We start from the raw sequence: 144,179 nt of genomic DNA on the forward strand, positions 1-144,179 counted from the left end.
GGACTGTTAGCTAACACCATACACACTTCACAAAGCTTACACTCATGCTAACACTTTCTCTATACTTGTTTATTTTGAAGGTATTATGAAGACTTCATCTTCCATGTAAAGAATTTGCTGAATTCCTGTTAACTGTTAAGTGCTTAACATTAACTAATCCTTTTTTTCTACATATCTATATATTTCTATAAAAGGAATAATAATCTACATGCTGTTTTTATTATTTTTATTATTTTATTGATTTGAATTTTTTATTTGCATAAAGATGATGAATTCTCTTAAGTATTCTAAGCCCCTTTCTTTGGAATCACCTGCTATATAACGGAGTGCTTTAATTTAGACCAATAATCCTGAAAACTTAATCCCCAAAACAGAAGCAGCACCAACAATTGGGAACTTGTTAACAATGAAAATTCAAGGATCCCATTACACACTTACTGAATCAGAACCCCTGGCACTGCGGTTCAGCAATCTTTGTTTCAACAAGCCCTGATGAATACTGAAATTTGAATACTAAAGGAATAAAATCATTCACCCCTTTATGAATTCAAAGTATAATCTTTAACCTCCCAGGATGCCAGGAGTACATTGACTTAGCCCAGGACTGGAGATTTATTTACTTTAATTTGGGTGAAAAGATTAGAGACTTTCAAGTCAGATAGATCTGAATTCAGATTCAAACTTGGCCAATATTAAATGTTTACCTGAACATTTACAAATGCTCTGTAAGGGATGGCCTATCCATCTCTCAATAATATTGAAATTGGTATAATTATTTCAATATCATAGGAATTATAAATGTTGAATGCCTGGAACATAATGGCTATAATAAATGCTATTTTCTTCTACATCACAATCACCTTTATTGAGTTTATTATAATGTTACACATTGGGCTTTCATTAAGTGTGGTGCAATAAACAGACCTATTCACAAATGTTGCTAAGGACACTGTCATTGTCGCTAAGAGAAAATTTTATATGAGAATTCTCTTTAAGCATCTGGATATGAAAAGAATAGAATACTAACAAAAGATCTTTCTTTAGAATGTTTCTTCAACATACAATTCAAAGGTGTATACTAGTAAAATATGGTAGATGCCGTATAAATAAATTAATTAGAAATTCAAATTCAATAGAAAAATAAAATTAAAGCATGATGCAACTGTGGGTCAAATACCCAATTTAAAATACTCTTTTAAAAATTATTGATTTCAGGAAGAAAGGGAGAGGATGAGAAAGATAGAAACATAATGATGAGAATCACTGATCAGCTGCCTCCTGCATGCCCCCTACTGGGAGGGTGCCAGCAACCCAACTGGGCCATGTGTCTTGCAGAGAATCCAACTTATAACTTCCTGGTTCATAAGTTAATGCTCAACCACAGAGCACTTGACCAAGCCATTTTCCAAACTTTTAATCAAGAAGAGTAAAACTGAGAAAGATACATATGCTTAGTAAGCATAATTTCCTAATAAATATGACAGAGCATAAAAGCACATTAAATAATGTAACACAGCATTTAATGTTAAGATGAAAATACTTTGACCCAAAAGACTAACAGGTAAACATATATGAGAAAGTAGAAAATGCTACTTTTTAAGAGTTGTCTGCTTAGAAAAATAACTTTATTAGCTAATTGGGGGGAAATATGAGATGGACCCTCCCTACCTCAGGGATGTGAATGCATAAGCATCTAAAACAAGAAAAGAGGTGACAGTATTACTTGACCTGAGAAAATAGAAGCATAAGAGAAATATGTTTTGGGTCCTGAGAAGAAGGACAAAGAAGCATGTGAAGAAAAAGCTATTAGATTAAATATCAGAAGACTAGTTTTAGTGATGGAAGGGGTGGTGGGAATTCCCTGATGGAATGGCAGGAAAGTAGAACAGGAATTTCTTGTGTACAATTTGAAATATTGGCTTCCTTGACGTGTAAACTTACACCTCTTCTTTAAATATTTTAAAAGTTTCCAGAAAATCAATTCCTATGTCAAGGTTAAAAAATATTTATAATTCCTAATTCATATCCATAATCTGCTTTTTCTTCACATGAAGTAACAATAAAAATATAACAGTCACCTGATTAACATTCACCTAAATGAGTATTACAATCCATTTTTATAAATATACATAAAAGTATACTTGGGTTTACTTTGCATTTTATTTGATAGATCCAACTATTATTAATCACTTGCTTCTTGTTTTTTTCTTTGCAAATAGCCTACTTATCTAATAGGCAAATACTATGTTCTTTTAAATATATGAGTTGATTCACTACAGATAACTATGAATAAATTGTACTAATAATAATTATTAAATTATTTTTATGAATAGTTTCCAAATAGTTAATCTATTTAATATCTTCAAATCAATATTAGCATTGGGTCTGAAGTTTGGATCATTCAACCTCTTTTTTCCCCCAACTTTTTTTTCCTCCAGATTTTAAGCAAGACCTGTCCACTACTTCTACTTAATATATTTTCACTTAGCCATGTGTTTGCAATGTTTTCTTTATCCGGAACTAAATTGTGTATGATACAACTTATTTCTTGACATAGTATTCTATTCTATTATTTTGTATAATATATCTATATTTGGATTATTATAAACAAATTTTATAATGATGGTACCTGTTTCCTTCAATAACTGTTAAATTTAAGGAAGATAATGAAGGTGTTTTGCTGGCCCAGATAACAGCCAAAAATAGTCTTTTTCCTTTATTTTATCTGTATATGTAGTTATTTTTAAAATTACCTCATTCTCAAAGCTTAATATGTGTTTGGAGAATCACCGGGTTCTAGCATTTGGGTGATGATATAGTTCAGTTATTACAATTTTAAAAATGAAGTGAATTAATAACTGAAAAGAGAAAAACACATGGCCAATCACTATACGAAGAGATGCTAAGCCTTCATAATGACCAGAGAAATGTAATTCAAAGTTAAGAGGCTATATTTTACATCTAGTCAGTTGCTAACACATTCAGACATCTTACTATATCAAATGCTTCTGTTTGGCGATTTGGAGCTCTTACAATTTGCTCTATTGGGGTTAAAGTTGATAAAAATTTTGGAAAACAGTTTTAGAAATACTAAACATTGCTGACCACACATCTAATTCCAATTTTAGGTCAATTCCAATTTTAGGTAAATAAATTCTTGGACATATATATCAGTTTGCAATAGTAAAAGTTAAATCTATAAAAAAATACAAGTAAGTGTTGACTGAAGGAGGTGTGATTAATAAATTATCATCATATGTTAATAATAGACCATTGTACAGCCATGAAAGTCAAATATATTAAACTATACACAATGGCACTTTGTAGCATAGTATTTGTTTCAAAAAAGTCCAATGGACATGAATTATTTTACAGACTATTGTTAAAAATAAACAATAAATAAATAAATACTTATTTCATATAAATATGCACATGTATTAGTTAAATTTGTAAAAGAAACAAAGCAAGGAAATAATAAAGATAAAATGTGAATAACAGTTGCCAGGAGAGATGGCAAGGAGATGCTTGGTACAGGTGAGCACACAAGTATACACAAGTGACTGGTTATACTTTAGTTTGGAGTATATAGTTATTCATTTTAGTATTAAAAAAATAAAGTAAAATAAAACACAATGAAATATAATACAATAATAACACCATTCATGGAAAATGAAGATACTTTTCAGGAAGAAAGAATTTTAATTAAACCAAGTCTGTGCACCTGTAGTACTTAAAGAGAAAATTTAAAAAGTATCATGCAGGTTTTGTAAATTAGATTTTGAGTGGATTTCTTTGCGTAATTGATGTTGTAACAATATATCTTGATTGCCCAATACTCTAATGAATACCTGCTATAACAATAGGGAAAGGCAGCCTGATTACTTTAATTAAAATATTCCCTTTAATATTGAAATGAAAACTTAGTTCCATTGGAAGTTATCTTCAGCAAAAGTGCATTAGAAAGAAGAAATACTCACTGTGCCATATTAGATTTATATCAGGTTTGGATATTACAAACCTTACGAGAATGAACTGAGAAAACTGCTTCAAAAGCTTATTATAACTGTAGTCCTGATGCACGAATCTGATGCATGGGCAGGGTCAGGATCTGGGGGACAACACCTACTGGCACCCGCTTTGGCTGGCCTGGGCCTGTGATCTGGGGTAGTTCCTGCATTGGCATCTGCTCCCTGGTGGTCAGTGCTCATCATAGTGACTAGTCCTTCTGCCATTCATAGGATTTACTACAAGTTTCAGTGATGAAGTGTTTAATTTTTAAAAAAGACATATAGGATCAAGTGGAACCATAGACCCTAACACAGTTTTCTAAAGTTGCACATGGGTTGATATTTTACTAAACCTTTATTCATCAGCATAAATATTTACATAGTTGAACTCTTGGCTCAACTTTTAAAATAAGCTCCTTAGTTTAATTTTTATATTGCCCTGATATGAAGATGCTCAGCTGATGTTTATCATGGCCCACCCTGTATCTCTTCCATATAATGAGCTTGTAAAACAGCCCTGGAGAAAGACATGCATCAAAGTGGTGCTAGTAAGTATGGCAGGCACCCTCCTCCCCCATGTACCAAGAGTTCACTCGATGGATTCCCATTCAGGGCACATACTCTGGTTGTAGGCTTGACCCCATGTAGAAAGCATATAGGAATCAACCAATCAATGTTTCTATTCCTTTCCCTTCCTTTCTCTTAAAATCAATAAACCCATATATTTTTTTAAAGTATTACTTAATCACTCTCAGTATCAATTTGTATTTCTGTCAAGTGGGACATTAATCATATCTTCCTTTTAAGATCATTGAAAGATCAATATATGCACAATAAAGCATTTGCCTTAATAGTCAGCAGAAAATGATAGTCTGTTTTGTTATTACTATTTTACCAAAACCAGCTGATGAAACTTTCATCATCAGAGTGTGTGTAGGAGAAACATCAAACTATTTTATTTTCTGTAACAGAAAAGAATGTTAGTCTTTCTCGTCACCGCTGATAGTTATATCTAAGCAAGATATTCCCATAACTTCGAGATATTAGCAATCTTTTTCTTTTCAGTCTCTTAAAGTTTAGCACAATGAAAACTATATTTTAAATAGTTCTCTCTTCAATTTCAGGCCTAACTGAGGCTCCAAAGACTATAGGGAATGGACAGGAAATGGGAGAGCTCCTTTTCATTATTTTGGCTCCATCCCCTCACCCCAATGCCCTGTGCTATTAGAGAATGGAGAGGTTTTAAAAAAGGAAGAATGGGGGGGGGGGGGAAGTTGCAATATATCAGTAGCTCTTCCTTGGCAGCCACACACACTCTGATATGGTAGCTCTCAAAATGCAGTATTTTCCTCACCCAAAAAGCTTTTGTGGATTATTAAGCAACCCAGTCTTGGGCAAGCTAGCATATTCTGTTTCTTGGTAATACAACTGATTGTTCACACTGCTAATTCCTTACTCCTTTTCCCTGTGCAGATAATCTGCACTGGACAAACTTTCTTTTAAGTGTCACTCCCCTCCTTCATACTCTTCTTCTGTTTAATGTCTCAAGTTCTTTTTTTAGTTTAAATTCTTTATTGTTGAAAGTATTACATATTCTCCTTTCCCTCCCCCCTCCCCCATTGACCTCTCTCAGGCCACTCCTACCCCCAGCACATGTGCTTGCCCCCCTATTGCCTGTGTCCATTGGTTATGTTTATATGTATGCATACACGTCCTTTGGTTGATCTCTTACCCCCCCAATTACCCACCCCTGCCTTCCCTCTGAGGTTTGCCCTTTTCTAAATCACTAAGTTCCTCATTCATCCTTGGTGCCCACATAGAGCCAATAGGAAATAGAAACCTTTTTCATGCTATTAGCGATGGCTGCACTCTCATTCTCCGTCTTCCCATTTCTCTTTGTAATCAGGGTGGCTCTAGTCTACCCTTGGTGTTTAGACATTTTTTAAATTAGGAGTGAGAACCAATGACATGACCAAATCCAAGGAAACTGTGAATTTCCTTCAGGTTTCCCCAAAGTTTACCTTAATTATTCTCGAGCGCTGGTAAGATGCTCACTTCTTCCCCCTCAGGAATACTGGCTATGGACTACTCTGTGGATTCTCTGTAAGGAGTCCCCAGCACTGTCATCTTTGACCAACCTCCTAGACTTCTTTATATTGTATATAAACTGAAGAAATGCATGATGAAGAGTCACACAATAGGTTTTATAAATTTTTAGATTGTCTTATGCATCTGGCCTGAACTTACCATTTACGGTCAAGTGCTCAGACAAAGAAAAGAAACATGTAAAGCCCCATTGTGTTTTTGTTTAAGAGAGATTAAATTACTGGATAAAATTATGCTATTTATAAGTAGCAGAAACACAACCCAAATGCAGGTCTTTCAATAGTGTCTTTAAATGCAATCATATATATATATATATATATATATATATATATATATATATATGATCTCCATCTGCATAAAAGCCTTTTTGTGTAACTATGATGTGTGCACAAATGAGCTATAACAAGAATTCATACTATTCCTTATGCTGCAATATATTTTAATAATTGAATTTAGGATTCTGTGAACTAAAAATCAAATTTCCATTGAAATATGTATTTAGGACTCACCTTTCCAAATATATTGACTCATGCATATGAATTCTACTCTGTTCTTTTTTTTATTTGACAATACAAAATAAAAATAAGAAGCACTTTAATGAATTGCTCTCTTCAGAAATATAAGCACAAATAAAAACAAGACTGGGTGGCTTTTCTTCAAGTTACTGCAGCGTAATGTATGGTTACTTGAAAAGAAGTTGCAATAAATCCTATATTACATATATATATATATATATATATATATATATATATATATATATATAATACTTGATTTACTTTTAGATGATGCATTTCTTCCCTGTGGGAATGATCTCACAAGCTTTACTTCCAGATTTTTAACCTATTAAATTGCCATTAGATTTCCCCACTTCCTAAAGACAGTTTGAATTCTAGCATTAGTGTCCCAAATACCAAGCTATTCACAATCTGTGTAATGCATCTAATCAGAAAAAACATATGTAATAAAATAATTAGGAAAAAAACAGTCATGCTTTATACACATTGTAGCTAATGTAACATCGGAATACTCTTAAAATCAGTTGTGCACGTCAATAAAGGAAAGGTTTGTAATAAACATGTACTTTACATGCTCATCCCTTTCATTACCTGGCTGATTACCTGAGTTTCTCAGATTAATGGAAAATAGGACAGGACCAATTCAATGCACACCAGATTCATTCAGTAACTTCCTATGCAAGTAATCTCTTTATCAATGTGTGTACACGATGCATATACCATTTGATCACTATTTTACAACAGATGGAATGCATTATATTTTATTTTATTCTATTTTTACATTATATATCAGTCTCTCTCATTGGTAAGTTGAATTTATCTCTTTGGAGTTCCATTTCTTAATTTTATCATCAGATCTTGATTCTTGCAATAACGTGCAGCCACCTGATGGGTATAATTATGCTATACACGTGCTATACACATGTTATACAATTATGCTATACAATCATGCTATACACAATCTCTGTCCTAGATTGTCAGAGAACCAATATCTGCCTTTAGAAAACTTGGGATTTTTCCATCACCTGATCATTCAGCTCTCTCCTATCCCCTCATCATTTGTATATGTACAAATCCATTTCTACAGTCCTAATTATTTTATCATTATATATCAAACAGGAAGCTCTGCTTCAAGAACAGAAAACACATCTGGGGTGGGTATGGGCTAAATGAAATTTAAAAAAGTGAAGAATTAATTTGCTTTGTTTCAGCAGCTTAATGCATATGACATGGAGGGCCAAGTTTCTTGTCATCTGCCTTCTCTGCCTTCTGTAGTGTAGCTTGTTTTAAACTCCCTCTCCTTCATATTGGCTAACTAGTTTCATTTAGGCTTCATGTTAACACACAAAAAATGCTGAACAAGAAATACTATTGGAGCAAGTCTTGAAATTGTACTGAACGAAAAACTTATGTTGAATTAGCAATGGGCTTCAACTAATCAGGGCTTGTCCCCACACCTGAGGTCAGTCAACATCTAGCATTATTGTAAGAAGTGGAAACCTAAGGAAAATATCTGAATACTTTGAGGTAAATGTGGAAAGGAGAAATGGATGTTAGCAGATTTTCACCACACACAATGAAATAGGTAAATCTGAGGATAACTTTTCTTTAGTGTTCCTCTCCCCAGAATACTGGTCATTTTAAAGTTTCCATAATTGTGTAGCTTATGTCCAAAGTAGTTCAGTCAATTTAACACATTAAGAGCAAGCTTACTATATGTTAAAAGTACCATAAACACAGTTCAAAAGAAAACAAGTATAAAATCTACCTCGCTGACTTTCCCTTCTTTGTTATCTTATTTCCTTCATACTGGGGAATCAGCATATCAAAGTGAAAATAGAGAAATATAACCCGAAAAAAATCTTTGTTGCTATTCTAAGATTTTATTTATTATGTATTTCTAACTTAGGAAACTGCATGGGGATTATTCCCCACATTATGTACACAATTTTCATAGTGTACCAGTAGAGTCTAATACTAAAAGACATTACACATTTTATTACATTAGGAACTTAACATTTTCATCTATAAAGAACCCATTTTTCCAGCCTCACAATTTTGTGTAATTATAACTAAGTAATAAATTGCATACTGCTTGGGTTCCATTTATTAATGCATTCATTTATGTACAAATTACCTCATTCCTCACTAGACTTGAAGGCTATCAGTGATGATTTTATTTATTAATATGACCTTACTCATAAAAATGGACCAAGCATTAATAAATAGCCCTTACTGTCCAGAGTTTAAACAGATATTACAGAAAATAGGAATAATAATTATGGCTAAAAATTCAAATTCACTGTTGATTTTTATTTAGCAAACTAGAAGCCCAATGCACTAAGATTTGTGCTAGAATGGACTTTCCTTTCCCTGGCTGCTGGCACCCTTTCCACTCCAGCCCAGCCCTTTTCTTCTCAGGCCCTGGAACCACCTCTTTCTGCTCTGGCCCTGCCTTCCCATGCTGCCCTGAAAGACCAGGGGTGGGGCAGAACACTGCATCGTCACCATGGTGATGATGCAAGCATCCCACCCCTGTTCTTCGTGCCAGTGTATGCAAATTAACTGCCATCTTTGTTGGGTTAATTTGCATATCACTCCTGATTGGCTGGTGGCATAGCGAAGGTAGTCAATTTAAATGTTTGTCTATTATTAGGTAAGATGTTCACTAAAGTTTTTAACTATGATTTTTGTACATTTTAAGACATGTATTTCCGAATTAAGAAAGATGCTGGAACTTAAACCTTAGATATATTTAGGTCTATGTCATTTATATCTCTTATCTATATCTATCTATATATCATCTACATCTATTAACTGCTTTGAACATTTGGGCCTTGATAGAGAAGGGAGAGGATATTTGAAAGGACAACTTACAATGAAGTGAGCATGTGTATCATTCTAACTTTATTAGTGAGTCGTACTCCAGTGGGTTCTATTTTACTTCAATTAATTGCATGCAATTTCTCAAATTTCCCATGTAACCCATGTTATATCATCTTTTCTTGTGTGATCCCTCAAAATGAAATACAGTAATCCCCTCCTTGTGCTCCCAAAGCTTATTTACATCCTGTGGGTGTCCTCAGCAAGCCACTTTTCCATTTTCTGTGCTCCTGTTTCCTCATTCTGGGCATGGAAATAATAATAATAGTCCCATCACATACGAATGTTGCAGCTAATAAACATAATTTTCCCTAAGTGTGTGTGTGCTTAAAGTGTTACTGAACATATAGGCTTAACTTAAAATTGTACATTATTAACTGCGCATTTCTTAGTCCCTCTCAATTCTACTTAAGTGCTTGAGGAATTGAAAGACTACTGTACATGAAGTGCAGACAGAACAGAGAGTAGAACAAGGTGAGGTGGGAGAGGAAGTATGGATTGGAACATTCTTTATCCTGAGGCAACAGAAACTATTGGACAATATTAATCAAGGTTGTTAGGACTGGGGCTTTGAATAAAGCAGTATCTTCAGAAAAGAGCTTTTGTAGTGTAATGGAAATAATCCCCTTAGGTTCATATGTGCCATATGGCCTTTCTTTAAACTCTCTGCAGAGAAACATCAATAACCAACACATTTTTAGATGCGTTACACATGGCAGATGCTACACTAGATCCTATAGATGCAACACGGAAACATCTCAACTTCCTACAGACAGCCCACCATCTACTAGGGCAGCATTTCTCAAACTTCAGCACTGTTTGACATCGTGGGCCAGGGAATTCTTGGTTGTGAGGGGCTGTCCTGTGCACTGTAGGATATGGAACTGCATCCTTGGTCACTATCAATTTGGTGCTGGCAGCAACACCCCCCACCTCCAACTGTGACATCCCAAAATATCCACCGGCATTATGTCTCCCCAGGTGAGAAACATTGTCCTAGGGAAAGACAATTACACCACAGAGAAATAGGATCAGAAAATGGGTACGAGGTTTTGTTATTGTATCACTGGAGAGGCTAATGGTGCATTCCTGTATTGGGGCCTAAATAGCATGTGCCTCCCCTTGTGCCTCAAAGTTGATACTGTAAACATGGAGCTTCGTGGTGGGAGCAGATCTAATTGGACATACAATATGGTATCATCACTTTTTCAATTTTTACAAGGATGTAATCTCACCCAAAGCCTACTTTGTGCTCTGTACAAGGGAAGGAACCAAAGAAGTGTAAGGAAACACTACGGCAAGTTAAAATTTGTGCTTTTTTTCAGGTGGAGCTAAATGGTTCTGTGTGTCCTTTATGGAGAAGCAGCATGGAGTATTGGGAAAAAATGGATGTACAATAAGACATCTTCATTATCTTCATCATATAAGGGGGATATATATTGCATTTAGGTTTATGTATCACCCACTGTTTTTATGGCACTAACATTTCTTCTATCTTTTCTTGAACTACAATTATTTATTATTTTAATTATAATATATAATTATTTTTAAAATAACATGATTTAGACTGTTAAAAACACTATGATTGACCAATACAAATGCCTATTTAAACAATATATAAATCAATACATATTCAGACAAAATATATCTAGAAAATATCTTTCTTTTTTTTTTAAATCGATGCAATATCTTACTGCCTTTTGTTAAGTTGCCTTCCTGTCATAGGGCAATGCAGACTAATACAGAAAGTATTCACTATGTGTATAGTATTTAAAAATGCTAATTATTGTCTCTAGCTGGTTTGGCTCAGTGGATAGAACATCAGTCTGTGAACTCAAGTTTCGATTCAGGTTAAGGGCACATGCCCAGGTTGTGGTCTTAATCCACAGTAAAGGGTGTGCAGGGGGCAGCTGATCAATGATTCTCACCATTGAGATTTCTCTCTATATATATATATCCCTCTCCCTTCCTCTCTGAAATTAGTAAAAATATATTTTAAAAAACATACATTATTTTAGATAATAATTAAATTTTCTATGCTGAAGGAAAAAAACTGACTACATTTCTGTGAAAATCTAAGCTGATATTTAATGTCATTATAAAATCCTTAGACATAATTTGATAAGAACTTGATATCATTGAAATACTCAAATGCTGCTTCTTTCAGTTTAATCTAAAAAATAAAATGGCTACTCTTCTCAGCTTAACTGGTCAAGTAAGATATTAAGAGGGCCCTATGGTGAATGTTAAAATCAGCAAATACAAATGAATTTCAATATAACCTATTTATCATAAGCAAATTGAACAACCATTTACTTAAGATATTCAATTGTTAGTACAAAACTGTACTGAACTTTTAATAATGCTTGCATGGTTTGATCTGTTGCTCTGAGAAATAAAATTGTTCTAGGAGTAATCAAATTTTATTCCCCATGCAGAAACATCATGTACTCTTTCACTACAAAACACTTCAGATTTCACATCAATATTTTGTTACATCTGTATTATAACCACTAATTTATTTGTAAATCTTACATTGAATCTTTAAAATTATGACAAAGAACCAAAATCATATAAAGATTGAAAGAGAATGTCTGCTTGGTCTCCCTATCTGAATAAGGTATGTGGATATATTCTCACGGAGATGGGAAAATGAAGAGAATATTGAAAAGAAGTTTTTAATGACCTTACTTTTACAATTCATTGGAAGGAGTTACAAGGACTTTCACAGTAAGGAATACCTTCCTTTTAGTTAGCCTTTATTCTTCTGACTCCATTTGAGTTTATCTTTATTTTTTATCTTCAGTAGAAATGGAAAACAGCTGGTCATCTCTATTAGCTCAATTTTATAACATCAATTTGAACTGGTACAGAGTGAAAACTCCATAAAACAATCATTATTTTTGTCTCTTAATGGCCAGTTTGTCTTTTTTCCACAACTTAAATAGAAGTTATGTGACTGAATTCAATGATGCGATTGCCTTTATATACATAGTTATTTAACTATTCACAACCACACTTATCATCCTTTATTCTAGGTTGATTAGTTAAAATTCCATTAACTTTTTCCCCCCCATGCAGATCTTATTTTCAGACGTCTGAATCATCCCTGAAAATGATCTCTAAATTAAAAAATAAATAAATAAATAAAAATCCTCCTGTCACTTGCAGTTATAGCAATCCATCCTATCAATGTTGATTTAGTGACTACCATGGCTAGGTATGCTGAATTTGTAGACCAAATTGCTGGGCCAAAATAAGACACATTTCTAGTCTTGAGATATTTGCATTCTATTGCAGAAATAATAATAGTTAAATATATTATGCATTTACTATACGCTATTCTGAACATGTGAATTATATTAACTAATTTATTGTTATGTGTACTGAAGACAATAAGCACATATAAAGATACAATCACTACAATATTAACAACTAAAAAGAAAACAAAACAGGTTGGAGTGGGGGCTCTCCTGACACAGCAGCACTACTGACATGGCCATTGCCATAACACATGAATTAATGAGGAGGCCAACTCCTCCATCTCCACAAAATCTCTACGGCGGGAAAGTGTTCCATATGTGAGAAAGTGAATCAATCCCTGTGTACCTGCACCTGGGGAACGGTGAATGGTGGATTCAGAGAGGTTTAGACAGTGTTAGCTGATAAAGGTTGTTTGGATTTTCTGATTCTAGTTTCCATGAATGGTTTTAGGAACTGGAGATATATATATATATATATATATATATATATATATATATATATATATACACACACACACACACACACACACACACATTTATTCACACATATATATGCTTTTAAAAAGGTTTATTTGGAAAGAAAGATATATAAAGTGAACAAAAGTGCAAACAAATGTAAATTTTCCAGTCATCTGGATATAGATGGTATTTCCTATGTAAACACATGGTAATAACTGAGATCATTTGAGACAACATCTACGTGAGACTTGAACAAGACTGACTTGGGGAACACTAACATTATTGGTGGAGAGAGGAAGAGCATCAAATACAAGAAATGAAACAGGACATAATGAGGTTAAAAGAAAATCAGAAAATTGAGTCACAGATGTTAAATTAAGATAGGAAGTACTTTAACTGTGTTGCATGCTGTTGAGGAGTTGATTAAGATGAGAACAAGGGGAAAAATAACCTTTGAACTTTACAAACAGTCATGTTGACCTTTTTAAAAGACAGTTTTGTGGAGTAACAAGGATTGAAGATCGATTGGAATGGGTTGAAGAAAAAAAAAAGATATGAGGAGGTTAAAACAGTGACTTATTTTTTTCTTTTTCTACATTTTATTATATTGTGCTAAGAACATTTAACACGGTACCTACTTTCCTAAAATTTTTTATACTACATTATTGTTGATTTGAGGTACAATGCTGTGCATATCTCTGGAGCTTATTCATCTTGTTTAACTGAAATTTCATGCATCTTGGTTAGAAACACCTCATTGCCCGTTTCTCCTAATTTCTGGCCACCAACATTTCCCTCTTTGACTCTATTAATTTGAATTTTAGATGATTCATATAAGTGGAGTCATGCATTATTTGTCTTTCTGTGACTGGCTTGTTTTAGGTAGCAGAATTTCCTCAAGGTTCAGCCATGGTTACATATTGAAGAATTTCCTTCTTCCTAAGGTCAAATAGTATTCCAGTATGTCCATAGCTCATTTTCTTTACCTATTCATCTGCTAATGGGTAAGTTATTTACACATTCTGGCTATTGTCAGTGATGCTGCAATAAACATGAGAGGACTGATAATTTTTCAATTCTTTTGGATAAATATCCAGAAGTTAGATAATATATATATATATATATATATATATATATATATATATATATATTTTTTTTTTTTTTTTTTTTTTGAGTGGCTAGATTATTATGGTCAGTGAATGCATAATAATCTGGCCTCTCATTGTACTTCTATTGAGTACCTCATTTATTTGATATCAAAGATAGTATAAATTGTGTAACTGGTCAGTTTTCCCCTTTGCACTGGCTGATAGAAATCTCAGGGCAAATAGGTGGTTATCTCCAGCAAGAGTCTAGAATACTTTTGGTACCCATTTGGGATATAAATACGCTGAGGGGGCAGATTATTATGCATTCAGAGGTCATAATAATCAGGCCATTCAGTATATATATTCGCACACATACATTTTATATTGTCATATAAAACAAGAAAATTCTGACATTTGATACAAGAATAAGACTTAAGAGCATTATGCTATGTGAACTAAGATAGAAACAAAACACATAATCTATGCTCTCAATGATATGTAGAATATAAATAAACACATAACATAATAAAACAAAATCCCAAGGTTATAGAAAAAGCTATCAGACTTGTGGTGACAAGAGGCAGGGGATAGGGGTGGTGGAATTGGAGAAAGCTGGTCAAAAGATACAAAATTCCAGTTACAAGGTAAGTGCGAGGGATGTAATATGCAACCTGCGTGTGGAAGCTTCGGATTCACTTCCAGGTTGCCGTTTCCAAGATGAGAGAGAACAGTCAGGCATCACTGCCCACCAAATATCTCTGCTTCTTACTGAGGCATGAACTTTCCAGACGTGTCCACTCCCAACCCAAAGGAGTAAACTATTCTTGACAGACTGTGTACCTATCCCAGAACTAGCCCTGCTTCACCTTCAGCAACCTCCTCCACCTATAGCAAATGCAAATTATTCCCAAATAACATTAGGTCTTTCTTTACCCATCTCTTTTCATAAGAGAGCCCCTCAGCTCCAGAGCCATGGACATGCTCGCCATGTAGATTTCCTGCCCAGGACCTGCCCCTTTTCTGCCTCCCATTCGGCTCAGGAAGCCTTTTATTTCAGAAAAGCTTTTGCCCATGAAAGTTTTTTTTATTTAACACTTGGAATCACATTCTACATAACTATGTTCATTCTCCAACCTACTACCTCTTTATTAACATAGGGTAAAGAAGATGAGGAAAATAGGTATTTCATTTTTTTCTTGAATTTGTTGTTGAGAAAATCTGATTAGCAAAACAAACAAGGAAACAGACTAAAAAAGACAACTTCCATGAGGCTGTGTGGTGTAACCAAAAGACCCCCTTTCCCAAACATGAATAGCTAAAATCATTGCTTTTGCATAGACGAGGAAACTAAACTTGTAAGTTAATTGGAAATTAACTCAGACAAAGAGATATAAAATAAAATCCACCCCCCACCTCATTCTTTTTTTGTGCTCTAAAAGATGTTCTTGTCCCAAATTATCATTATTTGCATATAACTTTTTTTTATGTTTTTTTATTTCGCACTTCATTGGATTACTTAGTCTCCTTTGTACAAACTTGCCTTGGCATCTGAATTCGGGTAAATGAAGGTAAAGATGGGGAAGGGTAAAATGTTCACTTCTTTCCCCTCCTTGTGTTTTAATCCTCAGCTGAGGATATGTTCATTGACTTTATATAGAGGAAGAGAAAGAGAGAGAGAAATATCGATTGGTTCGGTTACCTCCCATGCACTCCCTTCTTCTCTGGGCTAGAACCCACAACTTTTCAGTTTAAGGGACTATGCTCCAACCAACTAAGCTACCAGGCCGGGGCTCCCCTTGATTTTTATGCAAAATTTTAAAATTAGGAATTTTTTTCACGGTTAGGAGGAAGGAAGGAATGGAGTATTTCATCTGTAACAAGGCAAGATTAGCTCAATTAGGATTTACAAACATAGCAGTGAGCTGGCTGACCTCGGTAAGGTATTTGCTTTCTAGTCCTTTAACTCCCTTTGGGTTGTTCATAGGTTTTTGGTTGTTGTTTTGTAATAGGAATATGATTGTTGAGGGACAGACTGATTAAATTATCATAGATTTAGATACTGTGTATATTTTATAAAGTTATCTCGATCAGTTTAGTTATGGGATCTAGTTTGACTCCTATATTACTGACTTGAATACCATGTGCTTCACAATCTGCCAGGTGAAGAGGTGTTACATGCCGTTACCACCATTATCTTACTCTTCAGATCTAATTGCTTAGGCAAATATATAAGTCATATATAAATACACTTATACTACACAAAGACATTTCAAATCCTTGAAACAGTGTTGGTATTGCACCTGACTCTTAACATGACTATATCAGCCTGGTTGGTGTGGCTCAGTTGTTGAGCATCAAACCATGAACCAGGAGGTCACAGTTCAATTCCCAGTCAGGATATGTGTCCTACTTACATGTTAGATCTCCAGTAGGGGGCATGCAGGAGGCAGCCCATCGATGATGATTCTCTCTTATCATTAATGTTTCTCTTTCTCCCTCTCCCTTTCTCTTTCTGAAACCAATAAAAAAAATTTTCTTTAAAAATGACTATAATATGAACTAAATATAAAATAACAAAACTCAACAAATATAAGATAGAATATTTTATTAAATTACAATTCTGAGGATAAAGTATGTTTTATTTAATTTCAATGTAGACTTTAGATATGGAAATTATATAAGGATCCCAAGACATATATGTTAGGGAACTTTCTTTCTCAGTATTCCTGGTATTTTTATGAATACTTTTCATTCTTATTGTTTATGTAATGAAACTTCCTGCTACTTTTTCTAGAAAAGTCATTTATATACCTTGGTTCTTGCAATCTGAAATATTTTACATGGAGTACTATTTTATTATTTAATTTTTCTCCAAAAGATATCTCTCTCCAGTACAATATTTTTTCTATATTCATTTGTATGAATACATGCATGATTATATTTCTCCCTTATCTTTAAATTAATTAAACAATATGAAATATTTTAAATTTTAATATTTTATTGCTTCTATATATCATCTTAATATTTTTTATTAACTTTATTATGTGTCATTGGGATTTCCTTATTATAACTTAGGATTTCAGTGGTACCAACAGATGAAAAATTATTTGACAGTTTTTTGTTAATTAATTCTCCTAACACACATTATATTTTAATAAGAATAGTGGAGACAGTTTTTATAATGGGAAATAGAAATGTAACAAGCTTTAGTGATTTACTCAGAGTTAAAAAATAAAAATCTTTAACAAAACTTGATTAAGACCTATAAATATCTTAACATCAACTTTTAGTATCTACTAAAATCATACGATTATCACATAACATTATTTCTCCTTTTAAATTCCATGTTTAAAATTATAAAATTTCCAACATTTACAGGTAACTCATGCAACTTAACAATAGGAAGATAAACAATCCAATCAGCCCTAGCTGGTTTGGCTTAGTGGATGGAGCATGGGCCTGTGGACTGAAGGGTCCCAGGTTCGATTCCGGTCAAGGGCACATGCCTAAGTTGAGGCTTGATCCCCAGTAGAGGGCATGCAGGAGGCAGACGATCAATGATTCTCTCTCATTATTGATGTTTCTATCTCTCTCTCCCTCTCTCTTCCTCTCTGAAATCAATAAAATATATTTAAAATAAACAAACAAACAAATAAAAAACAACCCAATAAAAAATGGGTTACAGACCTAAATAGATACTTCTAGAAAGACAGAAGGAAGCCAAGAGGCACATGAAAACATGCTCAATGTCACTAATGATCTGAGAGTTGCAAATCAAAATGACAATGCGTACCATCTCACATCTGTCAGAGTAGCTATCATCAACAAATCAACAAATGACAAGTGCTGGTGAGGCTTTAGAGAAAAAGGAACTCTCATGCACTACTGGTGGGAATGCAGACTGGTGCAGCCACTGTGGAGAACAGTATGGAGCTTCCTCAAAAAACTAAAAATGGAACTCCCATTTGACCCAGTGATCCCACTTCTAGGAATATATCCCAAGAAACTAGAAACACCAATCAGAAAAAATATATGCACCCCTATGTTCATAGCAGTATAATTTATGATAGCTAAAAATTAGAAATAGACTAAGTGCCCATCAGCAGATGAGTGGATTAAAAACCTGTGATACATCTACACAATGGAATACTATGCCGCAGTATAAAAAGAAGAAATCCTTACCATTTGCAACAGCATGGATAGAACTGGAAAGCATTATGCTAAATAAAATAAGCCAGAGAAAGATAAATATCACATGATCTCACTCATTTGTGTAATATAATGAACAACATAAACTGATGAGCAAAAAACAGATCCAGAGACAGAGAAGCATCGATTAGACTCGACCGTCAAACCTAGAGGGAAGGTAAGGGAGGGTGGGGGTGACGGGGAGAGAACAAGCAAAGAACTTGTATGCATGCATATAAGTATTACCAATGGACACAGACACCAGGGGGATGAGGGCATGAGTGAGGGGGGTGGGGGGTATTGGGGGGAATAAGGTCACATATGTAATACCTTAATCAATAAAGAAAAAAATAAAATAAATAAAAATATAAAATTCACACATGAGAGATGACTAAGTCATGTCTTATTGGAGAATTTTTGTTGCCAACTAGCTCAGCTACATGTCAAATATGAAGACATAAATTTTGTGAAGGTAAAGCTGTAATAATGCATTGGCTTTTACTATTTTTGTTCTTAAGAATTCTTTATACTCTTGAAATTTTTTGAGGATGTTAGAGAGAACTTGTGTCTGTGGATTATTTTTATTTATATTACATTAGAAAATAAATATAGTTTAAAATGCTCACTTATAACTTATTAAATATAATAACAAACCCATTATAGTTATTATAAACTAATAATTTTTATGAAAAAAGTTGTTTACTAAAATAAAAAATATAAAATGACTAAGAAAGCAATGCTTACATCTTTTAAAACTTTTAAAATATATGGCTTAATAGAAGGTAATTGGTTTCTCATAACTATGTCTGCATTTCAGTATGTGATGATGTGTTTTTTGGTAGGAATATATGAAAATAATCTGGTTTTATATAGACAGGAGGTAGAAAAAGGGATGTGTATTATAATGTATTTTAAAGATAATTATCAAGACTTCTCTTTGATATTATACCAACACTCAAGAAGTGTGTTGCAATGTGGAATTATTTTTTTACACTTTGACTGGATCATTTATTATGCATAATTTTGTAATATATTGCATTGCAATTTTATTTTTTAACTTTGTGCAATGCAATATCATGAATTGGTCTCATGGAAAATATTGCTTCATTGAATTAGACAGATTTCCCATATCTTAACAAAATTCATTGTATCAAAAAATCACAATCATTATTACATTGCCCCCATTAAGAAAGACGGAAAGTATTGAAAAGCTGTCAATCATCCAGTAACATAAATTTCGCCAAAATCTAATTTTCTCTTGAAAGCTTGAATCTTATTGTTAGAAATAAATATCATAGTTTGTTTTTCATAATATCCAAACTCATTTATTTCACTTTTTTTTTGCCAGAAAATGTCAATTGAATATCCAAGTGTGAATAATTACAGTTAGTTGTTTTCTTAAATAAAAATAGTGTTCTGTTTAAAAAAAAAAAAAAAAGAAAGAAAGAAAGAAAAAAAGAAAAAAAAAGGCTAATTTAGCTCACAAGTCTCACAATCACATAATTGTTCTTAAAAAAAAACCATCATTTTTACATATGATCAGGTAGGTGTTTTACAGGAGTTGCCCTTTTGTCACTCAAAATATTGAAAACATATTTACTCAAGGGGTGAGGGTAAGAAGTACAATTTTCCCCCCATTTTCTACAAGGACACTCTTAAATGAAACTGTTTTTGTTTGTTTAAAAAATGATAGACATCCTGACAGTGAAGAACAAAATGACAAGTACTACATTTTGGGACCACTACCTTGGTTTCTATTAAGGCACCAGCATTTTTCTTTATCATTGCTTTTGCTCTGTCAGTGCAAATGTCAATATAATGGAAAAGGCAAATAACCTCAGTATTATTATAATAGTAGCTGTGAGCTTTAGAACACCTTGGCCTGGGTTTCTAGGTCCGTCTGTCATAGGTAGACTGGACTGTAAGACTCTGGTTAGTAAGAAAAGTTGTTATAACAGGGACTTCATCATATATGTGAAAACAGTCATAAAGATTTAGTGATATTGTAATTCATAAAAGAACATTTTTAAGGGAAGAAGAAAAAAATTAGGTCTAGAATGTGCCTATAACTTGTCCCAACAGTTCTCTGATATTTTATTAGTGTTCTTTTATTTCAAAATTCAAACTACCAGATGTACAGTGAATATGTCAGTAGAACACATGATAGGGATCATGAGAAGGAGGAAGAAGATTGTCAAAGCTTAGCAAATGAAACATCTCATTCTGGAAGCAAACAGAAAGAAGTAGATGAGTTGATATACAATTTTATCTCTTTCATCACAACTTTGCCTCAGGCTGACTCTGTTTCTCTTTAATTCTAAAATCAAACAAGTGTACCTGTGCACATAGATTTTGTTTTGTTTTGTACATGTATGGCTTTCTGGAAATACTGATGCTGATCAAGGTATAAGATTTATTTAAAATAAAATAAAATGTGATTATGCTTTCTCAATGTAAAGCCAAAGAAGAACAAATTAAAATAGATTTTCTCCCCTGTTTATGTATAAACAATTGAAGATGTTGGATCATGAACTTAGGAAAGAATAATTGCTATACTTTTTTTTTTTAATTAGGCCATGTAACATCTAAAGTAATGGAACTCAGTAAATAATATATTCCATTCTGAAACAAATAGTCCTATCAGTGGTACTCTCTTGGTCCCAGTTCAGATCCTCATTACAGTCCCACTGTGCCCCACAATGCAATGTTTTGCCTCAATGATACTCATAAAATTTCACTGGAACTCATATTCATTCATGGAAGAAACTCCTGAGGGAAAGAGAAAATTTTGTATGCTCTGTATAAAATTTAATTAATGTATGACTGTGAGGTAGACAGAATAAAATGAACATATATACACATAGCAATAATATTTCCACATTGTCAATTAATACACAATAATATATTTATTTGTTCTAGATGCAAATCTTGATTCCATTGTTTCATTATTTTAATAATTATTTTAATTCTCTGACCTATATGTATGTTTCCTCCTTTTTCTGTTGAAATAAGTAGCTATGCTTATAAAAATAGATGTTTGCCAAAACAGCAAATAATTTTAAAATGAAACAATTTTTCCCATATATATCACCATATTATTAGATTACTTTTATTGCTCAGAAAAAATAACAAAGAATACTGAAGTAGGACTGATCTAACTGATAGATTAGAACTAAAATAGTATAATATATGGCCAGTTATTTTAAGATGCATTGAGAAATTTGCCAGAAAATTTATCTAATTCATTTTTTTTCCATTTTATAATCACTTATACACCTAAAATGATAGTGAAAGAAAACAGTGTTAATATTTCTAGTTATTCTGTGGGTAAACATAGTTTCTAATTCTAACATTAATTAAAAAACATAAAAGGAAAGAATCTCAAGTTATTCAGAGAAACAAATGTACTGCTATCCTACTAATGATTTAATTAGAGAAGATGAAAAATTTTGTTCTGGCACGGAAAAGGAAAAAAAATTAACAAAATGTAAACTTTAATTAATTAGTGTTTGTTTAAGTGGCCATTGTGCTAACATGAAGAATTTTTTAACATGAAAACCCATCTTTATCATTTTGCCCAAACTAACTCATTTAATTTTAGATTATCACTTCATCTGGATTAGAATTTTTCAAGGTAGAGTTTCACAGTCCTTAAATATTCCCCTGAATAGCGAGTCCACTCAACTTTCTCTCTCACACACAGAGTTCTCTGAAAGACATTGTGTATCTGAAACATAAATGACAGAGCAGCTATACATATTACAAAGCTATAGCTAGAATTGATCTGTACTGTATTACTTTTATCTACATAACAGTAACCTTTATTGCATGAAATGGGACACTACCTAATTATAATACTTGTAGAGAATATTTTGTGCATCCTTGTTCCTTCTAGCTATCTCATCAACTCCCAATAGAAATACCCTGATCCCTGTACAACTCATAAACAATCAGCAGATGGTGATGATTGCAGTACTTCCTTATTTAGCATGCACTTTTTAGCGATATGTCCCATCAAATTTTATGTTTTGGTCTATAGAACTTGTTTGTTTCAGTATTTAAAACAAAAACCCTACTTTTAATTTTATATTTCAAAATGTTTCCGAACCACATAATAAGTTGACTTAATTTATATTTTTTTATTATAATGTGAGCATATTCCACAATGGATTCAAGTTATTTTGACATACAGCTTAAAATATATTTTATTCAATAAGAATAGTCAGTAGATAGTAGATAGTTACGTAATTCCTTTTCTATGGAGCCATTTTCATGCTACTAAATTTTTACAGTGTGCCTCCAGTACAGGAATTAGTATTCTCTGATCATGCCTGCTGACATTGCTCTTAAACACTCCTTTTCTTGTAAGTGTTGTACAATGCTGTGTTCTCATTGCTTCTAATTATTTATATATTCTTTCTCTTTATAACTTCAGCTAACCTTCACCACTCATGCCCTAAGATCTGCTTCAAGGTTCCTGTGTATGCATATTTTAGCACCAATATCCATTGCTAATTAATTCATCCAATTAATGTTTCCTCATTTACACTTTTTAGAAAGAAAATTTCAATTTTTTTTTTACCAGATTCTCATTCCTCAACAGGTTATTACATATATTCCAGTATATTGAATATGTTTCTATATAAGAAGTGGCTTCTCCAATGTTTTATACTGTTCCAAAGTTTAATATGTTGAAAAAATGCTACCAGAGAAATGCCATTGCAAAGAGGCTGCAATAAGAGTGGGTACCATGCATGGCTTATCTAATTCATCTGGATAACTGATGGGAAAGTCTGGAAAATAATGCTGTAATCATAAATTGAGGCCAAAGAGCCAATGACTTTGAATTTCAGAGTGACTTGAAATGGCTTTGCTTGATAGTCAAATTTGTGACATATAAATATTTTGATCAGCAGGGTGCTTTGGTCAAGATAATATGGTGATGGAAATGTGATGGAAAGAAAGTGAGGATAGCCAAGACCGGTTTGGCTCAATGGATAGAGCGTTGGCTTGGGGACTGAAGGGTCCCAGGTTCGATTCTGGTCAAGGGCATGTACCTTGGTTGCGGGCACACCCCCAGTAGGGGGTGTGCAAGAGGCAGCTGATCGATGACTCTCTCTCATCGATGTTTCTAGCTCTCTATCTCTCTCCCTTCTTCTCTGTACAAAATCAATAAAATATATTTTTTTTAAAAAAAAAGAAAGTGAGGATAGAGAAATCCAGTTAGCACATGTTCAAAAGAACTAATAAAGTGTTGGATTAGAGAGGTCGTGATTAGATGAGAGTTGTGTACTAAGCAGTCAGACTGATCTCATAAATTTGGCAATGGTATACCTTGAGCGAGCAAATTGTGAACTATAGGAAACATGTTTTATGTATCTATTGTTCATGCTTTATTTGTCTGCTTCACTTCTAGAAAGTGGCTGTATTTTCAGGTGATTCATATACCATACTAAATTAGACCTGTCCTTATATTAAATACGACTCTATCCGTATTCAGGCAAAATCCTAATAAAAAGTGTTTAATTTAACCAGATGTCTTGAGAAAGGCATGCTCCTGAACAATTGTATTTCATAAAATTCCTTTTAGAAAAGTGCAGATAGTGAATCAAAATTTAGTGATAGCCCTATTTTATTCAAAAGGCCTAGACCTCTCTAGACATGATTGAAAAATGAATGCCCTACTCTTATCTTTAACTTAGCAGTACCCTTTAAATGACAGAAATACCTATGCCACAATTAACGTGTACTTTGGGAAGCAATTTAATGTTTAAAATGCATGGTGCTAAAAGAGATACATTTTAATTTTTAGAGTATTTTTTGCCAGTTAACAACTTTACCCTGTCTTTCAAAGTAGTTTAACAATTCTGTCTTATATATAAAAAGGATGTTTTTAAAAAAATCCAATATGAAGTCCTAAATCATGGGGAACCTTGTGGATGACATTGTCACATCTCTGTGATCTTAGTTCACAAAAAGAAAAAGCCAGAGCAGAATGCTTTATCAGCTAATCCTCACATTTTACTTTCACACCCATGGGAAATATTCTCATTTGAGATGACAGCTGTAAATTTTTATAATCACCATGTGATATCTAGTCCTTGCAGTCTGCTGGCCACTTTGTCAGCTGTGTTGACATTTGATAGCTAGGATAAACCTAAAAGGACTTTTCAGGGAGAATGATACCTCTTTTCCTAGTGACTTGAAGCAGTCCTGGGGTAGGACACACATTCTGCAAAGCAAGCGGACTGAGCCCTGTCAAGAGAATTTCCTTGGCAATCCATTACACTGTCCACAAGGACACTGGAGTCTGACCCATCCGTGGTGAGCAAGGCACATCATGTTAACAGAAGCATTGTGTTAAACGGAGTCCAAAGAAAACTGGAGCTCTCAGAAATGTTTCACATTTTCTTTCACAAATTACGAGGTCCCAAATCTCATTTTGCTCTTTGTATTCTAGAATGATTTGCCCTTCTTGACACCAAAGAAGAAGAAGAATTCTATCAGTCAACTTTTAAGTTTCATCTCAACAGGCATTCTCAAACTTAGTGGGCTATTTATAATTGGCAGGTTTATTTTTTAGATGTAGTATGACAAAGAGATACAAAGATAATCCCTGCCCTTAAAAGTGTTACAATAATTTGCAATTATTGTCATCTTTTTAAAGATTTTTGTGAAGCAAAGGTCGATGATTTTATAAGGTCCCATATTTTAACTTCACTTTCATGAATCATGATTTTAGTGTCAAGTCTAAGAATTTTTCTCTACTCCAGTTCCTGAAAGTTTCTTTCTGTGTGTTTCTTTTCTAAACATTTAGATATACATTTAACTTTATGAACCACCTGAATTAAGTTTTATATAAAGTATGGGATTTAGGTGAAAGTTATTTCTTTTTTAAGTGCAGATTCCAGTGGCTCCAGTATAATTTGTTAAAATAATTCATCCCTCTTCCATTAAATTTCCTTGTACCTTTGTAGATTCATCTCTACCTTAAATCTCCTTTCAGAGTCAGCCTTGTCCTGAAAAGGATCTCTGTTAACTCATCAATTTCATTCTGTCTCATTCTACTGTGTACAAATTATGACTGTTATAAAAAAAAAACATGACCATTTTGAACCGATTGTGCGACCCGAAAACTATAAACTATGCTCATGGAAGATAGAAACTCATGCACTGAGGCCCACTTAATATACTATGCTACAATGAATAGAATAAGGTATTTTAACTTTTTAAAAAAGTATTTTTATCTGGTTTCTGCTACTTAAATGGTGAGCAATTTGGGAGAGCTACTAAACTTTATGAACATTGATATCTTAATATACAAAACTGAGGTAAAAGAATATGCTTCACAGAATTTCTGTGAGGATTAAACAAGATGAAGAATGGACATGCCTATCATATTTCTGTCTACTAATGGTCATTAGAAATTTTATTACCTCTTTACCCACCAGGCAGAGGTCTACTCTTAGAAATCCCCAATTATCATCCAAATTCTACCAATATGCAGAAAAAATATGTTTTATTGCCCCAAACATGTAGAAGTAGGTAAAAAAAAAAAATGTTATAGACTGAATGTTTGTGTACCCAACAAATTTCACATGTTAAAGTCCTAATCCCCACTTAGCTGGTATGGCTTAGTGAATAGAGCATCAGCCTGCAGACTGAAGGGTTGGGGGTTTGATTCAGGTCAAGGGCTTGCATCTCACTTGCAGGCTGATCCCTGGTCATGGGGGGTAGGGGGGTAGGCAACCTCCTGCAGGAGGCAACCAATACATATGTCTCTCTCACATGTTTCCCTCTGTGTGTCTCTTCCCACCCCTTCCTCCCTCTCTCTTCTCTTCTCTCTCTCTCTCTCTCTCTCTCTCTCTCTCTCTCTCTCTCTCTCTCAAAAAAAAAATCAATGGAAAAAATATTCTCTGGTGAAGATGAATAAATTAATAAATAAAGTCCTAATCCCCAAGGTGATGGTATTTAGTTGTGGTGTCTTTGGGAGGTAATTACATTTAGATGAAGTCATGAGGATGGGGCCCCTGTGATGGTATTAGTGTCCTTATAAGAAGAGTCCAGAGAGTTTGTAATTTTTGACTCTCTCTCTCTCTCTCTCTTTCTCTCTCTCGATATATAGATATCTGCAATGTAAGAACACAGCACAAACATAGCCGTTGACAAGCTAGGAAGAGTGCCCTTCCCAAAAACCAAATTGGCTGATATCTTGATCTTAGACTTGACAGCCTCTATATAGATGAGAAAATAAAGGTATGTTTTTAAGTCACACAGACTCTGTTATTTATTTTGTTATGGTAACCTGAGCTATGTCAAAGAGAAAATAACCTCTCAGAGAAAGTTCCTATACTATTCTCAGAAGACTTCCAAAAAATTTATCAGTCTAGGTATTGATGCAAGGATATAAAAATAATAAAACAGACTGCAATCAGGGCTTATCTGATTGGAAAAGGAAATATGTACACAAGTAGTACTAGGGAATGAAAGTAGAGGAAATGGGATTTTGAGGAAGGCTTCTCCATGAAGCTTTATATAAATGCAATGTTTCACATTAATGACACCGGTTTTAAATCTCTGAGCAATGAACACTGTTTGGAAGACTTTTATTTCAGAATGGGGAAGGAGAGCAAACCACAGTTTTTCTCTGAAACCCCACTATAATGGCTAGTTATTTTCTTTACTGTTCATTGTTCAGTAGCCTTCTTAGGGTCTGCAAACAGAACAGATGGCTCATACTATGAACTTTTTCATTTAAAAAAATATTTTTATAAAATACGAAACTTGGAGCAAGAATTGCTAATTCATGTGTTATTGACTTATATACCAGAATTTGAGCCAGTTTTCTCACAAGTAAAATGTGAATTACTTGTGAATGTGCTATCTTGATAAAATAGATTTCAAGGTCATTGTGAACTCTAAGCTACATAATTACACACTACCATCATCACCATCATCATCATCAAGGTATTTTCTTAGGTCAAGGCTAAGATAAATGTTTCTAAATAATGTAGGAGAACCTTGACCAAATTCTTCTTTTTGGCCTGAAGCTTTTTCTCATTTGTATTTAATACTGCCCCACTTCTTTGCAGAGGAGCATAAAAACCATGACTTTTTATATATATATATATATATATATATATATATATATATATATATATATATATATATATTATTTATTTATTTCAGAGAGGGAGAGAGATATAGAAACATCTATGATGAGAGAGCATCATTGATCGGATGCCTCCTGCCTGCCCCACACTGACCACCGAGCCATAACCTGGACATGTGCCCTGACCAGGAATTGAACTGTGACCTCCTGGTTCAGCTACACCAGCCAGAGGAAATCATGACTTTTGACAGTTATTTTAATGAAGTCACAACAAGATCTTTGTGTATCTATTTCAGAAAAATGAACATGTTTATAAAATACGTGACAAGTAAAATTTCTAAAGTTCCTGTGAAAGACCTCTCTTCTCACAAAAGCAGAAAGGAATATACCTAGTAAACTTCTATTATATGAAATAGAATTATGATTGGACCTCATTTCTAATCATCACTGCCCTAGCGGATCCTATAGAAAAATGTTAGAATACCACCCTCTTCCCTAAGAGAACCCAAGTATCGAGGACACACTTTGGATCTGCCATCCAAAAATGTGAATGCCTTAGACCTGTTCAGAAATCCAGGGGAGGGGGGGAAAAATCACACAGAAAGAATTTTGAACACTCTGGCAAATGTAAATTCTGTACAGTATTATTTTGTGTGCAACACAAGGATACTATAAAATTAGCCTTTAAATGGTCTATCAGATTTTAAGTGTTCTGAAAATTTCTCATTTTTTATCCTGCAAAAAAAAAAAAAAAAAAACAAACTAAATGTATGCTTCTGACACTAATGACATTAATTACCTTACATTAAACTACTGAATGTATGCTTCGCATTAAAAATTATTCATGGCAATTACGTTAGGTATAATTATAATTTACTTATTTATTCAATGAATAGAATAAGAGCACACTGTCTATTCCTAATGTGCGGTCATCACTTAAAATTTTTAAACAAAAAATTCCTCTCTGAATTTCAGATATTTAAGTTCTACAACTCATTAGGACGGTGAGGAAGCTTTAGAGGTAAAATTCCATTAGCATGAAAGGCAGTGCTCCCACACCATCTTGTTTTTATACGCTTATCTTATAATGAATCTTTTATTTGATATGAAATTTTCAGTCAGCAGAATTAGAGTAAAATTTGAATTGCTGCCCAGGTTTTCTAATTCATTAGAATAGAAAAAGAAACGCTTTAAAGTCAGCAAAGAAAAAAGGGAAAAGCAAGTTTACTCTCATCCCAATGCAGTAAACCAGGGAGATAATTCTCACTTGGCGATAGTTTCTGTCTCATTCCCCTTCTATCTTTTTTTTTTCTTTTTTCTATTTTCTCCTCTTTCCTTACCACTCTTTTTCCTGCTCTCTTTTGGCAAGATCCTGAACATTTAGTTTGAAAAAATGAGTGGTTTTGAGGTTGTAGGAAGCCTTTGAGGGATGAGATGAAAATATTTAAGATTCGGGGCTATGAAAGGTAATGGAGAATTTTTTTAAAAAAGTTAAGGAGATCTTTGCTTCAACTTCTTTTCTCTCAACATATTTGATGTTGGACCCACTTAACTCACTCTGATAACGCAAATTACTCTTTATATTTGTTTTTTAAAGTGGCTGTTGCTGGGTTAGAGACCATAGAAATCATCCACAGTCTAATTTGATCCATTGTGGAGGGTTCAATTCAATCACATTATTGGAGTTCGCTGAGTACTGGCCATCTGCCCTTGGTCGAAATAACTTGGTTAAAAGGAACATTTCCCTGTAATGATGTTTCCTACAAATGGGTTTAAGGGAGGGAAGTACACTTTTAATTATTTATGTGCTTGTTCAATATTTGGTTGTTCTCGGTGTCCTTAATGGCAAGGACCATGAATCTAAAATTATGCTAAGCTAAATGAAGTGCCTAAATGGCTTGATATTTGTTTATAGTGTTGTTGAAGATGATGCTAATGGATAAAATGATAATGATAACAGTGATGATGATAATGATGATGATAACAAAGAAAAATAAATGCAACTCAAACATAGGAGAAATGAATTCTCAATGACAAAAGCTTTTAACTAATTTAAAAAAAAAACCCACACACACAAGAAAATAAGACTATATGGTCCTGTCTCGATTTGAAAACCCAGATTCTATATGTAGAATGTTTACTAATTAGAGTTTGTGTCAACTTGTAAATTGAAATGATTGTTTTTTTCCACAGTGCCAATTCTCATTTTCTCCATTTGTGTATTATTTTCCCAGGGCTGGAGGAACAAAGTACTACAAATGGGAAATAACAGAAACATTTCTCTCACAGTTCAGGAGACCAAAAGCCTGAAACCAAGATATCCAGAGATTTAAGAAAAACGCCTGTTCATTGTTTGTCTCCTACCTTCCGGCCCTTACCAGCAATCCTTGGCTTCATTTGAATAGTAGACACATCACTGTAACCTGCCTCCAACATCATATGGCATTGCCCCTGTGTGTCTCTCTGTGTCTTTCACTAAGCCTTGGATTCAGAGCCTACCTCAATTCAGCATGATCTTATCCTAGTGAATTATATCTAGAGTCCCTATTTCCAAATAAGATCATATTCTGAGGTTCCTGGTAGTGGACATGAATTCCTTGGGGACACTATTAAACCCAATCATGTTCAACTTCAAGTTCTCATATCCTTTAGATCTCCCCTTTGGAGAGACTACCTAGTTATTAATGATTTTTTAAAATAAGGATAATTAATAACTCTCAATGTTCTAATGGATATCTACACACTATTAATTTTATAGTAATACATAAAAGAGCTGAAATAATATTTATTTTGATAGCTTTATTTTTTTTTAATTTTTCATTTTTATATACAATTTAATTTTTCTGTTTGGTAAAACCAAGCTTTATTAACTTTGTAGACATTGATAAGCCTATTGGGTTCCATTCACATTTCTAGATGCTTTGAAACATAGTTATATGTTAGATACAGATTTTTTATTTTAACGTTCTTCAAATAAGAATGATGTAATTTTTAATGGTTATCAATATAAATACTACTTATATTACATCAAAGAGTTCTGGTTAACTGTTTGGTTAAATGAGGCATTTATATCAACCCATGACTATTAATAAGTGGTGCTGAGACTTATGTGTACTAGTAAGATTGTCACTCTCAAAAATTACTAGGATGTTTTAAAATCTGAATTTCAAATTATTGGAACTAGAAAATGAGCAAACACATGAGTGTGTGCACACCTGAACACATAAGTTGTAAAAACTGTTTGAATTTTTTGAGTGTATGTGTGCACTGTATGTGGGGAAGGTGCATAGGAGGGCCTTCAGGCTCAGGGAGCACTGGAAGAACACTAGACCCTCTGGTCCAACTTCCTACCAAAGTAGGAGTTGCCTGCACAATATCATGGAGATGGCCATTGGGCTGGTATATGGCAGGGGTGAGGCCACTCACTACCCCATCAGGATAGCCCATTCCATTTTAGAGAAACCCACACAGGCAGTATCTTCCTGGCAAACCCCATCTGATCCCCCCTCAGAAACATTCACCATCTCCTCAGCTCAGCCCTGGAGGATGAAAAATGCAGGAAGGTGCAGAAAAAAGTTAAACCTTAGACTCCTCAGAGATGTGGCAAGATGGGGGTGCATTTCAACAGCCTTAAGAAGTTTCTAGCTTAACGAGGTGGCTAAAGGTAGGTTCTGCTATAGAAAACTGCTCAGAAGATTGAATTGTGGTTGTCCTTCTGGACCCCAAGGTCATCTGTGCTCCCAGGGTTGCAGGTAAGAAGTACTCTGCCGTGAGGGGGGGGGGGGGGGCGGGAGACAAGGAAATTGATGGGCTTCAGAACAATGTTGTTGTATGGTGGGAGAGCTCCAACTGATACAGGACTCTCGTGTTAGCCTTTTCCTCTTTCCCTGACTCTCTCTCCCCAGTGCTTTATTCTGGTTTTTAAAATTGACATCGAATATAAACTACCCCAAACCAAGTTCTTACCTCCGATTCTGCTCTTGTGGCAAACTAATCTAAAATAGCATGATCCTTAAGTTTATATGAACTTCTATAGCTTTTATAACCTACCAATAGAAGTTTTATATATTTCCATTCTACTAATTTAAAACAGTATGGTTGCATTGGCTATGAAAATCGGAATAAAAACTTTAAAAGTCAGCATATGTTTTTCCACATTCTCTTTTAACTCACCCAACAACAACAATAAGTCTTGCATGTAGAGGCTGCCCTGTCAGTCTGAGTCTAACGTGGAAACCACATGAAGCTCAGTGCAGCTAACCACAAAGACTAAATATTCAGGTGAAAAACACCTTTACCACTCTTAGATATGGAGAGTTTTGATTGTTTAATAGCACAGCATTAAACCTAGTTATTACTGACTCATGAATCTTATCATTTACTCGGCTATTTATTTACTACTTCATTTTATCATAATGACGTCCATGAGACAGAAATTTTTGCATTTCTATCCCTACCCTCTACCTAGAATAGTCCAACACATGTACAACATACACACATATTTTTTAAGTGATGCTGAAGTCTATTCAACTCATTGTCCCTGAAATAAAATTAATAAAGTCCCACCTATGAAGTTGGGTCATGATAACCCTCTAACTCAAACATCTGAAGGCAAATAAAAAAATTTAAGTTTTTATTTTTTATTTTTTACACCTAAAACTTCTAAAAAGATAATCAGCATACATAGATATTTAAAATGTATTCAGTGGCACAATAATCCTATTTTCAATCCATGGTTGGTTGACAAAGAGGATGCAAAACATAGAGTAAAGGAGGGCAACTGTATATTTATTGAAAAAAAATTTGTAGATAAGTGAACTTGGCCAGTTAGAACCTGTGTTGTTAAAGGGTCAACTAGGTAATTATTAACTACAACAGCCACACTTACATTAGGTTTCCAGAACTTAACCACTAAATTTTATTTTAAATTCAAAGGAACATCACTGATGAGTGATAAGATTTTAAGGTCTATATAAGAAGACAGACTTTTTCAAATATGAAAATATTCAGTCATTGCCATGAGAAGAACTAGAGAAATGTACAATAAATATGGATTGCTTAAACTACACTATGCCTCACACCCTAACCTGAGTGTTCCAATCCTGGGCTATGGTACCTCACCTGAGGACTTTACACCCACTCAGTCAGTTAGAAGAGAACGAGATCATTTGTAAACAACAAGTAGGATAAAGTGAGTGGAAAAGTTAAAATATGAAGAGGTGATTATTTACCTCACAGAACTGACCTTTTCTCAGGCGTAAGCAAGGCAAGGAAGAGGAATCACAGTCTCAGCGAGAAAACATGTAGAAATATCCTTCCGGGCAACAAATGTATGCTGAAAACAAGACAAATAAATAGGGTAATTCATTATGTAAACATATGGGTAAAGAGTTTTAATAACATGTCTATATTTATATCTATATCTATTTGTATCTATCATCATCTATCTATGTCTAACTCCATTGATTAAAATAAAATTAAGGAGTCTGGCTCCTGATCAAAAAACCTATGTGTGTGATTCTTTTGTCCCAATAAGAGGCACTTACAAAGCCTTTACCTGGCCTCCAGAGGAAAGCTTCCCTTCCTATTCCAGACTTGAAGCACAACCAGTGCATTGCACTCTCTGAAGGAAACTGCAAGTCATGGACTCAGGCCAGCCAGCCAGCCAGCCATGCTTTCCTTCAGAGACCTCTTCACCTGGAGCCTTCTGCCAAGGCATTCTGCAGAAGCCTCTGAGGAGACTTCCTTACTGGGAGAGAAGAGGAAACCTGAAGACACTTTTCTCCACTCTGACTCAATATACTAAGTGCTTTTCCACTGTGCTGGTCTGCCTGACCCTTGTTCTAATCTCCTGCCCGGTTCCATTTCCCCCCTGGGAAATGCTGTGGAATGCTGTTTTATGGAAGAGAATGCAACAGGCAGGAGGTGAGCCTCTTGCTTATATGATCAGAGTAAATGATCAAAGTTTTTGATTCTTTTCTTTCATTTTGGCTTGTGCTAATTGGCTGCCCTCACACCTGGCAGCTCTGCTCACTCTTAGCTCAGCAGAGGTCCTGATAAGGTGGTGTCACGTTATGCCTGTCAGGTTAATTATCTATCCCAGTTTAGGATGAACTTTAAATGTCTAGGTCTTACCACTTTAAATTGCTTCAAAGTATATTCTAATCCTCTAGCTCCAAGATAGGTTATATTTTGTTACTTGACTTATTACCATAATAAATAACACATTTTTTTTCCTTCCCCATCATTTTGATGCTATAATATACCATACTTATAATTTCTAACATACAGTAGAACCTTTTAGAATATTGGCTTTAAAATGAATAGGTGTCAAATTTTAATGAGTTATAGGCAAACTCCACCTAGAAAGCCATAAAAAATGAAATCATTTTTATATATTAATATCAATTCCTTGTTGTGGAATGACTGCCTGATTATTAGAAATTTGTTTAAGAAAATTTCAAGTATATTACAAATATTTCAGTAATCTCTTTGGCACCTTTTAAAAGGGCATAGGTATTTCATGGAATATTTAATTGGTCTTATTGGCTAAAACTTTTAGAACCTAAGAAATATCATTACATCAAAAATTTAGGTCATATTACATGCACTATATGCTTCTATATCTAATGAGATGGTTTTCTCTCCACTACCCTAACTGGGGAAGAATTAGGCCTTTATTATATGACTAACACTAGAGGCCCGAAGCATGAAGGTTCGTGCAGCAATGGGCGTTACTTCCCCTGGCTGCCAGCACCGCCTTTGCTTCAGCCGGAGCTGCCTTTCTGCCTTCCCATGCTGCCCAGAGGCCCGGAGCAGTGCCTGCATATGCAAATTAACCAGCTATCTTTGTTAGGTTAATTTGAATACTCACTCTTGATTGGCTGGTGGGCACCACAAAAGTATGGTCAATTTGGATCTTACTCTTTTATCTGTGTAGATTAGGGGTGTCGAACTCAATCAGAGAAGGGGCCAAAATCTAAAATCCAGCCTAAATCGCGGGCCGAATGGTTTACTGAACAGTCTAAACTGACAATGTCATAAACTGACAGCGGAGTGCAGTGATGACAGCGCGGTGCGGGCCACATTGCAAGGCCTGGCAGGCTGGATTTGGCCCGCGGGCCTTGTGTTTGACACATGTGGTGTAGATGATTAAGAGGTTGTGGGCTCAATTCCCAGTAGGGTGGCATACAGGAAGCAGATAAATGATTCTCCCTCCTCATTGATGTTTCTATCTCCCTATCCCTCTCTCTCTGAAGTCAATAAATATATATTCTAAAAAATAAAGGCAAAAAAGATTTTATAATATTAATTAATGTTATTTCATGCAATAGAAGGTATTTTACCTCAGTTCTTCAGATACTTAATATAGTGTTTGGCAAAATGTAGTTCATCAATAAATATAGATTAAAGAAAATAACTTAAAATAAATAAATTTATATATTAATTATATCTCATGGGAGACTCAAAGCAATAGGTAAGGTAGATGTTAGAATCCTGGAACCTACACAAACAAAAATCATAAAACAAAGTAATAATTCAGACATTGAAGTTTTATGTTCAATTTTGTCCAACTAATTTTTTCATCACAGTGTTTAATTAGGCAATTAGCATTTTCTGTAAAAATAGCTATTTCTAAAACAAGGATGGGGCAAAGTTGACTATGATGAAGGTCAGGGCTCTCCATTATTTAAGGAACACTAATTTGATGTACTGTAAATTAAAAAAAATAATATTCTACACCTATACTTAGCTACAAAGGTAAATAACAAGTATCATTTAATATTTTGAGAAAGCATTGTCTCTCCAGCTCATTATTGCTGATGTCATCAATAACTTACAATAAAAAAAATGAACTCTTATTTCATCTACATTACTGAACACTGGCATGATATGGTTAAAATGCCATCGCATAGCTAAAACCTTATCTATAGGGCATGTAGTGATAGAAGAGACCAACAAAATTTAGAGAATGTAGTACTTTTTTACTTTTCTTTAAGATACTAATGTTTATACTTATCTAATAATAGTCATGTATATGCTTATAAGCATTTTTACTGCCAATTTAAGAATATTTTTTCAAGATTAGATTTTTGTTTCTACAGTTAAGATTAAATGTAAATGTAGAACATGTATCTCATTAACACCTAGTTGCTGATATTTTAGATAAAGGAAAAAAATGAACATTTTTTAAATATTTAAAAAAACAGAGACTTAGAATTGGGTATCTGTATAGTTAACCGTACTCATTCGTTATTTTGCAAGCTCAAGAGTTCACCTAGTGAAATCTAAAATTGACCCCGAACACCCAGGGGAAGGGGAGACAGAAGAGAGGAAGACCACTCCAGATTGTTAGGTGACAATTTTAAGCAGCAAGGAGACTCGTCTTGGGTGGTCACGAGATTAACAGATCTCGGCACCCACCTGCCAAAAGCTTAACCGTGTAAATAAATGGAGGCCTTGAGGGAATTCGGTCTAGGTGGTCTCAACAGCACATCATCCTCTTGAGGCTGCATCATTGAAATGGTTTCCGATATGGGAATAGCATGTTCCCAGGACAGGCAAGGGGTAAGAAGCCTTCTATTTCTGGGATAAAGCTCACACTTAAAATGGTGATCACCTCCTTCAACATCATTAGATCACTAAGCATCTAACCAGCTTCATAGTAGGGGCCTTACTCTTAATTTTAAAATGCTTTTACAAGACAATGTCATTTAGGCATTTAACAAACATTAACTGGAAGTCAGAGTTTCAGAAACACGTTAGCTAAAAATACTTCAAAAGATTTAAACAAATTTTCTAAAATAACTGTTTTCTAAACTGGCTTTAATCACTGCCTTCCAAAATTCCTTGCTAACATCTAAAATTCATAAGTTCTGTGAGCTCTTAGCCCATTACCAAATATCATAACTCCACATGAACAGACATAAATTAAGTTCAACAGAGAGGAGAGAACATTTTTCTATAGTATGGCTATTCTGTTATGCTCCACCAGCTTAGTGTCTTTGTTAGTTTTAAACAGTGTTAATATCTAGAAAGCACCATAATATAAATGCTCATAAATGCTCATTAATCCACTGAAAAGTCTCAGAAAACACATTTTATATGAACAAATAGAGAAATGTACAAGTAGTTAGCATAGACATACTTACAAATAATCCTATTAATAAAAGGCTAATATGCAAATAGACCGAATGGCAGAACAACCAGAACAACCAAACAACCAGTCACTATGATGTTCACTGACCACCAGGGGACATGCGTAGAACATGGCGGTGGCAGCTGTGGCCGGATGGTGGAGCAGGTGAGTGGGGGGCGCCAGACCAACATGGGGCGAGCTTTTGGTGTTACTACAAATTCTTTGCTCCCATCCAGTGCTTGCACCTGCCCAGGGCCCCTAGTATATATATAATAAATATTGAATGGCATGTAATGGATTTCTCATTACAATAATTTGTAAAACCCTTGTTTTCCTTTTTTCCAGTTTAGTCAGAGATATCTTAAAAATAGATATGTAGCTAAATAGACAGAGATATAATTATGTAATACTAGAGGCCCAGTGCATGAAATTCATGCATATACATACTTTATCACAATACTTAAAGAAAAGAATCAAAATGTGAAGAGATACCAGATATTTAAGAAGCACTTCTTATATCTCTGTATCTCCTCTTCAGTTATTTTGTGGCATCTGCTCATCTACTTTCCAGCTTTGTTTACCAGAGTTTTCTGTTTCTCCATCTCTACTATTAGGATTTAGTAACCTTCATTACCAATGTCTTAATTCTGGAGAGAGAGAGAAAGAGAGAAAGAGATAGAGAGAGATTGTTCCAACTGGGATGGGTACACAATTTAGATCTAATTAAATGTGGCTAAAATGAAAAGTAAGCAAGGCCACAGCTCTCCATGATGGGAGTAGGGAAGAAAAAAATAGATTTCAAAGTTGAGATATTTAAGGAGTTGGGTGGATACTCTGCTAATTAGAACAAAATAATCACTGAAACAAGAGCAAAGGGGGAAGTGGCAGTAATGACACCAGTCTAAAATGAAAAGCCTGATCGGTAAATAGCAAGCACTGGCAGTCAGTGATGGCAGTTGCAGAGGAATGGGGTGGGGCAGCAGTTGGATGGGCGTGATTTAGGAAGGAATGCAGGTAATGGAAGTAGAACACAGCCTCCAGTATGTGGCAGTTTAAAAAAAAAAAAAAAAAGCCTAGGTAATGAGAGCTTAACAATACTCACATTTTGAACAACTATAGTCTCTTAATTGGGTAGGGGGGAGGGAAAGAAAAATAGCACCATAATCAAGAGTAATTCATTGGTAAAGAGAATACAACAAAATTGTTTACTTGTGTCTCTTTTTGGATTGAAAAGCACCAGAGTTAGCTGAATACCACTCAAATACCTTAAAACTGTAGATCATTTTACCTCTCACTGTCATGCTGATATATATATATATATTATTTCACTTGATCATTAAAACTATAACTCTGATTGACTCTATAGTAGAGCTAGTTGAAATGTAAGTAAATCAAAGTGACTTGCTCCGGATATTTGATAACAAATGGCTAACAGGCACTGACTCAGATCTCTTCAGTCATATTTCAATTTCCATTCTTAAGGACACACACACACAAAAAGAAATTCCAGGCATCAGAAACATTAATGGATTTGTGATAAGCATCCTCTTCCAGCTTTACTGCAAATGGAAACCCAGGGGGCTCTCCCCATCACCAAATTTAACTCTAAAGAGAATGTGATTGGAATTCAAACAGAACTGACCCTCAACACTTTGTACAAAAGTGACTTTAATCAAAGCATTCAATCAGCTTCAGTCTACTCATCTGTAAAATGAATCCCGAGGCTCATTCCCCAAGACGGGCAACAGAAAGCCTCTCACACACAGTGGGCATATTGTTGAACTGTGCAGAAGCATCAATTGCCAACACAGTAAAGTTTCTTGCAGGCATTACATTCAAATACCAAAGCTGCTAAGATGAGATGAGACATTAGGAAGATGAAAATGTGAAAACATTGTGAAGTGAATGCACACAGCTTCTTAATCACTTAATTTATCCTACTCTGCAGGTGACATGCTAAAAAGGGGCAGGTGTTGGTTTTAATAAAACAGGAGTTAATGGTGTGTCCCTGTGAGTGCTGAAGGTAATCTCTAAGCGGCGAGGAGTTAACCAAGGCTTTCACAAGTAGTTAAAGAAAGGAAACCAATGTGTATCTCACAGTACCCTGGAGACTGGCTCAGTGCTGCATAGAAAATTATCAAGACAGGGATACCCAAACGGGATTTCAAATAAGCCATCTAGAATCTACACAATTTATCAAAAGTCGCAGCTGTGAAACCTCGTTGTTACTTATGCTTCAATGTCTGTGTTTCGTTCATCTGTAAAATGTTTCTACTCCCCACTCTCACAGGCTTTGAGAAACATAATTTTCTGAACAATTCTTTGAAATCCATCATAATGATCATAATCTGGCAGCAGTATCAAAAGGAAAGTGAAAAATAAAAGCGTGTTGAGGTTGGAATGAGGAGAGCAAACAGAGAACAACGTTTCAGGCTGACTATGATATGTGGCAGAAGTCTTAGGTGATATCATTTGAGTTAGTGCAAGTATGGGTTAAATTGTCATAATGCCACCAAACTAGCTCATAATTGTTGTTGGGTTCTATATGTCCAAAGCGGCATAAACATATCTTTCTCTTCTAATTGACTTTTCATGATCATTCTTCTTGTTGTTTTTGCTAATCCCCACCTAAGAGGTATCTTTCCATTGATCTTTTAGAGAGAGTGGTAGGCAAAAAGAGAGAAAGATGTGAGAGAGACACCTTGATTGGTTGCCTCCCGCACACACCTAACCAGGGCCAGGGATCCAGCCTGAAACCGATACATGCCCTTGACCAGTCTATAGGCAGACCCTCTATCCACTGAGCCAAACCAGCTAGGGCCATGACCCTTTTAATCTAACTTATTTTACTAAGACCTCTATTCTACTCAATCCATTGTTTCTGATAGTATTACATGTCTGTTTCCCCAACGGGATAATAAATTCATGAAGAACATGTAACATGTCTATCAATCTTTACATCCAAGTGACTGAGGGTTCACAGGTTTGATGAAGAAGCAAGCATGATATTTTAGGGAAGAAACTAGCATCTTATGAAAGATGTATATAAACTCCCATCTTCATGGGCTCTCTCAGGAGGGAAGAATAAAATCAGGCTTCTGGTGTGGTTTTGTTTGTTTGTTTGTTTGTTTATTAAGAGTGGACTAGAATGACAGGTTTCATAGGGGTTTGGGGGGTGGAGGAGACAGAAAGAGATTAACCAAAGAACACAGATAATAGTGTGGAGAAGGCCTGGAGTGGAATCGGGGCTGGATGGAGGGTGGCAAAGGGAGAGAAAATGGGGAATATCTGTAATACTGTCAATATTTTTTTTTAATGGAATAGGCTGGTTCTAACAGAAAGAAAATTAATTTTTGAATAGTCTATTTGCTAGTGTGTATAGATCAGAGTTTGAACATAACAGATGGTCTATGAAAATATCTTCTAAAATAGGATTTTAATATAAATGAGCAAAGATTAAGGTATGAGTGATTTTCGTTTTTGAATATATACAAATAATTAAAGTATATAATTTAATTAATATTTAAAATTTTTAAAATGATTCTGGAAATAATCATGTTAAAATAGTTATAGATTTTTAAATGTTATGAATTATTTTCAGAGAACTATCAGAAAAATCTTGGAAACAGTAACAATAAGCACTCATTTTCCATAAGCAAATCCAATCGATCCTAGTTTATAAATAAAATCATGTCCCACTAAAGAAAAAAAGTGGAATTATCAGTTATTAACTGATATTTGTTCTGTACCTGAGAAAAAGTGTTACATAAATCATATTTACTACTGTGTTTAATGTAAACTTCAAAATCTAGAAATAGTGTTTAGTCATTTCCCTTTTTCAAGATGCCATAAAATCAATAAGTCCATCTATACACCATTATGTGGTATAGCTCTATTGTGGTAGAGCTAATTCCAGTATAGAATCTCTTAGTAAATGGTTAATTTATTTAATATCTCTGACAACAAAAAAGTGTCTTATAAAATTATTGTTAATGTTTTGTAGAATTCAGGTAAAGTTGTACTAGTGGTGCAATATCTGGACTCTTTACATATGCGTTATACATTAACACACAGGTGTTACACAGCTACGTAGGGGAGTGCATTATGACACAATAAGCTTATGAAATACAGTGAGAGACATCTGGCAGTCATAGAAATTTTTATTATTACTGAAACATATTGACATTTTTAAATATTAGCTCTGAGATTTACCAGTGTCACATCCCATAAAATATTATTTGGTAAACTCAACTGAATTATTAACATAAATGATAAGAGATGTCTTAATTCATCATTTAAATTATTGATTTCAGTGGATTGTGCTGTCAAAATCTTGAGTTTCACAAAGATATATATGCTAAACACTTTTTAACTCAATGAGATATAAATTTGATGTGACTTGCCTTATTCCTTCAGTATATTTATCAGATTTGGGTTATGTTTTCTATAAATACTTTCAAGTCCAATTATGTTTCCTTAAAAATATGAGTTTAATTTCTCTCAAAATTCAACTCTTAGAACTTCATTTAATAATATTTTCCTCATGTATTCATTTTTCTCAGCAAATATACTGCAAAATAAAAAAGACATACTTTTCATTCAAATCAACAAATATTTAATGACTCAAGCAGTTTGGTAGGAGCTTCATATACACTGAGTGGCCAGATTATTATGATCTCTGAATGCATAATAATCTAGCCACTGTGTGTGTGTGTGTGTGTGTGTGTGTGTGTGTGTGTGTGTGAGAGAGAGAGAGAGAGAGAGAGAGAGAGAGAGAGAGAGAGAGAGAGAGAGACTGACTGACTATTAGAGGCCTGCTGCATGAATTCGTGCATGGGTGGGGTCCAGCCAGCCTGGCCAGGGGGAGGGGACATGAGCAGTTGGCCGGCCTACATGCTGGTTGAACTCCTGGTCGAGGGGACAATTTACATATTAGCCTTTATTATATAGAATATACACTGAGTGGCCAAATTATTATGCATTCAGTGATCATAATAATCTGGTCACTCAGTGTATGTCACTTCCCCTCTAGACACATACCCAGATATATAGAGAACTACAAAAATCTACAGTTGGTTGATCATTCAAATAAAGAAATATATTACATAAAAACTTAATGCAGTCAGAAGATGATATATTCTCAGTATTCGGGAATTACATGATCATTGATCTTACTTGTATATTCCGGGACAGATTTGTACTTAAAGTCATGTTATTTCATTGCTCCCCCCCCCACACACACCCCATGCTTTTCTTATTCAATTTAGAAGCACCAATGATCTGGTTCCTTTGCCAGTCTTTAGATTGACTTTACCCACTTTTTTCTGCAGACAAGCACATCATTAGACAATGAGTTGACTAGGGACAAGTCCTCAGGGCCAGGCTTCAGGACAATTTTTAACTTCTTTTCGGCATATTGTTAGTTTTTCTTGATATTCTATCAGTCCACCACTTGTCTTGTCAAAAGGGCCATGTTTTATTTTTCCACATGTCAAGAGAATGGTCATTAGTGTTTAGTTGTTGTATATGATGGTCTCAATGACTTAAAATTGTGTCCAGAACAGTTGTAAAATAAGTGTTCTAGTGATCTGGTAGGGTTTGGGATGTACACGTTAGAAACAGGTCCTAGCCTTAGCAGGAATATAAATTTAATATACAGGTTCCACAAGATACTTAGAGAACTAAACAGGAACACAGCTAGTGCTACTTCTAACAAATATCCCATCTTTACTGGACACACACATGCTGATATGGAAAGCACTGCCCTCCCCACATCACCACCATGAAGATCCTCCTTTCACCTTCCCTTAATCATGAGTCATTGGTTGAAGATTCAAAATCTTTGGTAGGCACATCTCATTGGCCAAACTGACATAAATTGTATCACCCTTGCTGCCAAAGATTAAAGACATAACCTCAATTTCTTTCTAAATTAATTCTTTTTTACCACTTTAAGGATTACAGAAATATGGATTTCTCCAAATTAGGAAGGGAGTTCAGATGCTAGAAAATTTAACTTCAAAGCATCTGCTAATAAAGCCCAGAATCATATCCACTCATTAACTTCTATAAGCTTTTATATTCCATGCAGCAAACATGGATTAATAAACCTGGGCCAACTGTGTAGTAAATCTTACTATGCAGTTTATAACAAATAATTCTGACAAAGTATATGACTTACTTGCTGTGAAATCATGAAAGAATGTGAGTTATGGTAACTTTTTAAGACTGCTAAGGTAAGTAGCTGCCAGAGTAAAGTCCCACATTCATTATTTTTGTTCATTAGACTAGTAAACAAACCATACCTCTTCATAATATTTCCCATGTCTATATCTGATCTAGAAGAAAGAAAATGCATATTACAAATAAGGAAAAGCTTTCATTTTTCAGTTATTCTGTTTAGCAAGAGGAAATTCAGATTTGCCAATAACTATTTTCAAACTGTATTCTCAACTTCTTAAATTTCACATATGGCAAATTGTAATATGTTTAACTTTAGCACAGTTGAAAAACACATTGTGACACTGAGATGGCAATGTCCAGTCTTTTTCATTAGAAGACATTTAGACATTTCCTTGGAACTGCTATTCATATTTTAAATTAGGGGGAGAGGGGATGATTTGTTATTAGGATAGAATGCCTAGCTAGCTATATGCCAGGAAAATCCCTTGTCACTATAAACTCAAAACAAGCTCAATTATTATTTCCTGTTAGTGGTATTCTAACATCAGTGAATAATGTTGAACTTTTCCACTGTTATTTACCCTTGAAAATATTGAACATTGTTTAAGATACTTCTCAATATCAAAAGCTAAATTTATTTACTAAACTGATTGGAAACACTAGCAAATATAGACACATTTGGCTTGAGAATGTAAAATGTAATTTTAAGCTAATGGAGAACATGCCTGTGTTTAATTGAGAAGAATGTCACAGAAATAAGAGCAAAACTCTCAAATTAGATTTGAATTAGAACTGGCTCTGCCGCACATGGGCACTGTAGTCATTGGCAAATTACCTAACAATTCTAAGATTCACTTTTCACTTACCTAAAATGAGGATAATTATACTATTTAAATGATTGGGTTGCTGTGATGATTGAGTAAATTGATGTATTTGAAGCATCTAGCATAGGTCCTGACATATAGGAACATAATATAACTCTATGCTGCAAAATATTCAGTTTGCATTGAAAAAAATGAACCCTTGGAGTCTATTACAGTAACCCAAGTGAGTTGTACCCAGAGTACTGAGCCTGGGTCAGTACAGCTGAACAGTATCAACTGTGTCATGCCCTTAACAGTAATCTGTGCAGTGATCCCTCATGACCCCTACAGTTACAGGAACACAAGTATTCAGACATAAAAACAAGAATTTGGAAAGTTATACATACTACAGGTGAATTTTTCTACATAAAAAACACCAAGATGTATTCTATATAATTTATTTCATGTTTTCAATGTTAGAATATGCTGCATTTTAGGGGGAAATTTTAATGAAATTTTTGGTTCAGGACATTACAATCATGTCCGTTTCTAGTTGTACGCTTGCATTATTATTTTTTGTTTTGAGGTAAAATTTATATACAATTAGGTAAAAAGGATATCAAGTGTGCAATCTAAAATGTTTGGGGCAATGCAAAAGCACCTGGAATAAACATGTAAATCAAGATCTAGAAACTAGTTGTTACTTCATCACCCCCAGAGAGTTACCTCTTTTTCCTTTCCCCTCCCCGCCACACACACACACACACACACACACACACACACACACTCTTTACAACATCATATATTACTTGATTTTCCCAGAGACTATTTGGTAGTATTTTGTTTTTAATTTGTAAAAAAAAAACTATTATCTTTAACTTAATAATAATATTTCACTGGATATTATATTCTAGATTACTTGATTTGTTAGATATTAGCATTTTAAGTATTTCATCCTATTATTCTCTATTTTCCATCATTTCTGATAGAACCACGCTTGTTCCCCTGTGTCAGTTTGGGACCCAGAAAAACAGATACCAAGAGGGAATAGACATTTAAGATATTCTTTGGAATTGTTTAGTGTTTATTTCTTTACTTTCTTTTACTAACTGCCTGACAGAGACATACACATGAGCTATTAAATTTATAGAGACATAGTTGAATAAGACAAAGTCTCCAGGCTGGAATACTGAGAGATTAACATAGAACAGAGAAATGCTTACAAATCCTTCCTTTGAAATAACTGAGCTCTTATAAAATGACTACTAGCCCTGCGCACAAATCTGTGCGCCAGTAGGTTGCCGCAGCCCTCCCACCCCACCCCCCAGCCCTCCACCCCCGCCAGTCCTTCTTTCTCCTCCCCCACCATAGTAGATTGCTGTCTCCTCCTGCAGATCCATGATTTGGTCCTTACTGGGTTGGTCATTGCACCTCAGGGCATAACAGATAATTAGCATATTCCTCTCTTATTGTATAAGGTTTGGAGGTCTAGAACACAAAACATCTCTTATAGATCATCGCTATGAATTATCTCCTCCTAAATTTCATATGTTGAAATTCTCTCCCAATGTGATGATTTTTGGGAATGGGGCCTTTGGGAGGTAATTAAGATTAGGTGAGGTCATGAGCATGGATGGGGCTCCATGATGGGACTGGTGCCTTCATAAGAAGAGACACAAGAAAGCGAACTCTCCTCTTGACCAAACAAGGATGATGGAGGCCATCTGCAAGCCAGGAAGTCTCACCAAAACCCAACCGTGCTGGCACTCTGATCTAGAACTTGCAGCATCCAGAACTGAGAAAATTAATTCCTATTATTCGAGTCATCCAGCCTATAGTGTTTTGTTATGTCAGCCTCAGCTGCCTAAGTCAATCATTAACAAAATTATATCATAAACATTATTGTTGAATTTCAAACATGAGAACCTGAAGATTTATAAATTCTTCAAATAACTTCTCTCTCACCTTTAGGTCTGTTAATTGCAGGTGTGCTAATCACAGGCCTTACTACTCACCAGTCCAAACAAAAATCTCCTTGAATCTCAGACCTATAAAATGCTTAAACATCCCCCTGCTTCCTGTTTCTGGAATGTGTCTCAAGCCTGAGATTCTTGCTCTCTGCTCTTCCCTGGAGCATTGCTTCTAGGTTTCTACTAATTGATGCCTCATTTCCCTTACCCAGAAACAACAGCTCCATCCCAGCACACATTTCTCAGGATGAAGAAAATCTCTGAGTTACTTGTTAAAATTTCAGCTACTTCCCATTTGTTTTATTAAACATTATTTATATGAACAAGAGAATCATTACTCTCCAAAATAAAGATGCAAAAACTACTTCTTACATTCAGTCGTAAAATCAGAGCCACTTTCTCTCCTACATTTGGTGTAGTTATCAACACAAGTCACTAGTATTTAGAAGCCTTATTCTCCCCATTGCCAATATTTGGCTGTCCAGGCAAATTAATAATATACATAACGGAGCAGACAAGCATTATATATATCATGTACTAGATACTTCACCAAGGACCAAAATTAAGATAAAAAATAGTAGTAACAACATATGTTTAATGTGTCACAATTTCCTAGAACTTAAATCAAGAGTCGTGTCCAATGGGAGATTCCCCCTCCCAATGTCTGAGATAATTAGAGCCTCTAGATTTTGAAGTTAGGAGCCTAATCTTTAATGACCCACAACTATAGTGTCTCCGGGGAGAAGATGAGCCTGTGGGTAGGAGAGCAGCTGCAGAGTACAATTGTGAATGTTATATGGAAGTGGGCTGTATTTTAATGAGGAGTACAAATTATAAGTCATCATACTTAGTGAGATGATTAGTTGTCTTGATTTTCTAACACCTGCAGTTTGCTGGCCTTCTACATTTCAATTCTTAGACTTAGTTTTTATTGCCTTGTGTTACCATTGTATTTTAGATCAATGCCCTTGTTTGGTTATTACAATAATATATCCATAGGCTCTCTAAACACTTTACTTCAATTCTACCTAGTCTATCTAGCTTGAGCCACTATCCAGCTTGAGCCACTATCTTTATTTACACTGTATCCAATATTTAGTTATATTAATTCCTTACTGATGTTAAATATATATTTGTGATAACTTTCCAGTTTTAATATAAAAGCTGCTTTATTATTGAGATGAAAAAATCAGTGAGCCTCAATCATTATGCTTTTTTCTTCCCTAAATTAAATATGGTCATCAGAATCTGAAAGTACATAAATTTAATTTTTTCCATACAATTTTATAGGCTAATTGAGATATTTAATTTGTATTTCTAAGAAAATATAGGTTATTCTGAACTTTATTGTTAAAATAAAAATTTTATATATGCTTTAAAAATAATTAATTTTATATGCCTGCTATAGTTTGACTAAAGCAATTGGTAGAACTGAGAGAACTGGAAGACTTTTTTGTTGTTTGTTTTCCTATTCCCTGCCAAAGATTTAAAATTTCTAATGGCTCCATTCACAACTATTATTATTATGAATAAATAGCAGAAATTGTCTCACTGTTGTCTTATATTCATGTCAGTCCTATGCCTTCTAAAAAGAAAAGGAGGTAGGAAGATTTATAATCTCTCTCTTAACAAAACTATTTTAAGACAGTTTCAGATAAAAAAATATATTTATATAATTATTTATTAAAGCAGTAGTTTATATTAGCTTAGCTAAATGAGCTCTATCTCTAGATATAGTCTGTAAGAAGTTTGTTTGTTTGAAAAAAAAAAAAAGTTAAATTCTAAAATTATAATAGGACTAATCAGCCTTGTAAAATACTCCCAAAACTGTTCAAATCCAACTGAAAGGAAAGTGACATTTTAAAGTATAAATATGTCCAGAATATTAGTCAGGACTCATTTGGCAGCATGCCAGGAAAACTTAAACCAAATTGGTTAAAAAAAAAAAAAAAAATTCACATATTCCTATAAAAAAGAAGTCCAAGAACTAGCGTTCTCAGATATATGTAGATGTAGAAATAGTCCAATGTCTCAGTTACTTCTGTTTGCCTCGACCTATTTTCATTGTCAGATAATATCATCTTGCTCTGAGTGTGTGTGTGTGTGTGTGTGTGTGTGTGTATGTGTGTGTGTGTGTATGAGGGCAAATGGCTGTCACAGCACCAAGATCATTTAATCACTAAACAAAAATTTAGTATCAACCATGTGCTAGGATTACTCTAATGATAGAGAATATAGGAGTGGACCAAAGAAATAAAACACAAGTTCTTATGGAGTTTCCTTCCTTATGGCAAGCGAGAGACAATAAATAAAATTTCTGCTGACCTGTCTCATCTAGCTGAAGGCACACTGGCACACTTGTTCATCTGCCACATGTCTTGCCCCATCAGAAACTTTATCTTTGAAATAATATTCTGCTCTAGTAGGCCTGCCCTGATAGCCCCATTTAAAATCCCTCACCATTCCCACTATTAGCTTTGGCAATTTACTTTCTCTACTCGTTTTCAACATGGTGCTGTAGCAATCTTGCAAGTAGTGTTTATGGTCTCTTCCACCTAGAATGTGAGTTCACAAGGACTTTTATGTTTGTGTGTTTCTTGCTGTATCCTAGTGTTTTGAATATGACTGTCACATTATAGGTGCTCACAAATATTTGGTGTATTATTAATAGACTGGGTAGCAGAAATAGATGCAGGCATGCTGGATAAGAAATGTGAAAACTGTCAAAAATGATTTTTGCTTTACTATCTATCTCTATTTCTATTCTAATATTTGTTTGTTCTCATAAAAACTCTATAGGCATCAAACTACCCTCAGGCAGAGTTAAATCTGCATAATCCTTTAGAGATTGAAATTTCTGTGCCAGCATCTGTTATCAATTCCCTAAAACACCACAGAGATCTACTTCTGTGGTGGAGGAGAAAGGGGCAATTCTGAAAAGAAATAGCAGATTAGAAGAGCAAAAAGAACATAACCTATTCAGGCTAAGATCCCAGGCCAGGAGAGAAAGTTAAAGTAACAGCCTAGTTGATCTTTATTATTTGCTTCTCTTCAGTGGAAAATAATATCTAAATTTGTTCTTTAAATAGTGGCCATTGGCCAAAACCGGTTTGGCTCAGTGGATAGAGAGTCAATCTGCGGACTGAAGGGTCCCTGGTTCAATTCCAATCAAGGGCGTGTACACAGGTTGCTGGCACATCCCCAGTAGGGGGTGTGCAGGAGTCAGCTGGTCAATGTTTCTCTCTCATCAATGTTTCTAGCTCTCCCTTCCTCTCTGTAAAAAAATCAATAAAATATATATATATATATTTTAAAATAGTGGTCATTGAATAGAATTATCAAACCAGCCTATTATGTACTTCTCAACTAAAGTGGTTAACATAAAAATTTAGATGAGGCCATTCAGTGTCATCATTAAAGCCATTTAAATGTATTTTGTAACAGATATATCAACCATGCTGTCATAAGACCCTTGAATCAGAATTCAGAGCAAGTCACTTCATATTTTGGAGATTCAGATTGTTCATTTTTAGAATTGAGATTTGACCATAGGAACTATAGTCATGTTCTGCTTTACCAATCATTTATTCTAAAGTAATCATATGTAAAGTTAAGAAATTTTATATATTTCTGAAAATATACCCACAAATAAGAAATAGTTTTAATATATATGAAAATATACACCTGCAAATGTACACATACCAAGTATTAACATGTCTGTTAAGTTGTATTCTATTAAGGGGACCTCCACAAATAAAAGCAGGAATAATCTTCTCAGGTTCTTAACAAACTCAAGGTATTTTATGGCTATAACAATTGTTTTCTTTTTGTTTCTGAATTAGTAATATAAAAACATATTTTCAATTTATCAACCTGGATACATGAGTAATGAAGTAATATCAAGAAATTGTTAGGTCTGATCAAATAATTGAACCGATGCCCCTCCCCTGGGAACTGACCACTTCATGACAGGCATTTCCTTTCCCTTAGACCACATTCCACTTGCTAAGAGCCTTATCTCTCTCCTCAGGACCTCCCAGGATCCAGGCCCGCCCAGAGAATTCTCCACCGAGGAAAAGCCCACCGAGAGTCCTTTAAAACTTCTCACTCCCCATCCCGGGGTGCTGGTGCCATTTTGGGGCTCAGTCCATCTGGCATCCAGATAACCTAATAAATGTATAATCCTTTACCATTTTGGCCTTGTGCATTCCTCCTTTGGCAACCCTAACAGATAATAACTTAGATTATAGCTCTCATCTAACCAACATGCTTTAATTTAACATCCTCCCTGTTACATTTAATCATTATTTTATTTAAAACGATGAATTATAAACAACCCAAATAAGGTATTGTGCTATCTGATTGTGAAAAAAACCTAGTCTATGATCATTGTTACATGCTTTTGAGCAACAACATGTATATTCACAATGTGCTGTTCTTTTATTAGCTTCTGTCTGTTGAGATTCAGGTATTGCTTTTAAGATGGCTCCTAGCCAATGCTTTCATGACCTGTTGAATGAATCACCAAAAAATAAAAATAAAAATAAAAAATAAAATTCATGCTCTTTAGCAAAATGTGCTATATTGTCTTCATTAGTATGAGGCATTCCCCATACCTCGCAGATTTATCTGATATTGAACTTCATTTGCCAATCTTAGTTTCAATACTGGGATCTCCCTGGCAAAACTTAAACTATTTTTTTTTTTTTTTGTAACCAATGGCTGGTACTCACTCAAACAAAATCCCGACTCATAAAACATAGGTATCTTGTTAATTCTCTGGTATCTTTTACGTCCCATGACCCAGGCTGAATTTAGTGTAATGTTCACCTTGTCCCCACCTTCTCTAGGTAAGAATGCTTATAAGTCATCATATGCTGGGCCTTTGAATGGGATTGTAAATATATAAATAAGTGTAACAGTTTCTGAATATGATGAAAAATCGAGAAAATAGTTGGCCAACTCTTTCTGTCTAAAAGGTAATAACAAATAGGTTGGCAAAAATTGCTTTCTTTCAACGTTCTGATATCATGCAAGCTTACATCATACTCTTTGTAAAGCATTATAACCCTCAATCTTTGCCTCAAAACATGAAGGTAGGGAACAACTTATTATATTACCAAAAAAGTAATGAGAAAAGCATTTCCCCAAAATCCCATTTTTAGATGTTAGTTTGTATTTTACATCCCATTTCATTTGGTTCAAAGTGAATTCTGTTGTAATATGTTGGTTTCTCATTCTTAATGTTCGAAATCTTATTTAGCTAAAAGCCAGCACAGAAACAAAACAAGTTGCAATGAAAAGAATTCATGTATAATTTGAAACGAATTACATTTATATTCATGAATTTTTATTTAGAAAGCTGTCAAAATGAAACTATTCAAAAAAATAGAATACAACTTTTTCTTTTCCATTAGGGGATTCAATGTACAATTGATATAAAGAAAAAGTTCTGGGTTGTTGTGTTTTGATTAAGTAGTGTTGATGTAGTCTGCATATGTGAATCCTATCTGAAAAAAAACTATTTAAATTTAATTACTAGTGGATTTTCATAACTTGAAAAGCAGAGGCCTATCAGCTATACCAAATACTATGTTTCTGTGGATTTGTTTTTCCTGGATTCATAAACAGTTGATTTTTTAAATAAATTTTATTTTTAATAATTGTTTATTCTAAATTGAATAAAAATATATTTTTGAAGAATTGATTAAAATTAATTATAACTAACTAAAATTAATAACCTCTACTATGCCTTAGCATTTGATACTCAGCCTGAATCAAATATTAACCTTTCAACCTGCACCTTAAGTCAACCAACTGGAGTTAAAATAAATGTTACCAGCACTTAGTAAATGTAAAAATTTGGACATTGGTATTTTCATTCAGCATGTAATTTTGGTGACTACTGTATTTACAAATAGGTAAATAGACTTAATCTATATAAGAATCAACATATTTAGTCCACATCTCTCCTGATCTCCTCCTATAACTTACAGGAAAAAAATGCCTTTCTCTCCAAGATGGATTTTTCTATGCTATTGACCTGTCATTGTATTCTGTCCCATCTTCTCCAGGGGCTTTTTCACTCCAGGATTGGCATTTCTTCTTATATGTTAACCTTCTCTCTCCTCCAACTCTTTGTTTTCTTTCTTTTTATTTGTATTTATTTTATTTTTCCATCTCCATGTATCTCCTCTATACCCTCTTCTACCTCTACCCACCTCCTCACCCCCCAATCACCACACTGTTGAACATGTCCATGAGTTCTCTCTTTTTTTCTCTCAATTCCTCCACCCCTTTCTTCATTGCAGTGTTATGTATAATAGCCAATATTTGATTCTTTGTTTTCACAAGATAAGCTTAACTGTATGTTCACCATCTTATAAACTCCTTAGGCTCTGAATTTCTTTGTATTTTTACTTTTTTTTCTCAGCTTACTTAACAGCTAATCTTTAGATAATTATTTGTAATCTCTACAAAAATGCATGAGTGTTATTAAAAAAATAAATGTCTCAGAAAAGCTCAAAAAAGAAAACTGTGAATATCAGAGTTCTGCTAAAAATAGACACTTAACATTTGCATATAAAAAATCACATGTCCCTGTCGATGTGCATGAACAAATATTCTAACAGAACTGGGACTGCACCATGCATGCTGTTTGGAACAGTTATTGTATCATATAACCTTAACTATGAGTTGACAACCACAGAACATTCCTACTGCATACACTCAACCTGGGTTCTATCAGCACCATGCCAGGGAGACTATGCCTGCGATCTCACCAGTGCTTTTCTAATTTCCCAGGGGAAAGGACACTTTTAAGAATTTCTATCAGTGACTAGTTTTTATCATTCAATTAGGGGATTCAATCTACATGGATGTGAATAAAAATATCCGAGTAGTCATATTTTGGTAGGGTGGTTTTGAAGTATCCAGTATCGGTGAACACTATCGGTGATACATATATGTATTCCCTTTTCTTACTGCTTCATTTAGCAGAGTCAGCAACATATTTAACTGGGGTCATTGCAAAATACACCCAAGTCATCTGTTCACCACGTGTTTTTTCATACTGACATCCACTCCAGGTACCTCCTTAAGGAACTGCTGCTACCATTTTTGTCTTTCTTATCTTATCTTCATTTCTTTCCTGTTCCATCTCAGGTCACTTGAGGTCAAATCTATCTTTGGCTGCCCTGGATTCTACTCTGTGATCTCATTGGAATTTACATATTCTATTCTTTTTACCTTAGATAGCCTTTCCTTTTTTTTTTTTTTATCACCTTGTATTGCCAAATATTCAAGCTTCACCTGAAATCTTCCTATTCACAATAATTATTTTTATTATTTTAACTTTTAAAAATTTAATTTACTGAAGTGACATTGATTAACAAGATTACATAGGTTTTGCCTTGGCCTGTGTACTCAAGAGTTAGAGCATGGGCCAAGTATGAAAAGTTCACGGGTTCAATTCCTGGTCAAGTGCATGAACCTTGGTTGCGGGTTTGATCCCCAGCCCCATTTGCGGCACATGCAGGAGGCAACCAACAGATGTTTCTCTCTCACAATGATGTTTGGTGTTTCATTTTCCCTCCTACTCTCCCTCCCTTTTTTTCTAGTCTCTCTAATAATCAATAGAAAAAATTATCCCTAGATGATGATTATATATATATATATATATATATATATATAATTTATATTTATATATATATATATATAATTTATATTTATATTTCATCTAAAATAGATAGATAGATTTTTAGATGAAAAGAACAATAAGGCAGGTCGACTCAATTGCCTTATTTTTTATTTATTTATTTTTTAAATATATTTTATTGATTTTGTACAGAGAGGAAGAGAGATAGAGAGTTAGAAGCATCGATGAGAGAGAGTCATCAATCAGCTGCCCCTTGCACACCCCCTACTGGGGATATGCCCACAACCAAGGTACATGCCCTTGACCGGAATCGAACCTGGGACCCTTCAGTCCCCAAGCCGACGCTCTATCCATTGAGCCAAACCGGTCTCGGCTCAATTGCCTTATTGATTTGCTCTCCTTTATCAGTATTTTGAAAATGTTCACATATCTCATTATACTTATTTTACAAATAAAAAGTACAATTAAAGAAAACAAAAGCATCCAGTTAGTTAAACACTGATGCTAACTAAAGAATACAGAAATCAAAACACTTTCAAGTGATTCTCAGAGTGTACAAAGTCTACCAACGTGGCTGAAAAATAGATGGTTTGCAGATAGTTTTCAAAACACATTTAATCATTTAGAATTAATCAGGAAATTCTGAATTGATTCTACTACAGTTTAATAAGCATTAGTTTGGTCTCACAGTGGAAATCTCAATTTCTTAGAAGGAGAGTTCATGGTTTAATTCTTATACACAGCCTATTATATTCCTTCCAATGTGCATCCAGCACATCTCAATGCTAATATGGAACTGGGCAATACACATTATTGATAACTCAGTTAAAGCATTTGAGAAGATAAGACCTTATTCCAAATATACAAAAAAAATTACATTTTGTCTCTTATAAACTGTATTTCCCATGTTAAATTTGGAATAGTGTATAAAGTAGGTTTACTTTAATAAATGTATAAACACAGTGTTAAGAAGTGACTCATTATTCAAATTCAAAATATCTTAGCTTTTTGTTAGAGCCACATATTTAAACAGTGCTTAGAAAAAGGGCAAAACATCAATTAGCAAAAGCGTACTAAGTTTATAAAATAGTTTTAAAAACTACTGGGAGCTCCAGCCTCCATAAAGAATGTCTATTTTATGTTAATGAAGCTATCCCTATGAAAGTCCTAGAAACTTAATGGAGAAAAAGAAAGCTTAGAAAAAAAAATATGACTTGCTGAAATTAGTAACTTTTTTTTTTTTTTTTTTTTTTTTTTAATAAATTTTTATTGTTCATATTATTACAAGTGTTCCTTTCCCCCCCTTTCCCACCCCACCCTCTGCCCTTTCCCCACTCCCCATTGTCCTCATCCATAGGTGCACAGTTTATGTTCAGTCTCTTCCCACATTCCCCTCTCCCGTTTTCCCCAAGAATCATCAGTTCACTCCCCTTCCATACCTCTGATTCTATTATATTCAACAGTTAATATTGTTCATCAGATTTTTTTTTTAATTTCCTTGGTTTTTAGATTCACTTGTTGATAGTTACGTATTTGTTGTTCATAATTCTTATCTTTATTTACTTTCTCTTCTGAAAGAACCTCCTTCAGCAATTCATATAATTCTGGTTTGGTGGTGATGAACTCCTTTAGCTTTTTTTTATTAGTGAAGCTCTTTATCTGGCCTTCGATTCTGAGTGATAGCTTTGCTGGGTAGAGTATTTTTGGCTGTAGGTTCTTGCTATTCATCACCTTGAATATTTCTTGCCATTCCCGTCTGGCCTGCATGGTTTCTGTTGAGAAATCAGCTGACAATCGTATAGGAGCTCCTTTATAGGTAACCACCTGCTTAGCTCTTGCTGCTTTTAATATTCTCTCTTTGTCCTTTGCTCTTGGAATCTTAATTATGATTTGTCTTGGTGTGGTCCTCTTTGGATTCCTCTTATTTGGAGTTCTGTGTGCTTCCTGGACTTGTAAGTCCAATTCTTTCCCCAGGTGGGGAAAGTTTTCTGTCACTATTTCTTTCAGTATGTTTTCGATATCTTGCTCTCTCTCATCTTCTGGGACCCCCATGATTCTGATGTTGGATCGTTTGAAGTTGTCCCAGAGGTTTCTTACATTATCTTCAATTTTCTGGATTCTCTTGCCTTCTAGCTTCTGCAGAGGAATGTCTTCTGGCTCTTTATGTTCCAAATCTTTGACTTGATTCTTGCGATCTTCTATTCTGTTTTTAGGACTCTGTATAATATTCTTTATTTCAGACAATGTATTCCTTATTTCTTGTTGATCCCTTTTCATATCCTCATAGGTCTCATTTATTTTATCAGCCTTTTCTAGGATACTCTTGAAAAATCTTATAAGTGTGGTTTTGAACTCTATATCCAGTCGCTTTTTGTCCTCCATTTCTTTCGTTTGTGATCTATTTGGTTTAGGCATTTTCGCAGGCAGCTTTTCTGATGGGGCGGCGTTTTAGGGTGGAGCCTACAGCCTAGGCTTCCGTCAGCCCCGCCCTATGCGACTCCTGAGACTCAGGGTCCTTCAGTACTTGTTGCAAGCGCCTCTGAGAGAAAGGTGCCCTCGATTTTCGCCTGCTACCAAACAGTGTAGGCTCTCCCGCAATGGGCCCGAAACTGGGGTTCAGTTCAGTTGAAAGTGGAGTTGGAGGTGGCGTTCAGAGCAGTCTGGAGCCCCTGTCTCCTTCCGGCCAGGGCAGTCCTACGGCACAGCCGGCCGGCCCTTCTCTGCGTGCACGCAGTGTGCGCGCCTCCAGGACCTCCTTTCTCCGCTACCCCGGGGTTCCGACTTACAGCCCAGCTCCCTATGGCTGAGCCTGAGTCCCCGGGGTCTGGCCTAGAACGGGGGTTCAGAGCAGTTGGGGGCCCAGCACAGTCGGAGTGTTTATCTCCTTTCCGCTAGGGAACGCCCGCCAGGCACTCAGCCTCCCTCCTCTCCGGCTCCGTCCTCTCCGCGCGCGCCGCGTGTCTCCGTACCTTGGGCTTTTACAGCTCCTCCGTGCTTCCTTCTGGTTTTCTCCTTGCTTCTCGTTATAGAATTTCCAGTCAGTCGACTTTCCTGTAGTTCTGGGTAATGTCCGTTTTATATTTTAGTTGTATTTTATTGAAATTGTTGCGTGCTGCTGCGGCTAGGTGCCTACCCGAGCAGCCATCTTGGATTCTCCTGAAATTAGTAACTTAATCGCTCATAAATACTGGGGGGAGGGCAGGGCAGGGGACAAAGCTCAGGAAGAAATAGCTTTCTGCAACCTTTTTCTCTCAAAAAACAAACAAAACAAACAAACAAACAAAAAAAAACAACCACCAAAGTATAAGCCTACTAGAAATTCAAGACACTTTATCTTTCTCCATGCTGCATTTAATAGAAAACACTTTCCGTAAAAGCTCTAGGCTGTGTCATTACAATATACTTCTATGTCAAGACTTGATACAGAAGGGAAACATCTGACCCAAATTCAGAGGTCTTTTAGCAAACATGCAGCTAACCAAAAATTATGCCTCGTATCTGAGTCCAAAGAGCTGATAATTTGTCACTTTATTTTTTTTTAATACCCACCCAAGGATATTTTTCCAATGATTTTTTTTTTTTTTTGAGAGAGTGGAAGGGAAGGGAAAAGAGAAACATCTCATCAACTGGTTGCCTTTCACTGGTGCCCCAACTGGGGCTGGGCATAGAACCCAATCAGGAATCAAACCTGCTACTCTTTGGTCTGAGGGTCAACACTCTAACCACTTTGCTGCATCAGCCAAAGTGATAATGTGCTACTTTAAAAGCTAGAAGTCCTTTATAAAATGTTTGGGTTATTAACTCCTTGTCAGATGTTATCATTGGCAGATACGTTCTCTCATTCAGTGAGTTGTATTTTCATTTTGTTTATGGTTTCCTTTGTGTGTGCAAAAGATTTTTGTTTGATGTAGTCCCATTTATTTTTTTTTCTTTTATTTCCCTTCCCTGAAGAGATATATCAGAAAAAAATATTTCTACAATAAATGTCTGAGATTTTATTGCCTAAATTTTCTTCTAGGATTTTAATGGTTTTATGTGTAACATTTAAGTCTTTAATCCATTTTGAGTTTATTCTTGTGAGTGGTGTAAGAAAGCGGTCTAAGTTTTTAATTTTTTGCATATATTTGCCCAATTTTTCCAACACTATTTATTGAATAGACTATCTTTACTCCATTGTATGATCTTGCTTTCTCTGTCAAATATAAATTGACCATAAGTTGTGCATTTATTTCTATGCTCTCTATTCTGTTCCTTTGATCTATATGTCTGTTTTTAGTACCATGCTGTTTTGATTACTATGGCCCTGTAGTATAGTTTGATATCAGATAGCCTTAATTCCTCCAACTTTGCTTTTCCTTCTCAAGACTTCTGTGGCTATTCAAGGTCTTTTGTGATGCCACATAAATTTTTGGAATATTTGTTCTAGTTTTGGTTAAAAACACTGTAGGTATCGTGACAGGAATTGCTTTGAATCTATAGATTGCTTTAGGTCAGTGTTTTTCAACCTTTTTTGGGCAAAGGCACACTTGTTTCATGAAAAAAATCACGAAGCACACCACCATTAGAAAATGTTAAAAAATTTAACTCTGTGCCTATATTGACTATATATAAAGTAATTCTCTTGAATAGGAATCAAATAAACACAAAGAAAGTATTTTATAATTACTTTATTATGAAATATTAAGTAAACAAAATAGTGAAAAATTATAAAATTCTTGTCTTGTCTGCACCTACGGCACACCAGGCAACATCTCGCGGCACACTAGTGTGCCGCGGAACAGCGGTTGAAAAACGCTGCTTTAGGTAGTATATAATACAGATTGGTGCAGTCACTGTGGAAAACAGTATGGAATCACCTCAAAAATATAAATATAAAAATAGAACTGCCTTACCATGCAGTGATCCCACTTCTGGGAATATATTCAAAGAAACCTGAAACACTAATGCAAAAAAATATGTGAACTCAGTATGTTTGTTGCAGTGTTGTTTACAATAGCCAGATTAGGAAGCAGCCCAAGTTCCCATCAGTAGGTGAATTCTCACTCAAATATCTTATCATTTTCTTCACACATCTTCTTCGTCACCTAATCTAGCTATATCTTCTTCAAAATATGATTCCATGGCTTCTATAGCCTCTTTGTTTCAGTTCATACCATTCCCTATACATAATTAAAATATTTATTTTTACCTAACCAATTAAAAAGAATCCATGAATCTTCATGTTTACTATCTCTCAAAATGTATCTCACTCACCGATTCTGAATTAGGTTCACCTCACTTTTATTAGTCTCTTAGACCTTGTTATGAACTCTATCATATTGCCTATACTGCATCTGTCTGTTTTTCCTTTTCTACTAGACTAATTCTCCATTTCAAAAGATATCCTATCTTTTTCTGTCATGAATTCCCAAACACTATCATTGTGTCAGCATAAATTTGGTAAATATTTGTTGAACACATAGATATATGAATTTATTAGTTAACTGACTGATTTATTATATAGTTAGTATGCCTCCAGAGATCAAACTTTTTAAAAAATCATCCTCATTGGATATTAAAAAAAGATGGGACATTAAAAATGGTAAAATCCCAGCATTAGGAAAAGTGAGAAGGCTGTGAATGCCTCTTCTTTCCTCGATGGCAGGTGACTTTAAATAGATTTGAAAAGCTTATAAATACAGTGCACATATTCCAGTATTTCTCAGGACAGAACTGATTTGCTGTATTTGTTTAATTCTTGATTCTTTTGATTCTCAGGACTGGCTCAGTTTGGACAAAAAGTATATAGCTACCCTATTGCATATGATTTTGAACTAGAAGCTCAGAGCATCTATATTGAAGTAAATATAGGAATAAATAAGTTTATTATGAATGGGGAATAGCACATGCAATTGATAAAAATCTTTCCTAAGGAAAAAGGGAAAAATAAGACTAGGATTCCATAAGTAAGTAAAAAACTAAAAATATAGACAGCAATAATTATACTATATAAAGGATCTTAAAGATGTGATATACATTATATCTGGACTTATATGCTTGATAATGTTGTGTAAAATCTTTGGAAGAAAATATATACCTTCCAATAAAAGATACCATTCTATATTTAATGATAATGTGCAGATTTAAAAAATTAAATTACAAACATTTAAATATAACATTGTATTTTTATTTGCATAGAAGTTTTAAATTCTATTTATTTCATTCTCTAAAAAGTACTAGTACTATAGCATCCAGACAAAAGGTATCCTTTTATAATTCAAAAAGAATCTTAGACATAAGTAGTATTAATGCAGCCTTATAGCCCAATAGGGGCCTCTTCAAAAAACTAAATTTCTCCCTATTGGGGAAAAAGCCTCAAAAGATGTTCATAATTATCTTATAAATGTGCTCTCAACTGTGAACAGAAAAAAGAAAAGAAAAAGAAAAAAAGCACAAAACTTAGGTTTGAAAATAGAAAAGGTGAAAAAATGCAACACAAAAAATACACATATACTCAAGTATGTATATGCATGGATTTCTAATTCTACACTGTGAGACCTTGAAGAAGAGGGATTGCATTTCTCAAATTTATGTATTAATTCAGTCCCAGATTTTAAAAATGATTATTTTTATAAATTAATTAGAAAGACAAATGTTAACTGGCTATAATGTGCTGCTGGATAATGCCTAATATTATACTTAAATGTATGGATTCCAATCTATATACTGGGATTGAAGTAAGGTTTTATAAAAGATCCCACCTCAGATGATTATTACAAATATTAAGTGAGTGATTGTTTATAAAGTGCTTGAACATATGCATATAACAGTGCTTGTAAGCTTTATTATTGTTATTGGTATTATTACTGAGATAAAAGATCAGGCTTTATTGCCCATTTGTTCTTCTAATAGTGGAAGAAATAGACAGATAAATCTATTTGGAAGGATTTGAAGAGTTCCAAAGCTATAATTATTTTCATTTATACTACCATTTAGTAATAAAGGCAGTGATATTTCCTCAATAAAAGATACACTGCTAACAATATAAATGACTTAGATCTATGAGTGTGTTTATCTATTATTTTCCACATCATTTAAGTAATTATATTTACTTAAAAAACAAATAACATTTTTTCATTAAGGCTCAAGATTTAGAGTTTCATTAGTACTTTGATATTTTTTAACTTCTTACTAATACAAAGAGCTCCTATTATTTCATTATTTTTATAACCGTATGATGGAAGAGTCAAGGATAGTGAACGTTGTGAATTACTCAATTCTAACTATAATGTAAAATAAAGGAATACATTAGCAGTAATAAGGCATTTTATCTGTTCAAAGAATAACACTAGTTTAAGCTATTATGTATTTCTTTCGTAAGTTGATGGTTCAGTTTCATCAAAGGAGTGGAAAAAAAATTAGGGACAAAATACAAGATGATGACTTCCTAGCCCACTGGCTTTGATATTAAAATATTCACATTCACTATAAGAATATACAAACTCATTTGTCTATACTACTAAATTTTTATGATTTTATTTCTGAATAATATGTCACAATTGCATGGGATCCAAGAATAAGAATAAGAGTAAGAATAAGAATAAGAATAAGAATAAGAATAAGAATAAGAATAAGAATAAGAATAAGAATAAGAATAAGAATAAGAATAAGAAATATCCTCTAATAAGATTCCCTATGCCTGCACCTTCAAAGGGTCATTCAATTTTGAAACAAAACACTTTGGGAACCAATACATTAATTTGCTATTGATGAAAATCACATTCAAGAATCTTGAGAGGTCTGAACATTTTCCATGTGTCTTATAAAAATATTTACCTATATCTACATTATTTCATACACAACAATTACTTGTTATTTATAGCATAACATTTAACATCATGCATTATTTTTTAAGCAGTTGACTTATAAGTGGATTTTTTTCAATAAATATGTACATTATAGTAAATATATTTTCTCTTCTTTATGAGTGTCTTAACATTTTCTTTTTTCTAATTATAATATTGTAAGAGTACAGTTCATGATATTTAAAACACAAAAAAAAGGTGTTAATATACTATTTATGTTATTGGCAAGGCTTCTGAAGAATGGTTATTAGTAACTAAGTTTTTGAGAAATCAAATGTTACAAGCAGATTTTCAACTGTGGAGATGGAGGGGTCTCAGTGCCCTTAACAACTGCATTGTTTAAAGGTCAACTACAATACAAATTCTATTACTGAATAGAGTGGCTCAAACTTCTGAGACATTCCTTTTTTTTATACATTTCTGCTTATAACTTTGCACAAAACATTATATAGCCAAAGACATTGACAACATTTGCTAACCTCAAATCTAAGGATGTTCTCTGAATGCTATTACTTGAGTTAATTAGCCTCAGTAAGTTTCATTTTAGTGCTTAAAATAATGCTGATCTCACTACTACAATGAGCTTCCCGTTCCCATAAGTACTTGTCCTGATAGAATAATACCACGGGGAGGCCCATAATTGTTTGTCTCTTTAAGGAAATTGCCATAAGAACTACTGTGCTTGGAACATTGAGAAGATAGCTTCAGAACATTTGGCCTCCATGGCTAAAGGATCTGTGTAGAGTTACTTAGATACTCTTCAGCATTCTATATTTTGAGTCAGGTGTGAAAATATAGGAAGGCCTGTAGGAAATGTGTGAAAATTGCTGGATAAGTATTAGCAAAATTAAACCTAGTTCAAGATATTAACATCAAGTACATTTTAATATAAGTTTACTTAATGATGCCTGTAGGGAGTGGCTCTAGGGTCAAGCCTTGTACTGACCTGTGCAGGGCCCCAAACAAGTCCCAGCTTGGAGGGCAGAGCACTCTTAGTTTAATTAAGCTGAACCTTATAGCCCTCCGTCCTTTCTTCCTAGGTAGCTTATGGGCTGTGGGAGGTGCAGCAAGTGCTGCCAAAACAAGGTGAAACTCACAAGAACATTGGAAACATGTTGACCACTACCCTAGTTTTGATCTCACATAGGCACAGTATATAGGATTAAAGAGATTCCGCAGTGTTTCCCAAAGTGTGGTACGCGTACCCCCACGTGTATGGGAAGAGTTTGGTAGGGATATGCACTGCACCGTGCTTAGCTGCACCTAATTCTACGTTCTCATGAGTACGAGGAGTACTCAGCGTTATGAAAATTATAAAAGGGGTACACATATGTCAAAAGTTTGGGAAACACTGCTAGGGCTTAAATAAACAACAACAATAAAACTTTAAGAAAGAAAAAATATTTATTATAAGAATCTGAGGAATATAAGCTAGCCCACAGAATAGAAGAATATAGGTGATAGAAATAAAAAGTTAGCTTCTACAGGACACCAGAATATTAGCTCCAAAATGAACCAATTTTTGTTAGTTCATTTTAAAATTCTAGATAGAAAACATTACATTAATTTCACCTAGACCAAATGTTCACTCCTCACCCCAAAGAAGGTGAATATGGTAAGTTTGTGATCAAAACTGATAAAAATGAAGAAGTGATGAGAAATGGAATTTGGTGAACCCAATTACATCTTTGATCTTAGATAATGGTTGCATTGCCTTTCTGTTGGTCCAGTAAAAAAACAAAAACAAAGTAAAAGCAGCTTTATACCTGATTCTATGGGTCTTTTTTTTTCTTCTAGTCTTTGAAGCTGGGACTGCATATAAGATCCTTGGCAGAAGGATGTCATGACTGACGAACAACAATTTTCTATAGAGAATGGATAATTTCATGAAGAAAAAATGTCCTTGCTGTTACTATTGTAAAAGTGGGTGCTGTATGAAGAAATAGATGATGGGTATTCATCAGAGATAGTTTGATGAAAGACAAGTAGGATACTCATTTCAATTCAAAAACGATTCTTACATGAGACAAGACGCTAAAAGGCATAATGTCTATCATTGACAATCATTCTCTATGAGTCTCCCCAATCATTTGTGAAGATTTTCTGTGTTTATCCACTTGTCCAAACCTATTTATGAATTAAATTGACATATGGAATCTCTCCAAGGCATCTTCTTCCTAATAGTAATTAAACCCTGGATATTGAAATATTATCACTGCCAACTGTCAACTAGGTCCATCCTAACATGTCTGAATGCCAATGCAATTATCTACAAAGAGATATTCAGAATGTATGTGTTACCTGAAGCATAATCTGAGTTTCCAAGAATTTCCTCCCTCCAGCTGGATTCCATCTAAATTGGTAATACTCTTCCCTGCCTGGGTCTTATGGTTAAGTTTAAGACATTTCTTGACATGTGACTGTTGGGTAATCTACTATTCCCTACAATTGTACATTACAAAAAAAAAAGAAAAGGTAAAAGGTAAAATAATCTTGTAATTGCCTTCATTGTTTCTAATCTAAATAAATTAGCCTTAAAGGGCACATTTTTACTACATTTTAACCTTGGGAGAGTTGTTTGTAAAAGATAATTCAAATAATGTAGCCTCTTTATTGGCATCTTAGAAACCAACAAAGCAGTAAATTTTTGACTCAGTAGGATGTGATGTAACATTTCAAATTCTACCATATATTTACTTATCTATAGGGTAACAACAGTGATGGCTCATAATAAAATGATAGATGTGGACCAATTTCTCAAAGAAGTTTCTATTCTGCAAATTGAAATAAAAGAGCAAGCAGCATTGTATGGACCAGCAATTTAAACTGCATGATCATCTGAATTTCAGTTTCACTAATAGCTTTATCTCATGCCCCACTAGAAGTGAGGCAATTGTTCGTTTAGCTAGAAAGGAATTCTCAAAAATGTGTCAGGCAATATGAATTGTGATCACTTCTTTAGACGTTTTGTAGAACAATGAAAATGCTAGTCCAGAAACTGTACTTTTCTTGTAAAGAAAGAGTACTTTATCATCCACCTACTCGTTAACACAAAGCTGTGGATAAAGGGTCCAGCAGGCAGTACAGAAAGTAAAATGTGAATGTTTTCTTAAGAGCTGAGAAGGAAAAGGAAGGTTTACCAACAAATATTTCTTTTGAGACTTCAAGGACCAAAATTAAGGGTTGTGGATACTAATATAATTGCTTATCCAATTTCTCATTTTATACACACTGATGAAATATTGAAAGGCATGGGGTACAATCCAGTAAGATGTGGCCTTAAATCTTCCAGCTTTTATTAGCTGTGTGCATCACATCTTAAATCTTGTGTTTTATTATGCATAAAAATGATCAAAATGTTTTTGAGAAGACTCAAGGAAATAAGGAAAGCACCTCCCACAACTTCCAATGCATTAGTTAAGCGTTTGTTTTTTTTAAAATTAAATTTGTTGGAGTGACATTAATAACACAGATATCAAGTATATATTTCTATGACATGTGATCTGTATCTTAGTTGTGTGCCCATCACTCTGTCAAATCTTCTTCCATCACCATATATGTGACCAAACATACCTTGCACTAACTCCTCTACCTTCCTCTGGTAACCACCATTCTGTTGTCTGTGTCTGTGAGGTTTTGTTTGTTCACTTCTTGCTTTTAATTGTATAATCCCCATATGAGTGAAATCATATGGTTCCCAACTTTTCCCATTTGACTTATTTCTCTTAGAATGACATTCCAAAGTCCCATCTATGCTGTCTCAAAAGACAGCATTTCATCTTTTCTTATGGCTGAGTAGTATTCCATTTATCCAATCATCTATCAAAGAATATTTCAGCCAAAACCGGTTTGGCTAATTGGATAGAGTGTAGGCCTGTGGACTGAAAGGTCCCAGGTTCGATTTCGGTCAAGGGCATGTACTTTGGTTGCGGGTACATCCCCAGTAGGGGGTGTGCAAGAGGCAGCTGATCAATGATTCATTCTTTCACATCGATGTTTCTATCCCTCTCTCTTCCTCTCTGTAAAAAAATTAATAAAATATATATATTTAAATATATTAAAAATAAATAATACTTCAGTTTTCCCCATGTCTTGGCCACTGTGAATAATGCCACAATGAATATAGGGGTGTATATATCTTCGTGAATAAATGCTTTCAAATTTTGGGGGTAAATACGCAGAAGAGGTGCTATTGGGTCATAGGGTCACTGTATTTTTAGTGTTTTGAGGACTCGCTGTACTATTTGCCATAGTGGCTGTATTAGTTTACATTCCTACAGCTTGTTATTACTTGTCTTGTTGATAACAGTCATTCTAATAGGTGTGAGGTGGTATCTCATTGTATTTTTAATTTGCATTTTCCTAACAGATAGTGAGGTGGAGCATATTTTCATTAATCTGCTGGCCATTTGTATGTTATGTATTCCTGGCAGATTGTCTGTTGAGGCCCACTGTCCACTTTTTAATTGTATTATTTATTTGTTTTGTATAATATCATATAAGTTCTTTATATATTTTGTATATTAACCCCTCGTCAGAACTGTTGTTTCCAAATATCTTCTACCATTCATTGGGTTGCTTGTTTGTTTCATTGGCAGTTTATTTTGCTGTATAAAGCTTTTTAATTTGATATAGTACCATTCATTTTGGGTCAAATTCATACAATTTACTCTAAGACCAAGGTCCGTAAGTTTAGTACCTATGTTTCCTTCTATGTAATTTATTATTTCAGGTCTTAAATTTAAATCTTTGGTCCATTTTGAGTTAATTTTTATAAATGGAGAAAAACAACAGAATAGTTATATATTCTTTTGAATGTAGATTTCCACTTTTCCCAGCACCACTTATTAAATAAAAGTACAGCTATTAAAACTCAAATATTATGGATGATAATCATAGCAAAAATGCAAGAATCTGTATAAAATAAATTGCATTTCCAATGATGCCAGAATAAAGCTAAATCTGTCTTTTTTAACAATGCTATTTTTTTTCTTACTTTTAAAAACTATTGATTAAGAATAAAAATTCCAGGATGGAAGTGAAAGTAAAATCAACAACAAAGTATGGTGAGGCTTAAAAAACATGCATATCATGTTTGGGTGTGATTATAACAGGAAGCATCATATAATTCACCAGTAACTAATCTTGTTTCCATAACTATCCAGCATCTTAAATAATAACAATGATAAAATGCAATGGTTATGTGATTCCAGCAGTCCCTGAACTTCCATTTTGTAAATGAAGCTGGACTGTGACCTAATGCCTTGTCTAGTGGCGCTGATGCCTGATTACCATCATTGTTTTCCTTTAATATGTTAATTATACTAGAAAATCCTATATGATACATGTCTTATGAGATTTAATATATTATAGTAATTAGCTATGGTGGAAGATGGGGAACTTGAAAGTATAGGCTTCTAAAGTAATAGTGTCACTTGAAAAAACCACGTATGCTTATGATTTCCAAGATTCCCAACAAATTTGAGAATAAAAAGAATAAGTAGATTCGGGGTTGGTCTCTAAAATACTGTAACTTAAATTCCATGTGACTATTTTAGAAATTCTGCTGTCAATGGTACACATGGAAGCAAACTGAAAGAAAGCTTAATTTGGTTTCTATCTTTTTAATCTACATAAGAAGTTAGTGCAAGAGGAGTCATTAAAACACTGATAATATTCCTTAACTCAGGAAGAGAGGATGAAGTCGAATTTGAGGATAAGAATGAGGCACAAGTTTTCAGAGGCTAACTATTCTGAACTCTGAGAAGCACATTATCTCTAAAAGTATTTCTTCTGTTATTAGCATCTATTAAATTTAAAATGCAGGTTATGGCAAAAGTATGTTTAATCTGGTTCATATGGAAAGTAATACAATAATTCTATATAATAAAGAGCTAATATGCAAATGGTCATCATGCCCTCACCTAGTAAGGGCTCAGACACTCAACACTGGGGAGAGAGAAATGGGGATCAGCCAGCGTCTGCCCCGGGACAGGAACAAGCCTCCCACACCGCGGTTCCGGGTGCCAGCAGCTGTGCTTGTGCCTGCAGCCAGGAGAGGGATAATCCACATGCCCCATGGTCCCTGCAGTCCTGGGCGCCAGTGCCTGTGGCTGTGGCCCAGGCGGCGCTGCCCACCCACAATCCCCTGCAGCTAGTCCAGGCAAAACTGGCCTGGGTCCTAGATGCCTGTGGCCAACCAGAGGAAGAGAAACCCAGGTCAGGGGTGCCTGTGACTGGCCAGAGGAGGAAATCCTGGGTCCCAGGTGCAGGGCGAGGGAGAGGTGGTTAGGGGTGATCAGGCCAGCAGGGGAGTATTTAAGAGCAATCAGGCCAGTAGGAGAGCAGTTAGGGGTGATCAGGCAGGCAAAGGGGTTAAGAGCCAGTGGTCTCAAATTGTAAGAGGCAGTCGGACATTCCCCGAGGGGTCCCGGATTGGAGAGGGTGCAGGCCAGGTTGAGGGACCCCCCACCCCGACCCATGCACGAATTTTGTGCACCAGGCCTCTAGTTATTTAATAGTAATATGAGAATACACTGTGTACTTTTGCCACACCCTGTATTTTATCATCATCATCTTCATCAAACTACCGTCATCAACTACACCAGCCATTTCGTAATTATTCTTTTTGTTTATTTATTAATCCTCATCTGAGGATATATTTCCATTGATTTTTAACAAGAGTGGAAGGAAAAGGGAGAGAAACAATGATGTCAGAGAGAGACATCAGTTGTTTGCCTCCCTAAGGGGCCCAGACCAGGGCCAGGATGGAGCCTGCAACTAAGGTACGTGCCCTTGACTGGAATCAAACCTGGGACCCTTCAGTCCACAGGCCAATGCTCTATGTACTGAGCCAAACCGACCAGGGCTAGTAATTATTCTATTGGAGAATATTTTAGTTTAGGCAAGAAATCCTTTTCTACAATACTTTCTTACATCTGGAAACCAAGTACTATAAACACTCAATAAATATTTGATTATATATTATAATCCTCATCCCTACTGCCCCCAAAAGTGAAAATGTTTAATAGACTAAAGGTTCATATTTAACTAACCTTGGCAGTAAAAACCACATGACTTCATGTATCACTTCAGAGAGCCTCAAGTTAATCTCCCCAACTTCACACTGGCTCATTCTATTTTAAATGCCAGCAAAGGGCAGGTGATTGCATTTTAAATGTCTGGAGTGACTTTCTACTAGCTTTGAATTATTGGCTATTGCTAACCCACAGAGTTGACAACACACTCATAGTCCACTTGGTGGGCAGACTAATAAGGATGTCCTCAGGGTTTGCATTACCAGCAGCTCCTGTTGAGTTCCGCTCTGTGGGATCTTTAAAGTATTGTGCCATTTTAATGGACTTTTCTCTGTGTGCTTCTGTCCAGGATCTCTCTTAGAAGTAACTTTACTAAGTTTTAGATTAAAATGACAATTGTAATCTTCTCAATTAGCTAATAAAAATGTGAATAAAGCTCATGCAAAATCAATTACTTAAATGATGACATTACAGATACTATAGTGCAAGATTTAGGAAAATAATGTAAACTAATATTTCCAGACTGAGAATTTTAATATAATAAAAATTGTATTTTACTGATAAATCCCCATATAACAATATTTCATGTTTACCATTTATTAATTTCTATGTTACACAGTTATATAATATTATTTTTATGAACAGCTATAAAAGTTCAAGAATTCAATACCAGTAGCAATATCACTATAAAACCATCTATAAACTTCAGCATGTAAATGTGTGAGCTTAATTTTCTACATCTTAACAAGTGCTGGTGGCATTTCAATAACAATTTAACAGTCAAATAAGAAGGTAGCTCTGAAAAATGTAGCCAAATCAAAGAGCAAAATAAATGAGAATATCCAGTAATTCCTGATAGTGATATTTAAAAATGTAGCACACAGAGTATGACTTTAACTCTGATTTAAAGAATGATAATACTAACTTTGGAGATCAGGGGGAAATATTGTATATACTAATAATTGCTACTTGCTCTCTATTGATTAGAGGTTTTAAAAGGTATATTGTCTCTTTAAGAATAATTTTTAATGTCCCCAAAGAATTACAAAGGTTATTATGAAACTGCAATAATAATTTGAAGCAACCAAGTGTAAGAACAAGCTTAGGATTGAAAAGAATTTTAAAATATTCTAAATGCTTTTTCTCTATTCTCCAATTCTAAGATCTATAAACAAAAGACAGCCTACTGCCTTCTTAAAAATAAATCTTTGTTTTCTCATCTGTTTTATAGAAGAGTAACAAATTGAACACCACAAAATTAGGTGGATGTGTTTATGGCTTGTTTTAACAGAATCAAAAATAAGGCATATGAGGCATTTTTAAAAAAATGAGTTTTATATTTTATAATGCCTAACAATATTACCATATCAATTGTCCTTTGAGTAAAAATACCCCTACAAGATTTGGAAGAACACAGAGTATTAAAAGGAAAGGTTATTGAACTTGGAATTGGTAGAGCTGGATTTCACTTCGAATTTTGGCTTGACAGATATTTAAAGTTACTCATAGTTTTGATCATTTTTAATAAGACTATTTGAATCCTAGACAATTAAGATATATTTTAAAATTTCCCAAACTATCTTTTGACTTAAATAGTTGAACAATTGTACAAAGAGTTTTTATATATCCCTCTCACAGCTTTTCTAATATATCCATTTCACAGAACTGTAATGAAATTATTGTAACCAAGAAATTAACATTGGCATATTACTATGAACTACACACAAGACCTTATTCAAATTTTATCAGTTTTTCCAATGATGTGCTCTTTTTGTTCCAAGGTCAAATCCAGGATCACACATTACATTTAGTTATTCTTTTTCCTTTGTCTCTTTTAGTCTCTAACATTTCTTCAGACTATCCTTGTCTTTCATAACTTTGACACTTTCAAAGACTGTTAATAATTTACCTTGTCCAATGTAAGTTGGCAGAGTCTGGGGCATCTTCATGACTAGACTGAAAAATATGTATTTTTGTCAATAATATCACAAAGCTGATGTTGAGTTCTTAAAGCATCACATCACAGGACCATACTCTGCTTCTGTGTTGGTACTGATAATGTTGACCTTCCTGGTGTCTCCACTGTAATGTTGTTGTCTTTCCTTTGTGATTAAAGTATGTTAAGGTATGTATTTATTTACATATTTATGGATTCCCTATCATTTTTATTCTCTGAGTTATAACCAAGTACTATTATATTTATTTTGTTGGTCAAGTAGGTAGTCCTTACTTCAGTTTGATGGATGTTTTATACTAACACTGCATCTTTTTGTGAGCATGACTTTATTTTTTTAGTTTTGAAGAAAAGATAAACCAGAAACAAAAGAGTTTGGGTTTTTTTTGTTTTGTTTTTTTGCCAGGCTTGTGTAGAAAAGAATTGGAAAGAAGTATTGCTAATAACATAAGAGAGATTAGAAGGAAGTGACATTTCCTCATTATCTTTTGTATATTCAAACTGCTAGAATTATAGTAATATTTCAGGTATTTCAAAGACAAATCAACAATTAAAATCAACCAGGATGTGGGAAAACTCAAAGTGGTATACAAACACTAGTAAATAAACCTGACTCTATTAGCATACTGATAAGTGCAAAGAAAAGAACTATTTTAAATAACTTCGGAAAATAGTCCCTTGACTGGATATTGTCAAGGACAAAACAAACAAACATATGTATGGAAAAAATGTATTTCACACAGAGATATGAGTAGCAATTCTGAAACTTCTTTGGATGTATACTATATATTGTAATTAGTAAGAGCCAGGTTTCTCACTGTTGGAGAATTTATAAATACAAAAGGCAATCTGTGGTATTGGAATGAAGTACGTATATTAGATCATTCATAAAATACATTGCATATATGCATAAATATTAGATGCAGAAACATCGATATGTTTATTTGCAGGGATTAGCTTACATATATTCTCTAGCTCTATGCAATAAGAAGTTTGTGGAACTGGCATCCCAGTAATAATAAATACATCTGGAGCCCAGATCTTGGATCTAAATGCCATTGTTCATTTAAATATATTTAGAATACATCAAGATTTCTTGTGGAGTCAGGGTCATGGCAGATAAAATAGTTTAAGGTATTTTAATATTCTAGCTGTAAATTATTCAGTTTTGTTCACTCGGGGAAGAGCACCAGTACATCAAGCTCTTCTATTAATTTTAAAGAAATTGAAGAAGACATCTCCTTAATATTAGGATTAGAACAGAGATTTTCTTCATATTAAAAGAAAAATACTGATATTGATGAAATCCAAAAAACAACTAAGGAACCCTCCACTCTGCAAGCCAATGATTCTAGGACTGGTTTGTAATGTGTGTAAGTCATAGGTATGCTTGTTCCAATAAAAACTGATTTATTTCTTTACCCAATACCTCTAATAAAGGAACAAACATTTTTATTTTTATTAGCATTCCCAAACACATTATGTAATAAACGTATTTCTTCATTACAAAAATATACATGAAACATGCATAGTAAGAAATATCTAAATAAGTATGCCACAAGTCATGCTTCACAGGTATATTCCAGTAGCAGATGTATGAAGAATACACAGATAGTTAAAAAATAGTATACTCTCTGTGTTGCAAAACAATAAAAAGGTTGTATTCTAGGAAACAAATATAAGTAAATTTTGATAGAGGACATTTAAGAGGACCATGAGAGGTAAACTTGGAAAGGGCATGAAAATACTAGGCTGTGGAAATCTAATGTGTTAAGACACTGTAAAAAAAAATAAATAAATAAAAAATGGGGGGGGGGGTTATTTCAATGTGTCTTAAATTCAAGAAATTAGTGACATGTTGCCTTTAAAAGGTGGCAAAAAAAATTAGAAGTTGTTTTGTTAAACCACTGTCATTTATTTAGAGTAGATCAAAGCTGAGCAAATATAGGAGTAATTATTTCTGCCCCAAAAGTTTCCATTTTCCTACTGGGACTAGTAGTCAGCCTGGATATGACTTTCTCATGATTGCAGCAGAAATGTAAGGGAGCACCTCTTGCTTGTGTTACATCAGCCAATATCCCTTTAGTCAAAACAAGTCCTGTGTTCAGACCAACATGAAGTGTGACTTTGCCCTTGTAAGAGGTAGAGAATGAATATTTTCAAAAAATAACCTTGTATGAAGAACATGTCACTATTTTCTTTCTACAAAATATCCCCTCTGCATTTTATAAAAATTCTTATGGTTATCTCTTATTATTTGAATGTTTCGGAATCAAGGAATAATAAATAATTTATATTTTTGTACCAGTTATGTAATCCACTACCTTGACTTTAATATTTTAGCTGCTCATGAAACAGACATTTGTAATAATAATTAAAGTTTACTATATTTACAATAACTCAAAATAATATATCAAGTGCTTATTTTGGTATCACATCTACTAAACTTGGAATATAATAATAACAAAGATTAGCATGACCCCTTCACAAACATGGCATGTAAATCCATGAAGCTTTCTGTATTTTCTAGTAAGGACTAGCAAATAAGCCATAGAGATCCTGGGGAGAATATTAGGTTTAAAATGTGGTATGCATAGATATGAGAGTTCATCCTTCTATTACATTGCCATTATTACTCAGCAGGAAGTTCAAATGCTAATATAAGGTACTTTGAACTTTGGGTCTCCAATTTTTTACAAATTACTTTATTTACCCTAAGCTTTTAAAACTACAGTAGAGGGAAGGCAGTCATTTATTTGTTCATAGTTTTTTAACTTTAAAGACCTGAGAGATGGAGCTATCTTACACAAACAATATAGGAAAAAAGAATGTATCTGGCTCTCAAAATGTGTAAATAATGGAAACCATCAATCTCTCTATACAAAGTTATTATGTTTTCAAATAACTTCTAGAATGTGTTTTGAAAGTTGATCCTCCAGTTTTACACGTGGTCAAGAAAACTGTTCCAAACTTACTATAATAAAGCAAACAATATACTACGAGAAAGAGAGAAAGAGAGAAAGAGAGAGAGAGAGAAACAATTGGTAAAAGATCTGAGAACTTTAAAGTATACAAGTCATTTTAAATTTGTATATATAATCTTCTTAAGACTCAAAACATATTAAACCCATAAATGATATATGTCAGTAATATTTTGAATGTGGACATTTATCTTTTGTCTGCATTTCAGTGGTGTTCAAAGTTTTTCTCATTTGATATAAGATTGTACTATATATATTTCAGAGGCAAGATTATGGGAATCTGTTCTCCTGGGGGGAAAAAATATAAGATTTGCTTTAAAATATTATTTCCCCTCACCATATTCCTTTGCTCAGAATAAATAAAATATAACCAATTGGAAATGAAGAATTCACCAGTTATCAATTTATATGCAAATCTCATCAATTTTTCTATGACAATCATGCCTAATTCCAAGAAGGAATACTAGTATATATGATACTGTATCTCTGCTTTTCTACGAATTCACAAACTGTGCTTTTTAAATAACTACTGACCACTGGATACTATGACCATACCAGTCCTTTAGAATGTAGAAGTGAAATATAGCACCCAACAGGCTAATTTTTCTTGTTGACAATGTAGTTTATTTACTACTTAAATTTAAATATTAGAAAATCATGCATATAGTAAAAACGTTCAACATAAAAAATAAAAAGTTACATTTGAGCCATCAATTTATTTTATGTGAATATAGCTCTTAATAAAATTTTCAGTGTGTCCAGGGCATGCAAAAATACTTAAGTATTTTCTTTATTAGCTAAACACTGTAATTAATTTTGTTCACTATTTTTTTTTAATCTATTTTATTGATTTTTTTTTACAGAGAGGAAGCGAGAGTTAGAAACATCGACTAGGGATAAACATCCATCAGCTGCCTCCCAAGGTACATGTCAGTCCGCAGGCCTACACTCTATCCACTGAGCCAAACTGGTTTCAGCACTTTGTTCACTATTAAAACTGTGTTTTCAACAGCACCCCTTGAACTCAGGTTAGACCTAATAACATAACCCTAATTCCTGAAATTCAATAAAAACTGATCGATCTGTAACCTCTAGAGCACATGTGTCAAACACAAGGCCCGCGGGCCAAATTCAGCCCGCCAGGCCTTGCAATGTGGCCCGCACCGCGCTGTCATCACTGCACTCCGCTGTCAGTTTATGACATTGTCAGTTTATGACTGTTCAGTAAACCATTCGGCCCGCGATTTAGGCTGGATTTTAGATTTTGGCCCCTTCTCTGATTGAGTTCAACACCCCTACTCTAGAGTATTGTTTTTCAGAAGAAGTTTGCTGAAATTTATCCAGAAGTATAAACTAAAATATTACCTCTTATGACTATAAAATTTGTTACATTTCGCCAAAAAAAATCTCTCTTAAATAGGTCTTACTTCTTCCTTGTGTAATCCTAACCTCTCCTAGACCAACATCTAGGTTTTCTCTTCAACCCTAACCATACATTATCTTAAACTCATTGAGGATGAATGAATGCTGTCATGGTTACTAAGATCCTGAAAGGGTGAGAGTAGAGAGTGGACCTGAGTTTTTCTTCATGGAAATAAGCACACTGCAATCATCAGTTGGATTTCCCATAGCATGCAAGAGAAATCAAAGTGGGGTATTTCTCCTCAACAAGCCTAGGCCCTGCAGAGTTAGAAATTTGAATTTAATGTCACTTTTTCTGTTTTACAGAATAGTCTATTGATTATTAGAGAGAAAGGGAGAAGAGAAAAACATCGATGTGAGAGTGAAACATCTATTGGCTGCCTCCTGCACACCCCCTATGGGGATCGCCTATAATTCAGGCATGTGACTTGACCAGAAATTGAACCAACAATTTTGGGTGCACAAGATGATGCCCAATCAACTGAGCCACACTTACACTGACCAGGGCTAATGCCACTTTTCTTTATGAAATGCTTTTGTTGTGGTTGAGTCAAATAGCTCTATGGATAAGAGCAGTCACATTCAGTGAGCTCTGATTTCTCTCATATGTGCTGTTGCTAAGGGCCCTTGGAGAACAAGAACTAAAGACCTTTGACCTTTCTGTCTTTAAAAATTGAGGTCTGATTCATACCAACATTGCATCTGAACTTTGCGATTTCTGGGTGTTGTTTTTGTTTGTTTGTTTGTTTGTATTTTTTAAAAATATGTTTTTATTTTAGAGAGAGAAACAATTATTGTTAATGAGCTACCTGATAACTCAAACACCTTTGTAATATCAGAATCTGGTGTTGGCATTTCATTTGTCTTTTCAGATTGTGTTCTCTCTTGCTTTTTGGCATGAATAATAATTTTTTTTTCCTTTTTTTTTTCTTTTTTTTTTTTTCTTTCCTAATAATTTTTTGAAAAACAGACATATTTTGGGTAATAAACACTGAGGTAAATAGGCCTTCACAGTCAGGATTTATGTTAATTATGGTAAGAGTGGGGCTGTTTCCTGTTTTCTGCAGCTTCAAGTACCACAAGATTAAATCATCTAGTGTCCTTGTTTTTGCCACCATTCTTGACTTTGGACTTCCCTAAGTATTCCATTTGAGAAAAAGACTGCCTCTTTCAACTCTAACCCGCTGTTCTTATACTAAAGCCCTATTGATATAGTAGTAGAGGATGGAGGAAGGGAAATATGATGTATAAATGCCAGTCAGGAACTCTGGGCTGTACCTTTCATGAGTGTTCCTCCAGTGCACTCCCTCCCCACAACCCCCACCCCGCCCCTTTTCCTCAGTTCTCTACTCCCTCCCCTGACTTCAGCGTGCCCAATCTATTTTTTGAAGCCCTAACTCCTGTTGATATTCTTTCTCCGAACTTTGGATGAGACAACACCTGCAGAAGACAACACCTGGTTTAGTTGAGGTAAAGCTTTGGCAAAGTCTTTTTTTTTGGACAGTAGCTCTTTGCTATGGAGAATATTCTGGGCTTATTTCTCAAGGATTAATTGTCTCCTCCTCTTTCTGGAGCCACGAAGGTACATTTCTCAGACTTCCACAGGAGAATTTTAGTGGTACCACTGGAGATACCACTGAGTGTGGGAGCCCTCCAAACTGCGGCCTCGGGAGTTTCTCAGTCTCATTCTGCTTCACACTCAGCCTTCCTCTGTTCATCAAAATTACAATTTAAATTGTCTTACTGGTTTACCATTCCAGCGCACATTACTCCAGCTAACCAGGCCTCAGATTAACTCTCTAGATCACATGTGTCAAACACAAGGCCCGCGGGCCAAATCCAGCCCGCAAGGCCTTGCAATGTGGCCCGCACCTCGCTGTCATCACTGCACTCCGCTGTCAGTTTATGACATTGTCAGTTTATGACTGTTCAGTAAACCATTCGGCCCGCGATTTAGGCTGGATTTTAGATTTTGGCCCCTTCTCTGATTGAGTTCGACAACCCTACTCTAGATGGATCTGTCTTGTGTCACTTGTATTGGCAGTTTTCGCTGCAATGTTAGTTCTCTGGTGAGTGGAAGAAAACTCACTGCTTTTCCATTGGTCCAGATTTTTCTTATTACAAGAACAGGTGTAACTGTTGAATAAAATAGATGCAGAGACATGGAACAGATGCATAAAACAGACTGTGGAATCTCAGAGGGAAGATGGAGAAGAGAGGGTGGGAAGTGTTCAACCAAAGAAATTGTATAAATTGTATAAATATGCATAAGCCATGGACACAGACAACAGGGGGGTGAAGGCCTGGGGTTAGGGGTGAGGATAAGCTAGAAGGGGTCAATGGGAGAAAAGAAAGGGGACATATGTAATACTTTTAATAATAAAGATTTAATAATAATTAAAAAAAAAAATAGGTGTGAGAACTTCTAGACTTTACTGCATAAAACAGAAATTTGACTTCTATATTTCTAACTAACGAGATTGTGGCAAAGCATAAAAGGCGTCATGAAGTTACCGGCTTGCTTAACCCTGCATATGTATTTGATATAAAAGCAAGAGATCATCATAATTGATATTATTTTATATAAATGTATTTAATAAATATTGGCTTTTTGAATTTTTGTGCTAAATGGTTTAGCTGTTACAACATCCATGGTTTTTAATTCAGCAACAAATCCATATCTGTCACATTCTCTTACTTTCAGTGCCTATGTGCTATTCCCTCGCCTGTACCTTCCTTTCATTATCATATTCATGACTTGCCAAAGAGTTAATATAACTCAACAGACGGTGCCAAATTGGCAGAGGGGTGTCCACCAAAGCTATTCATCTACTTCTTTTTAAATTAATTTGCAAATCAATTTAATAAGTTCTCAAAACTTCTGCCATCCACAGTCAACACTTGATTAGGGATGAGGACGTCTACATTCTACATTCTCATTTTATTACATTTTGACCCGTGGGCCCATGTCCAGCATAGAAAGAAAAGAATATAACCTTTGATCTCAATCTGGTACTTTAATCCACTTTGGCAAAGGGTGAAACCACTTGGAATAACCAAGCGACAGATTTGCTGCTATGGAAAATAACAGTGTGCCTTGTGAAATGATGCTTACAGACTTTCTTGGTCTTTAGAAAAAATTTCCCCCACAAAAGTTTATTTGAATATAAATAGAGATAGAGACTCATAAAATAAATATTAGAAAAGCAATAAAAGACCCCTTTATAGGAAATGGCATGCCCTAAAAGGAAGAACCACATCAAATCCAGGAAAAGACCAATCTCCACCTTTCTGTTTGCTCCTGCGAGTTCACCTGCAAGAGGCAGACAGACATTTGGGATTTTGAGGTGATGGCCAGGAAAACAGATTTATGAAGCTAAGTCTCCTCTACAAATTGACCAACTGTATTTAGACATGAAAATTTAATTTCATTATTATTAGAAAAGCCAAGCTAGACTAGATAAAGAGAAAAATCAAGACAAGATTATACATATATATATATATATATTATACACATATATATTATATATACACACATATTTAATTTTTACAACAACATTCATAATTATTAACTAGAAAACATTATGGATGAAGCCAAACAGTACAGCAAAAAGCTATTATAGGCCTGCCCCAGCTGCCTGCTTTAAAGTATTAAGGGCCCATGACTCCAGCACATTCATTGTATGTGAAAATAAATTTTCCTGAACCTTTTATGTATCTTTCAGGACACAGAAATATATTTTAATTATACATTTTTGCTTTCATTTTTTAAATTATAATTTTTAATTATATGTTCCTTCATATTCTTTAGTATTATTGAATTCACACCATTCATCTTAGTCTCATAAAATATAACTCATATAATTGAAAAACAAGAAACTGAAGGATAATTGATAAGATCAGGCTTTGGTTAAGTTTCTAAGGGTTAAATTTCATAATATAAAATTCTTAATTAGTTATAAAGCTATAGGATTTTTAGTTAGCACTTATTTTCAAAAGAAAAAAAATAAATATTTCTTAGTATTTAATTTCTGGGAGGGATTTTAAAAATTTTCAAAATTTTATTAGTCACAGTTGAAGATGCTAAGACTTAAGAGTAGAGATAATTTGCTTTGTTATCACAGCCAATAAGTTATGGATTAATAACTCAAATTTCCATCTGTTAAATTTCAATTCCGTGTTCCTATGTCTTACTACTATGTATATTTTTCACTTTCTCTGGCCAACCATTATTTTGTTGTTATTTTATTTTTTCCTTTCTGCCTTTTAATGATCTGCCCTTTAACTGAAGCTCGGGTCATTGAACATAATGCATTGGTCACTGTTTTTCCTGTTTATTTTGCATTGGTGTTTCTGAAATTGGCTTACTTGAAAATTGCAAACTGTAACATATTGTTCACATAATGAAACTGAACTTGCTAGAATTTTCCAATTCCACGCCCCTCACCCTCCACCCCAAATCCTAATACAGGAATATCATTTAGTTCACTGAGTCAGCAACTTTACAGAATAAGTTACCCTTCTGTTCCCTACACTATGCCGAGATTTTGAGAGTTCCCCCCATCCGTGCATCAGAAGAGGCTGCACAGAGGAGAGCATCCACATAGGGCTGCTACAAGGAGATCCTGGGAGGCACTGAAATGTTCCAAAATTAAGGTAGCCTATCACTTCGAAATACAGTCTATGATGTATATTTTAAAAATCCATTTGAAATGTCACTGTCTTCCACTAAGTAGTCACTATAACAAATTCTAGTTTGGTGATTTCTTTTACAAGCCAAGTCATAAAGTTTTTGGAAATAAAGTTTGCATTGAAAATGCCAGCAAACATTTAATTATTTTAAAAATCAGTGCCTGAAAAGTAGAGAAAATACATAGTTCCATAAATTATCCGTGACTTTGGTGATTGTTTACAGTATATATGATTCAATAGCTTTGGTTCATTTTCCTTAAACTATTGTATTGGATAAGAAAATTACTAAAATAAATATATTATTACACATATGTGCATTACAATTCAACAAGGACAATTGCTGGAAACCATTATCATTTTTTCTAGCCTTTGGACTACATGACACCAGAACACAAAAATTCCAAATGTCTTTTTGGTCTTTTCTTTTAAAAAGAAATGGGGCCAGCTAGATTGTGTGTAGCATCCAATAAGCTTCCTGTACCTAATTGGTTTCAACACACAAAGTGGCAGAAGTTTTAAGCAGCAGAATTGCATCATAGATACCAGCACAAAGCAATAGCTTATTTTTAGCTCTTCTTTATTCTCTATTATAGTATGTTCTATCCACGGTAGCAACATCTCAAAGTGAGATGTCCATTATTGTAAATTTCAAATTGCACACTTCCTGAGTCTCTGTATCCTAAAGGACCATACAATCTCTCCCAGGCAATCATGTATATTTTCCCAGTCCTTTTTGCTTTCCAATCTAGCCTGTTACCAAGTAAGAGAGCAGAGCACAATTGGAGCATGAGTACCTGTTTTACTGATCAAGAGGAGTAGGTTGGAATTTCTCAGCTACATTCCGCTATAAATCAGTGCCTTAAAAATAGTTGCCATGATAACAACAGATTACTATCCACATACGCAAACAATGTTACCACACAGGAGGAAAGAAGTTGAGAGGTTAGGAGACAGCATTTGACTGGGCAAGGGAATTAAACTCGAAAATTGCAAAGGGAATCTCGGTTTGCTGCATATTTGAATACTATATTAAGTGTACTGGAAGAGCAAATGCAATGAGCATGAACTATAATCTTCATTTATTCCTTTCTGTTTAAATAATATTTTTATTTATTTCAGAGAGGAAGGGAAAAGGAGAGATAGAAAGATCAATGATGCTTCCTCCTAGGGATCAAGCCTGCAACCCGGGCATGTGCCTGGACCAGAGTGAGACTATGACCTTCTGATTCATAAGGAGATACCCAACCACTGAGCGACACCAGCCATGCTATTCTTTACCATTCACTGGTGGGGATTTTCTTTGGGACGACAAGGCTAATAAATAGAAAAAAAATAAATCATTCAGTAATACTGGGATATAAAATCAAAAGCAGAGAGACTTTGTAATAACTAAAATATGGACATTTTTAGTTATAAAACAATGTTTACACTTTTGTAATTTTTATCTTTTTGGAGAATTTATAGCTCTATTCATTCAAGACTTGCACTATCTCGATATAATTACAAGGGCAACATAGCAATTGCTCTAAGCAATTGAATAAGCTCAGAAGACTATAGTAAATAAGAAACGAAGACTCTGGTACAGAAACTGTTTCATCATTTACCATTGATGTTTCCATTCAGTTTTTCAGGACCCAGTTGCCTTGTTTAATTTCTTTTTTATATGAATTATGAAAATTCAAGATTGCATTGGTTGACAGGCAAGATATAGAGCTAAGAGTAGAGATAAGATATTGGAGAATTACAGCTGAAAAATTAACGCTGAAGGTAAAGAAATAAAATATTGGGGGAGTATAAGATACTGGATAACTGGTATTATTTGAGCAGGGTAGGAAAACTAAGAGAGTTCCTAAAAGTCTAGCTTTACATTACTATTTAATATTCAAGCCCTCATATAAGAATATGCAGACTGCTATATGTGTGCGGTTGAGAGTTGGAACAAGATTCAGACTTGCTGAATATTTTTAAAAGCACTTAGCCATCCTGTTCAATAAAATATTCTTCAACCCAAAATTGCTGTTTCAATCCTGAAACGCTTACGTTTAAAGATCATGGAGCCCTGATTGCACACCCAAGACCTTTGTTAATATTCATATTGTTGCCCAGTCAGTGTAGCTCAGTGGTGGAGTGTCAACCTATGGGCCAAGAGGTCACAGTTCAATTCCCAGTCAGGCACACGCCTGGGTTGTGGGCATGCAGGAGGCAGCCGATTAATGATTCTCGCTCATCATTGATATTTCTATCCCTCCCTCTCCCTTCCTCTCTAAAATAAATTGAAATGAGCTTTAAAAGTTATATTGTCCCTGATATTGCAGTAAAATGTTCCAATCTTGACTAAATGTTGTAAACACTACCATTTCTCTAGGCCCTGGGACAATGTGTCTATAATTTCTATTAGCAGGTGCCCTCACAAAGGTTCTAGTACTTTCCTTACTGCCAGTCCCCAAAGTGAAGTCTCCAGGGAATTCTGTCTTGCCATAGGAGTGTATGGGTTCCTTTTCTCTTTCCAGTAAATTGGGAAGTATAAAATAATAATTTCCTTTCATTTAGTTTGAGTACAAATGTCCAATTCCTTTTCTTACTGCTTAATTTCCTGGAAAACATCTTGGTTATAATCCTGAATGAATTGGCATTGCATTTCACTTGGCTTCTACAGGAAACATCCAGTTTGGAAAGTGACATCACACCAGTGTTGCAAAACTGAACTCAGTAGTTTTTACAACATGCCAGAACCTGTTGGAGTTGTAACCCTGTCAGGTAAATTTCTACTCTCTTGTAATATTAATATTGAGGATATCTGCTGTTATTATATTTGTTCCTAATTTAAGCAGTTCATCAAAGTCAGCAGAGTGGTACATCTAAAATTATTAATTCTCAGACCCAGTCATTACTTACTGAATCAATGATACCAGATGATATGCCAAATGCTGCCCTATGTATTCAGATATAATAAAAGTTTTATTTACTGCTTTGTTGTTATTGATTTTTTCAAATTGTTTAATAATTTTTTCACTAGAAAAAGAAAAAAAAAAAACAATGGGAGAGGGAGGGAGGGAAGGAGAGAAAGAGAGAGAGACAGAGAGAGAGAGAGAGAGAGAGAAGACCTAAGTATAAATTGGCTGTCTCCTGCATGCCCCACACCAGGGATTGAGCCTGAAACCCAAGAGTATACTTTGACCAGGAATCCAACTGCTGACCATTCAGTGAATGGATCAGTGTCCAAACAAATGACCCACACCAGCCAGGGCTGGTCAATATTTATTTTAGAACCTGAACAGCAAGTCATATTATTTACAAATTGAGTGTGCTTTCCATATAAGCAATTTTACATGTTTTGAGTATTTAGCATTACAGTTTTTTTATCTTCATGCACATGCTTACAGTCTTCCGTTTGTTTTTCTCTTACCACACAAATCTTAGTGTGTAAATCTGTCATGAAACTAGTTGGATATTTAGTACTTGTAAAAGCTTCATTTTAAATTTCCGGCAAGGTAATAATTTTACCATCTTAGGTAGATATATAAGTAGAAACAATTTTGATATTCAATAAAAAATTGTAAATACACACACACATTGTGCCCTGGAAAGTTTTCAGCCAAGATAATGGAAATGTCTGCCCAGACATCCTAAAAAACGCTGCCAAATTGTGGGAAATAAGTGGGAGGAGTTACTCAAATGAACAGAAAAAACATTTTCAGGAACAACACAGAGAAAAGGAGACATACACAGACATAGGGAAGAAGATGGATTTTTAATGGATTCAGTCACCACAGATCATAAAATACTATGCATTTGCAGCCAGTATTATTTAGTCATTTAAAGCCTCTTTTAAAACCTTTAGTAGACAAGCAACTATAGAAGTAGCAGAAGGTTTATAATACTTTTTAGACATATTTTAAAACTGAATAGGCCTCACAAATTCTTCTAGTACTCCTACCTTTCATGTTTTCACAATCATATGGATTTTATCTACCTCCACCTCTTTCATATAATTTTTAAAAATGTGTATGCAATGAATAGAGTAGAACCCTTGGAAGAACTGTCAGACTTGTAGATTGCCAATTAGAATTTTATTAAACAGTCTTCATGTATTATGTGAAATAATAAATGCTGGTATAACACAATATAAATGGTTATTCACACTGTAATTTTCTAAGAAGCATGTTTCTGAATAATTTCAGTATTTTTAAGGCTATCATTTAGAAATTATAAAGCTTCATCACATGGGAAAGTAAGGTTCACAGAAAAAAATTATTTTTTAAAGCCAAATATTTTATATATACAATGAGCATTAATATCTTTTAAAACTGAGCATCTATAAGAAGGTCAGACCAGGGAAAGGATAAAGTTATAATTGGATAAAGCAATGGTCACTCAGATTCGTTAGAAGACAGAGATAGAAGGAAGGAAAAAGCTGTTTCTTTTACACTCACACTGCACTTCTGACAGCAGATGTGTGGGCTTTTTCCCCATACCAGCTAATTCTCCAACTCTGTAAGTCACCAACTGGATGTCCTACAACTTAATTATAACAGTAACTGGAGTTAATACAGACTCCGTTGGTTAAGAGCTGATCCAGCCTAAGCCGGTTTGGCTCAGTGGTAGAGCATTGGTCTGCGGACTGAAAGGTCCCAGGTTTGATTCCAGGCAAGGGCATGTACCTTGGTTGCGGGCACATCCCCGGTAGGGGGTGTGCAAGAGGCAGCTGGTCAATGTTTCTCTCTCATCGATGTTTCTAGCTCTCTATCTCTCTCCCTTCCTCTCTGTAAAAATCAATAAAATATATATTTTTTTAAAAAGAGCTGATCCAGGAGACTCCACTACCCTTCTTTAGACACCAATTGTAAGTCCAGGTTGTCATTCAATTGTGCTTCCAATCAACTGACTATAAGTCATAGATTTCCATAGCCCTCTTCTCAGGGTTGATCATTTGATAGACCAACTCACAGAACTCAGAAAAACTTTTACTTACTAAGTGACAGGCTTATTATGGATTACCCCTCAGAGACATCCACATGGAAGAAATGCATGGGACAATGTGTAGGGAATGGGGTGCAGAGCTTCCATGCTCTCTCTAGGTGGTCTCTGCCTTTCCAACACCTCCATGTGCTAGAAGCCCTACATATCCCCTGCGGGTGAAGATTTTATAGAGGTTTTATTGAGTAAGCATGATTGATTAATTTATTGGTCATTGGTGATTACCTCAACGAGGAGGGAAGGGCTGGAGAGTAATGAAAATTCCTACCCCATGCCCTAGCTTGTTTGGTTCAGTGGATAGTCAGCCTATGAACTGAAGGGTCCCAGGTTCGATTCTGGTCAAGGGCACATGCCTGGGATGCAGGCTCGATCCCCAGTAGGGGTGTTAGGGAGGCAACTGATCAATGATTCTCTCTCATCATTGATCTCTCTCTCTCTCTCTCTCTCTCTCTCTCTCTCCCTCCCTCCCTCCCTCCCTCCCTCCCTCCCTCCCTCCCTCCCTCCCTCCCTCCCTCCCTCCCTCCCTCCCTCCCTCTCTCTCTCTCTCTCTCTCTCTCTCTCTCTCTCTCTCTCTCTCTCTCTCTTCTCCCTGCCTCTCTGAAATCAATAGAAATACATTAAAAAGAAAATTCCAACCTCTAATCACATGGCTATTTCACCTGTTAACCAACCTCCCATCCTTCTGCTATTCAGTTACCCTGTCACCTGTCATCACATTAGTACACAAAAGAATATAAATTCCTAGATCTGGAAATAGGGTCAGGGATCAAATATTATCATAAGAATTATACATTTCTTATTAAATCACAGGTATGTTTTGCACTTTAGCTTGGATGATTTTCATGTGTGTTTTTTTTTATGTGTATGTTTATGGAATATAATAGATTGCACTGATTTTTCCCAAAATTTATATGCTGAAGCCATAACTCTAATGGCTATTCTTTTTACAGATAGGGTCTTTAGGGAGGTAATTAAGGTTTAATAAGATCATAAGGCTTGGGCCCTATCTCATAGGACTAGTTACCTCCATAAGAAGATAAAAGACATCAGAGTGCTCTCTAAAGTGTATACAGAGGGAAGGACACAATAAAAAGGCACTTTTTACAAGCCAGAAGAGAGTTCTCACCAGAAATCAAATCTTCCAGCACCTCTCTGTGGGACTTCTGGACTCCAGAACTGTGAGAACAAATTTCTGTTGTTTTAACCCTGAGTCTATGATATTTCTTATGGCAGCCTCAGCAGACCAATACAAAGAGACTTGTTTTTATGTTGATCGATCATGGTCACAGACTGAAGCTGACATATGGAACTCCTGTGAGATTGTTCATTTCAATAGAATACCTCTGTCTATTTCTGACTGCCGGGGCAGTTTGTCAACACTAAGGTCTAATGGAATGAGGGCAATTCCTGGTTGTAAGGGCTGGTTTTCTCTCTAAACTTGTATACATCTAAGCTACTCTTTTAATGAGCATTAATATTATGCTCATAATATTATTGAGGTTTTGTTGGGGTTTTGTTGTTGAACTAACACAGATGGGACTAGGAATGGTCTGAGAAAACAGGCAGTAGTAGGTAAAGTTTTAAGGTTATCTCTCATTATCCACTGTAGGGAAGGCTCCATTCTGAATGAACATGGACCATAATGATGCCCAAGGAAGCAGGACTATATCGGGGAGATTTTTATCAATGGTGACCTGGAAAAACATCCCAGTGGTAGGAGATGCCTCGACTGGTTGGTGAGATGATAAAGGCATTTGTAAGTTGTAGGGAAAACAATGTCTACAAAGAAAGGCAGTAACACTGCCTTATTTATTCTACCAAGTTACATTAGTGCCCTGCAGCGGAATGATTGGAAAGAAACCGAAGGCAGTTAATACAGTTAAAGGACCAGAGTGGGAGCCTAAGATCCTACTTGACAGCCTGTAAAAAAGCCCTTGGCTCCTACACTAGAAGAGTGACTCGGGTGAGTATATAACTCAGGATCTGAGTCACAAGACCAGAGATGCTTAAATGTTATCAAGACTGGTTGGTATGCAAACGGCTGGCATAATTTGTAAAACTTGGCATCCTTCAATGTGTGGTGGTGTATTTCCACCAGGAACCCTAAGAACTTGTGGTGTGACACCATTCAGAGCCTGAAGAGGTGACCCATCTCTGTGCAGTACGATGCAGCATTCCCATGTACAGAAAGATACATACGGCCTTTTCTCTACAAGACAACAGATACATACGGCCTTTTCTCTACAAGACAACAGATGACTCTCAAGAGAGTCATCTGTTGGTCTAACAGATGCTTGCCTAACTGCCAGGCTCAAAACAAAGAGTTATACCATCATCACCAGGGGGACATGTTGAACCTGATGGGGTGAAAAGCAATTACAGGCAAAAGGAACTACAGGATCTGAACAACATATGCCCTATAAGCCAGAGAATGTTTCTGAGATTCTACTTGAGGGCTCAAGGGGACTATAGCATAACTAAATAAATAATAATTATCATATGTGTTTTCTTAGAACAGGAAATAATAATAGCTAGGCAAGGATTTCAAGAGACTTTCTGCTAGGGTGGTCCTTAGAAACCTGGAGAAAGTAATGGCTCAAGTTTAGCAAAGTGTAAATGCCTGAGATGCCCTGACAGATAGTAAGGGTGATATCAAAAAGCTCACGTAGGTGAGTGTGCTGACTGGTTATATCAGCACATGTTTTACAAGGCTGTACTAGTTGTATGATATATCATCAATTCAGTGCAGCAGGGATAGTTTGTGAGATACTCAAACAATCTAGATCTCTTTGGATAATATGAAAGGGAGCAGCAGAGTTAACATAGCCCTGGGCAATCTGTAACCATTATCACTTCCAAGTGAATGTGAGCTTACTCTGATTCTCTCCCCAATAAAGATATAAACAAGTAAATTTAATAAATCTATGGCCTCATAACATGTGTCTGTGATCATGTTAATTTTCTCTAGCACGGATACTGCATCTGGTATCCGTGCTAGAGAAATTAAAGCCACCACTTACTTGAGATAATGGAATTTAATTTTTATGCTCCACATCCTGTCTCATTTTTCCAGGATCTGGACTTGTGAATTAAATTGAGATATAGTAGGGCTACCTCTCCTGCATCCATTAGTTTCTTTTTATATCCTCACTCAAAGATATATTTTAGATAGAGAAGAAGGGGAAGGGCAAGACAGGAGAGGTGGGAGGAGAGAGAGATGTGTGAAAGAAACACTGGTTGCCTTCCATACTCACCCTAACCTGGTATCAAGCCTGCAAGCTAGGTATGTGTCCTGACAAGGAATGGAACTCACAACCTTTTGGTGTATAAGATGATGCTCCAACCAATTGAGTCACCTGTCCAGAGTCATTAGTTTATAAGGTGCTATTATTTTATTGTTTGTTATACACACAAAGATATGATTGCTATTTAATTAAAATCCTAACTGTTGGAGAGGATCCACTTCAGAAGAACCATAGGCTATGGACCAAATGTAGAAGTTATCAATTCTGGTCAAGGGCATGTACCTTGGTTGTGGGCACATCCCCAATAGGGACTGTGCAGGAGGCAGCTGATCGATGCTTCTGATTCATCAATGTTTCTAACTCTCTATCCCTCTTTCTTCCTCTTTGTAAAAAAAAAAAAAAAATCAATAAAATCTATTTTAAAAAAACAAACAAACAAAAAACAAATGTAGGAGTTATGCCTTATGCCAAACAGACTCAACTCATTCTGATTATGTATTTGATGGTTAGTGTTTAGAAAAATGAGCACCAGGTCAATCTGTGGACTCATTGTGGAACCACTGGGTCTGAGCTCAATTTTGCACCTGTTCCTTTTGTGTCTCAAATGTAGAGCAGGGCAAGAAAAAAATAGTTAAAAACTGGGAAGCATCTAGGATTTGCTCTGCTTGCAAGCTAACAAGTCAGCCTAACACAAGTTCATGGATGCTTGCAGAAGACATGAGTCTCCTGGGTCAGAAACAAAGAATTTTATTACTCACAACATGGGAAGAATCTTGAGTGTCATTAGTCCTTCCTGTTCTCCAAGTCCCATTGGGGGTCATGTGGAGTGATCCAGGTGGATCCTGCACAAAGAGTAGCTTTGCATCACAATTGAGCATCTCATGCTTACAAAATCCAAATCAATGATAAAAAAAAAAAACAACTATTAGAACACTGTATCAAACACCTCCCCAGAGGTAATGATAATTATATTATCATTGCCATAACTCAAATCTGACCTCTGCCCTGAAAGGAGAAACGATCTTTAACTTCTAAGGCTGTTATATACAAACATTCTTTAAAACATATTTCAAAACCGAAGTTGATACAAGATATGTAAAAATTGAGAGTACCATGGAGAATTCTCTACCAACATTCATGATGCTACTTCAGGTCTCCAGATTTACATGTCAAATTGGACTTTGTGACCAGCATCATCAAAATTCTTTGGTATCCCCCCAATTCCTCTTCTCACCATCATGGAGTTATTACAGTACTTGTGATTCAGCTATTTTGGGAAAGACCTGAGGTAATTATTCCTATGTATAATTCCATTGTGGAGTGCTTCCTCCTGAGTACCTAACCTTTAGTTCAGTCAATTTTCTGGGTCAGAAAACTAACTTAGGTTTAGAAAGTAAACAAAGAATCATAATTTTTTATTGGGGCAACTACCCTTAGAGACACAATCTTCCATCGTTGATGTCTTTGGATTTTACAAAGTTAGAATAACCCTATTGACTGCCCACATATTTTGCCCTTAAGATACTGTGTGCTCCTAAATATTCCTTAATGCTCTTTAAGTCTTGGCTGTCATTCTGACACTATTATTCATTACAATAATTGAACAATTATCACAATGTGGTAATTAATGGCTAAGCATTAATACTGGGTCTATATAATTTTGCACTTCTAGTGTCCCAATTATTATCAGTGAGCACAATATTACAACGGAATCTTCCTAAGGTCTGCTCTGGCTTTCAGATGAAAGCCACCAGTGAACAGCCAAGATGTTGGTGACTGTCCCACTCACCAGTGCACCCCACATGGCTTTGGTAAATGGAGTGACCTCCAAACCTTCCCCTGGAACATACTCATCTTGTGGGTTTTGCAGAGTGGATAGTACATTCACCTTAACGTGCTCATTGCAAGCATCTCCACCTCAATTAGTACAGCTTATTGCTTGTTTTGTAATTCTAGCAACCATCATTACAGCAGGCTGGTACTATCTCCAGCGATAGGAAATAAATATAATTGCTTTTTAAAAAATATCAAATAAGCTAATAAAACTCCCTGCAAGACTAATCAATAAGAGAGAAAACACAAATCAACAATATCAGCAATGAAAGAGAAGACAACTACCCAGATATACTACAGTAATCAAGGAAATAATAAAAATATGTATAATAAACAGCATTATGCCAGTAATTTGAAAGCTTAAATCAAACACAAATTTGTCTTAACAAAAAAAGATCAAATAAAAGTTCTCAATAATGAAAAACAATTTTTCATTTGAAAATTAATTTATTACATTAATAATATCATGGAGAAAAAGTGTATCATCATCTCAGTAAATGCAGAAAAATAACTTGTGATAATATTCAACTTGCATTTATTTTTTTTAAATAATCAATTTAGGAATAATCATCATAGTTCCTAGTAAAGGAAAATTTTAAAAAAGAAAGGAAAAGTATATTAGCACATAAGAAAGCATTACATTGAGCAAAAGAAACCAGATTCGAAGTATATTTAATCATAATTTCTTATTTTACTTGTATGAAACCTCAATATAAGCAAAATAAATCATCATAACATAAATTAGAAAGGGATTTTCTCAGGGTAGGGGTGTAGAGGATTGGGAATTGACTGAAAAGAATCATTCTGGAACTTTTCATGAAAATGGAAGTATTCTATATCTAATTTTTTTTTTTTCTGTTAATCCTCACCCAAGGATATTTGGCCATTGATTTTTAGGGAGAGGGGAAAAGAGAGGGAAAGACAGAGAAACATTGTTGTGAGAGAGACACATGGATGGTTGCCTCCTGCACCAGCCAGGGAGAAGCCTGCAACCTGAGGTACATTATCTTGACTGAAATTGAACCCGGGACCCTTCGGTCCACAGTCCAACACTCAATGCACCAAGCCAAACCAGCTAGGGCATTTTTTGATGGTGGTAGCTAGGTAAGTATGATTTTAAAACTCATTAAAATAAAAATGTAAAAGCTTTCTTACATGTAAATTATATCAACAATATTAAATAAAACCATTAGATTTGCTTATAATATTTTCTTTTTATAAATGGATTCTGAATTGGCCAATTAAAATGGCTTATTTTGGTTTTGCTGGTCTATGCAAACATGACCCATGATCACTGTCTTGTTTGCAGTGTGCCTAATTCATGTGTAAGTATACATGGTGATAAAATATTATCAGGCATTAATATTTTATCTATTTCATGGGTTTTCACATCAAGTTAACCTATTTGTAGCCAATAGTGTTTATATAAAATAATACAACAAATATTTATTGAGTGCCTACACATCATTCATTGATGATATCCCAAATCATATCTTTATCTCATCTCCCTACTGAGCACTGAATTCCTTTATCCAACTCCCAACTTGACTTCAACAACTAAATACATAATAACTCAAATATACAAGTGACTATGACGGTAGGTCCCAGTTTAGCCAGAATAATCTAGTACATTTATACTTATAACCATTGTCTTTGCAATTAGTTTAATGCATTTCTAATCCACTCAAAGGGATCTTGATTTGGGGACATTCTATCCAAACAGCCCTCTTGAGTCCCCTCCCCAATTTACTTTTATTCATGGTAATAACAGCAAATCAATTCACCTAGGCACTTAGTCCAAAAATAATGTTTCATTCTTGACTACACCTCTTTGCTTATATTCTGTCTGCCAGAAACTTCCATCATTTATGATTTCAAAACATATTGAATCTAACCAATTTATTACATGCCACAATCATTTCAGATTTACAATACTTTCATTTTCCTTAGAGGGTGCTTTTTTCCTCAAATTTTACAACCACATGGCATCCAGGGTGAAGTTACTAAAATCTAAATTAAATCTTGCCATTCCATTACTCAAGCCCTTAAATAGCTTCCCGTGACTCTCAACATGAGGTCCACATTAAAACTGAGAATAAATATTCTATATGATTTTGCTTATGCTTATCTCCCAGAGTTAATTTTCTACCACTATATGCTTTATTTACTCTGCTTTTGTCAAATAGACCATCTCATTGTTTCTCTAATGTGCCATTTTATGTGTCTCCAGAGCTTTAAATTTATTGGCCTTTTCTGATGCTAGTTTCTTCACTTTAATTCAAATGTCTTCTCAAGAATTCTTTTAGTTGGGAGAATAAAATTTCAATGAATCTCTTACATTTCTTCATGCCTAGTTATTCAAAACACATTTAAATTTATTTACATTCAATGATTAAAAATACAGAATCTATTATCTATCTATCTATCTATCTATCTATCATCTATCATCTATCTACCTACCTACTTACCTATCTACCAAGATGGCAAATACAAAGTCTCAATTCTCTTCCCAGGAAAAAACTGCTTCCATTTCAGGGTAATCAAAATAAGGTTTATCTCTAGAGAGGAGGGTGAGCATGTTTTCTGGAAGTCACATTATAAGAATTTCTAAATATTCCTGAGCTGTGACACAGACCACTGTATGTACAACATCCACTTGGGCCCACCTATGAAGCACCCCAGTGGGACTTGCAAGGATAAGGCAGTGATACAGACACGGAGTTCATGCTACCAGCTGTACTCTGAGTAATCTACTTTCTAAATCCATTTGGGTTTATTGTCTTCTCATCAGCTGAATCAACTGAAGTGTGGTGAACCATCCTAGGACCTAGAAGTTGCCACTGCACTACCTCTTAGGAATAACTTGGCTACTTAATAAAAAATACTATTCACTTAATGTCAAGGAGTGTGTGGTCACCATATTAATAACAATTCTCAGATACCAGCTAGAGTCGGACAAGTAATAAGCCAGTGATAACAGGTTTTAGTTTGAGAAATGGATTCATATCTCTCACTAAAAATATGACCGTGTCAAAATTTATCTTTGATGAGATTAAATGGCAATGAGTTGATGCAATTCAAATATGCTTTTAATTGAAAATTATTATTTGATTTTGGAATGTATGAGTTGGCATTCTCAAAATTACAAAGCAGAAACCAATTTTAGGGTGTTAAGAGAGATATACCATGGTTATAGTACCGTATTTATCTTAGAGTGAAATTCACCAACTGCCAAGCATTTTATTCACGAAGAAATAACTTAAAAAGAATAATGACTACAGCAACAAATTGTCAAACAACAGCAGCAGCAGCAGCAAAACCCATACAGCTATATATGAATACGAGACAGATGTGCATTCTAACAAAATATTCAAAGGTAAAAGAAACTCAATACAAACAAATGTATGTCTATGGATGGATGTGAGTATGTCCTTCTAAAAGGAAAAGCATTCTATCAGTGTGTTCCGTGATTTAGGGTAAAATTCTGCAGTGTGTTTGGCTGCTTTCTGCTGGTAGATTCTTTCAGGTGTGATTTTCAATAGGTTACTTGTATGTTGAAAATATTCTTCTGGATGCATTAAAAATCATCTGGAATCTTCTTTAATGGTTTCAAATTATTTTATCTTATATTATAATCTTGCTGGGTTGGATGAAATAGATAACTAAAAATAAGCAGGCTTTTGACAATATTTTATTGACTAATGTTAATATGTGTTAGAGGCTCACATGTATTAAATTCTTAAAATGTACCAAAAACTGTCGTAAACACTTGTATATATTAACTCTTTGAAATATCAGTATCTATTGAGCTAGCAATTGTAATATTGCCAAGAACATTAACTATTATGAACTGAAGAATTAAACATATCTAAAGGTTAGCAAACTGTGGTTGGCAAACTGTGGTTCTCCAGCCTCATGCAGCTCTTTGGCCCCTTAAATGTGGCTCTTCCACAAAATACCACGGCCTGGGCGAGTCTATTTTGAAGAAGTGGCGTTAGAAGTTTAAGTTTAAAAATGTTGGCTCTCAAAAGAAATTTCAATTGTTGTACTGTTAATATTTGGCTCTCTTGACTAATGAGTTTGCCAACCACTGGGTTAGCATGACTAAGTACATGATATAGGGATGATAGACTTTCAAATATTTAGAATATTATTATGCATCCAAAATAAAAATTATTATAATTATCTTGTTTTTACACACATATACTTATTAAGTAATGACATATTTAAAACAACTCTTCATTCCAGGAACAAAACACTCGAGTTTTGTTATTGGATACTGATACTACATGTAAGCAAAATCATGTGGTACTTGTCTTTTACTGACTGGCTTCATATAACATAATACTATCCAGGTCCATCTGAAACCTATATACTTTAATTAACCAATGCCACCCCAATAGATTCAAAAACAATTTTAAAAAATACTCGAGTCTTTAAATGCCTAATTTTTGTAAGCATGGAACCAATAATGTGCTTTATTTATTCTGACCCAGGGAAAAACTCTATTATAATGCTCCTTTGTGAGCCATTGAAATGAGTATAGGATTTTAAAAACCATTTATCCTTACACATTGTGGGTCGAATCAATATAAATAAAAAAAATTGTAGCTATATAAAAATGATGGGGGAAAAGAAAATTGAGTCCTTTGGTTTTTGTGTTGTTGTTTTTTTTTCTAATGCCCAGCCATAATAGAAATGATGTTAATATTTTTATTCAGTCATACAAGTATACAATCAGACAAAAATCCATTTTGATCCAATGAAACACAATAAAAACAAAAAGCAACTCTTTTGTTTTATGTCAAATAAGAGTAATAGCAAGACAGGGGAAGGGGGTCAAACTGCTTCAGCCTCAGAGCTTTCAGAGCCCAGAGCACTAGATCTTAGCCGGTGTATATTTTGATATATCTATATAGTTTGAGAAAATAATCATGCAGATTTCAGTTTCTAAACCGGAAATTAGCAAACGATGGTCCAAATGCTTAATGTGCCTTTTGCCTGTTTTTGTTTTGTATGGTGAGCTAAGTAATTTTACCCCTGATATTTTAAAAAATATATCAAAAGTATGAAATTTATAGGCAGTCAAGCTTTAGCGTATGTAAATAAGGCTTTTTAAAAAAACACAAGCATGCTCATTCCTTTATGTACTGTCTATGGCTGTTTTTGCACTACCAGAACAGATTTGAATAGTTATGAAAGATGGAATGGACTGCAAAGCACAAAATATTTATATCCGTATCTTTATAGAAATGTGTATTGCCCTTCACATATACTATCCTTAAATAAAACATTGGCATTAAGATGCTGTCAATTTAAACTGTGGCAGTGGCTGTTTATTTCCATTTTTATTTAAAAATATGATAAGTATATGTTTCCATTTTTTCAATATGTAATATTTTTATATTATGCATAATATTACTCCATGTAGTCATGATGTAATTTTAAAAAAACTTGAAGGAAATCATTATTTGCCAGGACATGGATGTCATTTCTTTTTTAATTTAAATCTTTAATGTTAAAATAGATTAATGTTGGGAATAAGGTAATGTTTGATGATTTTACTATGCCCCAGATTTCCCAAAAGTGGTTTTCAAATCCTGGCTATATTTTTAAAAAGCTCTTAGCTTGTGTTATTAGCAATTTGATTTTCTGGCAGCTTACATTATTAAAAATTAAATTCATATTGATGGCCTAGATTAAAATCAATGATTATCCCTAGATAAACTGTTCTACATTATAAGTGATAACTCTGGATTCTATCTTATTAGAAGAAAGCTTTTTCTCCAGACTTATTTTTCCATCAGAAAATGTTCTGGATTGATTATATAAAAACTTCACTAGTTCTGTAGTTAAGTCACACATCTAAGAAAGAGTGGGATACCCTTCATACATTGATACTGTAAACTGAATGCAATTTGACTTGGAATAGTGATAAATTAGCTATTCAATTATTAATGAATCCCAGTGTAGCCTTAACTATCTTCTCACTAAATTTTTATTTCTAAGGACCCCTTTATGCCCATAGTTTTTTAAATCATTTTACATGCCCTTGATTATCCAAAATCTGCACAGCAGCTCTAAATTCCTCTTGAGCTCCAAACCAGTGTCTCCATGTGTCTGGTGAATATCACCGTGTATGTTTCATAATTTAATCTCATAATGTCCAACTCCGAATACATCTAGTTTTCCTTGCCCTTTCCAACTTCACTTCATGGCCATCTTCTTAATTTCAGAGAACAATGTCAGTCTCCTCTCACTTGAAGCCAAATGGTTTATAAAAACAGTTTAAACAACTCTGTTTTAAAATAATTCAGTTGACATTGCTCAAATTAAATCCAAATATTATGTTATTGGCATTAAGAGCTCTGAGTCCCCATCCTATCGCCTTTAAAATCCATGCCTTTCTGCTTTTATATGTACCCTATAAGTTAGCCATGAAGAACCAGGGGCATTTTCCAGCACACAGACCAGTCTCCTTGTGTTTCGGGGCCTTCTGACCCAATACTGTCTTTACCTGGTTTGTTCTCTTACCTTTTCCACCTGACTAATTCCTGTTGGTTCTTCCAAACCCAGTTGTAACATCATCGTAAATGTTTTATAGTGTTGTCAGTGAAAATGGCAAAGAAATCCAAAAGTTCATCCTTCCATAAAGTCAATGAGAAACTTTTTAAAAACTGTCAGAACCAACTTTCTTCGAACTCTGGAAACTCACCCAAAGCTTACAGCAGTGAGAGTAATGCTTAAGCAAGAAAAGCCATCTAACTCTTGGTAAGAACAGAGAGCTTTGTGGTACCTTAAGTTACCCCATTCCAATTTCCCATTCCCTGCTTATGCAATGTCTTTGGAGATAGCAACCCATACCCCTTGTAGGGTGCCAGTGCTAAAGAGAACAAAACATAGCTCATTTGCAAAGAATGGGGATAGTTTTAACCTATCTAGTGTTTCCCTGGAAGACCCTTCAAAGGGTGGCCATGATTTTGACTTAATAGAAACTCTTCTGGTGTTTAGTCAGATATCTAGGGTATTTATTTGTCAAGTAAAGGGAGATACAGTAGCCATTGCTCACTGGGACAATGAATAATCTTTGGGACATATCATTGGCTAAAAAGCTTAGGAAAAAAAGCTGAGGAATAAGATGTATCAGGGTAATAAACATTTTTTAAAACACCAACACAGTCTAGAAGGCCATGTGAAATATCATAGCAGGGAAAATGCTCGAGAAAGAACAAAAATGGTCCTAAGCTCTCGCCTCTGACTGCTCTTCAGGTGCTGCACAGAGAGGAAGTAAAGGCTAAGGCAGAGTTGTAAACCGCCTGGCTGAGTGCTGAAGGCATGAGCAACATGCATACGGAGGCCAACAGCAAAGCCTGGGAGTTTATGGTTTCCAGGTCTGTAAGCAAATCTCGGTCCAATCTCTATCTCACCATTAAACTAACAGAACAGAGACATTAGTGGCAACACATGACAGAGAATAGAGACTTTATCAAATTAGTTTTAAGAAGTCACATAAGTAATAAATAGCAATAACTACAGGAGCAATAACAAACCTGGGGAGGAATGATAACTGATTTACAGAGGATAACTGAAATATGCTAACAATAAATCTAGAAAAATGGCCATTTTTCTAGATTTAATGTTAGCATATTTCAGTTTTCAACAACAAAGAATATGATGCAAACAAATAAGCAAGAAAGGATGGCCTATGAACAGAAGGGGAATAAACACAATGAATAGAAACTGTCCATAAGTTAGATCTGACATTGAACTTACTAGACAAAGTGTAATCTATTTATATGTTTTTATTTATATGAAATATCCAGAATAAGCAAATGAATTGAGACACAAAATAGACTAGTAGTTTTCAGGAGAAAGGAGCAGGGGAAAATGAAGAATGACTTCTTAATGGAAATAGAGTTTCTTTGAGGGTGTTTAAATTTTTTTTGACTTATAGAGTGGTGATGGCTGCATAGTATTTTGACTATACTACATCTGACTGAATTGTAAATTTTAAATGATTACAGTGATGGATTTTTTGTTTTGTAAATTTATCTCAATAAAAATTATTCTCTCTTCTCCTACCCCCAAAAAAGACTTTCTTTCATTGACTGGCTTATTTCACTCAGCAAAATGTTCTCCAATTCCATCCAGGTTGCTGCAAATAGTAAGAATTCCTGTTATTTTATTTTATTTATTTATTTATTTTTATGAAAGAAAAACACCACATGTTCTCACTCATTTATGGATAATAATGAACATTATAAATTGATGAACAAAAAGATAGATACAGAGACAGTAAAGCAACAAAAAGACTGTCAAATTACAGTAGGAGGGTAGGGAGATATGGGGGAGATAAGAGATCAACCGAAGGACTTGTATTGCATGCATGCATATAAGCATCATCAATGGACAAAAAACTCTAAGGAGGGAGGGCATGTATGGGAATGGGGGGAGGGGAATTGGTAAGATATGTACACATATAATACCTTAATAAAAAAAACGAAAAGAAAAAAGAAAACGGAAAAAAAAAGAAAAAGAAAAAAAAGACTTCCAATGCTTCTCTACTTTAAGTTTGGTCCTCTGAATAGGTATCATCTGATGCTTTACCAGGATCCAGCACCTATTACATTATCTCTATCAGATTCTCTTCAAATTGCCGTTTTCTTCTGTATCTTTTCAACTTGACTATGTGTTCACAGAGATTAGTGACAATGTATCTCAGCCTGACAGCTAGAACTGTGCTTGATGTACATGTCAACTACAATGAAAAAACTTAACACAGAGCCTTTAGATTTCTACTAGGGATTTCTTTATGATCACAAGACTGCTTCAAAAGAATGGTAATTGCCCTGAAAGGAAGTGTCAGGAGCTAACATGGAAAAAGGAAAATGCTACAGGTATTCATTCACCTTTCAGAGGTGGCCAGAGACAGCCTTCCTTTGAGATATCAAAGAGCTTCCTGAGGAGAGATGATAAGCACAAATGAAACAGTTCAGCTCCAGCATAAGATTTATAGAATTAAAATACAGGAGATTCTATGCATTAAAATATATCAGGGGGGAAAAGTAAAATATGAGAGGGAATGCTATCGAAAGAGCTCCTGGGGAAACTGGGACTGGGTCTGGGCATGAATAACGGTGCTTTAAACCTTCCTCTCTGTAGACTGAGTTCTGCCTCATCTAATTGGGTGGTTGTCAACATGAATGTGGTTTGCAGACATCCTCAAAGCCTAAAACAATCCACTGAAGATTATGGAGGGAAAAAAATTTTTTGAAAATTATCCTAAGTTTGCAAGATTTGCAATGCCTCTAATAGAATGGAAAAGACAAGAAGAGAAATCTATTTTAAGTGTAAAATAGGCTTGGACTTGTTATGTTTGAAGACTATGTGGAACACAGATATAAAAATGTCAGAACTCAGAGGTAAGGAGCGAATCTTCCTTAATATAAACCCAGATTTTTATAAATAAATAAAAATAGATGCTCTTCAAATTCACTTCTGGGTTTTGTTGCTTTAAATGACACATAGATATTTATGTAACAAATAAGGGAAATGTTTTTTAGCAAACTATTATTTAATTTGGATTGCTACAGTAATCCTTGATGTGATGATTGACCCATTAATCCAATTAATCCATATTAATCAAGGCCCTAATATATGCTAAGAACAGAGGCTGAGGATAGATTGGTAAACACTGTCTACAAAGTCCATGCCCTTAGAGAGCATCTATCAAAGTTTGGCATATGTCAGTCAAGCAAGGTCCTAATGATTGATTTAAAAATATCAGTATGAATGTGCATTGCATAGCTATTGTCACATAAAGGTTTATTTTGTTGTTGTTTACCTCCTGCTCCTCAGCAAATTAATTCACTGCTATTAACTTCATGGCAAACCTCATGTGGAGCTGCCAAGGAGAAGCGTTTTTACCAGGCTTCAGTTCTGAGCTATCCATACAGCTTCCTTAATTTGCCTTTGTTTTATGAAACAAAGACGTACTGAGTAAAAATAAGTGCTTATCCCTAGGGTACAGCTGAGAAGATGAGCATCCCAATATATATTTGATGGTAGTCCTATACTAGAAAGATTTTATAGTCTAGACTGGGTGAAGCAGAAAAATACACAAGTATGAAATTTTTAGCATATAGGCTGAGATGTGTAGATTGTTAAGCTCTATATATCAAACCAGCGAAACTCAATGTTTTAATCAGAATTAGGATATTATACTAAAGGTTAAATACCAGTGTCCCAGGATCATGGTCAGCATCAGAATATCTGAGCCACTAGTGTAGTGAGCAGAGTGAGAGGAGGTGTTTTGCATCCTGTTTCAGTAACCCTGTGTATACATATGGTATACTCTCCATTTGCGAAAGTCAAGATGGTACTATTTTGTTTGATTGAAACAGTATTTAGAATCACACATTCATTTCTCCATACTTCAAATTTTAACCCTTTAAAATTATCAAAATTGGACATATTTTTAAAATTTAAAAGATAATAAACTTACCTCAGAACTGAAAAAATGAAATTATATAAACAGTTCTTAAACCATGGACACAGACAGGTGGTAAAGGCCTGGGGTAGAAGGTGGGGTTAGAAGAGGTCAATGGAGAAAAAGGGGGAATGTATATAATACTTTCAACAAAGATTTTTTAAAAATTTTTAAAGTAGATAATAAGTACTTTTTAAAAAGACTAAAACCAGAATATATATTCATTTCAAATAAGCTGGGAGGAATTATTTAAAAAATGATCATGTACTAAGCCACAGAGAGATTTTTACTAAGTTCCATAAGATGAATTAATTTGCATGGCTGAGGTAAAATTATTCTAGAAATTTATTTTGAATTTTTGAACAAAGACATTCTGGTGACAGGCAACTTCAACTCTTATCATTGAAGAATGGTATGAAGATGATATAAAAAGTCAAGGAAAAGTATACACAAGGTAGCACAATGCAGAGGAAGAAACTCATAGAGCAAAATACAGAAGTCAAATATAAGTAATGAGTTCAGGAGATGGCATATAGTTAGACTTGACCAGAATTTAATTATTATGAAGGACATGCTGGGAAAAGACAATAGACCCAAAATTTAAGTCTGTATAACCTATGACTCTTTCATTGGCAAAGTATGTATTTTCTATGCAACTACAAGATTCTAGAATGTGTAGCTGGATAGAGAAAGATATTTTCACATTTTTGCTCTTCCCAGGTAGCATGATAACTGGCATAAAAGGTTTAATAGATAATGTTCTATCTTCTTTATCAGAAATTCCTTTAAAAGAATTTTTATTTATTTGCTTCATAGTCCATCTCTCAGTCAATTTTTTTGAGTCAGGGGATGAAGTCCATTTGGTTTTACCGAAGTTATGTAACCACCACCACGCCACCCTACTGTCAAAATTGTTCAAATGACTCATTGTTTTCTACCACAAATATAGAAGTTTAAAACAACACACAGTTACTCTTTCACATCTTCTGTGGTCAGGAGTACAACCATAGCTTAGCTGGCCCTTCACTCAGAACTTCAGAAGGCTGAAATCTGGGTTCAGCCAGCTTGCATTGCATCTATGTTGAGAAGTTAGCTAAACTACATGATATTGCTACTTCAGTATCCACATGTGTGGTAGGGAGCCTTGAAATGACACTAGCCCTTTGCTAGAGTTCATGCCCTAAAAAGCAGTCTCCAGAGTCCCAGGTAAGCATAAATTACTGATAAGACTCCTCCAACTTCCCTTGTGATGAGCACTGTATTCACCTCCTAGGGCCTTTCTCTGTGCATCTCATTGATAAGACCCAATTTGAAGCTTATAAAACTAGTGCCCTTTTGGGTTTGAATTGATCAATCCACCCTTAGCTAGGAAGTCCAAAGCATTCCAACCCATGTACCCTAATAAAGGCTTGTGCCCCAGTTCTGAGGTGCTCTGTCGCCTGCACCCTGCCTTGACATTCCCACCACATGGTCTATGGAGGTGTGCCTGGCAGCTGCCCCAGGATTTGAGTAAACTTCTTTTATTTTCACTTCCCTCAGTGATCTCTCCTTGAAGCCTGGCTCAACACCAACACCCTAAGGTATGCCTAACAAAGGTTAATTTAACAGAGTCACAACATTCCAGAAGGCAGACTAGGGACTAATCCACTTCGGGTCCCTGTGATTATTGACAGATTTCATTTCTCGTGATTGTAGGATAGTTCTCTGCGTTCTTTATGGTCATCAGCCAGGGACCAGTGTCTAGATACTATTTGTGGGTTTTTGCAACCTCACCCTCTCAACACAGGAGACTTCTTCAACGTCTGTAGATGCTTTTTTCTTCAGTTTGCTACTCCTTTCTGGACCTCAAGCCATTCTTGAAAGTTCCATAATCATTTCCCACAATTACCATGCATTTATTTTAAATTATGCTTGAAAAATCAAAACAGTCTGATACAACTTTCCACCTAGATTTGCTTGCTTTGTTTGTTGTCGTTGTTTTTATTATCACACACAAAAAAGCCTTCTTTAAGTGACCATCTTTTTCTTTTATCACAATTCATAAAAACAATGCCTCATTTGTATAATAGAAATCACCTTTTACAACCCTTTTCCTACTAGGCTAGTCCAGAAAGTTTCAATTCGTTGATTAAAAGCAATGCCTATAGGTAAATGACAATCTCTTGACAAGACTAAGAAAACCACTGAAGAAATGGACACTTTTTTGAAATTCTGAAAGACTGTGATGTGTATTAAATGTATTTGGAAGACCTTGCTTACAGTGTGAAATCTTCCTCTCAGGTTATGCACACCACTACAAGTAGACCCCATTTTACTAACAAACACTTAGAGAATATATTGTCATTCCTAATTAAAGCCAGTTAATTATATTAAAGATCTAAAATTTATAGGAAAATGAATTTATTGGAAACCTATAATATGATTATAGTTTTCAAGGAAAATAGGAACTTAACCACATGCTTAAAAGTAGAAGGGCCCTGGCCTGGTGGCTCAATTGGTTGAAACATTGAACTGTACACCAAAAAGGTTGCAGTTTTGATTCCCAGGTGATCAGGAATAAAAGTAGTAAGAGATGATACTGAACACATAGGCAGTTTGGTAAATAGGCAGTTTGTTAGAGAGAACATGTCCTTAATCTTAAAGCCCCAAATTCCTCCATTAAAATCCTAACTCTGGCATTCATTAAACATGTTACCTTGAGAAAATTACCCAATTTCTCTAAACTTCATTTTTTAAAAATTAAATTTGGAAAGCAATGTATACCGATTATGCATTATGTGTGTAATGAGCCTAGCATAGAATATGACAACAAATGAGTGCTAAATAAATGTGAGTTATTGGTATGGAAGAGTTTACGCAGGGAAAAGCCAAATCTTAAACTTGTGATGGATCATGCATGGATTTTATCATGAATCACCCACAAATGATTTTAAATTACAAAGTAAATTGTAGGGTAAATATATTCTGAACCATTTAAACTCATCTTCATTTTCTTTGAAAAAAATTAAAATGACTGCTTTTAGCACTTGATCAAAGATCCATTTTCCAAATGTGTTATATTTATTGTGTGTCATTTTCTAGCATTTTTCCATTACATAACTTTAGCTAACCTAGCTTAGTATTTTTCCACTCCATTTAATGTATGCATCTTATCACAAATAAGTGTGATGGTCTCACAGTCTTCTTGTATTCGTAGATCTAAAATATATTCCAAATATTAAAACTTAACTGAGAAGCATATAATTTTTTAAAAACCATTTATCAATAGTTAGTGTTGATCTGAGAGGAAAATAAAGACTTGAGAGACAAAGTATATTGCATCCAAAGTGTTTCAAAATGCATTAAAAGTGACAATTTATAAAATGTAATTATATATAAAATTATACATCACAATAAATAGGAACCTAAGACTTCTTTCATGATCAAACTAAAGACTTATCCTATATAATAAAGATGTAATATATAAATGGTCGTTACGCTGTGAAGCGTAATAACCAACATAATGACTAGATCATGGATCAGCATGAAGGTGGGACAGTGCGCTACAAGCAGGTGGCACAGAGCTACAAAAGGGGGCAGGGCAGCAAGCTATGAGGAGAGGGCGAGGGGGGGAAAGGGGAGCTACTGGAGGACAGGACAGCAGGGGAGAGCTATTGGAGGGCAGCAGCGAGCTGCTGGGGCACGGATTCCTGTGCAGAGCTACTACTACATATATATTTATAAAATAGCTTTCCAATGAAATACTGGTAGCTTTCTGTATCATACTAGCTAGAGTGCTATATAAACCAGTGTTTCCCAACCTTCTCTCATGATGAGAATCACCTGGTGGAGTTGTTAAAACACAGATTCCTGAATCCCAACTAAGAAGTGCTAAACTAGAATTTTTGGGAACATATAGGTAAAATTGTATACCTAACTAGTGCTCTAAGACAGATGTTATATACAGAGCACTAAGTTAGGTATGCAATTTTACCTATATGTTCTCAAAAATTCTAGTTTAGCACTTCTTAGTTGGGATTCAGGAATCTGTGTTTTAACAACTCCACCAGGTGATTCTCATCATGAGAGAAGGTTGGGAAACACTGAATTATAAACTATAATTTCATTTGGTTTAGGGAAAACCGTAAAGATGTAATCCTAATTTTAGATAATCAGTTTGAATCTTTCTCTTCGCTTTTCCAATGCTATGATACCTATAGACAGAAAAGTTTTTTAAAATTTCTGACCTGACCAGTTTTGCTCAGTGGTTAGAAAGTTGGCTCACAGACTGAGGTTGTGGGTTCAATTCAGTCAAGGGCATGTACTTTGGCTGCCGGCTCGATCCCAGCCATGGTCAGGGCACGTGTGGGAGGCAACCAAGGGTTATGACTCTCTCACATATGTGTATCTCTCTCCCCACTTCTCTCTCATCCACTCTACAAATCAACAGGGGGGAAATTAAACAAAAATCCAATACTGTGAATTAATAATAAATATATTCATGAAGGTATATAAATTTTTATATTATAGTTAAATATCGTGTTTACATTTAATTTCATGAAATTGTAGTCAGTGTTAGATGGTTGGACTGTTTCCAACACAGTTCACTCTCAGAAGAGTTAAGAAAGTCTGAAATGGACCTTAATCCTAAGGAAGCAATTTTAATTATTGATATGTCATTTGTCTTTACAAATGTCTCCCTGGGTTTTCTCTATAATTAGTTATAGGGATCCTTTATTCTTTCAGGGTGGTTTAAGGCAATATCCTAAGTGAATTCCAAATATTTTCACTCCTATTCTATTTTTATGGCTACAGCTGAATCATTTGATGATAAATATTCATAAAGAATTTTTTTTTCTTCAAGAACAAGTATACGTTATTTTTGAAAACGTTTATCCAAGTTTTTATTTTATTTTAAGTAGAATTCCTCCGCACCCTATGCTACATAGATTTCCTTTAGATGCCCCTTCCTTTTATTTCTAATTTGAAGCATTCATAATTATAATATCAATGTTTTATTTTTGAGTGTCTAGAAGCTTCTGAGTTACTTTCTCATATAGAACCTGAGGCTGTTGGACCCTATCTTAATTCTAAACTAGATGAAACATATATTCAAATATAGACTCACTAAAGTAACTCGTTCTCTCACCAAATTTATTTTGTCTACTGTCATTTCATTTACCTGTTTATTCATTATTTTTAAGGAATATGTATTGAATGGCTACCATGGGCCAGAAAAGGAACTATGTTACAGGTCTCAGTTATGACTGTAAGCGAAATAAACTATAAATGTCAAGATAATGTGATAAAATCCATACTAAAGAGAAAGAGTTTTCCAGGACACTTCACAGGACAACTGAATATTATACAGGTCAGGAAACTTTTTTTTTTTTTTTTTTTTTTTTTTGGAAGAGGTGATGTCTAGCCTGATTTTAAGAGGGAACATGCCAGTTTAGTAGTTTGGAGTATGACCATGCCAAGCGGGGAGAGACCACACTATGAAAGCCTTGGACTATTTTCTAAGACCTTCAATCACCTCATATTGGAAACATTTACATATGTTTACATACCAAGGTCTCTATGTGGGTTTGAGGTCATGGGTTATGGAACAAGTGCTTCAAAAACATTCCCTTTGTTTAGTTTTTAATAATATATTTTCATGCTGACTTAGTACAATGTATTGAAGGTTATAAACAGCATACTAGATTCTCAGTTGAGTCATCTCTTGAGGTTCTCAGTATCAGATATATATTCCCAAGGATGTCACTAAAACACTCATACTCACTTGCCTTTTCTCTTCTGCTACAAGATCAGATTTGTTCTACTCACCTTTGACTCTTTTATCATACATGCACTCCCAAATCAAATTAAGCATTGTGACAGTGTTTCTATTGTCCATACTAGTTATGATTTGTTTAAAATAAGCCACCAAAACCTAGTTCAGTTAGTTTTAAAGAATTCTTTCAAAGTTTACCTCAGAGGATAAGGACAAAGTTGCCATGGTTTTTATGCAGAGTCTTTTACTGTCTTTAATAAATCATTGAATGAAATCTACATAAATGATTTGAGTAAAAGACATTTAGTTTGGCTATCAGTGGAAAGGTAATGATCAGCATGTATACATGTAATAGTTTGAGAAATAGCTATACAGAATATTATAAAGAAAATTGAGAAAAAATAGGATTATTTTTAAAAGGTAATCATAAATTTATATAGATTTTTAGTGGCAAATAAATCAGTGTTCATCAGTGTAGCTGAGCAGTCTTTGATTTAAAGATGTCAGGCATGGATTTACTTGATAGATATTGTGTTTACTGAATGATGACTGAAAATCAATTTGATTCCTCTTTATTCATGCTTAGGATCAGACTATGCAAAACATTTCATATTATCTAAATCCAACAAAGCTAAAATATTGATTGCACATCAGTTCACTGAAAGTGGAAGACACAAATAAATATAAAGAGTGATTATCAGATTGACCATATTGAGTAATTTTTTAATGGGGGAGAAAACACTATTTTAATAATATACATATTTATGTGAGTCCCTCAAAGAAATGACTCCAAAATTACCTAAGTTTTTTTGCATCAGAAGTGTTACTTTTTAAAAATAAAGTTTCCAAAAAAAACATTTTTAGTTTTAAAAGGTACTCTTATTTAGATCACTTCCATGTAACATGCATAATTTTTAAATACTACACACTGATTCACCTTTCCTCTATTTAATTTTCTGAAAATAGGAATAATAAAAACACAAGAGTGATTGTTAAATTTAGTATAATAAATAGACAGTAAGCTAATCAAAGGTAGTAAGAATACTAATTTAATTTAGCTGATGCTATAGTGAAAATCTATCCATCCTTTCTAATGGAGTCACCTATAGGTGTTTTGGATTTAATGTACCAAAATAGCTGCAGCATTACAGTATATGTTAGTTTCAATAATTCATCTTTGCAATAATACTTGGCAGGTTGGAAACTTCAATTGTACACCAAATAGTATATAAGAAATTATAACTATCTACAGCTTTTAAATCTTTAGTTGGGTGCCTATTGAGTATATAGCTAAGGAATGCTTTGTCATTGTTTGTGTCTTTATTAGTTTCTATGAAGAAAGAAAAAGCAAAATTTAGTGCTGTTAAAAGAAAAATGTATATTATTTGACTAGAAGTCCTCCAACAATATATTAACAGAGTGGATAATATGCAAGTGATATTCAGAGAATAAATGATAGTTTAATTAATTCACAAAAATAGTATTTGAATAGCTAAAAAGTGTCTAGGTTAGAACTATGGTATGAATTCACACTATAAACATAATCTCTCTCCGTAAATAGTGTTGAGTCTAGTTAACATACAAAAATAAGCCAGGTAAATAAATGTAAAAGAAATGAAAGGGGAACTGCAGGGGAGAACAGATGGTCTACAAGATGTGTAACTATCTGATGGTATGTATAATAACTAAAGTTTTGAGAAGTCCTAGAATAAGACAATAAGAAACCTGAGATTTCAAAAATCACAGTTTCTTCACACTGCCAGGTCTTAATTGGTTTGGAATTCTGTTCACTGGCAGTCTGGTTCACCCTGCTTCAGATTTGCTGTAATGAAAGGTATCTGGTTCGGCAGTTGCCTCTTTTCATTGATCTGTTTATAACTTATAAATGAAAGACTCATATTTCCTATGATCTAATCCAATCAAATTATGTGCTGAACATCAATGATTGTGTTTGTTATATTTCATTGTGAAATTTTCCTTCAATCATGATTATTGACCAGTTTTAATACATATCTTTTAAGTAGCCCAAGCACATGTTTGTTTGTGTGTTTTTAATACAGTTTTTAATTGATTTCAGAGAGGAAAAAGAGGCAGGGGGGGGGGGGGGAGGAAGAGAGAGAGAGAAAAAGAGAGAGAGAAAAAGAGAGAGAGAGAGAGAGAGAGAGAGAGAGAGAGAGAGAGAGAGATTAATGATGAGAGAGAACCATTGATCAGCTGCCTCCTGCATGCCCCACATGGGGATTGAGCCTGCAACCCAGGCACGTGCCCTGACAGAGAAATTAACTGCAACCTCCAGGTTCATAGATTGATGCTCAACCACTAAGTCATGCTGGCTGGGCAGCAATTGGTCTTAAGCTGACTTATTCCTCAGTACTTCTACCTCGTACTCTTTTACCAAAAACAGCTTATGCCTATTAGGTTACAACTCTAGAATGAGCCATTCTCTGTTCCTTTCATTACTTACTAGCCTATAATAATAACAGCTTCAAATAGTTACATGCAATTTAACTTCCAAACTCATCTGGCCTAATAACAGACCTTATCTCCATAACTACAGATTATGTAATATTGACAAGAACATCTCTTTGATAATAATAATAGTAAATAACAACATGAATAACAAATTTGTACTATTTATAATTTACCAACCAATTACAAGTAAAGTAATTGACCTGACATATAAACAAAAATTAAACTTAACCCATGAAAACAAGGATAATTGGCATTATTTAGATATCAAAGAGATAATAAAAACAATAACTTCAAGAGGTAAAACAAAGACTTAAAATAGTTTTTCTAACTATAGCATTTTTCCAATCTTTTATATTGCCTTAAGATTATATTAAAAGTTGGTATATTAAACATGTATGATAGAAAATTTATATGAAATGGACTACACATGTATGCTTATGTTTAAATTATTTATGAAATGTCATCTAGTCAAGTAATTAAGCATGAATTAAGAAACCAAATTCATATTTAGTGTATTTTGTCCAATCATAAATAAATGAATTACAAAAAATGTGGAAAGCAAATTTATGAGTTAAAATGAAATCTTGTTATTAATATGAATAATATCCAAATAGAAATATAAATTTTATGTTAAAGAGTGGATCAGCAGATGACAATCACAATTTTTCTATATAAGTTACTTAAGAGTATATAAACTATAAAATTAGTACTCATCACTTATGTCTGCGTGCATTTATTTTCTAATTTTAAGGAACATAAAACTAAACCAAGGTTCCTTGAGAGATCAATTTAAATTATCTACCTTTCAAAAGCTAAACACAAAATAAAACAAAAATTGACAGATGCTGACATATCCCGTCGGTAGTCCTGAGTTAAATTTGTTCCATAATTTCTGACTAAGAAGATAAGTATTATAGTGAAATTACCATTTCTAAACCATTAGTTCATTTCTCTAATGGTTTAGAAATGAACTCTACACCACATTCTTTCAAAATGGTATTAAAATCATAAAGCATAAATGATCAAAATGAGAGCATAAGCAAAAGTTAATATTTGCACTGACAACTAAAATATTAATTTTAATATTTTAGAACAAGTCCTAAAATGGTTGGGTAATCACAAAATTTTAGAGATAAATCTTTCTAAACATAGTTTCTGAATTATCACTGAATAAATACATGTAGGAAAAACTGATTTGCCAAAATTCAGTGGATAAATAAAAGGAAATACTCATTTTTTTAGAATCATTTACAAAAAATGCTATTTAGTGTCTTTTCTTTTTTCCCTTTGCACTTACTCCTATTGAAGACTTGAAATATTACAGGTGAAGAAAAGCAGGCTTATAACACTCAGGGCTACTATAAGAACAGAAAATATAGTAATTTGAAAAGAAATCCTAAAAATGGAAGCCAACAAAACAAACAACAGTTTCTGTATGAATATTTAATGTTAATTAACAGCAAAAATATTTAATAATAAACCAATAGGTCTCAAATTATCTATTTCTTTAATCATAATGTTGTCATGCTTTTTCAATAAGAAATACTGTTGACTGACTCATTTAACTATTTTTGCAGAATTTAAGCATCACTCATGGCAGATATAGAATCTTAGAGATTAGATGTAGAATTTAGTAATACTTTTTCTCTACTGATTATTAACATTTTCACTTGATTGATGTAGCCCTTTTCGATCTACTAAAATTTTTGTTTTATACCTTTAAAATTTATATGTGCAACTACAGTCAAAATCACATTTTGAAACTACTTCTGGGTATCAAAGTTTGACTCAAATAACCCAAACAATGTGATTTTATAACCCAAATAATTACAAAACACTTTGCATGTATTGGGTGCTTAATGTATTCTGTTAATTTAAGGGAAACATAATTTGTCTCTGCGTAATGTGGAAACTTGCTTTGTATTACTATTATACTTTCTAGAAGCTGTACTATTGGTGTTAGAATGAAAAGGCATCACCCTGGTAAAGACCATATCTAGATATTTAATCTGTTCATTCTAATCTCTGATATTCCAACAATAAAATTTGAGGAATCTATAGAATATGTAGAGCTATACAGATTGCACTTTGCAAGGAAGAAATGAAAGTATGTAGAAAATGAGAAAAATTACTTTTTTATCAAAAGGGAGTAATCAATGATTAGGAGATAATACATTCAAAACCAAAGTTGCTACCTGAGACAAAATGTCAAGAACAGATCTCATGCTCGGAGACCACCCACACAGACAAGAGTGTATGACAGGAAAATATGACAAAGATCATTTTAATTGCATTGTGGTTGTACTTTTTCTTCATGCACTTACCAGGTTGGCAACTTGACATTATTATTTTTCATCTACTTAAAACAGAGAGAAAAAACTATGTTCTTTTGTGCCTCTTCCTCTCACGAACTAAGGGGTCATGAACCAGCTAGATAGAAATGATTATTTTATTTACATTATTTTGAGTATTTAAGTATTGTTTTCATAAATAGTAATCAGTTTTTAGTAATGTGCACATCATTAACTCAGCAAATATTTAGAAAGCTATGTTAGTTTTGGGGAAAAAGTTGTCTTTTTCAGGCAGATATATTTAAAGAGGATTAAAATAACGAATATCTCCTTCCCATTCTATTTAAGCTATGACTTATTAAATAAGTATTGTTTCTGAGTCAAGTAGAATTATATACCAAAATTAGATGAACTGTCTTAAAGAAGATGAGACCTGTAAAATGCTATGACTACATTGAGAACAGTTTTGTCAATTTCTTAAAAACTTAAGTATACAAGCATTCTCAATGTAGTCATATTCTATATACAGGTACTTACCCAAGAGGAAAAAAAAGCATATTCCCATGGAAAGATTTATATACATTTGCTCATAGTGACTTTATCTGTAATAACCCAAATCTGAAAACTACCTCAAAATTTAATAGATGAATTTTAACATGATAGTTTTTTAAATAGACTATACATATCAAAATAGAAGGAAGTTGCAAAATAATTAGGCAAAGTAAAATAAGTCAGGCAGAGAGAAAAAATACTGTTTATATTATAGTTTCATTTATGTAAAACTCTATATATGCAAGATAGCATATAAAGTAATCAAAAGTAGAAGGTGTTTTAATTTGGGAGGGAGGAGGAGTGAAGGGTGGGAAGATGCAGAGGGAGGGATGCAAAGGAGAAGTAGGAAATTGAGGGGAAGATGTGATGGATTCATTATCTTGATTGTATTGATCAATTTAAAAGCTATCAAATAGTGCACTTTCAAACATCTGTAATTTATTTTATATCAATTATACCTCTATAAAACTGTTAAAAAGAAGGAAACAAATACTCTTAAGCAATGACTTGATTTTCAAACTAATGTTCAGAATAGTCAGAAGAACTTATTTAAAAAAAAAAAAAAAACAGATTGCTGGGCCTCAATCCTCATTGGGTCCATTACTATATATCTTCCATGGGACCTGAGAACTTGAATTTCTTAAAGCTCTCAGGCATTGCTCTGCTGGTCCAGAGACGACAGTTTGAGATTCACTGCTTTAAGTCTTGGCTACTTAAAACATTATCCTTCCTGGCTGGTGTGTCTCAATGGATTAGCATTAGCCAAGAGATCACTGGTTCAATTCCCAGTCAGGGCATTAAACTGGGGTTGTGAGCTCAATCCCCAATGGAGGGCATGCAGGAGGCAGCCAATCGATAATATTCCTCTCTCATCGATGTTTCTCTCTATCTCTCCTTTTTTCAACCTTCTAAAGATCAACAAAAACTTTTTTTTTTTTAAACCAGGTTATCCTTAGACTGGATAGCTTCAGCATCACCTAGGAGCTTATTAGATAGTATCATCCTACAGCTCCTGAATCAAAATTTTCATTTAAACAGCAGATATTAAATGTCTTATACTGGAAAAAAATGACACATTAAATAAGATATGTGGCACTAAAATATTGTTTCAAACTGTGTAAAGAATTTATAAATCTCATTTAGTAAAAGAGAAAGAAGTTTGGTCATTTTCCCCCCCTTTAGATAATAAACATGGTGATTAAACTAGCCTCTTGATACGTGTAGCTCTCAATTTATTTTAAATTCCCTGAGTGTGGAATTCTGCACAACTTGTACATTAGTACTCATTCAGACAAGGTTAAAGCAAGAATAGTTTCTTCTCTCCCTCTACCTCATTCTGTCTGAAATGACAAATACTCTGCTATGGTCTTTGATTAGAAATATAAAGTGAGACTGGAAAAATTATTAGCTGAGTTAAGGCATTGAAAATGTGTATTTTCAAGAGTTTCTGTTTGAAGGCTAGCTTATAAAAACTTGAAATGATGAATCTAATACATCATTTAGAGTTGAAAATAGAGAACACATTTAAGGTTTATACATAAGATCATTTTCAGAACTGTTGCAAGGTTATATTCATTATAGTGAGTTGACTAAAGAAACCCCATTTTCTTCCAAACATCTCGGTGAGATTCTTTTGGGTGAAATTGAACAGGATAAAATATTAAGATCTTTATTTAAATGCTTGTTGGACATGTGTGGACTTTTATGTCTTTAACTTAAGATATGTTATTTCTTGAATTCTAACTTCTCCATGCGATCTTAAACTCTTGAAAATACACATTTTAAAGGATTTAATAATTTTATTATTCTTTGACATTGATAATCTTAAAATATTTATAAAAAAATGTTATGCTGTCTGTTAGGCTCTGTATAACTTTTCTTTCAGATGAATACAAGATAGCAGATAAAGCAGAGAGTACATTTTATGCCTAGGGAACTGTGTATACTTGATCCATATCATAGCCTATTAAGGACAAAATAAAAATACATTCCGGAGCTTCCAAATAGATACATAAAAGCAACAGTAGTTGACATTGGCAGAGCCGAATTATAAATATGGGCATGTGGCTATGTTCTCTTCCCAGGATGGCAGTTACAAGAGTAGTTGATTGTAATCCTAACCAGTAAGTCCAATATACTATGCAATACTGACTGAACTTTAGATTGGCTCAGTAAGCATTTATAACCCAGAGGTTACTCAGCACCATTCTCAGAGCTTCTGACTTAACTGGTCAAGAATGGACCCATGTAGTGGTGTATTTTAAAATTCACCAAAGAGGATTCTAAGGCGCTGCTATATTTGAGGACCACTAAGTTAGTATAAAAAAATGGAGAATGTAAAATGGAATTCCATTCTCCTTTCCTCATTTTTTTTCAGCCTACTTCTAGTATTTTTGGCCATTTACGAATACCATACTCTCCCTCTCCATGGAAAAGGTATTACCTACATGATTAGAGATCTTAAAGGAAGAAATTAAGAAATCTTAATGCATCCCCTGCTGCATTTTCCCACTTTTTAAAATATCCCCGTCTTCACAAGTTTTCTGGTATTTTATGTGGAAAATTGCAGGGGCAGGCCTTATTCTGCAAGTGATTGCTGTGTGGAAGAGGGGACGAAATAATGAGAAGTTATAGATCTGAGTGTATGGGCAAAGTTGTAGCAGAACTATTTCATCATGGTCCTGTAGCAAATACAGTGGCTCTCCACACAGATGCTCCCTGCAGGATTGGAAGTGTTACCTACTGATGCCCACAGCTGGATCTCGGTGAAAGTTCTTAGGCAAAGGGAGTTGCTTGCCCAAAGTAAGTCTTCTTCCTCAAAGATGGCCTTCTTCCAATGACCGTTTCATGCAAGGGTACAAAGCGTCCCCCCATCTCCTATCCATCAAATGCCCCCTATCTCCTATCCATCAAATGCAATGCAAGATATTGCTGAAGAGCTGCTCCAGCTTCAGATCAACTCATGAGACTGGTTGAGCATTTTGTTGCAGCTACATTGCAGGTCAAGTTTTCCCCCTGCCCTGTCCTATTTCCTTGAGTCTCTGAGAAGATTGTTTTCTAGAGCATTCCCTAATATTCCTGGGACTCCATTTTCTGCAGAATCAAGCTATTGACAGATGATGTCAGGAGAAAGAGTCAGTCCCTAAGAATGGTATTTTGGAGATGAATTATTCATTGGCTATTGACAATGAGAATCCCTTCACTGGGATAGGTGTAATGCTGATAGTTTCTGGCATGAGATAGTGTAATTGTTAACCCTTTCATCAACGATGAAGTGGAATGGTGTATCAGTGGAAGGAATGCACTGAAGTATCAATATCTTGGGTAACTGAGATGTTCTGGGGAAATAGTAATTATGAGAAACATAATTGTTAAAAGTATTGTTAGGAGTGACCAATAAATTGGAGAAAGATAGCAAAAACCTGAGTTAACGCATCACCAACTTAAGACCATGTGTTTAAAAGCCATAGTGCCACCTTGTAAACATAGATAAAGAATTCTACTTCCTGAAGCTAGAAAGCAGAGGCTCAATATCAGCATTGAATTATAATAGTACTAATAATGCAGCTCCAGAGAAGATTGGACCGTCAACCCTAGCAATTCCTTTGCACCATGATCTGAACCCTAATTTGGAAGGAGTGAAAATTTTATACTCGGGATTTGGGACATTATGCCAATGCATATAAACATCTGAAATATCCATATTCTCCTGAAATTTCTGAAACTGCAGAATATCTTAAATCCTCAGGGACTTGTAGTGCTCCCCAGAAACCTGGGACACCTCCATGTTAAAATCATGTGTGCAACTTGTTCAAACACTGCCTCAAAAGATTGTATGTGTCTCCCACAGATTCTCTATCTTTTCTCCTATTTTGTCCATGGCAGCAACGACCAGGTTTAGAAGACAGCATAACTCAGCTGGGCACTTGATCTAAGGGCTATAACTGAAAGAGCTACATAGCCCTGACAAATATATTTAACAGGAATCAGAGCCTGTGTAAGAGACTGGAGCAGAAAGTCTGATATTAAGGGTACCATGACATAAAGTTAGATAAGGGGAATTTATAAAATTGGGACCAATCTCCTGTGAAACTGGATTTAAAACTCTATCGACGACAGAGGAGGAAGTACTCACCTTGTAGGGTAGTAGTTGAAGGCCTGGAGAAGGATGTCCTCCACTAAGTGAAAAATAGGAGCCATAACTATCACAGCTGGCAGTATAAAAAGGGATTGAGGAGCTCAGCAAAATGCAATGTTCAAATGGATATCTATTATGTAAGGGTGAAAACCACTAGTCAACTCTATGTTAAAGGAGGCCTGAAGGACACTCCATTTACCCAGTCAATAAGGCATGCACTGGTGAGACACTGAGAAGTAGTTTCTCTGTAAGATTCTGTAGCCCAGGCCTGACAGCTGGAAAGGCTGTTACCGCACTTACTTCCTTGAGAGCAATGGTAATGGTGATGGTAAAGAGAGTTTCCTGGAATAAAGAAGACCATGTGAAGGTTCTTAATTGTCAAAAACAAGATGGAGTTTTTGTTATTTTTCATTATTGTCATAAGCCAATAATATCAGAGTAAAACCAGAGTACATCCAGACAGATTTTTTTTAATAAGATATGGAATCCTAGGGGGAAAGATATTTAGGGCAAGGTGGGTTTATCTGCATAATCAATCTGAACAATCAAGATGAATTATCAGGAGACTCAAGACAACCACTCACAAATGCCATCAAAAAGTCATGATAGTGTGCCTACTTTCCGGTCCTGGACCAGTTTTCAGGCCCAGAACTATTTGATTGAATGAAGAAGGGTCCAAGTTCCCAGAAGAAAGGACCCTGAAAAAAACACATTATGTGTAAATAGTAATAATTCACCGAGGCTTTTCCAAAAAAGGGTCGGGGCTATTTACTCAGAAAACAATATACTATTAGGGAACTAGGAATACAAAAATATTTGGAAGATTGATGGACACAGTCCTAGTTGGTGCTGATATATGATGCCTGATGCAACATAACTCTTGTTAGAGTGGCAGGAAGGGGGACCCACTAGCAAATAACTGGCTTAGGTCTGGCCTACATCAAGGTCCAATAAGTAAACAGTCTTCATTTTCCTAATCCCTGAGTGTATAATTTCCTAATCCCTGAGTGGACATTCTTGTGACAAAACCAATCCCAAGATTGGTTCCTTGGCCTGTACAGTAAAAGCCTATTGCCACAAGGCCTGCAAAACCACCCATTCCCCTAGCCAAGTTACCAAATAAAACAATATCAAATTATCAGAGGTAGCAGGAGAGGTCAGTGCTACCTTTAAGCGCCTAAAAAAATCCAGCATTATGGTCTCAGTTATATTCTCACTTATTCATCATGTCAACTTTATAAACACAAGATAATGACAGTCAACTGACTCAAATTTAAACAAGAGGTATCCATTTTGCTTTGTACAAGAGAAGCTATCTTTTTAAGGGCATATTACCATGAACCTTACTGTAAAAATGTAAGAATCAGTTGACATTTACAATATCCCCAGGCTATGTTCACTCTCTCTCCCTCCCACCCCCCCATCTCTTAAAATACTTCCTAGGAATCTACAATAGACAATCAAGATATTCAAGAATATGCCGAAACTAGTTTGGCTTGGTGGATGGAGCATTGGCCTGCGGACTGAAGGGTCCCAGGCTTGATTCTGGTCACGGGCATGTACCTTGGTTGCGGGCACATCCCCTGGGGGGAGGGGGGGTGTGCAGGAAGCAGCTGATCAATGTTTCTAGCTCTCTATCCCTCTCCCTTCCTCTCTGTAAAAAATCAATAAAATATATTTTAAAAAGATATTCAAGAATATCAATTGGTTCACTATGTTAATGGCAGGATGATCAAACCAACTGAGCAAAAAAGAGCAAGTATGTTTGAAGATCTGTTTCAGAAGGTGGGAGATTAGCACTAAAACGCTATGGAACTGGTCAGAGCCATGAAGATTTTAGGAACTACAAAGGAAGCACAGAACCCGACAAGACACTTTATATTCTGTGTACAGCATAATTCACACTGGGTGGTACTACTTTGATCAGTTTGCCAGGTGACTGGAAGTCTGACAGCTTTTAAAGAGACCCAGAGCAGAAAAGGTATCCACAGCAGACACAGGTTGTGATCCCAGCAGCCCTTGTACTACTTGGGCCATATGGCCCTGTAGGAATAACACCACTTCGGAAGCACGGCAAGCCCCAGTAGCATTGTCATTATGTAAAACCTTAAATTTTCTACAGCAAGGTTATGTTATCATGTGAAAACAGAAGATGGCATGCCACTATGCACTGGAAATATGGAACATCTTACTAAAAGCTATCAAGTGACCTTGAATTAAGAATATCTGTCATAAATAGTTTCTGTCAGACGTACTGAGTTACTGAGTCAAAGGGTTGGGGAGGTCTGGCAGCAATGCATCATAAGACAGAAGCGGTATATGAAGCACAGGGTACAGGTATGTCCAAAGGGCATAAGTGAGCTCCACAAACAATACTTCTCCCTCAGATCAGACCTCTGAGAGTCAGGATGTGGGCAGTGGAGGTGCTTAAAATAGACAATGGAAGAAAAAAGGTTAGCTTGGTTTGTACGTGGGTCAGCTTATATATATATATATGGACGCAAACTCAAGAGGCATTCTTTCTGTGCTATAGCCACATTCAGGTATGGCCCTGAAAGCAAACCGTGAGGTTCAATTTTCCTCTTTGTTGAGTTCTGACTTAAAAAATTCAGATCAAGTAAACCCTGTCTTTAGGAACTCAGTGCTATTATAATGGACCCATGATAATAGCAATAAAGAGAGCTACCTCATCTAAGGTTAATCTAGCTACTGATGCCTCTCAATACCCAACAGAATCCATTATGTAAGATATATTATGGAATCATCTCTAGGAGGCAGCAGTGAGCTACTTGGTTCCAAGGTGACTGATTACATTGGACTCCTTTCAACACTGGACACCTGCGATTTTGAATAAAACTGACCCACATTCTTCACATGGCTTTGCCTCTCTTTCTTATAGGACCTCAGCCAGCATCACTGTGTAAATATTTGTATGGTGATCCACTGACATAAACCTTTTATTATATCACATAAGACAAAGCAGAGGATGTGTATTACCGAGAACATGAAACCCATTTATTTCCCCCACATACCACACACTCAGCAACCACTAGCCTGAAGAGGAAAAGAAACATACTTTTGAAGGGTCACCTAAGACTCCAGCTTGGAGATGATACCTCACAAAGATGGATAGCCATCCCCAGGATGTATGTATATGTGTGTGTATATATATATATATATATATATATATATATATATATATATATAAATGCTAAATCAATTTCAATGAAAATAATACAGTTCTATGTATGAAACATGTAGAGTACATGAGCCAAGAAACCAAGAACCACAGAAGTGGCCTCTTTCACTCTCACCTCCAGTGACTCACTTAGGGTTTTTGCTTTCTGTCTCCACAACTCTTAAGTTGTGTGGACAAAGGTGTCCTGGTGACCAGTGGTGGAGTTCTACCACAGGAAATAAGCAAGAGTCTGATTAAAAGTAAAGTTACAGCTGCTGCCTGGTAATTTATACGTCTTGTTTTAAGGGGCCAGAAAAAGAGCCACCATGCTGTCCTGATTCTCAGAGGGAAGCTATTACCCATGGGACAGGAAAGAATACATCTGACATTAGGTGACCTAGATAATCCAATGTAACTCCCCGAAAATGATGATGGTAAATGGGTAAGAGCAACAGTCACAGCCTAAGAAGAATATGGCAACTAGACCCATCCAGGAATGCAGAGGTGGCAGCTAAAGGTGAGAAGGTAGATGAGGTAGAAGAGGAGCAAGGTGATATATCTAAGTTGCTGCCCTGAAACCAGCTATACTGTCAGGGATTGTAATTCTTTCAATTAACTATCCTATATAATAGAAGTCTAATATGCAAATCAACTAAACCGCAGAACTACCGGTCACTACGATGCACTCTGACACCAGGGGGCAGACACTCAATGCAGGAGCTTCCACCCTGGTGGTCAGTGCACTCCCACACAGGGGGAGCGCCATTCAGCCAGAAGCTCTGGGCCAGGCACATGGCAGGCGAGCACAGGGGTATTGGCAGGAACCTCGCCAGCCTGTGCGGCAGCGCTAACAATGTCCAACTGATGGCTTAGGTTAGCTCCCCAGAGGGCTCCCGGACTGGGAGAGGGTACGGTTTGGCTGAGGGACCCTGCCCCTCATCCCCCGCTGAGTGCACAAATTTCATGCACCCAGCCTCTAGAATTTTTATAAGTTTTCCCAAGGTGAAAAAAAGAAAAAAAAAAAAAACCAGAAACCCTATTCCCAAAAGATATGATCTTTTTGCATATACAAAACAGATGAAATAGTAAAAAGAGCCATTTCCCCAGCATCTTGAAATACTGCTTGGTAATAATAGTTGGCTCTTGGCTAAACAGATTTAATTTTCTCAAGTTTCCATGCTGCCTTAGAGAGAATCCTGTACCCAAGGACTGATCTAGTGTGGGTACAGAGGCCTAACTCTCTTGCATCAATAAGGTTCATCTGAGCTTCAGTGCCCCTCATGGAATTGCATGAGATCTCTATGACAACCACTGTCTTTCCCCTGTCATACTTCCCCCAGCCTCTAAGGGATGGAGGAGGAGATGGAACATATAAAAGATGCACTCAAAGAAATATCCTAGAACATATCAAATAGAATTCTGTAAGCCAATGTAAGGAGCCTGCGTTTGAGATAAGCATAATAAGAAGTGGAGGATTTTACCTAGGTGAGTGATGTAGTCTAATTTTCTTTTTTAAAATATCACTTTTGCTGCTGTGTGGAAGTGGATCAAAGGAGAATGAAAGCAAGAATACCTTTAAATGCCTGATGTAATAGTCCAAAAAAAGTAGTTGTTTGAAATTTGGATACTAAGGAGTTGAAGTATTAATATGTTGGTGTGGAATCAACAAAACTTAACATTTAATTGAATTATGGTATGATTTACTGAAATAAAGGTTCTTGGAGATCAGGTTAGAGAGATAAAAAGAAAACACAGGATATTTTTATACAATGACTCTTACTGACATAATAGATCTACTTCCTACAATTAAATATTTTTATTAGGGATTTAGTGCCCATCTTGGATTAAATACTGACTTCCACATGTAAATTAGAATAAAATTAGGCTTTTTTACCATCAGCATCAACTTTATAGTCAACAACAACAAAAAAGCCATATATTTTAGTCGCAGTACTTTGATATAATAGGGTTAATTTAGAAACTAGCAGCAATAAACATTATTTTGCCCAAGAGAAATAATGCTGGGGAAGTATGACAGGGGAAAGAGAGTAGTTATAATAGAGATCTCTTGGGCAAAATTGGTTGGTTTAAAAAAAAAAAATTATACTAGAGATAGGCAGTTTTTTTCTTTTTCTGAGTAATTTTAAATTCTCAAACATAAAATCTCAAAATATTTTTCAATCTTCATTTTACCAGAATCTTACTTAGATGATTTTCTTGAGTTTGTCTCACAAGTGACCTGTAATACATACATAGAACAATTATGCAGGTGCCTAAATGTAGCAGAGACTTGGTATCCTAGGTAACCCTGTGCAAGGATATGAAAACTCTCCCAACTAGAAAATGAGTTGGGTCGATGTTCAATTTATGCTTAAGGTTAAAAAGTAAAGAAGCAATCTCTATTTTACAAAAGCAAAATCCCTTCCAGATCCTCCGGTTTCTCTAAATGTCTTTGATGGATTAGCTTTGGCAAAGTAATTGCTACAGCTGACCATTATTTTATATTTAGACTGTGAGGATTAAAGTGAGATCAAGTAGGTATAGGAGGAAAATGGTCACAATTAGGCAGTGATGCTTACATTTATTTTAATTAACTCCTCTTTTAGACTCTCTATCCTTGAGAGCTTTCCAGATAAATTTCATGACTGAGCCTCTTATTCAACAACTAAGTACATCCATCTCTATTTTCTCTCCACTTTGATCCACTCTTTTCTCTTTCAGACATTTAACTGTCATCCTTTAAAAAAGAAATGTTGAACACATGTTTCTGTTAAAGATTTATTTCTGAGAATGAGGACAATTTACTCATGAGCAGCATTAGAGTAGGCCATTAGATTTCCAAATAATACCCTGAAACTATGCCAGATACCTTTTATGATAAACCTCTGATAGTATATTATATATATATAAAGCCTAAGTGACCAAATGACCAAACAACAGTTTTTTCACTCATTACTTTTGTGGTTTTCTATAAATTGTGGGGTTTTTTTATTCACATATCCCCCCCCTCAACCCCTCCCACCCCTCAACCCCTCCCACCAAAAATGCTCCAAGAATCACCTAGAATAAGTAAAGAGAAAGTACTCTGCAATCTATATAAGTGTCTAAGCAAATAATGTTTATTAATGATTTTTTTCTCTATTCTAGATAAATCTATCTGCTATTGTTAGGGGGAAAATAGAATATTGGGAATTAGCTATGGCTATGGAAAATATTAATCATGCTCTGTTAACCATGAGAGCTCTGTATTGGTTAAAGAAAGTACATTCTAACCTGATTGGGAGCTGTAGGCTCCAGAGTCAACCTTGGACCTGGGAGTCAACCTTGGAATGTAGTCCATTCTCATTCAAGAATTGCTTATTATTATGAAAAGATTAACAACATTGTTGCCCAAACAATGACATCCCACTCCAGCCCACATTTACTACTTCCCCATGGCTATGATCCAGACTTCCCCATGTTATCTTTGTCCTACCCTATATAAGCATCTGGCTTATGGGGGTCTGCAGAGCAGATTTTTGTGGATGACTGACAGCTCTCCCATACTGCAGGCATTATTGGAATAAACATTTATCTCTGTGTAACTAGCCCAAGTAGTGGATCCATTGATTGTCTGGTTACACTATTATTTTCTTTTCAACTGTAAAGGTTCTGCCATTAAAAAAAAGAGAGAGAGAGAGAAAAGAAAAAAATAACAAACAGGCAACATGGCTAGGAACTAGAAATTATTCCAAAAATATGTCTTAAAGGTTATATTTTTTAAAGTTTTTTTTAATATATTTTAATTGATTTTACACAGAGAGGAATTGAGAGAGATAGAGAGTTAGAAACGTCGATGAGAGAGAAACATCGACCAGCTGCCTCTTGCATACCCCCACTGGGGATGTGCCTGCAACCGAGGTATATGCCCTTGACCGGAATCAAACCCGGGACCTTTCAGTCCGCAGTTCGACACTCTATCCACTGAGCCAAACCGGTTTCAGCTATATTTTTTAAAGTTTTAATAAAGTGTTTTGAATATAAGCTCCAAGAAAAGAATTTTCAATTTGCCACAATTAATTAAACCTGAGGGAATGAAAAATTTTAATGGTAAGAAGGTTCTCTGTGGAGAAGCAAATAAATTTATTGTCAAAACAACATAATTTTTAATAACATATCTTAATGAATGGGTAGTGAATAAATGGATATCTTTCATCAAATGATAGGAAAATATTTGCCTCAGAATGCTTATCATTTTTTTCCCCCTGGGGTATGAAATAGACCAACTCAACATTCTCTGAAACCTTCTTCACAGCCCATGGCTACAAATATTCCATAAAGTCAAAGGATTTCTTCTTCTCCTCCTGATTTTGAAAAGTTAATATTTCGACGTTTTTGTCTTGTCTTTCAAGAGACAGAATTTTAGTACCATAAGTCTTCAGAGACTATTTAAGAGACTTCTAGTTACTATCTATAACTCTAAGTTTAGCACTTTAAAATTTACAGGTATAAACACAGGCATATTTATGTTTCAAAAGTTGCTGTGATTTTTTTTTTTAGCATAATTGTTTTAGCACACTGACCGTTGACCCAGAAAACATGATTTTTCATTTCTCAATGATTTTTTTTTAATTTTATTGGATTGATTAGGGTGATCCAGATTAACAAAATTATACAGGTTTCAGGTGCACAGATCCATCACATGTCATCTGCACACTGTATTGTGTGTTCAACACCCCAAGTCCAGTCTCCGTCCATCACCATGCATGCCCCTCTACCCTCCTCTTTGAAAATTCTCATTCTCCACAGAACCAGTTGTCTATGGGTCAAGACATGTATCTTCTCCATTCTGTAAACATGCAGCTCCTTTTGTGCACAGAGTACTTTCTTTAAAACCAGAAAAAAGTCCTTTCTACTAAAAGAACATGATTCCCTCAGGATAAAATTTTATGGGAAAACAAAGAATAACGTATTTACTAAGCATTACTGTGCGCAAGAAACTTGACATAAATTATTCCTAAGTCTCAAAGTTCTACAAGGTACAGACAGGAAAAACTGAAGCCATGGAGAGGTTAACTGACATGCCTAAGTTCACACAGCCTAGAGAAGTCAAGGTTAAAAAAACAACAAGATTATCTAACCGAAAAACCTGTGTTCACTACTCATTGTTCCCTAAAGGTCTCCAGCTAAGAAAAGTTACTTCTGAGAGACGATGATTCACCCTTCTGTGTATAATTTTCCTGACCATTTAATGTTATGGCCTTCTTGGAGGAGCTTTTCCTACTGAAAATATATCTGGTAAATCTTTTCCTAAGTGCCACCTACAACTTAGCCTTAAGCATATCTACATGTTTTTTTTAGCACAAATTATTATGTTCCAAGCTCTGTGCATGGAGTTGATGAGTATAATCTAAGTAAGAAAATGTTCCTGCTTTTAAAGAATTCAGTACTTAGAACTCATAACACATAAGCAATTTCAAGTTTACATTTTGCCAGAGCAAGAGAAGAGAAAAAGATAAATATGAAATGGGTATTTTCTGAGAACTAGATTCTTCCTATTCCTTGTTGTCAAATAGCTCTACAAGATTAGTATCAGTGACCTCTTGGTGTTGATCAAAGGTCAAGATATATTCTTAGTGATACGTGTACCTGTGAGAGGAAAAGTTGGAAGTTGTACTGAATTCTAAAATATAGGCACTTCCATCTCTACCACACAGCTCCCTCTAAAATTTGTTAAAATGGTTTAAAGGGATACTTTCCATTTCAGTTAAGAAATGTCGAGAGCTGTACCCTTTCTACAATGACAACAAGAAAAAAGCTAGAAAATGACAAGTTTACTTTACCTAAGGGAATTGAGATGGCAGGGCAAACTAACCCAAAATATGTTTTAAAACAACAACAACAAACAAACAAAATGAACTAAAAGGAGAAACAAGACAGTTGCTTACCTGGGGCAGAAGTTTCCAAATGTCACAAAATCCAGGAAGGAGAGTCATTTTTATAATTTTTTTTAAAACAAATCTCAAAGGATTACATGTGGACTCGTGTGAGTTTTGAAACCCATAAGAGATGCAGACCTATGGAGACTAATAACCCTCAGGTGTGCTTTTCCTTCTGAAACCCCAGGGAGTTCTAACAAGAGGGACCATTAATCCCTAGAAAGCTTCCCTGTGGAGACTGTAGGACAATGGCTGCCCCTGGCAGGTACCCACCCAGATTCATCTTTGCTATTCTCCCTCAAAAACAAAAGCCTCCGCCTGAAAGGGGAACAGTTAGAGGCTGTAGCCCGAGGGCCCTGATGGAAATCCACTGCTTCTGGAAAGGGGAAATAGGAAAACAAAAGAAAGCCTTACTTCCAAGAGTGGTCGGAATACAAGCAGGCCTTGGCTCCATCAGACTCCATGTACTTCCTTTGGTGGTTACCTTGCCATCTCCCATTTATTTACTTAAAAAAAAAGTTCCATCATTTCGACATATGTCCATATGAGCTTTACGGGTTTTTTTTATTTATTTATTTACTGTATTTACCATAATAAAAACCAGGAATTGTTATCTTTCTTTTAAATTTTTGTTACTGTTTCACTTCCCTACTGCTGTGTATGAGCTCCACGTGAGTGACGTAAGTGCTCATGTGGGTGGGTTCGATTTACGACGAAAATCACGTTACTGTCGTGACACAGGAACGGACCTCCGAAGTAGCCGAGGACCTGCCCTACCTGCAGGACTCTGCAGTAAATCTAAAGTGATAAGGGCCTTTCGTGAACACCACGGTCCCAAGACTGAGGTTCACAGTGCCTGCAGCCACCCTACAACCAAACAGGACAGTTTATGCTTCTCTAAGAAAGTTCTGTGCGTGCCCTGCTGGACTCTCTCCTGTGCACATCGGTGGAGGTTAAGCCATGCATTAAGCGCTATGCCTATATACTGTATCTATCACTGGGAATAAAAAAATGAATAAGAAATGTGTTCTCTGCTTCCTAAAGATGTTGTAATCTAATAAGGAGATATTCAAGTGTACCTGCCAGAAATTGAATCTAACTCGCTTAAGCCAAAAAGGGATTTATTGGCAGGATATCGGATTGAAGGGAGGCTTAGGAACCTGGCGAAATCCAACAAGCTCTGAAAGCAAAGGCATTAAGAACCACAAGGAAGGACTGGGCCTGCCCACCGCGTTGCTGCTGTGGCAGATATGAAAGTGACCTCTGACTAGCTCCGGGTTTCTCTATCGCCCCTTTCAGCTTGAAAGTCCTGAAGGAGAGAATCTGATTGACCAATACATGTTCTTTATTGCAAGCTGACAATCTGTGCTGCTATACAAACATCCTTTAGGCAAGCGACAATATAATGACTTGGCTGTAGTAGAATTTCATTTTCTTTAGGCATATATTTTAAATAAACGTTGAGGCATAATGTGCATACAATAATGCTCAATAATTTTAAGTGTATAATTCAAGGACGTATGACAAATGTATATTCATGTTTACATTTCCATTCCCTCAAAATTCCTCTGTGTCTCGTTGAAGTAAATACCCAGGAAACCACTCTTTTCCTTTCCGTCCTTACCTTTTAGTTTTTCTGGTTCTGATTTAATGAAAAAGCAAGTCAAATGACTTAATTTAAATAAACTAATACAACATATACAATTCTGTATGTGGCTCCTTTAGCTCAAAATATTCTTGAGATTCAATTTTGTTGTGTGATTCAACACTCAAGATTTGGGATTTTGCTTTATTGCTGTGTAATATTCCACATAAATATATTTTGTCAATTCACTTATTGGTGAAAATTTGAGTTGGGATACAAATTAAGGTAGTATAAGTTCCATCTTTGTTCTTACATTTCCTAGTTATTTTGGCTATTCTAAGTTCATTGTTTTTTTCACATTAATTGTGTACCAGCTGGTTAATTTTAACCAAAAAAGAGAGAACCTGTTATTTTAATTGGGATTTAGTTAAATATAAATCACAACTTCCTGAGAATAAATTAAAATCACATTATCAAATTTATGTGCATAATATAACTCTGTTTGATAGTTCACCTTCCGCAGGCCCACCACTTCCTTAAAAGTTTGGTCAGGCAATTCTAGGCTCTCCGTATCATTTACTCTAAACCACTATTGCATTCAAGTTTTATTTTATTTTTTTTAATATATTTTATTGATTTTTCACAGGAAGAGAGAGGAATAGAGAGCCAGAAACATCGATGAGAGAGAAACATCGACCAGCTGCCTCCTGCACGCCCCCCATGGGGGATGTGCCTGCAACCAAGGTACATGACCTTGACCGAAATCGAACCTGGGACCCTTCAGTCCGCAGACCAACGCTCTATCCACTGAGCCAAACCGGTTTTGCTGCATTCAGGTTTTAAGGGCTCCTTCCAGCCTCACATTAAAACCAGCTCCAGATATTCACACACAGTATGTTATTTTATGCCATTGGGGTGTGCTTCCAGGTAAACAAAGCCTTACTTCCCCAGCCTTATATATTTATCCAGAAAAAATATTCTCAATATTCAACTCCATACATGTTTGTGCTCATATATATTCACCTATTAGCCAGTCCTAAGACTTGTCTGATAAAATAAATTACTCATAGCAGAGACTATATTTCCTCTCTTGGACTATACCGACAGTTGAATACATGTATAGATTTGAGTAACACAGAGAAAACATCTACCACAAGGCACTCACCTCAGGTAATGTATTTACATTGTCCATGGTCAAGGAGAGATTGCCCTCCAGCAATGGTGACAGCACAGCTCTCCAAGTCCAGCGGCATCGGGGAAAATGTGAAGGTGCAACATTCTCAGCTCCATCTTTCCCGGCAATCCATCAGGTTCCTCAGTCCCGCTATTCACACCACGCCTTGATGTCAGGACACCCACAGAAGCTGAGCGTTCCATGTCTCTTGCATGTGTTCAACGCTTATAATTAAATCCTGGGCCTCTTTTTGTTGTTTGGTTTGGTTTTCAGTGCTGATTGTCCTCCAGTTGTAGGTAGAAAACAATGCAAGAGGCCCTTCTTGTTTTTCTAGCATGTTCTGAGTTGAGAGCTGGCTGAACTGAGCCTGCCATCCTTTCACCTCAAGACTTGTGAGACTACCTCCACAAGTCTTATAAATAGCTTGCCCTCAGAGCTTTCAGGTGCTAGAGCTATTGCATACACCTGTGATCTCCTCCACCTGGGTCTCATTCAACTCTCCACAGTTGTCTTAAAAAATGTGGCGGTAAACCATATCTAGAGTTTCCAGCACCTCATTTAGGATTGGTAATGGGGTCCTTGTTGACATTTGACCTATGAGGGAACCAATTCCAGCATCTCATCGTAAGGGGCTACTTTCTATTGCTACTTCCAGTACCAACTGTTTGGTTTAGGTTCCTCTCTGAAAGCAGGTCCTGAAACATGTTTTTAGATATAGGGTTGTTGTTGTTGTTGTTGTTGTTGGGGGGTGGGAGGGGTTGGGAAGAGAGCAGAGTAACAAAATAGAGAGAGTGGGACAATGGAACAGGTAAAGAAGAAAAGCTGGTGATCGAGCAGCACGAGCTGGTTACCATTGTGCTTGAGCAGTGAGGACTCAAACCGCTCTCAAAATGTGAGAAAGTGCATTGCATCTTCCAGTTATCCTTCCAGAGAGCATGGAGGATAAAGCGTCTCTCCTCTCATTCCGCTGGCTGAGACTCACCTGAAGGGCATTAAATTCCCCTCAGTTCCTGATTCTTCTCATTGTAACTGAGCGGCATTCCAGAGCAGAGAGGCCTCAAGGGAACATTTGATTTAGGAAACGGGCAAAGGTGTGTGACCATCAGTCCTAGTTGTGTGAGCTGAAATCTGATGGGCTGAAAGGCCATGGCACGGAGCCTCACGTGCAACACAGCACATGACCTGTGTTCCTACAGAATGCCTGGCACTTAGTAGGATATCAATAATAATTTTTAATTTATTAAATTGTGGATAAATCAGTAGAGTTAAACTCTAATGAAACCATCTGCTTAAAACATTTCTCTAACATTAACTACTAAATTCTTGAGGAGGGGGACTCCTTTATTGATTATCCCCATAAGCTATAAAGTCTCCGCAGAGAAGAGCTATCTCCTTTACATCATCAATAAACACTTTACATTTCTGTGTTGCATTTTCTCATCCATTGGGTGTGCTTGTGTCCTTTAGTTCAGCAGTGTGTTTGTCAGTGAGAAGAGTGCCTGAATTCTGCTGTGCATTAATGTGAAATGTTCCCGGTATTTATATCCTTTTTAAGGCAAGTGCCTATGATATATCTTTGACATTGAAGTCCTAATATAGCTCATTCATGTCAGATTTCTTTAAATCCCATCTACCTTGGCGGGGAAATTATTTGAGGAAGGCGGGTGAAGGTGGGGGAATCAACTCTGTGCTTGCTCATGCTGCAATTATTTCAGAGGCTGAGGAAATTTAACAATGTGCTGCACTTTAAGTGCTTTGTGATAGTCATCATCTTTGATCAATGTTTTAAAGCTTCACCGCTGCTAGAGAGGATGAAAAGCAATTAAACAGAATTACTGTTGAGTTGTTATTCAAGGTCCATCCTGTTTTTCATTCTTTTCCCCCTTCTGCTCTTAAGAGTAATATGTTTTATAACATTCTGACACAGGCCATCATGTTTTATTTTGAGTGGTAGTAAATATCCTGTCTTCCAAATGAAGTCATTGATAAAGCATGTGTATGTTGAATTGAAAGATTTATTTTCAATAGGTTATATTTATCCTCCCTGGGAGACTACTTTTTTTGAATGTGTGTGTCTACTACTCCATGTAGCTCTGACTCAAAAATACAATCAACGAGGTTGGAAGTTGTTTTGCCTTACTTAGCCATTCATTAGTTGAAATAGAGAAATACATAAATTTTCATTACCGTTAGAGTGATGATTTAGGGGTTATACTGACTTTTCATATATTCTGAATTAAAAGAATTAGAATATAATAAACAACAAATATTACATATAGAACATATATTAACTGTGAGAGCATTAATGGTCTATTTTGAATAAGGAAATTAGCCAAACATTTAATTTTTAAAGCATATTTATGCATAACAAAAGTTTTTAACTTTAATATCATACTGAAGTTAAAAAATAATTTAGTATGATTAAAATAAATTTTGCTATTGGACCTATATGCCTAGTAAGTCACAAATGTAATATGTTAATTCAGAATTACTGTAACTACTCTTTGGAGACCAATGCCATTGAAATTTTACTTGACAAAATTAATTCAACAAATATTTATTAAACTCTACTATTTGGTGGATGATTTATTAATCTTTGGAAATTTTAACAAAACATCTCAATATCTCTACACTTCATATTTTAAGTAAATAACTTGACTCCCACCATTTCCATTTCTAGAGTCTATAAAAAAGGGTGTAAAGGAAAAGCTTTCATTTCACTTATTCCTTAGTAAGAAATTAGAAATCATTCAATATTAAACTATTAAATAACCCTGACAGGGTGGCTTAGCTGGTTGGAGTGTCGTCCAGTACACCAAAAGGTTGTGGGTTCGATTCTGGTCAGGGCATATACTTAGGTTGTGGGTTCGATCTTTGATTGGGGCACATATAGGAGTTAACCAATTAATGTTTCTCTCTCTCCCTTCCTCTCTCTCTAAAAGAGAAAAAATTAATTAATTTAAAAAAACTATTAAAATAGCACTTAGAATGCCTCCTGTTATTCAACATACATATAAAATAGTCATTTAATGGCAATACATTTCAACTAATTCTGCCCAGTAAAAATAGAAAAACTTCTTATGAAGAGATACTATTTAATTATATATCAGAAAAGGAGACATTTTTATTGCAAGCAGGGAAAACACATAAAAATTATTAAAGCAAATGAAGCATATGAATATATTCAAGTTGCTTTATTGGGAATTAGATTTAAATATAACATAAGAACTTAGAGATGAATATGGTTAATCACAATAAATGCGATAGTGGAAGTAAAAAAATTGAGCAGTATTTAAAGTGAATGAATAAAAGAAATTGGAGAAAGTAGAGGAGAAGATACTCCAAAGATAAATTGTGATAGTCAGAAAGAAAACTGTGTGGCTGGAAATTATATGGGGCAGGGGTGAGAGGGGGTTGGCCGTGAAGGTTGAGATGGTGGTAAGAATGAGTGGCCACAAATGTATGTACTGGGAATGGTGGGGAAGAAAGACAAAAGAAGAATATAGAGCAACAAATTTGACAATTTAGAAGATGTGCTTTCAACACAAAATAAATTAAACACGAGGTAGCATAAAGACCAGATTGCACTGTCATTTTTTGTCATGATTTAAATAGAATAATGAAGACTCATCAAAAAAATCTCAAAGGAAAGTTTTACTTCTTCTTTTTATAAACTTTTGGTTCGATAAAACAGACCAAATCAAAGAAAATGAAATGAGAGAATGTATTTTTAATACTGAAATTAAGAATATGTCAAGGTCAAAACATTGATTTCTAAAAGAGATTTTAGAAGTATGAGAATCAATAAGTGTGGAACAGTGGGAAGACTATTTTAGACAATACATTAAAAAAAAAATCTCTACTGTTTTCTGTGATTATTTTAAAAGCAGAGACCATAAGGGGCTATAGGAAGTAGGAGAAAAATAAAAGAAATTCAAATATGAGCAATAAAATAAAGTTGCTTTGGTTCTTATCCAGTATAGAAACTATGAGTAAGTTTAAAAAATAAGAAAGCCTTTTAAAAGAATAAGACATTGTTAAGAAATCTCATAAAATAATAATTTGATCATGTTTCTAAATTAAAGAAAGAAAATATTTAGGTGATTTTAGTAGTAAAAAATTTTAAAGGTTGGGAAGCATTTAGATTAAAAAAAAAAAATTTGAAAAATCTTTCAAAAAAGTAGCAACCTGACTCAGCATGGCCCATACCTCTCAAAAGTGGCTCCAGGCCTGGCACTAGCAGCTGCCTTGGTTCACAGCTTGGCTTCTCCTGGGCTTTTTAAGCCCAACACAAGTAGCAGTCATCTGCTGACCGCCTGCCCTATAGCTTGCTCTAGGTCAGTGTTTCCCAAACTTCTCTCATGATGAGAATCACCTGGTGGAGTTGTTAAACCACAGATTCCTGAATCCCACCTAAGAAGTGCTAAATTAGAATTTTTGGGAACATATAGGTAAAATTGTATACTTAACTAGTGCTCTAAGACAATTTTACCTATAAGTTCCCCAAAATTAAAATTATGCAAAAAATATTTGTTTTGCAATGATTATGCTTATTAAGCAATTCTAATGGGAACACCCCTATGGAGTGTCTTAGAGCACTTAACTAGTGCTCTAAGACAATTTTACCTATAAGTTCCCCAAAATTCTAGTTTAGCACTTCTTAGGTGGGATTCAGGAATCTGTAGTTTAACAACTCCACCAGGTGATTCTCATCATGAGAGAAGTTTGGGAAACACTGCTCTAGGTGATCCGCATGCAAGGCACAGGCAATGGCTGACTTTTCACCTCCCAGGAGGCCCTAGAGCCAGTGTACCCGGTGGACAACTTCAGACCATGCCAGATTACAACCCTATACATCTATGAGCAACACACGCAAGGGCAAGACTCAGTGAGCAGGCAAGACTCAGTGAGCAAGAAAGCCCTGCTCCATAGGGGTGTTCCCGTTAGAATTGCTTAATAAGCATAATCATTGCATAACAAATATTTTTTGCATAATGTTATTTTTATAAATATGTCATAATGTTGACATTTAGAACCCCTATACTAACACATTTCTAATTTTCTCAATAATATCATTGAGTCAACTTTATTTATATTTCGTACTAGAGGCCTGGTGCATGGATTCATGCACATTGAAAATAAATTTATTAGAAGGTGGTGGTAGGTGGGGATGGGACTAGGTGAGACAGGCTGGACACACCCTGGAGCCAACCTCCTGTGGTCCTTCCCTGGCCAGCAGCACCTGGGGTGGCGCCAGGGCTCGAAGGGCATCTACGGAGTGAGCAGGGTCCTTCTGGCAGATGAGGTCCCTCGGACTAGTCTGTGGGGATCAGGGCAAAACTGGCGGTCCAACATCCGCCTCTCCCCCCCCCCCCCCCACAGGGGTTGTGGGAGGGTGTTCCGGAGTGCAAGAGGGCACTCTGCAAAGCTGCTTGTTGCTTGGCTGCTCCTGTGTTGAGCGTCTCCCCCGTGGTGGTCATTGTACATCATAGCTACCAGGCCAGTTGTCGGCTGGTCTGCTGGTAGCTTAGGCTTTTATATATAGGTCATTTGCTTTGGTTATATCACCAAAAATTGTCAAAGGTACAAAATGGTTTTAACTGTTTTATATATTCTCATATTTCCTAATGACTTTAGAGGGGGAAAGTTTGCATTGGTTTTCTACGGCAATCATCAGCTAGGAAAGTCTTCTTTACTCTGCTCTAGTGTCACCCTTACATTTCCAGCAGCAGTCACTGAGATGGAATTTTAGGGACGAGATCTTCACTGGGAATCAATACCTGTGAATGGAAGGAAGCTGGATTGAGCTAAAGGAAAATGCCAAAAACTACAGTTCAGGACTGGCAAAGGCTCAGCCAACATGGCAGGGAGCTCTGGAGTACGCCTTGCCTGGTAGGATGTCTCCTGCCCTGTTAACATGGCAGAACCTTTATATCCTCACCTGATTTAATAACCGCACATGGGCTGCCACAGGAAGGATGTGATGTTGGGGAAGCTGGCTCTCTGTGACTGAGGCTGGCCTGTCAGAGCTGCTCTCCCTGCTGGGGGGCATCCAGTCCTTCTGTGAAGCAGAAATTGGGCAGCACATACCATGTCTACAACATCTTGCTGTCTAGCTGTGTCACGTTCTCTTCATTGAATTCTTTTCTCTTGAGTTAAATCTTAGATTCTGCCTCTTTGAAATGCCTGATTCTATTCTTTTTTTTAAAAAAAAAATTATTAAAACATGTTTAATGTTTGACATAATTACCCACCTCCACTCACCCACACTTCCCTCCCTTGGCCTTCACCAAACTTTTGTCCCTGTCCATGAAATATGAATATATGCCCTTTAGCTAATTCCTTCACCTTCTTTATCCAGTCACCCCAACTTGATGAGGTTATGTTATAGCAAATTTTCAATCTTCCAACAGAACTAAATTGTTTAATGTGGTTATTCCCATTTTCAGCAAGAAAATCCCAAATTTGTATCCATTCTTAATATAGTTAGGGCCAGAGAAAAAATAGCCAGGATGTTTAACATCATTAATTCATAAATTAATTATATTATAGTATATAATCATCTGATAGTTTTCCCCACATTAAAATATTGGAAGAGAAGCCCAGCCAGTGTGGCTCTGTGTTTAAGTGTCAACCCATGAACCAGAAGGTCAAAGTTCAATTCCTGGTCAGGGCACATGCCAAGCTTGTGGACTTGATCCCCAGTAGGGGGTGTGCAGGAGGCAACCAATCAATGACTCTCTCTCATCACTGATGTTTCTTTCCCTCTCCCTTCCTCTCTCTGAAATTAATAAAAATATATTTTAAAAAATATATATTGGAAGAGTAATTATTTGTTTCCTGACCCACTTAATGACCTTGCCCTATTGTCTTTGATGTAATAAGTAGACATCAATTATCCTGAACTGATTCACTGAGTTGTTTTTTTTTTAGTCTTGATACTAATAAAATCATAATTACTGGATATAAAGAGTATACAAATTAATTTTGCAAACATGATCCAGCATTCAAAAATATCTACAGAGGGAACAATAATAAAAAATAACATTTATTTACATTTAATATTAATAGCACAGTGTGAAGTATTTACACAGAATATCTCCTTTAGTATTTCTGGCAATTTTAGAATTAGGCAGTATTAATATAGTCTCCATTTTACACATAAAAATATTGTGTAAATACTCAAAGAGAAGCACCTTGCATTTACTAAGCAATAAATGTATGAATTAGAGCAAAGGACTTAAACAAAAACACTATTTTGTTTCAGGAAGACCACATATAGTTATAATCCTCCCAACACAGGTGAGAAACCTACAATTTTTTAAGGGAGGTGACTCACACCATTTAGCTAAATGGAGTGACTAGAAATCTCAGTTAATAATAGAACAAAGAGTAGAGTATATATATTTTTAAAATTACTATAAATGGTTATTGAAAATAAGTTAATATTTGTAAATAAAAGCTAATTTTAGTTCTCTTGGGAAATATGATTGAAAATTAAATAATAATGAAAATAATTAAATATATAAAAATGTACTATATATATTACTATATATTATTTAAGAAAATACTATCACATTCATGATCAAAAACTTTTTTACTGAAAGCAGTTTTCTATAAGGTGTATTTTAGTAAAATATTGCCAGCGCCAAATTTAATCTCAAGGAAATAATATAAAAATGATTAATGTGGTTCTTCATTTTGAAATAGGAGACATTCCTCTTTATGAGTGTCTGTGTACGTGTGTGTGAGCCTTTGGACAAATGCTGAGAGACAGAGAGTGAATTTGTCATTTTTGGAAGTGACTCTCCAAGATTCTTTTCTGGGAGCGGTGAAGTGCTCTACCACTCGTTGGTTCCTTGGGAGTACCCCCAGGTGAAATTCAGAACTGGTTCTTGTTCACGGAGGCCACGGCGAAATGGAAGGAAAAGAAAGACCACTCCAGATTGGTAGGTGGCAAGTGCACTTGAAACTTTTATAGTTTTGTGAGCCAATGTTACCCAATAAATTAAATTATTAAAGAAACAAAACAAAAACACAGAGAACTTGTGTTCTATAAATAAGACAATAAAAAAATAAATTTTTACTTAGAATACTTGATGGAAATAGAGACACCTTAATAAATAAAAACCCATTCAGACAAAAATATATGTATATTTTATTAGCAAGGGACCTCACATACAAGACTTATTTTGGGTGGCAGCCATGAGATGAGATTCCTATACCTTCCTGCCAGAATCTTAAGAGTTTATACAAAAAAAAAAAAAAAAAAAAAAAAAAAAAAAGAGTTGCCGAAGCCAGTTTGGCTCAGTGGTAGAGCGTCAGTCTGAGGACTGAAGGGTCCCAGGTTCAATCCTGGTCAAGAGCATGTACATTGGTTGCGGGCACATCCCCAGTAGGGGGTGTGCAAGAGGCAGCTGGTCGATGTTTCTTTCTCATCGACGTTTCTAGCTCTCTATCTCTCTCCCTTCCTCTCTGTAAAAAAATCAATAAAATATATATATTTTTTTAAAAAGAGTTTATACAGACGCCTTAATGAGACTCAGCATGTATGACATCCACCAGTCTCAACAACACCTTACTCTCTAAAGGCTTTGTCCTGGAAATAGCAACTACTATGGGAACAGTGAATGGAAGAAAGTACATTCCAAGAACAGGCGTGGGGTCAGGAACTCTGATTGCCCAAGTCCAGCTTGCAGGTCAACAGGCAGTTACATCCTCTCAATAATCTCCTCCATCACCACTATCTACAATTTTACCAAAAACGACAATCCTTTACATGACTCTTAGAAAGTATACACCAGACTTGGCAACTTACAACACACATTTATCATCTCACGGTTCTATGGGTCACAAGTCCAGGCATGGTCTGGCTGGGTTTTCTGCTAAGGGTCTCAGGCTGAAATAAAGATGTTGGTCAGACTGATGTGTGTGTGTTTTTCCTGGAGAAACTGAGGAAGAATTTGCTTCCAAGCACTTTTAGACAGCTGACAAAATCCAGTTCTTTCCTAATATAGTATTGGCGTTTTCATCCTTTGATGACTGTCAGCCGGGGCTACGTCAGCTCCACGAGTTTGCCTCCATACTTTGCTGCTTGGTGCTCTCCATCTTCAAAGCCTACTACAGAGAATCTCCCTAATGTTGAATCCTCTCACATTTTGAAGGATTATTTCTACCAGGAAGATCCCACTTCTTTTAAAGACTCACCTGATTAGATCAGGCTCACTGAGGACAATCTCCTTATCTTACACTGATTTGGGAGTTCAATTACTTAGATAAAACACCTTTCAATATACAATATAGCATAATAATTGAAATCTTGGCTCATCATATGAACAGATTTCACACATACTTAATAGGAGGTGCTTATCTTATACTAGGGTAAGGTCCATTGAGTTAGAATTAGAATGAGAATCTACCTACCACACTCTCTTCCTGAGCCTTGTAAAAGACTCCTCCCAAATCCATAGAGGAACAGTCTAAGTTCCTCTCTTGATAGCAGGGCATGACAGTTTCAACAATTTGGCCTTGACATTAAACATGATATCTCAGCATATTTATACCATAGTTACTTAAAAACTTCACTAATATAACAGGCCCCTGAAATTTTCCATCACTTTGGTGTATATACATCTTACCCAGGCATCCAGAAAACTTACTCAGATTCAACTAGCACGATACCATTAATAAAGCATGATGTTCTAGGTACTGTCAATGTTCATATCCCTAAAAACTAAATTGCGACAAGACCATGCACATATATGTGAAAAATGTGGATTAAGTTCTAAACACTTTTATCAAAACAAATTTAGAAGATATATGTTAGGACACTAGTTCAATACCAAATTTTCCAAGTCCCCTGGAGGTCACCTCAGAGAATTCTGCTCATTGTATTCTGGTTCAACCCCTTGATTCAGGGGCTCATCAAATCTATATCTGGGATAAATATAAAAAGAGGGGTATTTATCGCTTTATCTGACCTCCAAATACTCATTTTCCCTTTGTAGTGTATCATGCCTATGTCTCACCAGTTGTGTTTGGTCTTTTCCCCTCAGGAGTGAAGCAAATAGTCAGTTACATTGCTACTCTCTTCCCACTGTCTCAGAAATTGTTTCATCCAAGTGTAAATGTCTATTTATTTGCTGCAGTTGGAGTAGGAAAAGAGAAATTCATCGTCGCTTCCTATTTCTATACTTCCTTTATCCTGGAAGTCTATGATTCCTGTTAAAAGCTCTGACTATTGTGTAGACACATCTTTCTTATCAGCATTCCAGCCTGCAAACAGCTCCAGTTTTCTCCTTGAATCACTAAAAGCCATCTGCTGGAGTTAGTAGCAAGCTCAGTGGTAGGAGCCTCATGTGGCTTTCGCTGAAGAAACAGAAGTTCCATGAGGCAAAATTTAGTCTCCAGAGAGAGCTCTGGTGTCCACTTGACTCAGAATGTTCGGGGCTCCCTCTCTTGTCATCAAGCATCTGTTTGGGGAGGCAGCGATGCCTTCTTGGCTTTGTTGTCCTCTTGTCTGAGGAGACTTAGGGAGGCCTGATGGTAATGTGGCAGTGGGAAGAATAAAGAGCTTTTTTAAAAAAAAGTAATATGGAGATAAGATAAGCAAGCCTCCTTCCCTGCGTGTTTGAGAACTCTGAGTCTGGGTGTGGGGTGAAGAATGAATGCTCCAGATCTCTCAAGGACAGTAGTCTCCTCACGCAGGCCTTCCTCACACACACAATGTCTTCCTAACGATATCTTCCCCTCCCCTTTTACGTTCCAGATGTTTCTTGTCATTATCCCAGTTTGTCCAGTCCTGACAGTTTTCTCCCTGTCAGTCCCCCACCCCCACACCCCCATCCAGTCTGGTGTTTGAATCAGCCACACAGAACTTCAGTTGCTGGCAAACGTCCCGGGAGTTTGGCCCAGAGCTAGCACACATTAATCTCTCAGACATCCCTGCAATTCAGGAGGGGAACATTTCTAATACAGCAGGCTGTCTGCGAATGGGATCAGAGTCAAAGAGAGTCTTTTCTGCTTCCTAAGTTCAGTGGCTCTCTTTTCCCTTCTGATGGGTCAGTCTATTGCTTTCATGAGAAGGAAGGCTCCTAGGTTAACCACTGTCTGCCAGCATTCACTCACTGGAATCAGTATTTAAATGTCTAACCAAGTGAATAAATGGTGAATCTAGTTGGGGGAAAGATATTCTAGCAATTCCTCCAGGTATTTTTACATACCTATTTGTCCTGGAATGTTCCCAAAAGATCCTGGTGTTCTCTGCTAATATTAGGATGCTTTAGCACCCCCACTATTAGGATGCTGGGATCTTTTATTGTTTTCTCCTTGTCCTTAATCTTAAGAGTTCATAAAAGACTAGAGACTAGGAGAGGGAGTCATTGAACTGAATTAGAGGCAGGTTTGCATCCTTATAAACAAAGAAATGTAACTGGATACTGGTTACTAGCAGTTTTCTGTCCCAGGCTCTCATTTCAAGTTGAATGCACCTCCCAAGGATGCCTGAGTGATCTCCCTTCTCCTGGACAAAGCATTCATTCATTCATGGTAAGTTGTGGCTTTTCAGGCAAACAATGAAATAACTAGACAACTGTCCCTCCTTATAACCCAGATTCTTGACTCTCTGTGTCCTGGTGACACCTGGGCAGGAATAGAACCGTTAACATCTCCTGTGACCCATCTTTATGCCCAGAGGGTATGTCTCTCATATCCAAGTTGGATCACCTGACCATGATCTCTGCCCCTCCAGGTGACTTAATTTCAACCAAAGACTTGTGTGTCCCAGACTCAGTGGTCAAAATGAACCCTTCTACTGTATTCCAAAGGCCATTTCTGGAAGAATATGTCCTTTGGGAGAATGTAACATTTTGATTTTTATCATTGATTATTAAGAAGATTGCTTTGCAAAATTCCACTTTGAACAGTCATGCATATGGCCCCATACTAAAATGTAAAGTAAGCATTTTGTGCATAGTACTCATTTATAGTCCTATATACTAACAACAAGCAGGAGGAACATTTTGAAAAATTAAAGCATTCATCAATTGGAGCAAATGTACCATCTAGGAGATGTTGATAATGGGGGAGACTGTGTATGTTGTATATTCAGAAAATATATGGAAAATCTTGGTACCTTTAGTTTTGTTTTGGTGTGGCAAAAATGTCCTCTCTCACCATTCCAGTTCAACATGGTACGGGGCTCTTTGCCAATGAAATAAGAAAGTAAAATGAAATAAAAACTGTAATGATTAGAAATAAAGAAATAAAACTACCTATATGCAGATGACAAGATTGTCTATGTAGAAAATCCTAAAGAATGGACCAAAAACTTCTATACATAATAAACAAGTATAGCAAATTCACTAAATAAAAGGTTAATATGAAAAAGAGTTGAGCCTGGCCAGCATTGCTCAATCATTGAGCCTCGACCCATGAACCAAGTGGTCACAATTCAACTCTTGGTCAGGGCACATGCCCAAGTTGCAGGCTCCATTCCAGGTATGGGATGTGCAAGAGACAGCTGAACAATGATTCTCTCTCATCTTTGATGTTTTTATCTCTTCCTCCCTCTCTCTTCCTCTCCGAAATCAATAAAAATATATTTTAAAAAATTTTTAAGGAGTTGAATAGGAAAGGCCTATGGATTTCTTTAGACTATTCTGTATGATGTTGTAATGGTGAATACAAGACAGTAATAATTTGTCAAACTCTGAAAAACTTGACAACACAAAGAGTAAACCTTATGGTTTGTAAAATTTTACAAAAGAATATAAATGTATGACTATTGTATGAAATAACTTCATTGAAGAGGGACTTGGGGAATAAGATGCTGACCTAGGTACCTTTGTAAATGAATGGAATTTGTGAGATTAAAGACAAGAGGAACTGTACTTAAGACTTGATAAAGTTGTTTATCATGAATATATAAGGTAACAATTCTAAAACAATTTTTCTCCAGTACTCTAGCATGTGAATTATAGATGTCTTGGCTATCTCAAATTCTAAATTCATCAACTTAAAAAGGTTGTCAGGCTCTGTTTGGGTTCTGTGCTTATTTAATTTGTCCTCTCAACAATCTTTATCTTATATTACATTTGGTTCAACTCTGAAATTTATGATTCTTACATTGTGTTTGAATTTTAGTTGTTTAAGAAAAATGGGCAAATGTGTTATTCTATCATGTCTGGAAGTACATTGTCTAATGTACGTTTTGCAATAAATTCTCCTACTATATGGATGGCTTATTAAAATTTTAAATGATGTCTTTTGAACATAAACTTTTTAGTCATAATTATGATACAACTTAATATATTGAGTTTTAATAATGGTTTGTGTGTTTTGTTTTATGTTTAAGAAAGCTTTATGTATTCCACTGAGGAAAACGATAGTCTCTTATTTTTCTTCTGAGTGTTTTATAATTGTAGGTTTTACTTTTAAGCCTCTGATTCATTTTGGGATCAATTTTTATTGTTGCCCCTATACCAACTAGCTCTCTATGAAGTAATTTCCAAAATAATGAAAAAGGTATGTTTTCATCAACCTGGTGGGTGTGACTCTGCTGATTGAGAATTGTCCCATGCACCGTGAGGACACCTGTTTGATTCCAGTAAAGGCATGTGCCAGGGTTGCATGCTCCATTCCAGTAGGGGGCCTGCAGCAAGTAGGCAATAAATGTTTCTCTCTCATCAGTGTTTTTCTCTCTCGCTCTCCCTTTCTCTCCCTCTAAAATCATTAAAAAGAAAAGTTTCTTTTTTTACAAAAAGTATGTCTTTATCATCTTTCTGGAGTTGTCTTTTAAATATCCAGTACATTTTATTAGCCTTTTTTTTTTTTTTTTTTTTTTTTTTTTTTTAAATTCAGTGTTCCTGTTTTTACTCTTGGGTTAGAAATTATTTCCTTACTTGATATTTATAGGTAGATTTTGTCCCCTGGTAGACTTTGCTCACTCTAGCTCATAAAATGTGAGGTACTTTAATCTCTTCTCATTTGTCAGTTCACTTTCTTAATCTCTCATATTGCTTCTGCTGTGAGCTCCTGTTTTTAATTTATTTATGTATTCCTAGGATTAGAATGTCTATAACTGAATATATTTAAGCAGGTGAGTTCACATTAAATAAAGTGAAGGCAAATCAGTATTTTCAAGTTTGTATAACTTTACAAAAGTTGCACAAACAAAAACACATGCCGAGGTTCGATTCCGGTCAAGGGCATGTACCTTGGTTGTGGGCACATCCCCAATAGGGGGTGTGCAAGAGGCAGCTGATCAATGATTCTCTCACTGATGTTTCTAACTCTCTATCCTAGGGATGTCGAACTCAATCAGAGAAGGGGCCTAAATCTAAAATCCAGCCTAAATCGCGGGCCGAATGGTTTACTGAACAGTCATAAACTGACAATGTCATAAACTGACAATGTCATAAACTGACAGCGGAGTGCAGTGATGACAGCGCGGTGCGGGCCACATTGCAAAGCCTGGCGGGCTGGATTTGGCCTGTGGGCCTTGTGTTTGACACATGTGCTCTATCCCTCTCTCTTCCTCTCTGTAAAAAATCAATAAAATATATTTAAAAAATAAATAAAGGCGAGAATGTATATTATAAAAAAACAAAAACAAAACTAGTGAATGACCTATGCTAACACTAGCTGCCATTTCTCTTTGGTTAAGTTTCCATTTATGGTAAGTGAACTTCCTTGCACTTCAGTTTGCTACTTTCAGAACTTCTGCTCTTGTTCAAGAAGCCACATTCCAAACCTTATAAAACAGCATTTAATTAAATTAGGAAAGTGGGGAGAGGGTAGTCAAGAGACTAAAAAAAATATTAAGGTTTGTATCCCAATTTTCTGAGAAGTTCATATTCCTTATAAATTAAGTCTCACAATAAGTCTGTAGGGCAGGCAATTAATTTAATCCCTTCTTACACATGTGTAAGGGATCTTCTTCAAGGTCATACTCCTAAAAGTGGTATAGGCATGATTCAGATTTAATAAGATTTTTTCAAGTGCCCACAGTCATATATAATCACAGGCTCAATATTAAATTATTGTTATTTAATTAAACAAAAAGACTGCTCCTTCAATCAATTAGTAATATACTGGTATGCAGGGAGTCTACCCTTAGAGTGTGTTTTTTGTTGTTTTTTTTTGTAATCCCATTTGGAAAGATTTAGTAACTTTTTAATAAATTATTGCTCTGTGGAATTAGAATATAAAATACTTGGGAAAATCATTGGATTTAACTTGACAATGGTTAGATGAAATTTATAGCAGCATTGATAAGAATATCTATTGTTATCTAGGAAAAGCACAAACCTCAATAGTTCTTGACACCCAATACATTTTGGCCTAATAAAGATTATTATTTTCTTGCGGAGACTGGTTTGGCTCAATGGATAGAGCGTAGGCTTGGGGACTTAAGGGACCCGGGTTCGATTCTGGTCAAGGGCATGTACCTTGGTTGCGGGCATATCCCCAGTAGGGGGTGTGCAAGAGGCAGCTGATCGATGACTCTCTCTCATCGATGTTTCTAACTCTCTATCATCTCTCTCCCTTCCTCTCTGTACAAAATCAATAAAATATATTTTAAAAAAAGATTATTATTTTCTTAAGGAAGTGGATATAATAAATATTTGATATTGAGCCAATTTTCCTGTACATTTCATAGTCATAACAAGCTTCTCCAACACTTTGCCCCATACACGAAGCACAGATTTCACTCCCTCCAAAGCTCAATTATTATCCAATAGCCTCAGAATGCAATCATCCTGTGATGTGTATGAGACAGCAGATAATGAGAAGTCATTTCTCAGTATTCTGGACGTCCTTTGTTTTTGTGCCTCTTTAAATAGACATAGCCCATCTCTGCAAATTCACTGTAAGTAATATTCACAGCTTAGACAACATGATACAAGATTATGATTTCACTTTTACTGTCAAACCAAATATTATATATCTAAGATGCCAATTAAATTCAAGTCTAAATAACTAGAATAGAGTAAAATGAAAAAAAAGTGTTTTTTTTAAATACTAGTATATATTTGTACTGATGTCAGAGAGGAAGGGAGAAGGAGAGAGAGATACAAATATCAATGATCAGAGAGAATCATTGATCAGCTGCCCCCTGCATGAGGGCAGGTACCCTGGCAGAGAATCAAACTGTGACTTCCTAGTTCAGAGGTTGACACTGGTTTGGCAAAACAACAGCTTTTGTAATGTTTTGGTTTATGCAAACACATTAATGTTCAGATTTGTCATCATTAAGTGAAGGATTATGACTAGAACTTTGAGCACATTCCAATGGCCAATTTTGCAAATAAGGATATCAGTAATTATCACAATGATTACAGAGACAAATAATTATAAAAATGTTCTTTCATGCCTCTTATTTCCCTTTCCATAATTTAATTTGTTCTGTTTCTTCATTTTTTTTAGAGAAGTTTAAAGATTTATTTTCACATAAGACAATATTATTACTCAAATTTCAGATTTGCTCTTTAATTGTGTGTGTGTGTGTTTGTGTGTGTGTGGGGGGTGGGTGGGTGGGTGTGTCTGTGTATGTGCGTGTGCCTGGATCACCTAATAGTTATAGAAGATAAAACAAATAGAAGACAGGCACCTTGACCTCAGTAGTTTTACCTTCCTTGGTTTTCAAATTGGTGGCAATCAATTTAAATGATTTTGTTTCATAATTATCCATTTAAATAGGAAGTGTAACATTCATTTGAGTTTATTTATTGAAAAGCTATATCACTGGGAAGATAAAGTTAGGTGATCTAAGAAGTTAAATTTATCTTTCAATAAGCTAAATTGGATTTCCTTCTTCTTTTTAAAGAGACTGTATTATTAAAAGAAGAGGCTATTCCTGCTTACGGTGAATTCTTGTATTTTGTCATGTTCTAAGTAGCAGATAAGCTTTACCAATTATATTCTCCTGTTCAGCACTTAAAGTACAAAGGGTCAGCTCTAAAATAGACCAACTAGCAGCTATACAAAATTTGATTGAAGTCTGATCTTTATCTTTAAATGGAATAGATATGTTCACTAATTAAACTTTTTTATGGTGAGGTATAGGACGTTACCTTCTTTCTGAGACATTTTTAAAACTGTCTTACCTAAATTACATTTTTCTTCACAAGTATGAACTTTAAGATACAAATTAAATCCAAGTCTCTTATTCTAAGTAAATAGAATAAAGTGAGATGAAAAAAACAACAAGTAAAAGAATAAAGTGAATTGAAAAAAAAAACAAAACCCTATATTTCACTAATTTCAG

Source organism: Pipistrellus hanaki (genome assembly GCF_964339955.1).
Source record: "Pipistrellus hanaki genome assembly, chromosome: 17".
Classification (NCBI taxonomy): domain Eukaryota; kingdom Metazoa; phylum Chordata; class Mammalia; order Chiroptera; family Vespertilionidae; genus Pipistrellus; species Pipistrellus hanaki.